This window comes from Triplophysa dalaica, chromosome 17, assembly GCF_015846415.1.
Source record: "Triplophysa dalaica isolate WHDGS20190420 chromosome 17, ASM1584641v1, whole genome shotgun sequence".
Lineage (NCBI taxonomy): Eukaryota > Metazoa > Chordata > Actinopteri > Cypriniformes > Nemacheilidae > Triplophysa > Triplophysa dalaica.
In genome coordinates, this window is record NC_079558.1 from 6,124,461 (window position 1) to 6,268,639 (window position 144,179).

A 144,179-nucleotide genomic window follows, 5' to 3' on the forward strand; every position below is an offset into this window, starting at 1 on the left:
TCACAGCATAAATTTATAATCATATTGATGCTGTTAACTTTTGACACATTCGTGAATGTACACCGGTCTGATACTGCGGGGACATTTACGAAAAGTGATTGGTTGCTTTACCTGTCAGTCAAATGTGCCAATTTGGGCAGGTCTTGGCCAAAGAAAGCGGCGATAAGTTGGCTATGCGGACTATCTAAGACCATACTATAAAGAAGGTGAAAATGAGTATGAGTCACAAGTAGTATGTCCGAAACCTCAGTATGCACAAAGCAGTAGATGTGAAAAATACCCGTATGGTCTACTGCTTCCGCCAAGATTTGTGAGTGTTGTGGCAAGGTGAGAGAGTGCAAACAGTAGAAACAGCATTAGCAGTGTGTTGGGAGAACTAGTTCACTTGGTTTTTGTATAGGCACTGCTTACAAGCCCCGCTGCCAACAGGCTTCAGGTGCAGAGGATACGCACACTGATGGGCTGTGCGCCTGGTTACCACGGCAACGCTGATCCTGCCTCGATATCTCCGTCACACTCACAGATCTGTCAAGCCTGACCACATCTTTGACAGGCCATCCGCATTGTCATTCGCAGCTCCAGCCCAATGTTGAACTTTGAAGTGGAAATCCTGAATGCGAGAAACCACCATGTCACTCGAGCATTTGTATCCTTAGCTCTAGCCATCCACTGTAAGGGGGCACGATCTGTTAGTAGCGTGAAGCCAGGTGGCCGGCCATGGGATGGGAATGAGCTAGCTCCACCACCGTTTCCAGCTTGGTCCAAGGTACGACTCTACTGAGACTGCACTGCTATCGGTCACAGAATCACTGCGGCTTGAAAAGGTGGAATCTAACTCCTCGGTCCTGATTCTGCTAGGCTTATCTAGCGTTCGACAGTCAATCACCAGCTCTAGGAATCTAAGGTACTCCTCTCCGCTGGATAAAATCCTACATCTCCATCAGATCCTTCAGGGTGCCATGGAGGGGCTCGCTGTCCACTGCTTCCCAGATAACCAATGGGGGTCCCTCAGGGATCGGTGCTTGGACCGCTGCTTTTCTCCATCTATACGACATCAATGGGACCCATCATATGGGCAAAAGACTTCTCGTATCACTGTTATTCTGACGAGACCCAGATTTACATCTTGTTTCACCCAGACGATACCACCGTACCAGCTCGTATTACAGCCTGCTTAGAAGACATCTCTGCTTGGATGAAAGAGCATAACCTCCAGCTGAACCCTGCCAAGAGAGAACTACTTGTGTTTCCGGCACACCCAACAGTGCAACACGATATCACCATCCAATTTGGCCATACAACAATCACTCCTTCCAAAACAGCCAGGAACCTCAGAATTATATTTCATGAACAGCTGTCCTTCAATGATCACATTGCAAAGGCAACGCGGTAATGCCGTTTTGCCTTATTCAACATTAGAAGGGGAATATCATGTGACTCCCCTTTTCATATCTCTCTACTGGCTACCGGTTGAAGCCCCATCAGATTCAAGTCAATAATGCTTGCCTACAGGACTATCACTGGATCTGCACCGGCATATTTTCACACCTGCCTACACTCCATCAAGAACATTGCCCTGCGTTCAGCAAACAAGCTGCATCTTTTATTGGGCACTCTAAAGGGCAGTACATCGCTTTCCCGCTCATTCTCCTTCACAACTCCTTCCTGGTGGAACATTTTTCCTAACTCAATCCGGTCAACCACAAAAAACTACTTTTAAACCCATCTCTTCTGTTGAAAAATAACACTCCATCTTTCTCTCTACAGGTATTGGCCTGCATTTTGTTAAAACTAGTATATTTCTATTAGCACCTTTTGTATTATTGCTCCTGTATGACTTGTCGCTTATTGCTCCCTGAACTCTGTAAGTCACTTTGGAAAAATGACTAAATGTAAAGTAGGCCAGTTTTAAAAGTTTGTTCGCTGCTGGTGGCCAGCAGGTCAGGCTGGCGGTCCCTCGCTCGAATAGCTCTGGTTATCTGCCTGACTGATAGCCCGGCCAATACCTGCTGAGAATCACTGGGACGTCCTTCACAATGCCAAATTCCACTTGCCAGGTTCAGGTTCTGAGGAAATGGTCACTCATCTGGCAGGTACATCGCGGGTATCTCCGTTCACACAGGTAATGGGTACCGAGGCTTGACCCTGTGGTCGTGGTCGGACTATGCTGGGCTGGACTAAGGTAATGGCTCTACCGGAATCAAGAAGAGCCCTGAGTGGCTTCCCCGCTATGTGGACAGATCTTTCGGGAGCCCCTTGCGGTACAGCCTGAAGAACTGCGCAACCGGCCAGCCATGCCCGAGCGGCAGGCGCTGGCAGTTCTGTGGGCATGGGTTTATCAGAGGTCTCGGGGCTCCCATTCTCACTGGTCGTGAAGAACCCTCCAGTGATCATCTTTCACTTTGAAACCTGCAGGGTGCTTTCCCCACTCTCACGCCAGTATCATGGGCAAAGAAGGGCACTCTCTCGCCAGTATCATGGACAAAGGAGGGCACTCTCTCGCCAGTATCATGGGCATGATCCTGCCTCGTTATCTCTGCCACACTGTGCATCAGATGGACACTTCTCTATCCCATGATGCGACTGGAGCTGAGAAACGGTCAAATTTCAAAATTGAATCAAATAAAAATACTGGAAAACTTAAAAGCGGGTATCCTAGGTACAGGTTGATGTTAATACATCATAGGTCAAAGAGTATACGTGCCACATGACATTAAAACATGGCGGATACAGTACATCCAACATTAATTAAATCAGTACGTACTGTCATAGTATTTGATTTCGGACACAGCGTAGCTCTTTCGGCAAAGGAGCGAAAACATGATGACATCTTTGTCCCGTGTCATCCACTGTAGTGCTTCCAAAGGAGGTGAGCCATGGAGTTGTTTAAACATGAACTTGTACTTTGCAGTATTTCAGATCTGCCATCACTGCATCTTTTTAGTTAACTAGTTTATCTCATTTAAATTAACAAAAAAATGATTTAGTAGTCTCTTATTTTTCTCCCTCTACTATTTAGAGTATTTGATATCTATCCAGTTACAACCCAGATTTTGTGTATTTCTATTGAAAATATATTAAAAAGCAATAATATTGAATTTATAGTAATTTCCAGTAGGGTCTGTCTCCCAGGCCTTTATGGACATTTGGGTCTTGTAATCCTCATGTGGCCTTATTACTCAACAATCTAGCTAAGGTAACGGGAGTTCTAGACGCTCTCAAATTTTATACAGTAATGATCTCCAAAGGGACAGTTCTCAGGGCCCGGGGCCCTTGAGCTACACTGGAGATATTCATTCAAATCCGTCGCAAACTACACAGATGTGTATTCTCATGTGAAAAGCATGAAAGTTCTTGCAACAGGTAGCCTGTCAACGCACAGATGTAAACAAAACTGTTGGAGCGACCTGAGACACATCAAAGAAATGTATATGTCCTACCATGATTTTTACTTGAGAAAGATCCATACGTTCAGGAAAAGCAGACACACTGCTTCCCTTATCACCCTGAAAGGTTTGAAGGAATACAAAACGGTAAGACGAAGCACGGTTGTACATGCTCTTGACAAGTCACAAACACAGGACTCGACATAACTGGAGCAGAGCCCCCTCTTCACCTTCCTCCTCCGCGAAAATCTGCTCACAAAACGGCGAGGAGCATGGCTCCCGGAAAACCTACAAGAGGGAAACAGGGAGCTAAAATCTGCAGATACTGACGGTAGATGTGTCTGCATTAGTCTGCTGTGCACATTTTCACCCTCTTTTTCTTAATAACCATGAATTTGGAGCTCTTTTCTCTGCTTTATTTCTAAGCACTGGACAATAATGGTTCTTAGTGTCACAGCTATAATATAAGCTCATCTGCAGAATGCCAGATTCAGGAAACCTTACAGCAGGGCAGAATGCTGAAGACTGTGAATTTTTCACAATGCCCGTGATACAGCGCAGGGTGCTGTGGCTCTGCAGATGGTTTAATTTTGTCTTCCCTTGTCACCCACGGCTGGTGAGGTTGCGGGGGCGGAATAGGAAGGGAGCTGTCTCAGTGAAAGAGACGCATCCCTCTGCATCTTGGAAGGAAAAATCCGACAAAGTTCCGCATTGTCGCTTCCTGTCCACAGATCTGAACAGCCTTAAAATGAAATGCATTTGCTTGGCAAGCAAAACTACCCACTGCTGCGCTTTCTTAAAACCTGTATTTCCTTTTTTGGAACATCCCAACCGTTCACTTTCCATTTGATGTTTATACTGCACCTGCGACGTGTGTTTTACAAAATGAATAAAGCACAGATCAGATCAGTCATTTATTAGATTCTAAATTACACATACATTGTGTGTCTCATTTGCATATACAGTATTTTAATCTTTATCTAGGGTGCAGCACGTTGATCATACACACTTGAAAAGCTGCAGTGCAAAGAAAGGTTATGGAGAAACATGCTTGATCTTTTAAAACGCTGGATGTCAATCACTTGTGCTCATGAGAATAACCCATAAAAGGTACAGTGTCTCAGCGTTCCACCTCACATTATGATAATATGTAATGTAATATCTTAAGGTGCATTTCATTTATGACTGTTGTGTGATGGATGCAGTTTTCTACTAGTGTAATTTGAGATATCTAGAAGCCCACGTTGTTGGCGTGGCGTGACGGATGCTGCTCACTCCAGCAGCAGTCTCCTGAGCTCCTGAGGGCAGGTGATGGGGAGAGCGCAGGTGAAGTTCTCACACACGTAGGCCGTGGCCTTGCTGTCCTTAAGAACAAGGGTGGAGAGGATGGGCAGCTTTTTATAAAGGAAGCTCTCTGTGTTACCATCGGCCAACATCAGGACCTGAGCAAAGAAAAAGAGAAAAAATTCTGAATCGGTTCCTTTTTCAATTTCTGCTGGAATTTGAATCAAATTGGCCGGAGCCTGTCGGATCTCAATTGGAATGACAGAAGGAACAGAAGATGCCCATTTTGTGACCAAATTTACTGTAAATGTTATTTAAGGGAAAGTTCACACAAAAATGGAAATTCTGTCATCAATTACTCACCCTCGAGTTGTCCCAAATCTCTATAAATGTATTTGTTCTGATGAACACAGAGAAAGATATTTGGAAGAATGCTTGTAACTAAACGGTTCTTGGCCACCATTGACTACCTAGTAGGAAACATTGATATAAATTTGTTCTGTTGAACACAAAAGAAGATATTTGGAAGAATGTAGGAAAGCGAACAGTTCTGGGGCACTTTTGACTAGCACTGTCATTTTTCCTACTATGGTAGTCAATGGTGTCACAAGTTTGGTAACAAGCATTCTTCAAAATATCTTTCTCTGTGTGCATCAGAACAAAGGAATTTATACAGATTCTGAAAAACTTTAGAGTGAGTAAATGAAAGGTGAATTGTCCCTTTAATTTTAACTTCTTATTCATATTTATTTACTTATTTGTGGATTACATATTTGGCCCTGTTTTGAATACTTTGGGGTAAATTGTAGCAGCCTGGGAGGTTAATGTGAATAAAAAAAAGAATGTTTAATTGATTAATTAATATAATAAAAAGTATATAAATTAAAAATAATTTATTAAAGAAATGAAATGCATATAAGTTATCTAAAAATCGATATGCCTAACATGTCTATATGCATGAATAATTAATAAACATTAATTATTAATATCATGTTTCTAGATATGTCCAAGGCTATTTTATAGAAAAATAATCCATAAAGTAGTTATAACACATCTTTTTGTCAATTTAAATTGTACTTAAAATTACATTTAGAATTCAGGGGGGAAGGATATTAAAGAGACAAATCCATAACAGTCATCATGATGACAATCAGTTGAGAATGCCATATATTCTTACTCTAATACAAAATTTATGAGCTCTATGTCTCCATACGCCTTCCGGACTAGTAATAAGCACAGATAAAGTATAAGGCTGAGCTATTACAGTGACAGCTCTATCAATGGTTAATTTGTACAGTCTTTGATCATATATGACCCTTGCATTTCCTGGGGGTCAAAGAAACCCTCAGCCAAAGAAGCTCCTATGGAAGAGAAGACCCTGACCTGTCCTTCCCTGTACTCCGTACTCCTCGTACACACAACCTTTAACCACTGCATCACATATATTCACTGACCATATAACAAACTCTGTATCAACCAATGCTGTACAGTAAATCCGGTCTCTAAATAATTCAATAGTATTGATCCGTGCAGACTGTAGCATCACACCCCTCCCATACTTCACTTCCCTCACAGGGGGAAAAGTCTGAAATAACTCAATCAGGGCCAGATCCACTCAGGGGGGCTGGCTGGCACAGCAGCAGGTCAGGGCAGTGTTGTAGCCACACTGGGTTCTTCCTCCCATAGCATTGAACAATACCACAGTAGGATCAGCGACTGGAGAGTGAGATCGAAAGAGGCTGTGTGGCACATATTTAAGATTACTGTTACTGAAAAGAAAATAAAGGAGTAAAAAAGCAAATCTACCTTTTCACATTGTACAGGAACTTGCTCACTTTTGGCTCATTGACTGTACACTACCTGACAAAAGTTTAGGGAAACATTTTTTGTAGTTTTTTATAGGTGATCCTACTCTTTTGAGCAGTAGAGTATATTGCTCTGGGTCCCTTACCTTTCAAAAAATTAAAATGCTGAAATTGTTGTGAGCCCCACTGCGACCACCTTTCACATAACAAGCTCTGGTCCCAAATCTTGTGAGGGAGTGTGTTTAAATCTGAGGAAAGTTCTTGTGGAACAGCTTAGATCCTGGCTTTTGGTATTTTTAAGTATACTAAGAGCCAAATCTTTTCTACTTCTGGTCTTTATGAACGACTTCTTTTGTGTGATTTTTGACAGGCACTGTTAACAACTCAACTCAGCGAGATGTCAGACTTTTAACCACAATATTTTGTTCCTGTCTATTTGGGAGTATCTTTTCAGTATAGCATCTCAGGGGCCATTCCGCATCATTACGTTCCTGCTAGCACCTCGGCAAGGCTTTCTGTCATATTTGTTGGGACCTCACCCGGGCTGTCTACAGACTGACTCAAAGAGCTGTGACAGTCCAACACGCCAACATAGAAAACCAGCAAAAGAAACAGACCGGAAAGGCCTGGGGTTTAAGAAAGGCTAGACTCTATCTAGGTCTATAATATCATTCTACAAATTCTTAAAGTAGACCTTAAGTCAGTAGGTTTAGAAAAATCATAGAATAATAATAAAATAATAATATAAAGCAATGACTCGGAGAGGTACAAAGAGTTGCAGCTCACAATCTGAATGTTATACATTTACTATAACAACCCTTTTGCACCCGAATCCCTCTCTTTTATCTGATTCACAAATTCCCATGAGCTCAGCCATGATTGCATACAACTGATATCCTTCACCCAGACTGTCAGCTCCTACCTAGACTTGCTTGAACACACATACACACAAACACATACACACAACGGTTGATTAGCCTGGGGAATTTCATCAGCTTTCTCTACTGAACGGATGAAGCCTCTCTGTTGAGCTTGAGGCTGTCAGCGTGCACAAGTGGAGCACACAGCCTGTAGTCATTTCATTATCTGCAGTTAGTTTATTTCTTGGTCAAAGAGAGGGCCTTCATGACCTCATTGATTATTGTGTCTTCATCGACATCACTCAAAGATAAAGGCTAATGTACGGAATAGATATGTGGAGCTTAGTAAGGTATTGCCTGTGTATCATTAGGAGATTTGTTGATAAACCATCAATGTGACGAATATTTTGAAAAAAAAAACATATTGTGTTGATGTCTAATGGAAAGTTGTGTTTGAATAATTTGCGGAAAAATACAACTTTATTTATAAGGGTCAATTACCCCAAAATAAATGTATTTGTTATTCAAAATGTTAGCAAATTAGCTTTATTCAACAAAGATGATAATCTTAAATCTATCTCCGTTTCACAGGGAAAGTCAAATGGGCAATTCCATAGAAATATCATCCTTAAGATAAAGAATTCAAGTTTTTACCAAAGTTTTGATATATATTGCCAATATATTCTGTCAGTTGAAAGAAGATAGGAAAATGCAATACATTTGTGCTCTGTATATAGAAATGTTAAGAAACATCACAACAGTTATGAATAGAATTAATAACATTCCGAAAGTTAATCTTCAGAATCTTTATCGGTATCGGCAGATTTCACTCGTATCGAATAATCAGCTATAGGTATCAATGGAGAAATTTAGTTCAGGTGCATCTCTAGTTTAAAGTGATAGTTCACCCAAGAATTAAAATGTGTCATCATTTACTCAACCTCTTGTCATTTCAAACCTTAATTACTTTTTCCTTCCGTAAAACTCAAAAGAAGATTTTTTGGAGAAATTTGGTAACCGAACAGCACTGACCCCTATTCACTTCTATTATATGTACACAAAACCATTGCAAGTGAATGGGGGCCAGGTATCAACATTCTTCAAAATATCTTCTGTTGTGTTTTGCAGAAGAAAGAAAGTCACACAGGTTTGAAAAGCCAAGAGTCTTTTGGTAAATGATGACCAATTTTTTTTTTGGTGAACTATGTTTAAATACCCATGTGAAGTCCTAAGTTTAAAGCACTTTTCGTTTATTTAGACATAGTTTTCCATACTCTGGTAAGTGAACTGTCACATCCATAATGGTCCAAATTCCTCACAAATGGGCATATGAACTATTTCAAATAAAATAACAATTCTATGTTGAATAAAGAGCCATCCTTTCTGGAGCCACTTATAGGGTATTATTGCTTCTGGATTGTTCATTTTAATTCACACAAATCCTAAAAACGTACGTCTTTTTTGTCACATCGATAACACATGAATTGTTCTCACTTTTAAAGCAGAATACTATAATGATATACTAAAGTATTTTCAGGGCAACAACATAAACAAATGTAATGTGGCCAAAACCTAATTTCCGAGTGTACCCGCAAAGAATCAATAACTGTTGAATAGTTTTAATTGAATAAATAATTAATAAATAATATCAATATAAAATAAAATATTAATATAAGTTAATAAGGTAAATATAAAACTTAAAGCTATATTATAACCGAATACAGATCGCAATTGAACTTAAGGCCAGCTTGTGCGTTCGATGAAACCATCTTGAAATACTGATGTAGAAAAATATAACCGATGATTCAATATATTCGTAAACATACATTTTGGAAGAATTTATATTTCAAGTTCTGACAAAAAAATGTCACATCCATAACGCTGGAAATCCCCAAGCACTAAATTAAGAGTACACAATGACAGATTTTATATTTTTAGGTCAACTATTTCGGCTCCATTAGTTGACAGTGCTTCCCTCCAAATTCTCACTACACAACTTTAGCAATTACAGCTCCATCTCTGTTTCACCACCAATCATGGCACAGTAAAAAAAGTTGTAAAAAAAATAAGTTGTTCTTAACAAAACACAAAGCAATGTCACAGAGAGAAACTTCTATTTCCAGCCTGCCCCCAACTCAAAGTGAGCAAAAAGGCAGACTACCTAAGCGGAGACCATTTCCTTCTTTTCTATTTCATCTCCTCTACAGCGTGACCTCTGCAAACTCCGCTCCTCCACACCGAGCGTCTGTGATCCTCTAGAGGAGTTAATGATGTTAAGGGTTGACAATTCCTGCTGAGTTGATGCATAGGTCGCTCTCTGCATACATCAGGATCAGCCAGCGAGATGGTCGAAATATCTCTTACCCTGACTCATGAGACGTCCAGACCTCAACTCACCATATGCAGGAACATCATAAATCAGACTGCACCATTTTAAAAAAGCCTAAGCTTGCTGAAAATAAAGAGCGCTGGCTTGTCCGTCTGAAGCCCATTTCCTATTAAGCGTTCAGTTCTCTCTTGCGTTGCTCATTAAATCTTGTCAGGGATTCATCCGGCAGCAAAGAAACTCTAAAGCGACAATTTCCCATGAGCACCTGCGGAAAAGCTCTCATAAGGAGGATAAAAGACTCGCGGGGCATTTTAATTGTCTTAGGATACAAAAGTGGCTCTTCTGTGTTTTTCAAGGGTGATGTAAGGTTATCGAGTCACTAAGTTCTCAAGTTAGTTTAGGTCACCGAAAGGCAGGTATCGTTGTCATGGAAATCACTATATCTTGAAAGTAATAAAAACGTTCTCGTTTTTTCGCCCTCATGTCATTCAAACACCATATTTAACTCTTCATTCAGTGGAACATGAATAAAGATATTTTGAGAAATGTGTCCATACAATGGAAGTCAATAGGGACCGATGTTGTTTGGTTACCAGCCTTCTTTAAAATCTCTTCTTTGGTGTTCTCCAGAAGAAAGTCATACAGGTTTGGACTGAGAGATACTAAATAGGAGAAGCATCTCATTGTGACACTGATAAACAAAGACAAAGACCTTGTTTATTGTGAGAGCAGATGATCTAAAGAGGATGGACAGCTAGACATAACATCACTTCTGGGGCCATCTATGTCACAGTCAGACACACCTATAGTTATTTTATAAGCTTATTCTCTCTGCGCTGTGAGTGTGGGAGTTTTAAATGGAGAACTGGTGACGTTTGACAGCTGTACACGCTGCAACTGCACCGAGATCAGGATCAAACTCTTCCGGGCACTTTATGTTCTGGGCTGAAACAGAGGGGAGAATAGCTTTTAATGTATTCTATCGACGGCCTTTCTTCAGCCGTTTTTTGGAAGAAAATAAAACTTTTCTTGAACTTAAGCCCTAGGAGTTGGAATACAAATTTATGTCATTAAATTGTCAGGAGAATGCTTAAACAGCAATAATGTTCATTGAGAATTATTCTAAAAATCAACCTTTGATTTGTTTCTTTTGTTTTAATGATACCGACGACAAAATAGAGCCAAAATATCAGCAGTGTCTAATCTTCCCTCAGAATATTATGTTGGGCTGTGCAAATGCACTTCTGTTGAACTTGTGTTGCTTTACCTGGGGCACCACATACATTTGGTGACATCACTTAAACATCACGCTGAGATAATATGACAGAATAAATCTCACTCAAATCTCTGTTTTTTTTTTGTCATTTAAATGATAAAGGTGGGAGGGGTGAAATGAGCCGTTCAGGTTAGATATTATTTGCAAGGCTTTGTCACATGTTTAGGGTTGAGCGATTACAAGGTAAGTGTTACTTTCGGGAACTGTTTTCACACAGAAAATTTATGTGACAGAGATAACAGAGTATTGCGGAGCAAGCCAGGGGCGTGTTCTAGTCTCGCCTAAAGATTGAGAAGCCGAGTCAGATTTTTTTATTAGACATGAGCGATGGTGATGATGTGTGACCTGAGTTTGAGAATATGAGACGGGGCGATCAGATGACGTCAAATATGATTAAATAAACAAGGCAAAGAGAGATCATGGACTCTCAATCTTTACTGGGAAAGATTTTTGGACAAGCCAGAGGCTTGTAAGTCAAGAAAGTGAGTCAAATCAGAACTGCTATAGCCTATTATCCAGCACTGTGTTGTTTCTGAGTTTCTAAATCCTTATTCAAACCTTTACAGCACTTGATTTTCATTCTCGCTCTCGCAGGGATGCCTCGAGACCTCTCTGCTTGTTGTCACGTCTCTGCGGCCTTGTTAGGGAATCAGAGCCATTTGTCTCGGTAATCAGACGGGAAAGTCAAGGACTCTTCACGGTACAAAAGGGCCACACTCCACCGCAGGGCACTTTAAGGGGCCACTTCTAGAAAATGTGAGGGAACCAAAGGCCAGTGAGTAACACAGCCGCATGATCCTTCATTTTAATTTGGTGGTAAAATGTGTAGTACCAAACCTGTGCGATATGCCACCTTCATATTTTTATCCCCTTATTCATCAAAACATGTCATATACATGTCTGCTGGTCAGACTTTTAAACATGCTAATCTTAAACAGAAGCATGGATGAACTGAAAAGGTCAATTAGATCCACTTGAGGTTTTGGTCAAATGTTAAAGAGTATATAACATGAGATCACAAAAATAACATTTCATGCGTGTTGCCGTGTTTGAAAAAGCAGTCTGCCAAGTTTTAAATCCGAAGGCATGGAAAAACGGGAGCCGACTCACCGAAACTCAGCCGAAAGTATGTCCATAGTCCGATTCGCGAACCGCCGCGGATTTACATCACTACATATAGTCCCCGCCTTAGTTTGCTAGGACTGCCCACGAAAACTTCACTCTTCTCCCCCAAACACTGTAGCTTGTGAGCCTCATTTGCGGTAGACCAATCATAGCAGACTAGACCATCTGACCAATCACATCAAACTAAACTAGCAGAAAGGAGGGAATTTTGAATCGCGGAATGAATCATTTGAGTTAGTCAAGAAGTAAGGTAAGAATAACTACTTATTATAACAAAATAATAGTGTTTTTACACCTTTTATGTACATAAACGTGTTGTTAGACACTCCATAAACCAAAGTAGGACCTTAAAAATCCATGTACTCTTTAAAGTCATAGTTCAACTAAAGTGGAAATTCTTCATTCTTGTCATTTCAAACCTGTATCTTTCTTCTGCAGAACACAAAAGAAGATATTTTGAAGAATGTTGGTAACCAAACAACATTGGTGCCCATTTACTTCTGTATGGACAGAAAATCAATTCAATTCAATGGGTACGGTACCCATTGATATGCCAAAAATGAATTAATCATTCCTTTAATTACAAAACATTTTACCAAACATATGTTTTCATTGTTAGTGAAAACGACGTCTGGACAAACAGCTTTCATGCACACCCATGTATTTGGACGCTCTAAATTGATCTCAGAACAGGCTTCATCTTTTTCCGAGGACAAGGAAGTCACGTGACTGCCGTGAGCAGCTGGTTGCCATCATCACGGAGATGGAGAGGCTGTTTGAACGCCTCGTGTTCTACTGTAACAAGCCCCAAGAGGACACGCATCACCTTACAATCAACAGACTTCAGTCTCATTAAAGTTATGCGCAAATTTATTTCTACAGATTTAATCATTCCTACAGAATACAACGAGTGGGTTTAATTGATTTCGAAAGGGGGCCTTGAATTCAAGGGACCTGTAGCAAATCTGAATTTACTAAGAACATATCAAACTGCGAAGCGGGAGATTCTTATATATTCTCCACAATTAAACCCTGCGGCCCAAAATGAGAGAACAGATGATACAATAATTGGATTTAAATTAAAAACATTTTCTAGTCTGGATGGCTAATGTATCGTGAAGAGCGAATTTACAGCGCAGCCCTGCAAGACGCTCTCAACCTATTCTTATTTTCCTTTCATAAACCTTTAATATACTTTGCACCAAATGCTCAACGAGGTCGAACATGCCATTATCACATTGAGGGCACAGAGAGTGTTGATCGGTGGATGCTCAATGCTTACAGCGGAACAAGAATTATTCATTTTGTGAAGTCAGTCAAGTGTGTGGTCTCAGGTCATGAATTGAGAATTATTTTGCCGTAGGGCCTGTTTGGGCATATGCTCACGTTCATAAGCTGAATCATCATACATGGACCACCATCTTAAATATTTGGCGTTGTATGTTGCATATGACTGAGATCTTTCTAGATTTTTGTCATCTAAACATCAAATCCAATGTTTACAAAGCCGATCCAAACCCCATCCATTAGTGGTTTGAAATCTGATTCACATCAAATTTTCTGGTTACATCTCAGACTGAACAATCAGATTGGATTTTAAGTAGTTTTTCTTCATTTGAGACAAAACGTACATTTATTGTCATACTATAAGCGCAACATTATCTGGAGTCTGAAAGCACTATTTTTATCTTTCACTTCCCTTGTATAGCCGACGACATGACATTCACATGTATTAAATACTGAATGAGTGAACAAGTCGGAGGTTTTGGACACAGTCCAAATGCCTCCGTCAATTACCTTCTAAGAGTTCAGAACTACAGCAAAATATCATGATGGACATCAGCAGAGCTAAATGTCCAGGTTTGCATCATCTTTTTCTATACTGACAGCTATTCTCGTTTTCGTATGAGAAGGTCTCTTGGCCAGCACTTGTCTCATTACTAAAGCAACCGATATCACCTGAACCATCTGAACAAATGGGTTAGTTTCTTAACATTCGCACATCAACGTTGCACATAGTCAATCCCTAAAATCTGATTTTAAAACTCAGACTTGTGATGCCGTCTGAACAAAACTTGGAAAAATTGGCCCTGTTCAACAGAGCGGTCAAATTGAAGCTAAACGGACAGGATGAAATCATAATTTTCAATTTAAGACCAAACTAAACAAACATGCCTTATAATACAAAAGGTACTTAGCCCAAAGTGCGCTCACACAGCATTCTGCTGCGAACAGGTGACCCAGACAATGAGAACTCCGATTGAGAACACTGTTTTGATAACCCTCGGTATGATCAGGTTAAATCTATCAAGGCCATATCTACACAAACACGCTGCCAGGTGAGCCAGTGTCAGATGGAGTGTCTGAGTTTAAAGAGAAAAGCCAAACCAATAGCCCTCGTGATGTACGTGCACAAAATCTCATCAACCATGGAGTCTCCGGGCCTCTGATTCCATTCACGGTTTTTCATAAAGGGAAGCAGATTGTGCCTTTAATATTTAAAAGTAATATGTATGGTAGTGTGTTTGTGTGCACAGTTTTGTTTGTACGAGGAATACTGATCCATGATCTTTCCATTGTGAGGATTTATAGAACTGTAATGAGCCATGTTTTTCTTTGTTTATAAAGAATACCCAATGGACACAAAGAGCGGGATCTGGCTTATACAGTCACTTAAGATGATGGTTCTCATTAAATGTATGTCCTAATTCTTCAGGTGAGAGTCATTTATCCCTTTGTAATTATGTGTCTGTCTTGTTACGAATAAAAAACACAGATTAAGGGAGAAAAAAGGACACATGTAATTTAATCTTACTAAAAGCAGACATGTCAGTCTAAAACACAATTTAGAAACGGCAATTCGGAAATCCTTCTCTATTTTTAGACAAATAATCATATTTTGGGTATTAAAAGATTAGTTTAACAAATAAAAGACAATTCTTTACTTGTTTACAAATCCCAATGTCTTTCCAAAGCTGATCAAATATGATCAAATAGTCCAAACAATTTATACGCTACATTCTAAGTTTTCTGAAGCCATTTAAAAGTTTTGAATCAGGAACAGACTGAAATTGAGCTTGTGATTTAAAGTCATATTCGACCAGTGTATTATTCTTTATGTTACAAAATTTCACAAAAATCATAACACAAGAAAGTAGTATTCATATTTTTCAAACATTATCAGCTGTTTTCTTCTTTAAAGTCCGAGTGAAATAAAAAAATGCTATTGTTTCACAGAATATTGCAGTGCGTATAGTAAATAGCTTATAAGTATTGCTCATTTTCTTATAATCTTATAATCTTCAATCAAAATGTGAAAATGCACGGCTGTTTTTACACATCCGATCAATTTGCGATTAAAAACACTCTGTTTTTTAAATTCGATATTCCGTTTCACTCGGAAATGTGTCAGAATACGGAATTAAAATCCATCGGGACTTCAAGTTCACAGTGACTTTAACACTTGTGTGATTTTCAGGTCTACATGGGACCTGTTTTCAATGTCCGCTAAATAAAAAAATTATGTGATTAATGAGATTAATATTTATGTTTCTTTTTGATACATCTTCAACAAAAATAGCACAATTTTCATAAATGTGACTAATCAGGGGTAAATAAAAATATATTAACCAGATAATTTAGCAGTGTTGTTCATAATTGGCATACATTTTTATGGTTTATTACATACATTTGTGTGTCCAATAACCTAATAGCATTTGTCACAACAAAATATGAACACCACAACAGGGTTTTCTAACAAAAGATGTCATTTTCTTGAAATAAAAAACATTCATAACACCATAATATAAAAACAGCAACTATTTATCCAGTTTCTCAAAAAATAGTCAGACCCCCTGAGGATTTAGAGACAAGGATGATGATTTAACTGCAGGTTCAATTCAATCCCAGAGAGTCATCTATTTTTCAGTAAGCCCTTCCGATTCCACAGTCTACGCCCTGATCTTTCCATCATGTCCAAGTCAATTAAACAAACAATTCAGAGCAGGGTCCATCTGAGGCTTAGTCACAGATAAGCATTGAGAAGTGTGTGTGCGTGTGTGTGTAGGTGTGTGTGTGTGTGTGTGAGCAGTCACTTTATCACTGCCTGACCAGTTGAATGTCGTTTTTTTTTAAACTGGCTTCGGTAACACTAACTCATTACTTGCAGTCTGTTGTGTTTGTCGCCTTGCCAGTTTTTCCCTCCTCCAATCAAATCCAAGAGATATGCGTGACCTATTTAATATCAAGATTGAACACATGAGAACATACTATTGAATTTAGATTGAAAATGAAATCTAGACCGGACTGCTGCCTTTCCAGAGATTTTGTGATTTATGCTTTTTGCCAACGCTAGGTCTGCATGAACTGTATCTGAAAGTACAGTGAAAGACATGAAACGCTCAGAGGCCCACAATGTGCCGTTTCTTACCCAGTGTGTCATTGTGATGGATTTGTTTGAACTTGAGTGCTCCTGGAACAGAAAAATGAGTCTCCATTTACACAAGAGATGTTAGATCCACCTACCCAGGTGCTCCAGATGTTTCTTCACTTCTGTGAGGTTTAATGTTGCTGGCTAATGGACGCTGACACACCCAATTGAAGGGGTTCACCAAAAAATAAAAGATCCTGTTATCATTTATTCATTCTCATGTCATTCCAAACCTGTTAGACTTCTCTGAAACACAAAAGAAGATATTCTGAGAAATGTCTTAATTGGTTTTATGCCCATAAAATGGAAGTAAATGTGGGCCAATGTTGTTAGGTTACCAACATCCTTAAATCTCTACTTGTTCCGTAGAGGAAACAAAGTCATGAAGGTTTGAAATGACACAACGGTTTGTAAACAATAAAAAACCCTAAACAGATTTCTAGAAAGATTTCTGTAATAAAGACTCAGCTTTTCCAAAGCACAGACAGTTTGGGAATCCTACTCTGTTTAACGCATTCTTAACACACTAAACTTCTTGAGTTTTGACTGGATCTGGAGAATCATTATTAATTTTCACCATCTGCGCAGGCTTAGATACATCAGCAGAAATGTCTCTTTGCTGTATGTGGAGAAAGTTATTACATTCTGATGAATGATTATGAAAAGAAATATTTTGTCTTTAGGCTGCAAAAACCATGGATGAATCAAACACAATAAAAAAGTTATTTGAGAAAACAAAGTTGAATTCAGGTTGTCTCTAGACAAAAAGCGAAAATATTTTATAAACGTGACCTTAGTATCATTACTCTGAGATTTGGAATCATTAAGATTACATAAGTGTAAATGAGACAGAAGATCAATGTGCCAAAGCTCCTGCACCAGAGAGATACAATGTTAATAAATGATGCAAAGCGAAAAGACCAAACTCCACGTATCATATGCCGTACGAGATGCTTACACGGAACCACCCGACATAACAACAATAAGACCCCCGGCCTGTCTTCTATTCACGACCCCTCTCATCCGTTCCCTTTAAAAACCATCCCGTTATTCCAGTTTTAGGAACATGGAGAGCCGGTTCTCCAGGGTTTTCACATAAAATAATGGATGTTGGACTGCTGCAATAAATGGCAAAAGGTTAGACCCTGGTGTGTATTGTTTTGTGTGTGATATTGGTATTTCACACTGAAAACCAGGTGCTAGGCGCATGTGTGGGATTTTTCACTTCCTGTCGCCTCTGTGAGAGAGAAGAGCAGATGGAGGAGCACTGACTAAAAGGCCAAAAAGAGAGCAAATGCTATCCTGAGCTATGACCTTTAACGAAAGAAAAAAACGACGACCAAAAGCCAAGCCTGAGGCTAGCGATCTACGGACAACTCAACTATTTACTAATTATTCAAAATTCTAAGCGGGACGCATCGCCATTGTCTCAGCACTTCCCTCGCAGTATGTGTGTCAGCACGGTAGGTTAAAAATCTGACAACTTGACCTTTAGCTGGAGATTACTTTAGTGAACTCATTAGCATGTCTGCACTCCATTGCACACGATGGTCTGTGTAAACCAGAGAATCGTGTACAAGGGAAATAGTCTAGATACTGTGAGAAACCACTAAGATGTGGAAAACCTCATATAATCTATATTGCTTTCATTTAAAATGTGAAAAATCCATTTTTAAATCCAAAATAAAATGTTTTTGTTAACATAGTATATGTCTGTATACTGCGTATATTTTGTATATATAAACACATATACATATTTAGGAAATATTTACATGAATATATAAATATTTGAAGAATTTTTTTCCAAAATCATGTTTTTTATTATATTAACTTGTTTTTGTTGCGTTGTATTGTGTTAGTTAGCTGTTTTTTTTAGTTATTATGGCTCAAATAAAAACAAACCAACTGCAGTTTTATTGTTAATAATAGGAAAGCATAATAAAAAAACATGATTTTGAAAGATTCTAAAAAGTTATCTCATTTTGGAACCAAACTATATATTTATATTTTAAATTACATAAATGTTTATTCTTTTCTTATATATACATGTATGTGCATGTTTTTAAAATACTAAATTAATATGCACAGTACACAGACACATATTATGTAAACACAAAATTGTCTTCTGGATGTGTTCAATTAATTTTATTAATATTAAATAAGGTTTATTTTGTGGTTTAAAAAAAACGAAATAACTTGTCTTGAAAACATTTTTTTATGTATCCAAAACAAAACCAAATTGTGATTGATACCGCTTATGAAATATTTAACTTGAAGTTGAATCGAACCCATATAATTAAAATGCAGTTTATAAAGTTACGCAGTTAAAGTTAAACATTAAAGCACACTTACTTTATGAGGCAGAAAAAGGGAGTTGACAGTGGAAATCAAACTCAAAGTGTCTTCCGCATCAGGCTGGCCACAGATAACAATCTTCGGGGGAATAAAAGAGAGAGATTGTCACACAAAACAGCACAACTAAACAAAAAAAGACTTATGAAGGAACACATGAGAAGTGAATGAAAGAGATAAAGAAAGGGTCAGCACTGTTTGTACAACGTTATAATGAGGTGGGCAGGTGTGATGTGGAGCAGGCTGCCCTTAGTGGGACCTCTAGCTTGTTATTGCTCCAACACTGATGAATTCCCTTCTGCCGGTGAGCTCTGATGGCCGTGACACATGTTCACAGCTTTTACGACTGTCCTGAAACAGGGGAAAACTTTGAAAAAAGTGCCCTAACAGTAAAAAGTTTCCTCCAGCCGCAATACCAATCAGTCTAAGGTGTGCGTTTGTCGGCATGTGACGGATCCAAGAGTTAATGGTCCTGACAGAGCAGACGGATGACTGGCCGTTGATGCTACGGATATATTTTTAGAAAACAAAATGCAGGAGCTAGAAGAGTAAGACCCCTAAAACTGATTACAGGCAAATTTACAATGTGCATTTTTTTATACAAAACAAATTGCATTTAAGATAAATTTTAACTATTTTTTTCTTCCTTGGAAATCCAAGTCATGGTCTTTCTTGCCAATGTTAGTGCCCTGCATTCCAGCTATAGGAAACATGTTTTTTTTTACATTTGAGGCTTTATAATTGCTAAATTTGTCTAGGTGAAGGCTGCAAGGCACTAATTCCAAATATTTGACATTAGAGCATGTGGCCAGGAGTGAGAAAAACTCTTCACCAGGGCAAACAAACTCAATCTTCTTTGTGTCATTATGTTAATCGGGCCAACATTACCCGCAGGCTGATTTATCACAAGAGACGGTTTCCACTTAAGAAAAGTTCACTCTTAGGTTTCCAAAATATTTAAAAGTAACACTGGATTATACCTTTAAAGGTTTAATTCACCCCCCCAAAAAAACATTTTCTCATCGTTTATTTACCCTTATGTCATTCAAAATATATATATGCCTTGTTCTTCTGTTAAACAGAAAACATATAAAAAAATTGTGTCAGTGGTCTTGTGTCAATGTCAATGGAGGCCAATGTTGTTTGGTTACCAACGTTCTTAAAAATTATTTCTTTGTTCTGCCGAAGAAAGAAAGTCAAATTTTGATTGACATGAGGTTGATTAAATGGCGGGTAATTTTTTGGGTACACTTAAAGAACGAGAGCTCTGCCATTATCAATACACAAGGAAACTAACAACATTACCGACAACAACTAATAAGCAGTGAAGCAAGTTTTATGCATAGTTTCTGGACTTTTGATCATCCCTTGTATGTTTTGCGATCGTGGTCCGGCTCGCATGAGCAGCTGAACAGGGGTTAACTCCTGGTGCTGCAGACTGGGAGCTCTGTCATCTCACGAAACATTGTATAAAAAAACTGTTCACACAGGACTGGCGAGAAATGAGCATTGATACTCCTTCATTCTTCATGTTATGTGGTTTACTTTGATAGGTGAACTGCTTTTCCTGCGTCCCAGCGCGACATCTGACGGTTATCCCAGACAGCATCACATATGCCTAATCGGTAACAATGACAGGTGAAAACACGCAGGTCGCTTCTCGAGCATATTACGCTCTAATGAAGGGAAACGGGGATTTACAAATTGCACTCATTTTAATCCGGCAAAAGGTCGGACGGCCTTCAGATTTTTCTGTCACTGGTAAAAAAATCTGTCAATGACAGATAATTTTCGGTTAACGTGACCTCTGATCCACATACGTACAGGAATATCTGGACCACGGCCAATCAGAGCATGGTCCGCCCTTCACCACCTCTGATTGGTTTAGACCATGATATGGGCATAATGTGTGTCTGTTGTTGAATCGAAGGAGTTACGGAGACAAATTTTCCACCTCAAACGGCTGGTCGTACCGGTGCCACCTCTGATTATTTTTTGTTGACCATTGAGAAAAATTGGTCGCACTCTAGAGACCTGCTATATGTTTCCTACATTGATGAGGCGCATTGAAGAAAATGATGTTTGCAAGAAATCTGTTGCAAGTCTAAAGCGTCTCATTCAGCCGCATCTGGATGCACTGACGGGCAGTTTCTGTCGCTGCTTTCCCAAGGAAAAGTTTGGTGAATTAAAAGACAAGGAGTGGATGAAAAATCCCTTTGACTTGCAAACTCCAGAATCAATTGCTAAACTGAATTTAACCTCTAAAAAAGAAACAGAAATGCTTCAGTTTAGATTTAGTCATTTAGCAGGCACTTTTATCCAAAGCGACTTACAAGTTAGGTAAACAATGGAAGCAATTGGGTCAAACATTAGGACAACAAAAAGCAAAAGAGCAATACAAATATGTCTCACAAAGCCTACAACAGTGTAATGAGCCAAGTTTAATTTATCTAAGCTTAAATAAGCATGCATTGTTTCTTATTTTAGATATTGTAGAAAAGATATAGAAATCAGAAATGATCAGTCATGTGCAGACGGAAGAGATGTGTTTTCAGTCGATTCTTAAAGATGGCGACAGAATCTGCAGATCTTGTAGCAGCAGGTCGATCATTCCAAAAATGTGGAACCTATCCAGAGAAGGTTCGTGAGAGCGATTTTTTTACCATTTTGGGATGGCACCACAAGACGTTGTTCGTTTGCAGAGCGTAAGGATCTGGCAGGTACATATGTCTGCATAAGTGAATGAAGTAAAGGGGGTGCCAAACCAGTGGTGGTCTTGTAGGCCAGGAGTAGAATCTTGAATTTGATGCGTGCGACTTTAGGTAGCCAATGTAACTTAATGAAGAGAGTAGTGACGTGTGCTCTCTTCTGGTCTTTGAAGACCACTCTTGCTGCTGCATTCTGGATCATCTGTAGAGGTTTGGTCGTGCAACCAGGAAGTCCAGCTAGTAGCGCATTGGAATAGTACAGTCTGGACAGAACAAGAGCCTGGACGAGGACCTGCGTAGCATGCTCGGATACGAAAGGTCTAATTTTCCTGATATTGATATTTCCTGATATTGTACAAGTTTACTTGTGACGTTGAGAATTCGTCGCAAAATGCAGAGCAAAGCAAGCATTTTATTGCTACTACTCGTCACAACCACCTATATGTGTGAAACAGGATTTTCTGTTTTGACCAAAAGGAAGACGAGACAGCGAAACAAACTGGATGCTTCTCCGGACATGCGTGTTGCCCTTTCGTCCTGCGAACCAGCTTGGGAACGGATTATGCAGAATAAGCAGACTCACCCTTCTCATTAAGAAAGTTGTATACACAGACACGCGCACATACTCATTAGCTACTCCGGTCTCGCTCCGCGATTTATATATATACTGAAACGCGTGCGCACACGTAATTATATATTATATTATGAATAGACAGAGAGAGGGGGGTGGTCTAATCTTATTCTTTTTTTTAAGGGTTGCTCTTTAAAAAGTTTGAAAACCACTCCTTTAAGACACTGTTGAGGTGAAAACATATTTGAAGCTATCAATATCAGATTATGTGAAATAACCTGAGAGAATATATAACCGCTTTATGATCAATAAGGCCCTTGGCTAGGTAACTTCAGGTACTACAAGGATCACTGATAACTTGACATTGCCCAACCATGCCTGAGGAAATTCAGGATGACTCTGGAACACTGTGATCATTGTACCATGTGTGCACAATTGAAAGCACCCTGTCAGGCTGTATTACTGTACAGAAGCAGCGCCATACAAGACCGTAAAAACCTGCAGAGGGTGGTGCGGTCAACCGTGCAGATCACCTGGGGTGTAACGATCCACCCGCAGGGCATCTTCCCAGACACAACAGGACTAAGGTGAGACAAATCATTGAGGATCTCAGTCACTTCATCAATCGTCATCTACAGAAAGAGCTACAGAAACTTTGAGAAACAACAGAGATTGAAATAACTATACTACCTTTAAGCCACATGGGGGCGCTACCACGGGCCTTTAGCTCTAACCGCAGAATAATCCTTGATAGGGAGGCTCCGAGATGACGCATTTTTGTGTGCAAAACCCGGAAGCGAGTTAGTATTTTAGGACTTCCGGTTCAAGTAGCTACTTCCTTTGGCAGGTACGTAAGACTATGCAACATGGGCACAAATCTCTTAAAACCTAGATGCAGATTCATTCACGGAGTAATAATATACCAGGGAACACATTTTTGTTAAAGTTTGAAAGAGTTGTCGTAGGCTTGGTGGTGGTGACGTTGATATCGAGCAACCTTAAGTGCAGTCTGTTCATAGCATCGTGTTAGCTTTTTTACTTCATTTCGGCTTTAAAAGTAACAAATGTTGTGTTGATTTGTAAAGAATATCTTGATAGACAAAACGTGTAAATATCATAAACATTTGTTAATCACGGAGCTCAGTCTATGGGAAAATGCATTGGCTTTCGGGCGAGGCAACCAGCGCAGCTAACTTCCGGGTTAGCCTACAAAAATACGTCATATACGATCCTCTCCATTGCATATGTATTTTTATTTTAATAAACATTACTTTATTTTTATTTGTCAGTAGTTGTGTTATATGGGAATCAAACCCATGACCATCTAATGCAAGTATAATGAATGTAAGCTTGATGCAAGATGAACATGATAGCAACAAAGAAACTTTGTCTCATATTCCATACCAGTGGACAGAATTAAGTTACCTGTTTAAGGGAGTAATGTTGGGCCATGAGACTTCGAACCATGTCTGGAAGGGCGATTGGCACCTTAAGCAGTCTATCAGAGAAGGCAGCCAATAGATGATGAGAAGATTGAATCCAGTCCCGCCTGTCTGTGAGGTGGGAGAGCCGCAGCAAGTTCATAGCCGAGACTGAGTTTGCGCTGGGCTCAGCACCGTCTTGATCTGATAAAAAATTAAAATATAAATTCATGGTTTTTAATCCAAAGTTACACACAGTGCAATTTATGAATATACATGTCAACGTGCTTCCTGGGAATAAAACCCATAACCTTCAGTGCCACGCTTCACCAGGTGAGCTACGGGTAAACAACCTGCATGTTTCCCAGGTAAACAGTACAGCATTGGAAAAACGGCATCATAACACTGATTGTCCAAAAAAAACAATTCAACCTGGACCCCTTTATCAGGTCACACAGGGCTAAAAGTGGCTGGTATCGCAAGTGAAGTGGCTCCAGAGCTGTGAGCTGATTTACTTTATCTGCACTCTGTTGGTGTATGTGTGTGTGGAGGGGCTGATAGGAGTGGGTTCTCGTGCCACAACGTAATGAGTTGACTGCATCTACTGAGAGACACCGAAGCGACGACTGATGAATAACAGTAATGCTATCCCAACCAAACACATGCAGATGATATCTGCAACCGCCATTCTTGTAAGAGACAAGCACCACACAGACACACATACAAAAAAAAAGGGGCTTTCACTGCCAAGTCAGAATGATCATATTTTTGTGCACATCAATGGCAAGTATGGAGATAAATAAAACGCTAGATTTTATTTACTAGTATGGGGAGTGTCTTTAAAAAAACAGAAAAACAATCAAAGTGGTATTGATCGTACGTGAAATGTAAATCTTGATGGTATCATTTAGATTTGGTGGTATTTTGTGTACTTTTGATTTAGAGCTGGGCAAAAATGCAGTCAATTCAATATCGATTCTCCCGCAAGCACTGAACATTCGTTAACGTGAATGTTATTGCTACTACTATCCACTAGATGTCACTTTTCCTTTTACAATGAGTTCATGTTACAAAAGTAGTAGCGTGACATGAACTTTTTTTTAAAGGTGGCCAGGTAATAGCCAGTAATTTTTTATAAAAAGACTTAATTTCCCATCATTCTTTTTGGCATCAACACAAATCATCAATTACAAACTAGGGGGGAAACAATGTACAGGTATTGTCAATACCCGTGATATTAAAATGTATTATTGATAACCTGTTAGTTCTACACGTAAATAATTTAGCATCCGTTTAAAGCTTTTCCTGTAAGAAACAGTTTACCCCATCATTTACTGAACCTCAAGTTGTTCCAAATCTGATAACGTACAATGGCAGTCAAAAGTGCCCCAGAAGTGTTTGCTTTTCTACATTCTTAAAAATATCTTCTTTTGTGTTTAACAGAACAAAGAAATTTAGAACGCAATTTTTCCTACTATGTTAGTCAATGGTGGCAAGAACTGTTTGGTTACAAACATTCTTCCAAATATCGTTCTCTTTCTCCCAACTCAAGGGTGAGTAAATGATGACAGAATTTTTATTTGTGGTTGAACTGTCCCTTTAAGAGCTACATGCTTACAAACGTAAGATGTGTTGGCCAAAAAGGGAGACAACCCAAAATAAGCAAAATTAAAGATGATTTTAGGTTAACTTCTTCATTTAAGAAAAATAGATATTATGATAATATATTGTAACCGTGAATTATTTTGCCCATGATAACTGTTAAGTGAAAATCTGATATTGTGACAGCCCTATTACACCTAATGTAAATTATCGACTCTTTGTTGCATCAGCGCTAAAATACTTCATGTCTTTGTCATGAGGTAAAACAATCCTAATTATCCATTTCATCACAAACAAAATCAGACGTCACATCAAAATTTCAAATTATAAACTTGTATGGAGGCATTTTCCAGGAGACCCTAAAGGCAAAAGTACAAAATATTTTTACTATATTCAAAAACATAACTGTAACGAGGAAGGCGGGACGGGAGCCGTGGGTTGGGGCCGGTGGCGTGAGTGATAGTGGAAATCAGCTGTGCGCGCAGTGGTCCCGCATCTCCCACGGAGGAGTTCGGGAGCATAAAAGGACAAATCGACAGGACTGCCGCCGAGAAAGGACCGGTCCCGGACATGTTTAAGTATGTATTTATCTTCATGTGTCCGGCAGTCGACCGTGAGGTGGCTGCCGGCATTTTACGTCAGTGTTTTTGTTTGTTTATTTAATTAAAAACTTTATTTGAATGTTCGCCGGTTCCCGCCTCCTTCCCTAATTTTAACCGTATTACAATAACAAAAACACCCAAAATACCTCAGCCCAAACCTCATTCCTCATTTATTTTTTAAGCTAAAGCTGCTACACTGCCTGTGGTTTCTATAAAACAGCAAAACCAACTGGTTTTGGTTTCGTCTAGTTTGGGCCAGTCGTAAAACACAGAGTGGCAGATGCTTCGGGAGGCAATCCGTCTTCCGCTGACAGAGAGAGGTGAGGGGACTCGGCTCTGACACGTGATGGCACCACACAGCTCCTCGCGGAGCCAACTCTGTACGGCTGGCTCACTATATAATGGCCCAGTCACTCAGAAAAGATGAAAAATCTGCCTTGTGTCCATTTTAATTTATCAGCAGCAACAACAAAAACATAACAGTTAGCTTTCTCTGCCCTCATCCATATCTCATTGGTGTCAGTACTATTTTTACGGTAACATCAGTCAAAAGCCCACAGTGGTGTGACTGTGTGCTCACATCAGTCTGATTCAAAGGGAGAAAATATGGAACCAGAGCCATTCGGGACAGGCTCTGGTGTTCTTACTTTTCAAAAGCATCATTTTTTTTTCATAGAAGAAAAAGCATGAAAAATCACTCTCTCGTAAAACTACCTTACCGTCACACAGATGCTGATGGAACGATCTGCGGCATGAAAGAAAATAGGTGTGGGGTTTCTCAAAGGAAATATCAATTGCTTTAACAATGTAGGCTTTGATGTACTGGATCTGTCTTGTTTCGGTCAAATCTTATTCAGAAATATAAAGGGCCGGGCGGAGAAGGCGATATCACAATTTCACAGAAACAAGACGACGGCCGGAAAAGAAATGGAGAGAGAGAAAGCGGAGATAAGAGAGATGAAGGATGTTACCACAGGATGGGAGACAGTAATGAGGCTACGTGGGGACGGAACGGTCGGTTTTAGCGAGGCATGTCAGGCTGAAACAGTTATCCGAACCAGCCGAGGTTCCATAAGAGCACAGCGGTGTCGCTATGAGCGACTGTTTGATGGAGCGACAGCTGAGCTCTGTAGTGACGTGAGACTAAATGCAGACCGACAGCTAGAGACCCTCATCAACACTTTTTATGCGACTCATAATCACCCACACACTTCCAAGAGCTCTGGCCCTGACTTGTGCGTAGTCAGTCCAAATCGCTCCAATCTATCGCTGCTGGTAGTTACAAAATAAAAATGGAAAGGGCCTCTGCTCCTGATGCACATCTATCCTGACATACAGGTGTAGTTTTGATCAAGTTGAATTAAAGTTACATTAGATTAGAACTGCACCATTGAATCTACTTAACATTCAGAAACCGATGAGCGGTATTTATCAGCCGAACCTGCAGAAGCAGACGTGAGGATAAAGATATAAAATTAAATGTTGCATAGGTCGAACAGTTCAAAAAGAATGATGTTCTCTCACACTGCTGTGTAATGGCAAGCTTTAAAGAAGTGTAACTAATATTGCCGTTTAAAAGATTTTTGGTGTGGCAGTTCTTAATGGAAATTGAACAAGAACTCTAAAACTCAAAATGGTGTTCATGTCTGTTGTATAGTATATTATCAAATAATATCTAGAAACTCACACCTGTGAACTCATTACATTCGTATTCCTGTACTACTACGGCTTTGTTATTGCATCTTCGTTCCTTTGTAATAACTTAAAAATAGATTCAATGTTTCTGAAGAACACCATTGCTTGGTGGAAGAATATTTTTTATCCTCAAAAGTTTGTTTGTTGTGTGTGTCACAATGACATTGACCGCTTTATTAAAAACCCAGATTTTCAATATCATAATTAATTCTGCACCCATTTCAAGTTTCGCCTCAACAGCCACAATGCTTTAAATATCCCTCTCTCTCTCTCTCTCTCTCTATTTCTCTCTCAAAATGATAGTCGACAATAAAAAATGTAAGATGAATTTAACTGATTTGTCACTAGTCCATTACATAATGCATTATTTATTTGCTTTTACATTTGAACAGATATTGCAATAGTATCGTGATCTTGAATTGTTTTAGACATATCAACCGTGTAGTGAAAATTTGATATTGTATATGTTTCAATTCATAATATTTCCTCTTATTCTGTCTAAACTTTAGCAGTACAAGAAAGATTGTGTGTTTTAAAGTCACCTAGAAACGAAAGTAACTATCACATTTTTGATCTATATTGTGGTATATATCCAAGTGAAACTGCTTCAGAAATGAGAGAAAATGTAGGCCGGGATTTGATTTCCCACATTGAGAACGGATTGGTTCGTTTGGAAGATGGGCGTCGCTAACAAAATGGAGGCCGATTTGAATGCTAGCTTGCAGTCAATTGTGGAGGACTATTCCACACCGCCACCCTCCCATGGAGAAAGCTCTGCCCTCGTGCCTTTCCTCGTGACCGGAAGTCATTTTGAGGAGGTCAACGTATTTGATTCAAGATTGTGAGGGCAGAAGAATAAAAAATAATGAAGTGTACTGATAAGTCATTCATAAAAAACACTACAATATTCCATTAAAAATATGAATGTTTTATTTTGATTTCATGCCATAAATTTAGCAACAAAACAAACCGATTTGATACTGTCATCTAATTCTAAAACATAAAGCAGCTCATTTCAGTGCCTTACCCTGTTTAAGTGACAGCAGCAGTGTTGGATCTGAAGGATCGCTGCAGAAGTATCCACTCCCCTGAGAATCCCAGAAGAGTTGATCTTGTCTCTGCTGGAGTTCCTCTGCCCACTCCAGCCAGCGGACCTTCTGCGTGGCCTCGAACAGATCCAGCAACCCACACACCACAAAGGCATAATCATCCAGAAACCCGGCGATGGGGGAAGCACTGGAGAAAACATTACAGTTAATGTTAGTGTTGAAGGTCAACGTCCCTGTTTCTGTTGTAATGAAAAAGAAATGAATGTGATGTTTTAATAATGAGTTGACTTTTACATTTTCATTATGCATTTGGCAGATGCTTTTCCAAAGCCTCTTAGAGCAAAAGGCATTCAAGGGACACGTTTTATCAGTAGCCTGTGGTGTTGAACCCATGACCTGTCTGCTGCTAATACAACAGTCTACCAGTTTAGCCACAGGACTTATGCGATAATAGAATATTCAAAACAACATTCAAAAAGAACATACTCAATTCATATATGGCGTGGTGTAAATGTTCCACAGAAAAAAAAATGTCCCTCAGAAAATCTGATGACAGCCAATCAAAGGGCAGCCTCAGGTTAGTTGCTTGACAAAGTTTACAGACATACATAGACACTCATTTGGCCGCTTCCCCGCACATAGCTTTTATTTGCATCTGGTAGAAATGCACTGCAAAATGAACTTCTTGTTTTCCAGTACAAATAACTACAATTCTTGCTTACTCCTTTACTTAAAGAGATCAAAATGACCAAAGATATTAGTTTATACATAAATCAACTAAAAAGATCTGCCAATGGGGTGTGTAAAGTAATCTTGGTTTAAGAACTTAATAAAAACCTAAAACTTAACTCAAATGTATTTTAATTGGCAGATACTTTTACATGTTTTAAGCAAGTGGGGGTCGTGGTGCACTAGGGGACCACCAATTGACTTTTAAGGTGGCCTCCAGATGACTTATAGCCTAATACTTGATGATTTAGCCAATTTTATTACGAATGAATGTTTATCCAGTTAATGTCAAGCTCTTAAATATTTTATTGGGTAGAAATTTTGAGTTTTTGTTGGTGGGATATTGATTGAATATTGTTGAATACAATAGGGCAGCTTGGAGTCGAAAAGGTTGAAAACCGCTGTTTTAAGCATAGATTAATTTGCATTTAATCTTTTTTTTACCAGAAAACAAGACTTAATATCTTAAGTAAGACTACTGAATTATTGTTCAGAGTGTATGGAATACAGAGTTACGAATTATTGCAATTATTGACAGCGTTACAACCCTACAGCCACATTCTGGCTTCACTGATACTAAAACCAGTTTGGTGCACCTGTTTTGAGCAAAATTTACGAGACTTTGATTCAACCCGATTACGTAACGGAGTAATTTCTTGAGGTTCTCGTACACCTAAATTACCAATAACAAAGAATATGAAGGCAAAACAGTCTGTGTTTATTAAATGTGAAGTTTGCTCTCACTGTAGCTGAGCGCAAACACATTTACAACTCCTGACAGACGAATGCGCATCATTCACTGGATAAAGTTACTTTATGAACTGCATCCTATTTCAGTCTATTACAATAGTTTATGTTAGCGCGATACTCCTCTCTTCATATCATGGAGGCTTTGCATTGATTTTCTGCCAAAATGCGATACTGCAATCCATGACAGAAAATCATTGAGAAATGACAGAGTCAATTAGTCCGACACACCTCTTCCATACAGAAGAGTGCAAGATTTCAGCAAAACAGTGACATCGCCGACCAAAACCAAGATTCTATGTAATGTCTACTGCTTGACGTGCACACAAAGGCATTAAGCAGGGTCTTTGTGTTGAGAAAGTCACATTACCCAGAAAGATTGTTCGAGTCTTTGATGTTTAAAATAAATTTGATTCATCAGAGCACATCAGAGTCTCTTCGCCACTCGTTCTCAGACTCTTGAGAAGAGGTGCCACTGCAGCCACCCAAGTGTGAAGAAACAGATAGTGACAGGTCTGAAGATAGCATGCCGTCGGCTTAATGACGGACAAGACGGGTCAAATGGCTGGGAATTTAGCCTCTACGGTTCTTAGTTCACTCCTAGTTCAGACAACCGGCATTCCAAAGGATGATACATGTCAGTGAGGTGTCTGTTAGGAGAGCGCCTGGAACATCTGACCCCTTCCATGTCATTGCCTCGAGCTGTCAGATCTGGTGCGCTATTTGAATGTCATGTACAATAAGTGAGGGGAGATCTTAGATGAAAACAGCTGAGACTGGGTCCTAAAAGCTCATGCTTCTCTAATCTGGACATACAAAGGTCTATAATATCTGGAGAATGTTTTTCAGTTGCATTACCATTCATTTTAATAGCAGTTGATTAGCTTCGGAATTCTGCGATTTGAAATCTGCCTTCCTTTCTCATGGACACGTTTTTTTTATCCAGTTACATAAACCGTAAATGCCATGTGACTAATTACAGGAAATTGCATTGAGGTATGATTCTGATTGGCTGATGAGACCCAAGCTGAGACATAAAAGGAAGCAGACAGACTTCAGAAAAATCTGTGCAGTTATTTGCAATTGCATATACATGGCTACTTTATGAATGGTCGTCAATGAAGAAGGATATTTGAGGCCCCTTGTGATTATGAGATATATTAGCACAAGCTAACTGGGTCATGCTGACCAGCCAAACCTTAAACCGTTGGATGAACCAAAGAGAGGCTTTAAGATTTACCATAAAATATGACTCCTCTGTTTCAGACATTAAACTTTCCTGAATTCATGTTAAGACTAGTGAGACAAGAAGACAATTCAGTCCATCTGTCAATTTCCAACAAACTTCTCTCTCATGATTTCTCCATTCCATTTTCTCTGTTCTCCAGCTGATACTGTCTCTTCAAAATACAACAAAGCCACATCATAACTTGCACACAAAGCTGTCAGGAGACCAAAGAGCAAATCTATCTTCGCAGCATGCAAGCTTCTCATTCAAAGATATAGTGACACATCAATGCAATGCAGTATGACTTTTATAAAGCTAGAACAAGATTTGGACCATTTCTTACATTTCTAAGGTTAACAGCACGGCCACTGGATGATTCATGAATAATTCACCCTGAACTGCATTTACACCTGGCCTAGATATGAAATACAGTATTTCATCTATTACAATAAAAATTAACTTTCGAAAACTACAACACTCAGGCTACCCATCTTAGCATTATTTTCACTTCTGCAGGATTCTTCAGAGGAGCAATCCAAATGTAGAAATGTAAATTATTACTCACTAATAATAATTGCATATGTCCGGAATGATTAACTGCAATGAGATGAATGTTAACTTATAGATTTCCTCACCCATTATAGATCTCCTTGCATCAGGAATACCTTATGTGCCAACAATACTGTAATGGGTGGTACAAATGAGAAGCTACCCCAAGAATAAGGCCAGCGAATTTGTGAGTGAATCATGTAAATGTGAAAAGCTTAGTTTTGTGCATATTCTGGGTCAATCCTACATCAGCTGTATATGTTGTCTTGGTGTATTGCAAGGGCAAATAAACTTTGATCGCAATGTGTAAGAAATAAAAAGACATTTCTTTTAGTATAATAATGAGGCATTATATTAATAATATGTGATTACAGTAAGCAAGTAGAACATTAGTATTTAGAAAGTCAAATGTAAGCAAATTATTGCAATTTATCGAGCTTTGTACAAATAGTCAGATTTCCGTCTACTAAAGCCTACAAGACATTTGGGACATTCGCGAATCATGCTGGGATTTCATGAATCATCAGGTTCTGATGTCCAGGCCAGCTTGAGTGCAGTCTGTCATTCAAATAAAATGGACTCATACCAAAAAAGGTTTTTACTTCATTTTTATGCTGAAACTAATGATTGTGAAGCAAAACGAACCTTAAAATGCAATACACGAGACTTCTAGATTCAACGGTTTGAGAATCATAAAGGATTCTTACACTTGCTCTACTTCCATGTTATTTCCACCGTAACAGGAATGGAGAATCTTCTGGTCCTCGTAGTCCCACAGGTGTTTCCGGAGAAAGCAAGCTGCTTGTTCAGCTCGTTCGAGCAAAGCTTTATCTCCCAGCACGGCTCCAACACGTGCAAAGCCAGATAACATCAGTCCTTAACAACCAAAGAAATGAGAGTTGACAACAATTACAAGCTTTTCATGCTAAACTTTTTCAAAAGTTAAAAAAGCTAATTCTGTCCTTCAAAACTGTAAGGTTGTTACCTTTTTTATATTTTGGGGCCTTTTGCCTTTATTACGATAGGACAGGGGAGAGGTGACAGGAAAGTGCTGGGTAGAGACAAGGGAGCAGAATCGGCAAAGGAGCGTACGAGACGGGAATCGAACTCGAGCACTAACCACAAGGCTATTGTTTTGGCGCCAACACATTGTTACCTTTTTCACAAACACTATGAACTGTAGACTAAGTTTTGCGTCAATTAAAATAAGACTCAGAAAGGTGCGAAAGGTTCCAGTCAAGACATGCAAGCTTTGTAAAAAGACTGCATGAATCTAAGATCTAAAGCACAATGTGTTCAGAGGGCCGGGAACCACTAACAATAGTCTTGTCAGAGCTCAGTGATCCTGTACCTCCAACACGTCTCGCCGCGATGCAAGTGGGCCTATCAACTTTGATTAATGTGAAGGGATACTCTGCAGGTAGCAATATCCAGTCGGTATGAATTAAGAATATAATGGAGCGTAGCTCTGGAAGGAACAGTTTCATTAAACAATGTCCCAGGCTTTCTTTAATTAAGATATCAGCTCATTAGTCACCGTTCCATGACTGCGCTTGTCAGACGGAGCGCCAAAGGGGCCATGGAACCCTATGAATGCCATGATATCCTTTCATTAAAGATTGTGAGGGCAATGACCACAACCCAGAGGTCTTCTCTAAAGACTTTTAAGAAGCCTGGCACCACATGTAAACGTCTCATGAAAGAACTCTAATATAATAACTTTCCTATTTAGAACGAAGAGCATTTACTAAGCCTGTCGAACGCTGCTAAACGTAATCAATAAAAGCGAAAGGTGCATAGAAAGGAACGGGGTACATGGAGCCTGGGGGGCTGTGTGTATTGCAAATTTTCTTTATGCCCGTGTCTTTCATTGATTAATTGATGGCTGTTTCTATTAGGAAACAAAGCAATTAAAACTAATTACGGTGTTTACCCGCTTCGACGCTTTGAGATTTAACCAGTATTTTACCGTCTGACAGACATCTTTCCTCTATTCGGGACACAAACAATCTTACCGTTCCAGGAGGCAAGCATTTTGGTGTCTAGGTGAGGAGGAGGACGGGCCCTCCGCACCTCAGCCAGCTTGGCCCTGGCATGTGCTAAAAGATCGGACAGTCTGTCCACGCTGATGGCAAAATGAGCAGCGGTGAGCTCCACCGAGTAACGCACGATCAGCACATTTTGCCCCTGCAGCTCTCCGTGGGGGTCCTACAAAGAACACAATGAGAATCCAAATGTGAGAACAAATTGGGAAACGGTGAATATTAATGAGATCCCGAAATAAAAGTTCACTCAAAGAACTGTCATTTATGCATATGGCTTTTAAGACCTATATGAAATTCTGTCAAACACAAAAGAAGATATTTTGTGTTTGTACAATGGATGTCAATGGGGGCCAATGTTGTTTGTGTACCAACGTCCTTTAAAATATCTTCTTTTATGTTTTGTAGAAGAAAAAACTGGTCACTACATCGTAAACGTATTATTTATTCAATTTATGCATTTAAACAATATGTGTTTCATGAAACTAAAACCCATGACCTTTGCTCATCTCATGCAATGCTTTAGCGTTAGGAACATAAAAACAAACATTTTGTGAAAACTTTAAAAATGGTTTTTGCTCTTAAAAATTAAAACTTCTCAAACCTGACCGGGATCCACATTTCCTTGCTCTTTCACACCATAATGATGCATAAAGATATCTGCCTGTGTCGCGCCCCCTGTGGCGCCTTCCACGATATCAGGAAACAGCTCTCTGATCTCTCCTGCTGTCCACACACAAAACGCTCCCTCTCTTTTCTCAGCGGACTCAGCCTTGGGAAAGGAATCTGCATCCTCAGCGCTATAGAAGCCACCTGACTACAGAGGGCAGCACAAAGCTCAAAATCAAACGTGTTTTATTTATTTTTTGCAGCTTGTAGACGGTTTGCAAAGGTATGTAGCGGTTTCATGTATGGATCATTACTTTTTGGCTGGTGCAAGTTTTTTGTGCATGTTGTGGTTGAAAACAGTGCTGAGAGAAAGTTTGAATAACTGTTGCTGAAGGTTTCCAGCAATGGCTTGTACAGTTTTCACACTGGTATACTGAGACAATGGATATTATTAATAACAATAACTACTGTAACTCTTACACGCATGTACAATACAGATAAATTAGGTTAGTGATGCACCGACATGTCATCCAATAGATTATATATCAGGGCCAATATATCCTGTCAATCAAAAGAAGACAGGAAATTGCAATGAATTTGTGCTCTGTATATAGAAAATGTTAAGAACATCACAAGTTTAATGTTCAATATTAAAAGTCATTATTTGAATTAATAACATGACAAAATATCTGTACTGGTTTTGACAGATAGAACTCTGAATAAACTGGTGTATTGGTGGATCAATTTAGTATCGGTGCATGTCTAGTTAATATTCTTAATTATGCCATAAATCTTCACAAATGGTAACTGTTTTTCATTGTGTGTTATTTATTTATGACAAACCATAGATCATCATAAGATGGCCGCCGCCCTGTACTGATGTTGACCTTAAAAAGGCCTTAGACCTGGGCGATTTTTCAACTGTAAGCAATCTTGTGCTGATATGGCCAAAGGTGGATCTAACAGACGGATGTCTCACCTTATCGCTTAGGTCTCTGGAGACGTAGAGCAACACGTCACGAGCCACATCTGCAAAAAGGCATTCCCCAGACACCTGCAGAAATCAACAGCCACAATAACACTGCACCCATGCAAGAGATACACAATTACAAATCTAGAACATCATCTTAACTTTTTCATTAGCACAGATTGTGGCAAATTGCTGAATTGTCTGCAAATAAATTAGAAATAGAGAAAAAGAAAATTTTACAAAACCGGTTTGTAACTTATTAAAGTGATAGTTCACACAAAAATAAACATTCTGTCTTCATTTACTCACCCCTTGTCATTTCAAACCTGTATGACTTTTTTCTTTGGCAGAACACAAAAAAATATATTTTTAAGAATGTCATCAACTGCCTCCCATTCACTTGCATTGGGTTTGTGTCTATACCAGGGGTATTCAATTAAATTTCCAAGGGTACGGTCTTTATATTTTCTTCCAAACGGAGGTCCGGACAATATGTTTTTTGAAAATAAATAGATATTTAGTAAATTTAGCCCAGTTAGATATACTGTATAAAAGATATGATCTTTTTTCAGGCCATTTATTTTATATTTTGATATATGAATGTAAAGGCTCTGTGGCTTTAGTAGAATGCCTTATTAATCTGATAATTAATATTTGTAAATAAAAAAACTACGGACAACATGCAAACAGCAAATGTAATGTAACAATTAAAATCATAAACAGAAAACAAAGTTACTTACTAAATTAGCCTTTCCATACCTTTTCACTTTTCACTAAATCTATCTTTAAATAATTTCCAGATTAAAATTTAACAAAATCTGAACCTGCTTGTGAAAACCCTATAAAATGTCCTTCATAAAATCATCCTACAGAATATTCTGTGCAAATATAACAATATCTTCAATATTGACTGAATAATACCAAAATCTTTGGGAAATTAATGCTAGAAATTAATCTTTGATGCTTTTGTCTAATAATCAATTGGATTACGAGACTTTAGCCTGGGTTTTCACAAATGTTTACATGCTGACCTATAATGCTAATGCTAAATGTAGATAAAAAGTTATTAATAGGCGGTCCGCCTATTTAGGATGACTGGTCTATACAGTAGAAGTGAATGGGAGCCTGTGCTGTTCAGTTACCAACTTCCTTCAAAATATCTTCTTTTGGGTTCTGCGGGAGAAAGAAAGTTAGACAGGTTCGACACGACACATGGCTTGTGGTGTCGTGCAGCATCCAGTGTGGACAAAATAAAAAATTCTAATGGGTTCTAATGAGGTCTACTGTCATTTGTTGCATCGCGCCACGTGTAAATGATGACAAAATTATCATCACTTTAAACCCAAACAGCGTTATTAACTCTTAATAATGTGAAAACACTCAGTCTCACCTGGTAAGCAGTGATATAAGCCACAGCAAGCTGTCCTTGATCATACAACATCTTCTCAAAGTGAGGAACATGCCAGGAGGTATCTGTGGAGTATCGATGAAAACCCTAACAGGCAGACAGATGGAGAGAGAAAAGTAGTTCTTTTGTTCTCTTAACTCTTTCAACGCCATTGACGAGTTATCTCGTCATTTTAAAAAAACGCTTCCCCGCCAAAGACGAGCTATTCCGGCAATCAGTGTTTGTACTGTTGTACAGCAGGTGGCGCTTTTACACACCACTGGGAAAAAGTACAGAATCCCAGAACGTATATGTTTAGTGGTTTTTAATGATTGTTCGGAGTGTAATCTCGGCGGAATCTTTGACAAAAAACGTTAATTATCTCAGCAGTTTAATCAAAATGATGTATTTTTGAAGAAACCTACCCACATCTACGGAGTGATAAAAAACGAACACATGAAGATAGCAGAATACGGTTTCTTTGGTTTAAAAGCTGAGACTCTGTTCTTTCATTTGACATATTGTTTGTCCATATCTTCTTTACAGAAAATTTACTGTGAGCCATTAAAGTTGGGTGAAAATGTTAAAAAACGCTGCCGTAGGCTGGCAACTATTTTTTAAAGAGGCTGGCGGCGAATGAGTTAAGACAAGCTATTCAGCATATACAAGTAAATAAACAGATTCAAGTGTGCCCACATTTTACCTGTGCCACATGGTCATGAATGCCACCTAGTGCCATCATTCTGAGAGTGTGAAGGGCCATCTGCAACGCTTCTGCTCCCTCAGAGGTGGCACGATTTACTGCCCAGAATGACATCAGGAACATCAGGTTCACTGTTTTAAAGAAGCACACAAAGTCATTCTGTATTCTTCATGTGGATAAGTTTTTAACAGGTAATTCGGTCAGGTGGTGCATTAACAGGATGCATTATGGGCTTTGTTTGGTGTGCCAAAATTGAAACGCCAAACTATTAAAAAACAGTACGTTCTTTGAAATTTTAGTAACTAATCTTTTTTAAAATGATTTCATGTTTGTTTACCTGGTGTGGGGAACTTGGGTGCTTCTCTAAAGCCACCGTATTCTTCCTCATAGGAGCGAGCCAGCTGCCGGAAACATCTGTTGGCAACATCTGGACCGGATGGAGGAGTTTCTCCAGGGCTGGCAGAGATTGCTGTCCCCTTCCTAAGGGCTTCTACCACTCTCTCTCCACTGGACTCAAGGGTTTCTCGGTTACTCTGCCACTAAAACACAAAGAAAGAGGAAAAGATAATCGTTATCATAACTATGGTTTCGATGACATTGTTAAAACCGCTACTTTTCTCCTTTTTGCATGTGAAACATCCTCAAGAAGGCTAATATTATGTATTTATCAAATAATAGAATAATCACATAATTAAAATCCAAGAATAAAACTTGATTTTAGGCGTACTTGTTCTATAATCCGCAAAAGCATCGTTTTTAGTCCAGGTGTTCTTCCCATGTCTCTGGGTGGGAAGTATGTGCCGCCTATGAATGGTTTGAGATCTGGTGTAAGCCACACGCTCATTGGCCAACCACCGCCGCCACTGGTTGCCTGGGCAACAAGTAGGTAAAAAACATTTATGCAAAAGTCTTCATGCAGTTCCTGTTTGAAAAAAAACAATTTCACTGCTTCAAACCTGCACAAACGTCATATAAACTTTGTCAACGTCGGGCCTCTCCTCTCTGTCCACCTTCATGCACACAAAGTTCTTGCTGAGGATTTTTCCGATCTCCTCATCTTCAAACGACTCCCTCTCCATCACGTGACACCAGTGACAGGTGGAATAACCCACTAGAAACAGTAACAGAAACTGTCCCAAAGAACTCTAAATAAAACATAAATGAGTCATCCATGATCTTTTCAAGTATACCACCATGAATATGTTACCTGATAGAAAAATGGGTTTGTCTTCATTCTTTGCTTTGTCAAAGGCCTCTTGTCCCCACGGATACCTATTAAGTCACAAAATATTGAGGCAACATGCTTAATTCTAGTGAAATGTTACAAATCTGTCGACTCAACAGCTAGAAGCAAGTTCTGGGGTTGTGTTCAAAAGAAAACCCGAAGATCCCATAGCCCCTCACCAATCCACAGGGTTGTGTGCATGCTGCAGTAGATATGAGGACTTCTCCTTACTCAGGCGATTGGTGTGTTTTGGAGGCTTCGATCTGGTTGTTCTATCACCCCCTGATGCCATGCTGAAGCCAACGGCTCCAGAAGACCTACAGAAAGGCGGTGGATAATCAGGAACATCGCCTGTAAAAATGCATGCAGCCCATGTTTTACACTATTAAGACATGGTCCAGGAGCTACAATTCTGTCAACCGATTATAAACAAGCTTCACACTTAAAGGTCCAGTGTATGAAAGCTAGTGGCATCTAGTGGTGATGTTGCAAAATGCAATCAATGGCTCACTCCACCCCTCCCTTTTAAAGCGGTCCCCGGGCGGACAAAGGACTAAGATTTGATTACGTTTTCGCTTCTTTGTCGAAGGAAATAGCTTATTTACCAAATGCCCTCTATAGAGCAGTTTGTCCGTTTAGGGCTACCGTAGAAACAACATGACGAATTCCATTCAAGGGGACCCGTGGTATATGTAGATAGAAATAGCTCAATTTAAGGTAATAAAAACATAACCCTTCATTATGTAAGGTCTTTATACACCTCTGAAGACCTCTTTTGTATATTATATTGCATTTCTATCAATAGATCCTCCAAAAAGTGCACATTGCACCTTTAAATTATATTGTTATTTAGCAAAGTACCCTTTTAACCTTTACACATGCAAGCCATTGCATATTAACTTATTACATGTCCATTAAAAGCAATGCAGTACTTAAAACTTCCACATTGTGTTAACTGATACTGCCTAACAAGCATGCATGCACTTTAAATGTATGTCAGCAAACTTAAACACTTCGGCCAAACTTGAAATCTCACAGCAGGAGTGTACCTACATGTAAACAAGTTCTGTGATTTTGTAACCTAGCACTCTGCCAGTCTGTTTTGGAGATCTTAGTCTCGTTGTGACATTCAAATACGGATCCGATGTGCAAAAATGTATTCTAAGCAGACAGTTTACTAGATTTAAAGCCACAACAAAGTCTTTATGCTAGCTGCATTGCTAACAACACGTGAGTTTTATAATCGGTTGTGCAAGCGAGTGAGGTGCGTGATCAGAGTTGAATTCAGCCCAGTGTCAAAGGTCAGCACCTACCTGAAACTGTCCCAGGACAATCTGAAACTGACCCACACTGACTTGCGGACAAACTGGAGGGCCTTCGCAGGTGAAGAACTCTTATATAACGTGTAAGGCTTGTTTTTGAGCAGAGGAGATCCGGCGAAGAGCCTGGGCTGTGCGATGTGTCTAGCGGTGCTTGATGATGGAGATCGTGCGAAGCCCAATCTCAGCATCATAGACCCACACCGACACGACAGCAGTGCGGATTCACGAAGGGAAATGACAGTGGGACGACCGAAAATTCACACATCTGGCGCTAGATGTCGCTGTAATCCCGCATAATAAACAACCACGGTGGAGACGTTTAAAGTCAAAATCACGTTAAAAGTCCTGTATTACGTGAAACAAGTTCATATCCCGGCTACCGGTTCCCTCTCTCTCCCATCCTATAATTTCCTGTCCTATCCAATGTATACATACAAAAAAGCCCTGTATTACTATATATTTTAACAAAAAGGTTATTTGTTAAATCACGTGTTATAGATTATAATGATATTTCAAAGCTGTGGAAAGTCATAACATAAATATATTGTCTTATAGTATGGGCATAGTTTTCAAAATGATCTCAAAAATAATTGTTGCTACTGATTCTCAATGATAAAAATGAATCCCTTACACATTCCTAAACAATCTCATGTGACCGTTTGAAGAAGCGCCGTAACCCGGAAGTAAACGTTATCAAACCAGAAGTGTCAAGTTTTTTCCGGTGAGCGAAACATCAACACTGCTGAAGATGGCAGAGATCGGAGAGGACGAGCTCAAAAAGCTCGAATATTTGTCTTTGGTGTCTAAAGTTTGTACCGAGCTTGACAACCATTTGGGAATCAGCGATAAGGATCTTGGTGAGTTGAATATATTTGAGTTGAATTGTGGAGCTTGCTGTGAACTGGTGCATAACTAAGTTAGCCAGTTAGCATCTGTCTCGAGATGCGGCGTGTGAGCAAATTGTTGTTTAGTGTTAGAAAACACTGTTTAAATTATAAGCTGGTGGTAATGTGATCGTAACGAATAAATTGTTTGGTTTGAAAATGTAACGTTAACGGAAAATGTTTACGCCATGTCAGCCACTGTTTAACATTTACGCAGACGCTTTTGCGCTTTTACGCATTTGGCAGACGCTTTTATCTAAAGAGACTGACATTGCATTGCATTGCATTGCATTATACATTTGTTTCTGGCTATATATGCAATCCCCTGGGATCGAACTCATAACATTGGCGTTGGTAGCGCCATGCTCTAACCACTGAGACACAGGAAAGATGGGCGGTATGACCAAAGATGTATACCGGTTTCCCGGTACATGACGGTATTTTAAAACCACATTTTCTAATGATTGATAGAGGAAATAGTGCTTTTGATTGACCTAAATGCCCCTCTATACTGCCATGGTGACAGTATCCTCTATAATAACTGGACATTTAAGACTTCTTTAGCAACTGAATAGTTGCGAAGGTAACTTGCATACATAATATTTAAGCAAATAAATGAAGAACAGCTCTCGAAATAAACCTTTTTTCCTTGGAAGCAACTTCAAGAGTTCGGAGCATCCACCCAGAAATCAATAGTTGAATAGTTGAAAACTAAATCAGAAGAGCTTAATTTCAGAAGAGCAGAATATTACAATTGTAACATTAAAACATGCATGTGATGTCTGTTGTGTTTTACATAGTCACAATGGCTTCATGATTTCCTCAAGTCATATTTTTTAATCATAAAACAAATGCTTAAATTAGATTTGTGGGAGGAAAACGATCGCATCACGCTGTCAGTCCTCCTCACTGACTTTATTTCTTTTACATCGCATTTAGAGAAACGGTTCAAACTAAAAACGCATATTATTATATGCTTAAATTGAGCAGATAAGAGGGGAACACTATCGGTTTTTGAAAATGTTTGTTCGTCAGTATATTTATTATAAAGTAAAGCAAACTTGCGATTCCTACACTTGTGCTGCTGTTCAGCCGCGAGGTGCGTGCTTCCATTGCGATGGGGAAATAAATATTTAGCGCAAACATCCAAACGCCTCCTTTTAGGGCATTTATAATGAAAAATTATGATAAAGTAGTGTGTGAATGGCCAGTCACAGTGCAACAGTGAAAAGGGTCCCCACTGAAACAGTTTTGCGCCGCTATGCGACATACACCGGTAGTGCGGTATATTTAAAATATCAACCATAACAAAAATACACACCGGTATTCGGTATGAACCGGTATATGTTTTTTTCTAACGTTAATCGTATTTGTGGAACATGCTAGTAAAATTTACTCTTGCTTGTTAATAGAAATGGGGCTAAATTCTCTTTGGGGCAGAATTGTATGATATAAAATCGCTTTCATTAACACCATCTCCCACTTGGCAAATCGGGAAGTTAACTTGCCTTCCTTTTTTCAGTTTTACTAATTCTTTGCCGTTTGTACTAATTGTCTACTGTATATTGTGTATTTCAGCTGAATTTGTGATCAGTCTTGCTGAGAAAAACCCAGCATTCGATGACTTTAAATCAGTTCTGGCTAAAAATGGTGCAGACTTTACGGTAAGGATTTGCAACTTTTTTGTTTCGTTGTCAAGCTTTGTTTCACTTGTTGATTTTCGAGTAATGTAGTTTACGGGTTTTTTCAATCTGTAAACTGTCTTCTGTCAGGATTCACTCATCAGCAATTTGCTTCGTCTCATTCAAACCATGCGGCCTCCTGCAAAATCATCTACCAGTAAAGGTGAGAACAGTCAATTTCTGCCTGTATTGCAGTTTTCACATCTTAAGACCAAGCATGGAGGATATTTAATGACATCTATCCTCATGGCCATAATGTCGTTTTTTTTCACACATCTGGTGGGATCTTTGTTGTACAGGCTCTCATCCAGTGGTCAAGCCAAAGAGTGAAAAGGAAAAGCTGAAGGATTTGTTTCCAGCTTTGTGCAGACCTGATAATCCCGTTACCAAGGTAGTGAAAAGTCTCTTACGTTTGTTCATTCAGGTGTGGTTTCAACAGAAAGTAATCAATAAACACTTTTTTAACTAGTCTTTGCTAGATGATGATGATGTGAAGGTCGCTGCTGATGCCATGAAAGAACTGGAGATGTTTATGCCCAGTATTAGTGGACCAGACTCGAAAAGCAGCAGACACAGGTGAGCAACCTTTCCTTTACAAACAAACTGTATTCTACAGTGACCTTAGTCTGAAGTTTGCAACAGTAGTTATATTGTGCTTTTACCACTGAGTTTTCAGCGAATGATCTCATCCAAATTTTGTTTAGATCTGAAACCAGCAGCAGCAAGAAGAGGAGGAGCAGAAGCCGCAGCAGAGATAGGGACAGAGACAGACGCAGGCGGCATCGCTCTCGTTCCCGTTCCAGGTCTCGTTCTAACGACAGGGACCGGAGGAAGCGCAGGTCTCGCTGGCAATCTCGCAGCAAGTCACGGAGTCCTGCACGGGGAGACAGAGACAAGGGCTCAGACCGCTGGAAGGACAAACATGTGGACCGGCCCCCACCAGAGGAGCCCTCCGTGGGTGATATCTATAATGGCAAAGTCACCAGTATTATGCAGTTTGGCTGTTTTGTGCAGTTGGAAGGTCTTCGGTATGTCTCATCTACCTGTGATCTAATGCGCATGATTTTGTATATCTATGTGTTTATTTCTGGTTCATCCTTGGGACAATCTTTATTAAGATTTGTCTAAGACAATCTTTGTTTGTTTCCTTCCATATAGGAAGCGCTGGGAAGGCTTGGTTCACATTTCTGAACTCAGGAGAGAGGGACGGGTAGCAAATGTGGCAGATGTTGTTAGCAAAGGTCAGAGGGTCAAAATCAAGGTGTTGTCTTTTACTGGATCCAAAACCAGCCTCAGTATGAAGGTGAGTAATCTTTAAAGGGATAGTTCACCCAAAAATGAAAATTCTGTCATCATTTACTCACCCTCGAGTTACAAATCTGTATAAATTGAAGAGGGAAAGATATTTGGAAGAATGCTTGTAAACAAACAGTTCTTGGTCACCATTGACAACCATAGTAGGAAAAATTACAACGGTGGTCAAAAGTGCCCCAGAACTGTTTGCTTTCCTACATTCTTCAAAATATCATCTTTTGTGTTCGATAGAACGAAGAAACTTGTAAAGCAATTTTTACAGATTTGTATCAACTCGAGGGTGAGTAAATGACAGATTTTTTTTCATTTATGGGTGAACTGCTCCTTTAAATCAAACCAGACCAATACAAACTGCTTATAAAATATGGACTAGTGCGAAAGTTCTCTTTGTTCATCCAAGATTTTATATTGCCTAGGCATCATGTACTGTTTTTGAAGACTGATTTTTAGATTGCTTTGCCCTTAGGATGTTGACCAGGACACCGGTGAAGATCTGAACCCCAACAGGAGAAGAAATATGGGTGCAGATGGTCAAGAAGAGTTAGCCATGAGGAACCCAGACAGACCTACTAACCTAAACCTGGGCCGTGCTCCAGAGGTAGAGGATGACACACTGGAACGCAAAAGACTCACCAAGATCTCTGATCCAGAAAAGTGGGAAGTCAAACAAGTAAGTAAATATCTGTTTGTTAAATCATGATTTGCACATGTTCATGTTTTAACATGCATCTTGATGTGTTTGTTCTTAGATGATCGCTGCCAATGTGTTGTCCAAGGAGGAATTCCCAGACTTTGATGACGAAACAGGCATTCTTCCTAAAGTAGACGACGAAGAGGGTATGATGATATTTTTATCAAGTTTTCTTTAAATGAACATTTGAGCGGTAGATTTCTAACCTTTGGGACTTGTAGGAGTGGAATGCAGTTTGCATTCTTTCCTGATCCCTTTAACAATTTTTTCTCCCCAAAATTAATGCTACGCAAGAAAATCTTGACTTCTTCGAAAACATTTCAGTTTACTTGAAACGCTTCTAGCTGCCTAAAAATCCAACCTCAAATTGACCATCTGTGTCGTGGTTTGTCTATCAGATGAGGATTTGGAGATTGAGCTGGTGGAAGAGGAGCCTCCGTTCCTGAGGGGACACACCAAACAAAGCATGGACATGAGTCCTGTCAAGATAGTCAAGGTATGTCAGTACACCTGCATTCTCACTCGACAGCTGCCTTAAAAATGTTCCGCTGCGGAGCCAAGCTCATGATATTTCATAAATCTAGCTGCATATTTGTACCGTTTCTCCGGCAGAACCCAGATGGATCTCTCTCTCAAGCAGCCATGATGCAGAGTGCCCTGGCCAAAGAACGTCGGGAGGTGAAACAAGCCCAGCGGGAGGCTGAGATGGACTCGATCCCAATGGGCCTGAACAAACATTGGGTGGACCCGTTGCCTGATGGTAAAACATTTTGATTTTTTTTTCATAATATCTCATATGAAATTAGACCAAATGTGAGGTTCCATTTCAAGTAAATACGTAGGTATTTGCAACTTTCTACATGAAAAATTATTTCAAATGGGTCCATCAGTAACAAAATGAACAAGATATGTAATGTAAAAGACACTGATCCGTCCAGATATCCTTCCTGCCTGTTTGTTTATACTGCTAGTGAGTTCACAGATGGCCATCTGATTTCCTGCGCTCTGTTATGGAGGCAGATGGGGCCTGGCCGGCTTTTAACAAGCCTATCTCTGCTTCTCACGTGCCCTCCGGCCTCGTACGAGCACATGGCTGCTATCACTTTTCTGCATCTCTAATTAATGCTATTTCCTGCTTTCGCACGCTCATCCATACAGCTGACGGCAGGCAGATAGCAGCCAACATGAGAGGCATAGGTATGATGCCCAACGACATCCCAGAATGGAAGAAACATGCCTTCGGTGGCAACAAGGCGTCCTATGGCAAAAAGACTGCACTTTCAATCCTGGAGCAAAGAGAGAGTCTTCCCATCTACAAACTTAAGGAGCAGCTCATTCAGGTGTGGGACTTGAACTGATAGTCTTTTTTTTATCAATGTTGGGTTTGCTAAGAGTCTCAATCGTGTCTTTACAGGCTGTCCACGACAACCAAATCCTGATTGTGATCGGGGAGACGGGCTCAGGGAAGACCACACAGATTACTCAGTACTTGGCTGAGGCGGGATACACCACACGAGGGAAAATCGGTTGCACACAACCAAGAAGAGTGGCAGCCATGTCTGTGGCTAAAAGAGTGTCAGAGGAGTACGGTTGCTGTTTGGGTCAAGAGGTAAAGGCTCAAATCCATTCATTTCTCTCAACCTTCACAATATAGGCAATGAGTGAGTGTACATGCACAGCCTTACTCTGATTATGCTTAATAAGCTGATAACATGAAAGTCATGTCAACGCGTAAAACTGTTTTCTTCTATTTTGGGGAAAACTCATAAACGGCGTAAGCAAATCCAGCTCGGCAGAGATTTTTTGCCCGTTACTCTGATTTTGTGTTAACACCTTTACCAATTTACCGATGTATTACTATACATCTAAACACGCTTCTTTTTAAGCTGATTTTTAATAGATATCCATTTTTTCTGTGTACGTAAACGCACTCAATGACGTAACATCTAAACATCAATTCTCCATTGTGCAGGTGGGCTACACCATCCGTTTTGAGGACTGCACAAGTCCAGAGACAGTCATCAAGTACATGACAGACGGTATGCTGTTGAGAGAGTGTCTGATCGACCCTGATCTGGGTCAGTATGCCATCATTATGTTGGACGAGGCTCACGAGAGAACAATCCACACAGATGTGCTCTTTGGGCTTCTCAAGAAGGTACTGTCTGAAACGTTTAAGGTCTTCGTTTTAACACCATGAGTAGTTTGGTCCATATTCTTTCAGTGTATTGTATCATCGGACAGTGCTTTAAAATACAAGTGACACCTTGTTTGTTTTATTCAGACCGTACAGAAGCGAACAGACATGAAGCTCATCGTGACGTCAGCCACCCTGGACGCTGTGAAATTCTCTCAGTACTTCTACGAAGCACCTATTTTCACCATCCCTGGTCGTACATACCCGGTAGAAGTGTTGTACACTAAAGAACCCGAGACTGACTATCTCGATGCCAGCCTGATCACAGTCATGCAGATCCACCTCACTGAGCCTCCAGGTAACCTTTACTCGGTGAACGTTTACAACATAGCGCAGATGCTTGTGTGCATTACTAAAAATCCTTTTGTTGTACAGGTGACATCCTGGTGTTCCTGACGGGTCAGGAAGAGATCGACACGGCTTGCGAGATCCTCTACGAGCGAATGAAATCTCTCGGCCCTGATGTCCCAGAGCTCATCATCCTGCCCGTGTACTCTGCCCTGCCCAGCGAAATGCAGACCAGGATCTTTGATCCAGCACCACCTGGAAGTAGAAAGGTACTTTTTTTCTCTGACAGGTCAAACTGTGTATTTTGATCATATACAGCTTAGCAACCATTTTGTGTGGTTTTAAGGTGGTCATTGCTACCAACATTGCTGAGACGTCTTTGACCATCGATGGAATCTATTATGTGGTGGATCCAGGTTTCGTCAAACAGAAGGTTTATAATTCCAAAACTGGCATTGATCAGCTGGTGGTCACCCCAATCTCACAGGTAACATTTAATCCTGATGGATCATACGACACGCTTGATATGCTTCAAGAACAACACCTGAACCATCTTTGCGTGATTCACAGGCTCAGGCTAAACAGCGAGCGGGCAGAGCCGGTAGAACAGGCCCTGGTAAATGTTATAGGCTATACACAGAACGTGCCTACAGAGATGAGATGCTCACCACCAACGTGCCTGAGATTCAGCGAACTAACTTGGCAAGCACTGTGCTGTCTCTCAAGGTACTTCATTTAGTGAATATATTTAAATGTCGATATGTGCAAGTTTACATGCATTGAATGGGTTATCATCTTAAATGTTGTGTTCTCTCCAATCAGGCAATGGGCATCAATGATCTGTTGTCCTTTGATTTCATGGACGCTCCACCCATGGAGACACTCATCACAGCCATGGAGCAGCTGTACACCCTGGGAGCTCTGGATGATGAAGGTCTGCTCACACGCCTCGGTCGTAGAGTAAGTGTGTTTCCTTTCGGAGTAGTTAGCGTGCTCTTATTAGGGTGCAGAGACATACTTTTGAATACGAATTTTAATTTTTATATTTTTTTTACCAGATGGCTGAGTTTCCTTTGGAGCCCATGCTTTGTAAGATGTTGATCATGTCTGTCCATCTCGGCTGCAGCGAAGAGATGCTGACCATTGTGTCAATGCTTTCAGTACAGAATGTCTTCTATAGACCGAAGGTATTCCTGGCAACCACATACCCACTGTCACTAAATCTATGGGAAAATTATGGATTTGGTTGAAAGTCATATTTCGCCCCAAAATCATTTACTCTTCCTCTTGTCATTTCAATGCTTTATGACTTTCTTAATTGTGCAGAACACAAAATAAGATATTTTGAAGAATGTTTGTAACTGGACCGCACCGGCACCCATTGACTTCTATTGTATAGACACAATGCAAGTGAAAGGGTGCCGTCACTGTTCGGTTAACAACATTCTTTAAAATATCTTCTTTTGTGTTCTGTAGAAGAATGAAAGTCACACAGGTTTGAAATGACAAGAGGGCGTACAAATAGTGTAAGTGTATTCTGTCATCTTAGGACAAACAAGCTCTGGCAGACCAGAAGAAAGCCAAGTTTCACCAGCCTGAGGGAGATCATCTGACTTTGTTGGCTGTCTACAACTCTTGGAAGAACAATAAGTTTTCCAGCCCTTGGTGCTACGAAAACTTCATCCAGGCGCGATCTCTGCGACGTGGTCAGGATATTCGCAAACAGATGCTGGGCATCATGGACAGGTGAGGGGTTGAGAATAATAGTCAGTTCTTATGAAGTCTTACCTAACATCCACAGCAGCAGAGCATACATTATGAAATGCATGGCAATACAAATATATACTTCTCTTGTTCTAGACACAAGCTAGATGTGGTTTCTTGCGGCAAGGCAACGGTACGTGTACAGAAAGCAATCTGCAGTGGTTTCTTCAGAAATGCTGCCAAAAAAGATCCACAGGAAGGTTACAGGACCCTTATTGACCAGCAGGTGGTGTATATCCACCCTTCCAGTGCACTGTTTAATCGTCAACCTGAATGGTACGTTTGATTTTAAAAAGTGTGACTGTTTTAATAACAGTAATCAGTTTCTTATTCTAATGCTGGGTTTGCTGTCCACAGGGTGGTATATCATGAGCTTGTGTTGACCACCAAGGAGTACATGAGAGAGGTGACCACTATAGACCCGAGGTGGCTGGTCGAATTCTCTCCAGCTTTCTTCAAAGTGTCCGATCCAACACGCCTTAGCAAGCAGAAGAAACAACAGAGGTTGGAACCCCTCTACAACCGCTACGAGGAACCAAACGCTTGGAGAATCTCCAGAGCCTTCAGGCGGCGCTAGAACATTCTCAAAAGGTCCTCATAGACTCCACGTTTCTGATGCTGATGTACAAAGCAACATTTTGTACTGGAGGCACAGTGGAGGATAACTTGGACGGATGCTAAAACCATGGTTTCCGAGATGAGATCCCTTTCACTTATACATGTCTGAACTAAAAATGTGGAATTGACTGCTTGTGATCTATGATATTTTTTTCTAAACAAATGCTGTTCAATTTAGATTTATTTGACAGGGCTTTAAGGTTAAAATGACTTGACCATTGTTTTTTTTATTCACAATCATCAATCTTGAATTGTCTAGGTTGATAAATCCTACATTAAATGGACCATCATTTAATATATATTATATAAAAATGTAGATGCATGCAGTTCTTGGACCACATGTTTATTTTGTAGCTTGTGAATGGCACATCGTTTGGTCAGTGAACGTTGTCTATAGTGTCTCAAATTCAGTCAGTAACAGATGTCTGGTGATGTAAATGTGCGCAGGATCTTAGAGCCACTATCATACACAGATCTGATCTTTATTTGGGAAGTTTCATTAATTTGTCGATTCTGCACAGGATCAATAAATCAGACCACAAAGGTTTTGTATAATAGCTCTTTTATGAGAGGAAGTGATGGGGGTGGAAACACCCAACGGTTTTTGATATTGTTACAGTTTGTGATGTATAATCTTGGAGTTATTTTCATGTCCGCTTCAATTAAACTTGCTTTTAAAAAGCTTACTAGGGTTGTCCACTTTTCTTTTTTTATCTACAAGCCCAAGTAGTCTAATGGCTACATTTTAAATAAATCCAACTATAACATGACTTCACTTGAAATCTGCTTAATGTGCAACTCTTGCATGATCCACACAGTCATACGTTGTTTCTGGGGCACGTATCGAAATACTGAAACCATATGTTACAGATATTCAAAATAAGTTCCAACAGGAATTAGCTGCAGGAGAAATAAACTGTCTACAATACTCTTATATTAATGCTATCCATTTAAGTAAACATTTGTATGCTTAAAAGTTAAAAAACATTTTAAACAAACAAACATTTTTATAAAGACGATGACCAAAATAATAAAATCATGTATAAAACAATCTCAGGATAAGGATGTTCAAGATGCTTATTAATACAATTTCGAGAGTACATTTTTACTAATTCTATGTAAAGGTTTGCTGCTTTGAAATAAAAAAAAATTCATATTTTTTGTCATTTCAAAATAAGATCGATAACACTGGAATTAGCAGCAGGAGAAATAAACTGTCTACAGTACTCGTATATAAATGCTATCCATTTAGGTAAATATGTTGTTGGAAGTTAATAGTTTGTATCCAGTCCTTCTGTTTTTTCAATCGCAAGCAATAACTCCATAGATGACTGCTCATAAAACAGCATCTAATCACTACATGCACATTTCTGAGGGATTTTTCTAATCGACTCTCCCGTGTGGTAAATATACTATTGCAATTATATTGTATAAAAGAAATGTGTTTGTAGCATTACTGGAGATTACATCATAATTAGCTTTGCTGAAATTCATGAAAGCACAATATAATTTATGAAGAAATTGGTAATATTGCAATTGTCAGTTAATTACATTTGTAAGTTACAGGTTAACAAAATTACCATCAGATCATTAGCATAAGAAACTGACACTGTTTTCAAGGTATAGTAGTAATATCAAGTCTTTATTAAGCAATCTCTTAAACCACAGTAATGTGTTTACATTAGATAGGCCTTGGAATTGAGAAGAATGCAGAGTCCCTAATGAGATTAATTTAATCAAAGAAAAAAAACTTAGCCTTATATACAAGTGGATGGGGTGGGCATGTGCAATAGGTGCAGGGGTAGTAAACTGGGAGGGGGAACATTGGAGAATGATGGTGGCATTAGTACATATAGCCTTTGGAATAGGGCTGAGGACCCATATTGGTGGCAGCTGGTTCAGGAGGGTAAGACACGCCCTCGTCCAGGTGAGACAGCGGCACTGTGTCCTCCTCGTTGACATAGCGTTCGAATTCTGCCTTCAGACTTGGCCGCTGATGGTCAGGAAAAGCCAAGGATATCAGAGCCTCCGGCTCACACACGAATTTGTAAACATAACGCTCGCCTGCCACCTGAAAAAATGCCATTTATATTAGTGAAGCTTGTAAATTTGATGTTATGAATTATATCTATTATATCTTTTTACTATACCACATACATATATGTATATGTACAAACAATACCATTCCAAAGTTTTGGGTCAATTTACATGTTTCTAACAATCTTAAAACACTTTTGAGCTAAAGGTGTATGCTTAAAAGTAAAAAAATATACAAAACTAAATTTTTTATGAAGACGACCAAAATAATTAAATCGTGTATAAAACAATCTCAGGATAAGGATGTTCAAGAAGCTTATTAATAAAATTTCGAGAGTACATTTTTTCCATATTCTAGGTAAAGGTTGGCTGCTTTGAAGTAAAAATGAAAATTTTAATACATATATGTTGCTCATATTAAATTACAGCATAACCTTCATAGTAATATGTGTGTTATTTCTTAGTTTGTGGGTAAATTTATAAAGACTGAGTGACCTTAAACTTTAAACAATTGTGTATATTTTAAAATGTTAAAATACAGTCAAAACATTAGATCAAGACAGAAATAACAAGAAACCAAAATTAATACAGGATGGTGTCAATACCTTTTGCATAATTCCCTTTTCGTAATAGTAGCGCAAAGAGCGACTCAGTTTGTCGTAATTCATGGCTGGACGGTTCTTCTGCATTCCCCACAGTCTTGCCACCTAGAATGTCAAAATAATAAATATTGAATTTGTCATATTAAAATCATAAAAAACGTAATATTGTTTACAGCTCTCTTGCCATGGTGATCTGCTCTAAACTGCAGTAACTTCATCTGACCGCAAGAGGTCACTTGTGGCCGTGTGGTTGTCGCAAACTGTGACACGGAAGGGCGAGTCACCGCAAATCTAAGCACTTCCATTTTTATATAACCAAATTACCCCTAAACCTCAATGCAAACGACAGAAAAACAGGCATTTGCGCTCATGGTTTCACAGTGAATATATTAAATTACACTTCTGCACCACATAGAGGTTCAACTTAAGAGACACTGAGAAATTAAATTGCTCTCACGCCAGAAATATTGTAGGCTTGCTGACGTTTGCCTCAGAGGATTATTTGTTTGGTCCATAAGAGGTGAGAGGTCTGCGCTTTAATTGCGATCGTAAAACTTTGTTTGTAATGAATGATTCATACGTACAGTGGAGCAGAACTGATGGACGCATTTCTGTATAATAGTTTGCTGAGTCATGCCATTTATCCGTCTACTGACCACAGACAATGGGAGGTTTACGCTCCTGTCTCGACCGCTGCGGTGTGTTCAGACTCCAGCAAAATGGAAGGTTGTAATATTTGGTAATGGAGCCATTCTCCATTTTATTTCACTATGCTGTTAAGTGGGGTAAATAATGCATAGCAGCTAATGGAAAACTGGCATTTTGTGGACGAGTTGCTAGACCCCGGGGAAGCGCGAGCTGATCGTAAGCAAATCCCAAAATCCATTGTTTATTCTCTTCATACTCTTCAAAGCTGAATAAAGACTGCACGGAATTGATCCGAAACCCAAATATTCATATCGTCCACTTAGTTCTTTTTGAGTGATCGATAGCTATTAATGGTTTCTGTATTGCATTCATATTTTGAGGCCTGTGAACTTGGAGTGTGTAGTTTTCGCATGACTAAAGTTAGCAGGACTTTTGCATTAAAACGTGGCTCTGCTTATTGTATTTTGATATTAAAAAAAGACAGTATATTTTGGGATGTTGGGCACACATTTACCTCCTCTGGCTCAATAAGTTTGAATTCCATGCCACGGCCAGTCCATGCAATGAAGTGAGCATTACCAGGGTCGTCCAGTAGCGCAACTAAGAACTGCCAGAGCTGCAGTGAGCCACGGCGCTGATAGGGGGCGCCCTCGCGGAACACACCACCTCCTTCCTGCTTCACCTCACCTAAGGCAAAGAGATCACCCATGAATTCACATATAAGCCATAATTACATCAAAATGTCTTTATATAAGCAAAGCTTATGATGTCAGTATGTTTACTGACGACCTGGATTAAAGACAAAACACAGCGAGGTTGAATCGGGTAAATCAGTCTCTTCTTCTATTGTCTAAGTCTTAGTGGCTGTTACAAAAATATAGTTTGAGCACGGGGACACTGACAGTAACTGACATCCCAACTGACTGCTGTTGTTAAATCAGCTAGTGCAAAACCGTATAACATTGTGCATTTCAGGACTTAAAATCAAACAGACATCTCAATTTATCAATGCTTGTGCATGGCAAGCATTGCTGGTTTTTGTTTATGTGAGCTTTAACAGTCTACGGGCAGATAGAAAAACTTTTTTTACTTTCTAAATTTAATCACAGTTATTGGGACAACACTTTGAGTGCATGTCTTCCTGTTTGGTATGTTCCTCTTTTTCTCTTGTTTCTCTTTTGCGTGCATTTGAGCTGCGACTATTTAAAACTAGTCAAGGGTTTCAGTGGAAGGAAATCTAACCTTTTGTACAAATCAGTTAAAAATGGCTATTGTGACGAATTTATAAATAGTTTTTTTCAAGAATATTTATTCTTTGTATTACGCAATTCAATTTCTTTACTCTGAGATTACACCCATTTTTAAATAACAGATTTTGTGTCCTTTGGGACTTCACTGTGTCATATGGTTTTGAAGATGTCGATATCTGTCATAGGTATTAATCTCAAATGACAAGATAGGGCATATGAATAGCACGTGAAAAGCCTTACCTTCCAATTTTTCAGGAACAACGCGGGAATCATTTTCAAACATGTAGCCTAAAGACAAGACAGACTAATTGTTAGTACATGAGTTTGTCGTGGGTTATGCCTTTATGTTGGTGTGTAAACACTGGGCTAATATAATAATGGCAGCCATTAGTAACAACAAAGATTTTTCGTCAAATTGACATTTCCGACCATACATTTTTTATTTTTGAATTATTATTATTATCTCAAGCAATACGTAACTGTTTCACACGGTGGCTAATTCGTATGAATTTGTAGTCATTCGTAAGTTTTAGTACTAAGTACATTTGCAAATGTGCCAGAGCCTTCAGAACTGCTTTTTTCTACGAATCGTACATTTTTGTACCAACAAATTCATCCGAATTAGCCACATCGTAAAACATTCCTGTGAGATCAAGCTGTGTAGGCATCTGAAACAAGGATGATGTGATTTTTGTATCTGCCTTCTAACACGCATCGCATCACCTAAAAACACCTAAAATGGTGCAGAGAGAAGGGTTGCTTTTCCTCACTCCAGGAAAAATACTTGTCTTTTCCAGTATTAATATTTACCCTGGAATTCTTTATGCAAGGCAGAAACGGATGTTCGTGCCAACAGAAACTTAGACCCTCTGGCCTGGTTAGCCAATGACCACACCGTACTGGCCAATCCTGTTGTGCTTTGAGTGTGTACGATGTGTGCTCTGGAAAATTCAAGTTGAACAAACCAAGTTCTTCTGTGTTAGTGTGCATACCTTCAGTGTTGTTGTGTGGGTTGGGGTAGGCTTCGTTGTGATGGTACATGGAAGGGCAACCAGGCACATCTGTAGGGTGAACAAACACATGAATCTCAGTGATGTAGACATGCAAAATGCACAATATGCAAATATTGATCTACATTATGCTTTACCAGAAGAAAATTAGTGCAAGTAATTGTGTGCTGCATTTGTAGAGTTGGTGAATGTCACATATGAAAACCCCTCCTCTCTATTTCTTCTGTCTCTCTCTCTTATACTATCTCGGTCTCATTTTTAAGTTCTTTACCAGCATAGCAAATACTTGCACATTCATATTGCTACACCATTTGTATTCTAGCATGCAAACAAAACCTTGCAAAATGAAAATAAATGAACAGTAAAAGACCTCCCTGTTTGTCTATATGAAGTGTAAATAAGCAGCAGTTATTTTTTGAGGTGGAGTCGTGATTCATGGCTACAGAACGCTGAGGCCACGATTAGAGGTCACAAGAAAACAGAGCTCTAGAGGAGCTGAACACTTTTCTACAGAGAGCTCAGATCAATGCCACTGTTGACTGTGTTAACAATGGAGGTGAAACTTGTTCATTTTCATTTTGAACATGCCGTGGCTTAAAAAACCATAAAATGGTTTGCGTTATCTGTTCAGAGAATCAGTGGGATTCAAACGTGTAATACATCTGTAAATGACTAGAACATTTCAGGAGAATAAAAACAAAGTCAAATAAAATGTAATGATCTAAATATTTAATAATATCCTGCAGAGTTTCTGCTGATAATATAGATGGTTTCATCGGATGAACGTGTCTGGTCTGAAGTTAACTTCCTGTCTCTGTTTGTTATCATTGAACTATTTATTTTATATTTAATTAAAAAAAAGTATTTTATTGTATATCAATTGTATTCAATGACAATAAAACTACTCAACAGTTTTTTTGCCAGAAGATGAGTTTGGGCAACATAACATTTGTTAATGTTGTCGCCACTGAAACTGTCTATAACTGTAACTGTAATGAAAAATGTATTAATGGTCCAGTGAATGAAATTTAGTGGCATTTAGTGGTGAGGTTGTGAAATGCAGCATGCAACACTTACAACTATCCACTCTTCTCTTTTTCGAAGCACTACGGTGGCTGTCACAGGACTAGGATGTCATCACGTTTTGTTTCTTTCCCGAAGGAGATAACGTATTTACTAAATGCGCTCTGTAGAGCAATTTGTCTGTTTAGGGGTACTGAAGAAACCACATAGCAAATTCTATGTAAGGGGACCCGTGGCATATGTAGAAATAGCTCATTCAAGGTAATAAAAACAAAACGCTTCATTATGTAAGGTCTCTGTACACCTCTGAAGACATAGTTATGTATATTGTATTGCATTTCTGTCAACAGATTGTCCACAAAATGACACAGCAAAATAAATTAGATTAAAAAATGTATTAAATTATAAAAACGAAACAATCTTTGACTCAACGTACATTTTTTGTACTTATGTAACAGAGCTGCCACCGTCAGCCTGTGCAGGGATGAACCTACTGATAAGACGCCATACTATCTCCACAGATATGACAGGATGGTTATTCTCAAACAAACATGCTTTTGTTCAAGACTATCTCCTCCAAAGTTGCCACATTTCTGCACATATAAATCTTATCTCAATAAAAAAAAGTTTTCTCAAACAATAAGTGGAATAAAAACAAGAAACAAAAAATAAATATTTCGGGTCATGTTTTGGATTCTGCTTGGTTCCTGACTATACTTCTTTATAGTCATAAATGTTTGTTTGTAGTCTGTGAACTGATAAGTATGACCTATTTTTTGTGCAGTTTTTTGTTGTGTATTAACCCATGGTCTGTCACTAAACTGATGCGTAGTTGAGCTTGGCTGGGCTGTGACTGAGTGTATGGTCTTATCCCCCCGGCTACAGCTCTGCCGCTCCTCCCATCTCTTCGACACAACTTCCCCAAAACACCCCCCTTCCCCCCTGCCCGCTCGACCAGGCCAGTGAACGAGCTCGGGTTACAGAGGCTACGCTCATTTTTCCATTATGAGTTCATCTGCCTGCAGAAAAAGGAAGCCGCTGCAGCAACACTACACCCCGAGCTCTCCTCTGGGGATTCTAGGGTTTCTAGTGCCCTCCATTTTCTCAATGAAATTCCTATGCCTCCCTCTCTCTTGAAGAACAGAAGGGGAGGGGTGAAGGAGTGCAGGCTGAGGAGCCGGGGAAAGAAGGACAGAAATACTGTCGAGACCTTCGCAAAGCGTCAGTGAATGTGGAAGGGTAAACAAAGTCAATTTGAAACTTAAATAGAGGGTGAGAGAGACAGAGAGACAGGATTTGCCCACTTTTTCAATTCTTACAGTACATTCACAGCCTAATGTAAGAGAGGAGCAATAAACAATAGCTTTTTTAGTTAAATGTATAAATAAGATGAGAAGCGAAATTGATTAAAACATTAGGATTTTTTAAAAATATTTCTTGATTTACGTTTTTCTTACCACATTAAACAACATTTACTCTTTTTCTAAAGGTAAACTTTTCTTAAACCTTAATTCTGACATCATAACCTCTTTCATATACCCTCATTTTCAACCCATATGACCTTCTTACTTTGAACACAAAAGAAGATGTTAGAGATGTGTAGCCGAATGTCAGTACCTGACTTGCTTGGTCATGGTTTGAAATGACATGTGGTTTAGTAAATTTTGACAGAATTTTTTTGGGTCAAGAAAACAGTACAAACCCTTTTAAATGAAAAGTTGACAGAAAAAGTAAAAATCTCATTTACCTCCGAACACAAACAAAGATATTTTGAAGAACGTTTGTAACAAAACAACACCGGGCCCATTGACGTTCATTGAATGGACAGTAGACCACTGAGACATTTCTCAAAATATATTTTGTGTTCTTTTATGTTCTTGACAGACATATGTGTGAATAAATAATGATTTTTCTATTTTTGTGTGAACTATCCCTTTAAAAATATTTACTGGAAAACCAGACACTAAATACTGATGAAAAATGATTTCTACAGTGAGAGAAGACACCATTTCAAAGCATCTCTCATGGGTCAGATTTCTCTGCCCTTGGATCATGATCCCTCTACTGTTCTTTCTGTGATTTCATACGGCGTGTGTAATCTGATTTCTCCTTTGACTCACTCACCAGGTTCATAAGTGTAGTCGGTGGGTTCCTGTTTGACCATCACATGAGCAGGTGGAAACCTCTGGGGCTGTGGCCCAGCCATGTGGGCTGCCCGGTCATACAGAGGGTCCATGTACTCCTGCTTAAAGTTCTGCTGAGGTGGGTAAGGCAAACAGGGGTCGGAGTGTTGCCGATTGTAACCACCGTTTCCACTCCCGCTGGCATGGGGAGGATGCATGCGCTGCAGGGCTTGGCCTTGAGCACCAAATGGTGGACACATGTCTGCCGAACCTGAAGGGTACCTGGAACTGAGGGAGGTATTGTGATTATTTTTTTAATTCAAAATATAGTGACTGTCAACATTTGTTAATCAGCTGTAATAAGAACATAGAGTGTTGGTGTTACCTGGGGTTCATAGGGTAACTGTGACTGTGGCAGGCGTGGGATTGGCTGGCTGAGGGAGGATTCATGTACCCGGACTCTGGTCGAGTGCCCACTGTTGGTTTTGGGGAATAATGCTGCATAGGTGACATAGGAGTCCCTGGACATGAGCTCTTGTGTCCTCCAGCTGCTGCCACAGCTGTTCTCTTCTGGTCGTAGGCACTGCAGGCCATACAGACAAGATCATCGTCAGACACTTTCCAGCTATATCACCCATCATGTGGTCGTATAATGACTGGTATTCGATTTTATACTAAATATAAAAGTCTTTCAAATGTAGGTGTATTTGACATTTTTACTTTTTATCTAAAGTTGGTGTATTTGTATACCACGGACACAAATGTATTAGTGAAGATATATAAAAACTTAATTGTATTGAGGATGTGTACAGTATAAAGCTTTGAAATTAACCTCATCAAAAATAAGGAATGTGACATTTAAAAAAAAAAAAAAAAGTCTACCTGGAGATTAAATTATAGACAAAATGATTATGCTTTACATTTTTCTGTTATGCATATAAATAAAGATTAAAATCGCATACATTCTTTTCAGGATTACTCCATTCTAAAATATTTTTTTGTTTATACAATATATGTGTGTATATAGATACTTATATATCCTACATAACAAATATTCATATGAATATACACACATGCATGTATTTTTAAATATATTTTATATTATGTATAATTATAAAAATAAATATATAGAGTATAATATATATATACACAAACATACACGCTATATTATATAAACACACACATTTCTTTTCAAAACGATTTATTGCGATTTATCAATTTGGGAGTCCTAAAATAAAATCTGTTGGACAAATGTTTAAACATAATTTAAATTGAATATTTTTTATTAATTTAATCAATATTTAATAAAGGTACTTAATTTTTTAATTTATATTATTTGTATTGTTTTATTCGTTTCTAAAAGTTTATATGGTTTATCCGAGCATGTTTAATAAACAGTGTAAGATTTTGTTGTGGTTATTTTGACGGACCTGGCGTAAAGGCACTGCTCTCCATTGGGGTAACTGAAGGTTTGCTTGTGGCTGCAGGACTGACTGGGATCTGATCCGGGACTCTGCGGCTCTGTCTTGATCTTCACCGGCGGGCTGTGGAATGCAACTGCTGCAGTACACAGAGAAACAGGTTCATTAATTAACCACATTCCACTTAATTCATGTCTGAGACATCAAACAGGCCCAGATACTTTTGACTGCACTAAAAACACTGTACAAGTTTAATGATTCACAAATCTAAACAAGAGAACGATGAGAAAAGATACACATGTGCATTTCAACCAACTTAAAAGGGTTTGGTTTGTCCTCAGCCAAAGTATGGACAGTTCAACATGCAAACTTGCATTTGCATACCCACACAAACATTTAAACAAATATCTGTAACTATACACTTAAATTCGACAATAGTTGACACAGTAAATACTTTTATGTCTAATGAACTTCAAAGCCACTCATAAACAGCTATAGACATAAACATTCTCTTTAAATTCTTGTGAATGTTTAAGTTCGTATGGAGGAAAATTTGTACTCCTTCAGATTTTTTCCTCCGAGCTTCAAAGCTCAAAACGTTTGTTTGGGGTTAAATGAACACACACCAGCACCTGGTCATTTGCATAAGAATTTTTGTGTTTCTTCAGTACGCTCAGCCCAGCTTTTAAAGGGGATTTTGGCATAGCTAAAGAGTAGCAGAGGTGCCACCCAGCTTGCGTGGGGTCTGGGTCTGAACCGCCGTGCTGCTTATTATTGGAAGGGAGCAGCCCGGCTCTAAGACTGCACGGTACAGGATGTTTTTCTGGGCCGAGCAGGGTAAACAGCAGCAGCTGTGCTCTCCCAGCTGAGTGGCCGCTATGTGTTTATGGCTGTTTATGTGTTGATTGTTGTGGGCGTAGACCTGACAGAACAGGCCGAAGCGCAGACTCGAGTAATTACATATTTCATTCACAAAAACTAGGACAAAAAGTGGGAAAGGCCTTGCTATACTGTAACATTGTACAACAAAGTTTGGCCATCTTAAAGGCAATACTCAAATAGAAAGAGAAACCAAGTGAGGACAGACCAAAAAGCATTCATGGGTGGTGCAGTGGACACTTTTGGCCTTGTATACTTTTAAACTAATTTAAATAGATATACAATGTTTCACACCTTCGCAAGTTGGTTTAATTTGTTTACACCATTGTAATATCCATCGCATTCAAGTTTATGTGTTTGATCCCTTTCAAACTCACACAAAAATAAAATCGCTATAGAAAAAACATGGAGATTTCTGTCACATCTTGAGGCACATTTTGGGAACACGTAACATTATCAAGGCACATCTGTCCGTCTCTAAATCTCTGTGAGTTTATAGACGGATGGCAGTCGAGTAAACAGAGATGACATTGAAACGAACCTCTTCTTCTTTATTTGGTACAATTTGCCCGAAGTTCACAGTTTCTGCTTTCTCTCTTTACGATTCATGTGAAAGTTACATCACTGTTCCGCAAAGACACTCGAGGTTTTGTTTCTGTGGTATTGTGAGGAGGTCATGAACTTAAATGTGGAATGTTACATCTGTGTGAAGTGTTTAGATATTCTCGGTTCTGGTCCGGTAAAGTGCGTAGGCAATTATATTGTATAATATAATATAAGAGATAATTATAAGAGATTCTTTATTAAATATGGTTTTAAGTTGAATTTAATGTGAGTTTCACTGGATGCACTGCAATATAGGCCTATTCTATTATTGTACTATACATTTTTTGCATATTTACAGTATCGGAATACATGCAAAATAATACTAGATTTTAGCTAAAGCAGAGAAGATAAACTATTTTTATTGATTATGATCTTGCATTTTAAAGCATTACATCCTTTTGTAAGAAACCAAATTCTTTTAACTTTAAAGTTTGTGTGAGTTGTGGACAGGCACGGTGGTTGGCACAAAAGTTGTCTTTATTTAGTCAATTTTTTTTTTTTATCAATGGTATTTAATTCTGAATAGGCTACCTTTCATTTCGATATTAGTTACTAAAGCAATTATTGGATATATGATGATTCAGAAGTACAGCAGCGAACTATAATATAAACTTCAAAAAAGGAGATGTTTGGGCAAGTCCGACACTCAAGCTAAATGAGTTTGACACCTCTCACTTAGATGCGTGGATGTGGATTTCTAGTACCTGATTTTAACATTTACATCTCCTCTCAAGCTACATCTAAGTGTGAAAAACCAGTAGCATTGTACCTTAATGACAGGAGTATCTCCTTTCAGGATGAGCCTATAGTAACGGGCTGGGCTGGAGGCGGGGGGGGGTGGACTTTACATATGTAAATAGCAGGATTCAGTGAAGAGGATGAGGAGTGAAAGGTGACGGTCATGGTTGAGTGCTTTAGGAAGTGGGGGATCATTATGGAGAGCTATTCAGTACACTCCCACCACAAACAAATCTCAGGACCTCGATACCCCCCTGCCACCCAAACAAGAAAGATCCACCAGCTGTGACAGATGGAGGTGTGGCGGCTTGGCAGAGTTCTGGGGGATCGTCTTCTGAGAGTGTGTTTAATTAATGACAAGTAAATTAACTTTGAATTAAAAAATATGCTTTATGGAGGACACTTATATTGCTCAGAGATGGCTCAGATGATGTAATTTTCTCATTTATGTATCAACTTTGTTTCCGATGACATACCTGTAATTGTTAGGAAAAATACATTTACATTTGGTCATTTAGCAGACGCTTTTATCCAAAGCGACTTACAAATAAGGTTAACAATAGAAGCAATTGGAGTAAAATACAAATAGACACACAAACTATCAATTCAATTGACACATAATAGATGATAATAGTATAGATCCATTGTTGGTGTTTTTAAAAAAAAAGAAATACTTGATTCTCATTGCAGCATCTTGACGAATCTTAACAGTTTGTGACATTGTTAGAATTGTGCTACTCTTATTTGAAGAAAGGTCTTAAATTTAACCTTCCTGTCAAGAGATCTAATTTTATTTTTATTTCCAATAGGGTTTAACGTTGAAAGCCTAGAGTCTTTGAGCATAGCCTTGTAAAAATAATCATATTTCAGTCTGATTTAAGCTTGGACCTGAACTCCTAAGCTATAGTCTTGATTTTAACCTCAACACTGCTGATTATCTGGACAGTTTTAAAGCACATATTGTATATTCATGTCAGGATTATGACCTGGAAATTTTCATCTCATGACAGCTACGGTTCAGCCAAACTATTCTTCGACTTCATCGTACAGTTGGCTTTGAGTAATAATATCTCAAAACTATAAACACATCATATTATACCGGTCGTGGCCTGCTGTTAAATAAAGCACAATATCCTGAGCAGGAAGAGTGATCACGTATGACTGTTTGATAAAAATGTGAACAAACACAGACTAAAAGACCATCGCGTTGAGCTCAGTCTGGTGTGATGTGATTCGATCACTCAAGGGTGTTTGATATTTGAGCTGATGTTGTGACAAAATCTGATTTGGCATTATGATAACAGCCTGCTGGACGGTCAGTGAAGAGATGCCACCTGGGTTTCCGTCGGCCATGTGAGAGCAACAGTGACAAATCAATAGAACAACAAGAATGCCAATTATGTCAGAATGGCTTTAAGGTTAAAATGGCAGTATTGATTTTGGGCAGACCACTTAACACGACCCTCAAAGCGCGACTGGTTCTTTTTAAGTACTGACTGTCGTAGGAAGTGCATCAGTGGTTAAATAGAATCACAAATGACAAGGTATTGAAACAGTGATAAATAACAATCTTGTCGCTGCATGTTCAAAATAATGTTTAAATTTAAAAAGTGCACTTTAAAAATAATGATGGGTTGTTTTAACCATTTGAAGGTTAATTAAATCCTGATTGGGTTTTTGCCTTACTATGGGTTGATACAAAGCAGTATTTGTTGGGGTTTTGACAATTATTAATGAAACACACATTATTTTGTTCATCAAAAAATATTAATAATGCCAATGAGATATTAAATTCAAAATACAAACTCAAAAATGTATGAGACTTGTTTTTAATGTAAAGCCATGTGAGAATTAAGGCTTTCACTACATTTGATAATAATTTAATTTATTCTCATTAAATTATTGAACATTTAATAATGTATCTTTCACTACATTTTCGAGTGCCTTGGCATTATATGACACATTTTGTTGTTTGTTTTTTGTTAAAAACTGCAAAAATCATGATGTTATTCAAGATTATTGATTGATTTATTAGGACTGATTTCCGTCTATTAAAATTTTGTAAAAGTTTAACATAAAAAAATGAAATTATGATAAAAAATCTATCTGGTTTAAAGTAAGTTCTACTAAATTCTAGCATGTTCTGAATTTTAAACTAATCATTTTGTCAATAATAAAAATATCCAATATCAACCATTAGTTTTTGTCATTTGGTCTTGTCTTGTTGATGAAAAGTGGATCAGTTCTTGAGTGGCTTTTTGGGTCCTTACAATACCTCATCGCCAAAAATGGATCAGAAAGTCTGTGAAGGGAGAAAGAACCATATGGATTCTTACTTAAGGTTTAACGGAAACAATTCTGTCATTTTTCAGAAAGAAGCAACACATGCTGGGCACATGACATGTGTTCCCGTCAACATTATCAGAATGAAAGACAGAGAGAGCGATACATTATAATCAAAAGAGGAAGTTCCATCTCACATGGGGATGGCCAGGGGTTTTTCCATTTAAACTGCACTGGGCTGGCATATGGGTTTGACACCCACTTACTACAGTCAGTGACAGTTCCCTTTTGGGTTTCAGACGACAAATAGTCGCTGAAAGATTGTTAACAAACCTGAAGGACGAGATGTGCAGAAACCGACAGACACAATGTCGCGTGCGGTGCTGAATTTGGATCCTTTCAACACTTACTTTGTTTAGAACACGGTTTTAGATACTTAAAGCGTTTTTGTGTAGAAAAGCCATGTCGTGTTTGGGTGTGGACGTGACTAGCTGAGGACATGTTGCCCGAGTGACGTCCGTCTCATTTCTGTTAACTCCACAGTATCACTTCCTTTTTAAACAGAAGTTTTTGCCTTATAAAATATTACTACAGCTTTGGCGGTTAAAAGAAATGCACCATCCTGAAATGGCATCAAAGCATTCCATTTTGGTTTCTTTTTAGGATTCAAATGGTTAAATATAGAATGATGTCACCCATGCGCAACATAGTAGTGTTTAATGTGAACGCTCATATGGAAAGAGTAATCAAACGCTCAACCTCACATTAGTCAACTCTCAATATATGGCGATCGCCTCTTAATCTTTAATGCATATATAGATTTTCCGCTCATTGTGGAAATTACATAATGAACCCTACAGTAGAGATAGACATACAGAACGGAGGTGTGTAGACCGAGACCTTTTTATCTCTAAAGCACGATAACGCCTGTCCATTGGATTTGTGTCAAGCTTCTGAGAAATACATTTCTTCCTTGTCTCCACGTGTCTCATCTGTACCGATATCTTAATTATACAGGCAGGGAGCGATAGAGAAACACTCAACCTTTTACCTAAGGTGCCTGATCTAGCCCAGGATCATCATGGATCAATGCATTTATCATTGCTTTTTCAATTCGAGACCTTGCTGAGATTATGCTGAACCGGTGGACTAGGAAAAGCCATTTAGACCGAGTGATGACTTGCATTATTAGCTACGAAAAGACCAAATGCCATCTAGTCTATGGATGATTCTAAAACAGGCTCCAGGTCTCTGATGTCTGTCATTGTGTGCATGTTCTGTTACGTGTGGCAATGTTATCATTAGCCCTCATTTCTCATTGCCTATAAGGAGCGAAAAGATCTCCCCTTTGAGAGAAGGGAGGAAAAACAATTTCCTGGTTAGGTTTAGAATGACCCCCCAGTCTCATTCACTGCCCCAGTAATATAGTAAAATACACACGGCTGTCTACTCGATGAGCAAAGGCATCGCCTCGCTGGCGGTACATCATCCAAAGTAAAATGTGTAACTTGTTGCAACACCAGACTGACAAGACACCAGCTTTAAAAATCAGGATGTTTTACACAAGTGTCCGAACTGCCACTGCCATGTATTTCCAAAAAAGAAAGTCTTGAGAAAGAAAGAAAGGTGAAGTAATAAAAGAAAACGGGCCGCTTTAAACAGCGTGGCTCTCCGGCAGCCTAAAAAATCATGAATGGAGATTTCGTTTTCACTCAATGTGCTGCCTCAGCCAGTCCCTCACAACCAGCCCATTCATAAAAAACGTGGGGCTTAAATGCGCGGTGTCAGTGTGTGCGTACGCGTGTGGCTCGTTTCTCTGCAAAAAGTTAGTGAAAGAGGAAAGCCTGGCCCCCTCTACGGGATAGAATGACTGCTCTCTGTACAATTTTGGCACTCCTGGGGATGTTTTTGCAGACTTTGTTGCATAGCAGCTGTATTTTGGAAAGTCAAGAGCCGTAGAGCTGCATATTTTTGTTGGAGGCGGGGGATGGGGGGGCACGACAGAACGATCCAGTGATATATCTCCGACACGTCGAGAAAGCTAGCGGAAGTCCGACGCAATACAAACAAGCTTGAAACTGTAAATTCAGAAAACCATCTGCATGACTCTGTCTGCTTTTTTCCTTTGTAGACTCTATTTTGGAACTGGATTTATAACCACGACTTCCTATATAATTACTACAAGGCACAAAACCAAACAATAGCTCTCACAACACAGCATTTGCTGGATTAACTCACATCTTGGAACACTCAGGGCTGAGAAAGCAAGAAAAGGAGAGGGTCCACATTTTTACATTTCGGTACAGTTTGAAGAGAAACAGGATGGGGGCGGGGTTAAAGACTCATTCAGAAAAAGGAACTGTGAGGGTGGAGACTGTCCTGCTCTCGGGCATTTTCATGAATGGTAGAAAGAATTCCTTTGAGTGCTATAACAAACAGAACAAAGTGCGTTTCTTAATACTCGCAGTGTGACTCATGTCATTTACAATATTGATTTTTTCCCATTGGCTTGTTTATCTCACCACAAAGCTGCATTATTAATATTTTTTAAACTGTAAAATGTTACACTGCTTGTTTAAAGTGTCTTGTTTAGGCCCTTAAATAAGACACAATTATGACTAAAGTACGTTTTTTTATAATAACCTTTTTCAAAAATATTTATTTTCAGAGAAATGAAAATGTAGTGCCTTATTTCAAAATTTGGATAATATTTCTTTGTGATAGAGTTTTAAGCATAAACAATAAACTTGGAAACACAATATACTGCATTACTTTGCCCCCCCCAAAAGAGTTCCTATTTTAGAACATGTAGATTTCTCTGGAGCACCAAAATACTTTTTGTTGTGTAAAACTACCATAAAGAAAGTAAAAAAATCCCCACAATGATTTATTTCTCCAATTCATACACTTTGGCCACTCCCTACATGTTTTTACAGCACTGTCTGATCTCAAAAGCGTAGGAGCCATTTAGATGCCTTCAGCTGTTAATGATCCCCAAATATGGAACTAGCCAAACTAGGCATGTTCTGTTTATTGCCCAACTTGGTTCTTTGGATGACCGTTTATGCATGAGGGACAAACATCCAACCAACTGCTGAGCTATAATGACAAACAAAGGTCACATCTACAACAAACGGAGACTCTCAAAGTGGAAAAACAGAGGTGGAGATATATTTGCCAGATGTGCAGGTGTTGCACAACAGCATGTCCACCACCCCCACTTCTTTATCTGGCATTCCACTCCGTCCCGGAGTTTAAGGCTCACGGTCGTGCCCAGACGGGAAACGACCTGACTGACAAAACAACTAAACACTTGAGTGGAAACGTCTTGTGTTTATCCCCTTGTGCGTTTACCCACAAAAAGCAGAGAGACAGTAATGAAACGTAACATGACGGCACGCTTCAGCAAAACATCTGACTCACCTGACTGCAATGCTCACTAAGTTTAAACGCATCAGGGGCGAGGTTGTGCTTTTTAAATCTGAGTTGGTGGCGTAAACTGACCCACGCCGAAGACCGCAAACGTGGGAGAATGTTTATCTTTGTAGCTGCTTTGTCAACTGGAGTCTTTTTTCAACCAAAAAAGCTCAATTGGAGTCCGCTGGTGAATTATTACCGCATAATGTCTAAATGAAAGGGCAGGCGTTGCTGTCAGTCAAAGCTTTGCTCCACTTAACTAATGTGACAGACCCGTCAGCCTGAGCTCCCATCTCCTCTGTGAGCATTAGGAAAGGCTGTCAATGCCAAAGAGCACTGGTGATTGGTTATGTCCTGATGGGGTTAAGTAGACATGACCCTTCCCTGCCCCAGAGTTCATCTCCACTTCCTCCCCTCATTGTTGCACAACAGACAAGAACAATATGTTATGGGGAGCATCTGTCACTGGAGGTCACATCTAGAACTGGGTTCTACGGCTGTGTTTGCACACATAAGTTGGAGAATCACAAGACTCTCCTGCCTCTTTACGAGCCACTGCCCGGCTCACGTTACAATTACTGTTTTGGAAAGAAAAGATCTCATTTACTGTGACTCATGCCTTGAACTCTGCAACCTTAAAAAATTGCCATTAGGGTTTCCACAACAGACAAGCCAACGTGGTAAAAGCCCAACCCAATAAGTCTGTGAATGGCTGTTACAAAAGGTTGGAGGGGAACTGTTTACAGAGCGCATGCCACAAAGCCTGGCACGCCATTGATGGGAGACAAAACAAAATTTAAAAAAAGCAGTTAAAAAGGCAGCGTCGGTGTTATGCGGTACAGGAATTTGCTTTCCCATTTACACCTCCGACGGACACAAAAGGGAATCTTTGTTTTTGACTCTTGAATGATATTTTACCGGTTTCCTCAGCTGCTCAATTGAACCTTTCAAGCCGATGCAAATGGAACGTGCCCTTTAGTAATGCGTCAGCGTAAGAGTAGTAGGTCATGTATCAAGTAGGGTTTTTTTGAGCCCGAGGCCAGGACTGCTCCTCTGAGAAGCTCCACACCTTAGCCCCCGGCAATTTGTCAATCAATCGGTTTTGGGACAAATAATCAGATCTTTCTCACACTCTCTGGTTTCAGAAATCACAATAATGTTTCATCAAGGCATACGTTAGGATTAGAAAGCTGTACTTACAGTTCTCCGAGTGGAAATCAGGAACGAACTGCTCATCGCTGTCAGGAACTTGAGCTGTGGAGACCACAAAAAAAGCTTTAAACATTCAAAATGTGCTGTAACAAAGATTTACTTTAACAAAAATGCAAAAATAGGAACCAGACGTTATCAATCACGTCTGAAATTTGTTGAAAGCTTTAAAACATATTTTATGGTGGTGAGAATTTATGTTTTCCTGTGGTTCGTGCTTTCTGCCCTCTGTGACTAAAAGATCAGACTTTAAATGTGTCTCTAAACAGAGTCATTTTTCTTAAGCGCAGACTAAATGAACATTGTGATTTGATGAAGGGATGGGCCATCCATTAGCCTAGCCTGTGTCTCCCTTCATCATCTCTGTGAAACCCAAGTTAGTGCCTCTGGACAGCCCATGACCTTCACCTCCACTTTTCCGTGTGCCAGCACTTTTCCACGGGCAGCAAATCAATATCACCACTGAGTGTTGTGTATGTGTGTGTGTGCGGGATATCTTGATTACTGCCGAATTCCATCAGATGAACAGTAGATGGGCTATTGTTACTCTCCCCTCAAAATTTTCTCCTTGCTTCTTTGGGAACGTAGTTGAATCCACTAAGTGAAAGGCGAGGTGAGATCATTGATTCATTCATAAAGCTGCTGCTTTGTAATGTCTGGCACTCCCACGCCTCTGTAGCGAGGAATTGTCCTCGGGCAATTAAACAGACTTACAAGTAAACAAGTTGCTTCACTAGATTTCATAAAAGTCTTATTTAAACATAATTGGCGACCGCAAGAAGTGATATCCATCCATCCCTAACAGACACTCTTGATCTTACTGACAGATGTCTACCTTATCCTTAGCAACCTCAAAAGAATAAAGCAAAAGAGAGCAAATCCAACCCAATAGTAATTAATACCAAAGTTTTCATCTACTACACATACAACTGAAGGACATTCTTAGACAATCTTGATGAGCTTGATGAAGTGTTCTGGAATTCATCACCTGCTTTGAAGCCTTTGAAGACTGGCTTTTAGGGTCACGCAATAAGTGTTCGAGACGGACCGAGAGAAAGAATAGAGCAGACAAGTGCAAGCGAAAAAAGCAAAAAAGAAAGACTGCGCAGCGTTTCGAAAGTTTAATGAGTTTCTAACCAAGAAAAGATAACTTTGATCCCTTTCTTTATGTAGAACCGTTGGCATGCATACAATGGTAAGATTAGCGTATCTGGCGTAGCGTTCCGCCATGTCTTTGGTGTTCACGGCGAAAGCAAAATGTGAATTCTGTTGAGCTTCAGACTGTCTGTGCCTTTTCAGAGGTCACGCTGGATGAAATCAGCTGACACGTACACAGGCAATGGATACGTCTCGTACACTTATTGAATAATAATGTACAGTAAGAATCGATAACGTCTCATAAAGGGTATTAATACAAATCTCGCTGAGTCTGCTTTTTGAGTATTTGTAAATTTGCAGACTGGTTCGATAATGGAGTATAGTGCCAAAGACTGACACTCAATGCAGTCTGGAAAAAGGCCGTGTTCACAGTTTACTTTTCTGCTCTCTGTGAATTCTGCTGATAAAATAAGGATGACAAATAGAGTAAAGTAGAATGGATAAATAATTGTGGCCATGCTGAAAGTATTGTCCTTGAAAAAAGCAGCTGAGATTTAAACATATTGCCAAGTGATAACAGCTTCTGGTTTCCTTAGTCATGGTCATATTGCCCTTCCTTTATCAACAATGAATTTGTAATCATAACTTTGCGACGAAAATAAAAAAAAATCATCAATAAAAATGAAACCTTTGTCCAAAGCTTCAAATTTCACAGCAATACAAATTAGCTCTAAAATCCTGTATAAATAAAGGGGTTTCATACATCTAATCACTCTTATTAAAAATAAACCAAGGAAAATTGAACTCAATAAAACATGACAGCCTGAAATCAGTTTTTGTTGTAAATGCCCAGAAACAAAAAAAGCAAAAATAGTTTATTGTTTTAGAATACTTTCAAAACTTTTAGATAGATAACTTGTATACGTAAAGATGGCAGCATAAACTAATCATTTCCTCCTCTCTACACTCTCTTTCTGACACGCTCTTGGTCGTGTGGCTAGTGTATGACCAATGACAACCCTTGTGATTTCAACATACTTCTTTTTTTCCTTTAGCCAATTCCTTCTCTCCCTCCAGCCAACAGACTATAAACACAGAAAGCCAGAATGTTAAAGATTTAAATCTATCTCCTTAACATTAATCTGCCAGTTCCTGTGTGACGGAAACGTTACTGATGTTCCTTTGAGCGTGCTCGAAAAACGACGTTAATTTCATAGATCCTGCTCTTATCCTGTTGCTATACTGTAATTATATTACGACCATTTAAGTTTCTTCTTTTCTGCCCCAAGGCATTGTTTTTATGATCTGGAGCCAAAATTTCGCCCAACATATCAAACAATACATCATTCAGATTTGTTTTAACATTTCTGAAACGGAACGAGTGTGATTTTTAAAGAGTTAGAAAAAGACGAATCTCAGCGCCTCGAGCTCTGCAGTCCACAGAGCTGACTAATAGCAACCCTGATCTTGACTCTCTCAATCTATATTAGTCTGCGTGTGTATGCGAGGGCATACGTGGTCACATCAGACCGTGTGTCTGTGCATAACTGTGGGAGTGTCTGTGTGTGTGTTCGCTTCAAGCCAGTTAGCTTCCAGGAACATCTTCTCAGGGGCTTTGAAATGCAAGTCAGCACATGACCAAAGTTTGTCTGTGCAAGCGTGGAGACATGTTTCCTTTTCTCAGAGGCAACCTGAATTACTTTTTTCGGGCCAGGCAGATCCTGGGAGGAGCCAGGTCGGTCTAAAAAACTAAAGACTACTGACATGATTGTACAAGCTTTTCTATTAACAACTTTTCCTTGTAAGTTTTATCCGGGCGTTTAAAGTACAAAGTCACTTCAGCAGTGTCTGTGTTAACAATATAGCATATTACTCACCATAATCACCTGATTATAAGCTATTCCATCCAAACAGGAACAAGAAAAGCAAAAAAGCGATTACTCTTTAATAGAAAGCGTGTGTGACCAATAAAACTCTTCCCTGCTCTTTCTCGGCCATCAAAACACTGAAATCACTTGTTTGAACGTCCTAGTAGCTTTGCTACTCTTTTTCTACTCCACCTGTTAAATTTCAGTAGACTCGTCGAGGTGTCTGGCTTTTGGATGGTTCTCATTGTTTTGGTTTATGGCCATCGCATCCATTGTTTCTGACTGATGTGTGAAGTTCACAGTTTGACGCTGCATAATAATAGCTGATAGTTCTGTTCCGTGGACAAGGGACCCAAAATAGTCTGTCTACAACTTGTATTTCCATAAAATCTCTTATTCTTGTTTGACCATACACCGAAAATCCCTTTTAAATGCCTGCATAAACACTGACCTATAATTTCAGACCCTAATAGTTAATCGTAAACAAAAAATCCAGATAAAATCAGATTTGGAAAAAAATTACACATATAAACTGTAATTGCATCTTGGCCCTATAATTTTCCAATTCTTTCCTGCAATTTCAGGATAAAAATACTGCATTCTGTATCTGTTATGGCATCCTTAAAGCATGCGATTAAAGCAGAGTTAATTTCTAAGCGTACAGTTCTCGATAATACAAGATACAAATTTAATTGCATTCAATTCACCTCACAATTAATATCATATAACACACAAAACATTTTCTATGAGGCAGATGCATGTTTCATTTAAAACAGCAGGGTTCTGGCCACCCGCTCTCACTGAGAGCAGCCTTTCTGGTCTTAACACTCTGACATAGACAATAAATAGTTTCTGGCAGGGTTCATTTCAACTATTTGCCTTCAGACTATCCAGCTTTGATGCTGTTTGTCTGCATTGCCTTACTGTACTGATATTAAGAGCCATTGTCCGGATCTCCAAATAAAACATAATTAGCACATACGACATTGTGTAATTACAGCCTTTTTGGTACATTTTAAAGATGTGACAATTTCACAACATCCTCATTATTAAAAACTGATTGACAAAGTGCAAATATATAATATAATACATTTTTGTTACTTTTAAAAATATATTAAGAACTAAATGATTTGTTGCTATATCGTATGAGTCAGTGACTCCTGATAAAAGAAATATATCGGAAGACTTAAATATTTGATTGAAAGATTGTTTTTTCCCCTCAATATTTCTAAAGTACAAAATGTAAAGTATTTGTGATAGCCACCCTAATGTAAAAACTCATTTCTATTGATTTGCATCAATTCTCGGCTCCCATTAAGCATTGTGCATATGCCTGTCCTCCTGTGACATTTCCTTGCTCATTGCCACTAGAGGGACATATTTATTACAATAAAGACACACAATACATGCTTAGAAAAGGTGCATACCTTCAGTGAGCCATGTCTCCTGAAGTTGACTTAAATCCTGAAAGAGATCTGCAAAAAATACAAATCATTACCTCAATGGGCTATTTTTTACAATTAACAGAATAACTTATTTTATTTACTAATGTCTTATATATTCATTAATATATTTATAATTTTTGTGACAGTATTTAGTAAATTAAATGTTTTTAAAATCTACCATTAAATCACTGTTCCTGCAACCTAAGGTGTTCTCTGATCATTGAGCTAATGCAGATAATACACAACATTAACATTTCATATTTTCAATAATTTATTGTATACCTTCAGATTCCTGAGGGGGTAATTCGGTGTCCATGTATTTCCTCTTTGTTGCCATCAACAGTCTATTTAGGGGCCCATTTCCTTGGGACCTCTTCAAAACAGAAATTACATTTTGTAAGTGAAAATAAAAGCAAAAGAATAAATGAATAATTAAAAAACATTACAACAATACAACAAATGCAGTATAAATAAACAAAAAGATGTTATTGTTACACTATACCGTGGCGAGATAGCATACTGTCAGTACACGGCACTTTTTTGCAATGTATTTTTAATGCCACAGCCTTTAGGGCAGTTGGGGTGATGCTTACATCGGATCTCAATTCTGTTCATTACATCTTACGTTACAAAACAATGTAAATGTGTTCAAGCGCTTACAATTGAATCATCCTGAATGTAAAGAGAAGTTTTGATTTCCCTCGCTCTTTATGATAAACAGTAAGTACACGCACACAAACACACACACACACACACTCACACAACATCACTCCGAATTTGAGGACAAACGCATTTAAGTGAAATGATGCAACTTTACATTTTTGAGCAATACAATAATCAACAACAAATATAGTTTTGCGTTGTTTCGGACCAAATTAAAAACAGTTTAAAACGCAAATGCCTCGCTTCAAACACATAACATGCAACGACGATAAAGCAACACCATAACATCCCCGCATAAAGCCCGACGAAGCTTTAAAGTGAATAACCCCATACTCACATTAGCTAAAGTATAAGGCACTTGCTGGTCCAGATATCCATCCATCTTAAAATCCATGCCTTAACCGTTTGTGGTCATTTAGGCTGCGTTTTAATGAGATCCACGCAGACTGAGAGGGGAAGGAGGAAGACGGACAGAGCAGCAGCAGCAGTTTGTGAATGGAGCGCGAGCAGGCTGCATACGTAATGAGCTTCATTCACAAAAAACACCAGAGTACGTATAAACACACACACACGCACCCTAACCACAGTTTGGGTAGCACGAGACCTATTCTTTGCTACATTTAAGACATTGAGCTATTTGTCTGCAAAGCTTTTTTTGTAGGTTGGAAACATTTTACACTGATAGTTTGTTGATGTATATGCCACGTTCTCTAATAGATTATGGTTGTGGATTTTGATGTTAAAGTTATTTGGTGCGTGTTAAAATGGCCCAAAAGACTTCGAGTGAGTGTTTCGGTGATACTGTTTGTCCGGCCACATGACGTTGGTAAAAGAAAAAAAAACACTTTTCCAAAATGTAACTGATTTAAAGTTGCTTTTCTCGCTGTCATTGATTTGCTAGTCGACAGTATTTTGATTGGTGGATTGTTTCCTTTCAAGGGCTCAAATTTCTTGTCTTTGTCTATATGAATGACCTTCTCATGAATGAAAACTCGCTACACCTTTCAGCCAGTCAGATTCAACGTTTAACAAGAAAAGGCGGAGCTTACGTTGTACCGACCAATCACCGCTTGTGAATCCCAAGGGTTTTCCCTGCTAGGTTTCCAGTTGTTTTTCATTCACAAAAAGGGGAAAGTCGAGGAAGAGAAAAAAATGCCATTCATAAAAACTTGTCCCAGCAAGACTGTTTTATGGTTGTTTTCAGCGTTTGCTCTATTAACAACAGATACAGATTGCAAAACATCACGTGGTCGCTGCTGAGCGAAACCCGAGTGCACGAAACAGTGGGTACAGTGTATTCAGGAGTAACCAAATGGACAACGCAGACATGAACACATACTTTGCTTTTTAAATAACAAATCAGAACAGAGTTACAGACAAAAAAATATGTTGGCGAGTATGTTGCGTTGAAAAGTTTTAACTTAATAGTGTTTGGCCATTTTATGTGCACGCTGACATTTTGGACGAGCTGTTAAATATCACCATGCAAACCATGTTACTGTTCTTACAAATAAATATAGTGATTTACTGTCATTACATTAATAGAAAGGAAGATTCGACAAGATGACGAAAAGATTGCTGAAGGATGTATTCAAAATTTACCATGTTTTTGACATATTGATTGCCATTTTTATTACCACAATTTTACTAAAACCTCATGGTTAACCTGTGGATATTTTGGGGAGACCATAGTAAACTACTGGTTACTTACAAAAAAATGTGTTTTTTTTATAAAAGTAGTTTAGTAACAATAATTTATTGACCATAGTGATTTGGTCTCTCTTTTTAAAGGACACATTGTAATACAAATAAGAGGGTGTATTAGTTTTTTTGTTATAGTGGTTTACACACACCTTTAAATCATGAATTATATGTGGAAAATGGCTGATATATTACTCATAGCAGATTTGTCATTCTCTCTCTTTTTGTAAGGCATTTTGGAACCTGAAGTGCAGGAAAGAAGCTAGACTGTGTTTGTTTTCAGTTAATGTCCGTCATCCATGTGATTTGAGAGATGGAGGAATATGAGGTGAATACGGTTGTTACACACATACACACACATGTGCTCACACACACACACACACACACAAAGAACAAAGCTATTTTTTTATCTTTGTAAAGGGCTATACTCGTACTAGTTTGTATCTGATTTAAAAAAGGGATTTCTTAAAAGTTACTTGAATCTTAAATCTAATCATCTAAGTCAAAACACAGTTATGTGAGAATATATCAAACTAAAACACTCAACATAAAAAGAATATCCCTGCTGGGGATATCCACTACTCCCCAGGCTAAGCCTGTTATTGTGTTTTGTGAGAAGGAGTACATATTATGAAACACAAACACAAGTTGAAACCCTGTTCTGTTTTAATTTTTAATTTTCGTGTTTTTAAAAGAAATGAAAAACCACAAGTGTAGCCGTAGCACACACTGGATAGTCACTGTACTTTGACCCCCTGTTGGGATTCCATTATCTCCCTTGCCAGGCCTGAGCCATGTGTTCAAGCCACGCAACGTATGTTCACGTTTTTCCTGCCAACTGTTTCTCTTTTATCTTTCGTTAGTGTGCATATATTGATAATATTACAATAGACACTGCATTACCACTGTTACATTACATCCTAATTCAACAGTTATATGAATTAGAAACAATTTATTTGATGCATGATGTGACTTTGAATGAGTAAAATGCTTATGAGACAAAACTCCACTTATCAGATTAAGAACAATAATGGCCATTGGTGTCCAGTGAGGCTTGTAGCATTCAGAGTAAACAGGAAGTTAAGTGTGTGCATAGGCAGGCTCTTGGTAAGGTGCAGACCCTGGGATGTTTACAGTGCACTGAGGTTGTGAGGAAGGGCAGCTCGCCGGGCTGGGCCATGTCAACTGGAAGGAGATTCCCAGTGCAAACAGCGCCGTGTGAAACTTGGGAACAGGGTGTACGGGCAAGGGTGGGGGGACAAACTTTTTTCTTCGATCCTCAACTAAAAATAAGCCTCAGAGACATGCTGGCCGCTGACTTATCTGACATCCTTTTTATGCCAAATTTGGAGCTGGGCAGTTTTGCATCCTGTACTGCAGAAACCGAGGCGCCTGTGACTCCACCCCTATAGCACTTATGCAAAGAAAATAATATATTACAAAAATATATAGAATAATTCATTGTCTATTTCAATAGTTCAATATTTTGAATCATATAATAATGAATTATCTTTTATATATTGAAAAATATAAGCACTTGGTTCCAATATGCAAAAATATTATTTCATATTTTTCAGTATATTGCCATATATTTTAGTTTCGTATGCATAAACTGTTTAAAGTCTCTATTTCTACTTTTATTTATTTTTAAAGGTCAAGTGTATGAATTTTAGCAGCATCTAGCGGTAAGGTTGAGAATTGCAACCAACGGCTCACTCCACCCCTCCCTTTTGGATAGCTACGACGGTTGATACAGGACTAAGATGTCATCACGTTTCCGCGTCTTTGCCAAAAGAGTTGACGTATTTGCGAAACGCGCACTGAAGAGAAGTTTGTCCGTTATGGGCTACTGTAGAAACAACATGGTGAATTCCATGCAAGGGGACCCTCAGCGTATGTAGATAGAAATATCTCATTCTAAAGTATTAAAAACATAATGCTTCATTTGGTAAGGTCTTTATACACCTCTAAAGACATAGTTATGCATGTTATATTGTATTTCTGTAAATAGAGAAAATTACAAACAGCACCTTGAATTTAATCTGGTCAGGTTAATTGAGTCATATTAAATAATATTGCTACCATAAAATTTCAATGCTGTATTTTTCACAGAGTATGTAATTGCACTATTTTATTTCAATTTAGAAGAACTTCATCTGCTATGAAAACAGCCTAACCGTTGTGCTTGGGTCAGTTGTAAATCATAGTGTGGTGTGATACACTTGTTGGCACCAGGTCCTTCTGTCACACTCTTCACCTGCTGCTCTGCACCAGCAAACACCGATTCCCTTCTGTTTCCAGTGAAATACCCAAAAGTGAGACGTAAATAAAGACGACACACAGGCCATGATCGTTTAATGTGTGACTATCATTGTGTTTGGCCTCCTGCTTTGTCTCAAGCAGAATCGGCGTCTGTGTTTCAGACTGCGTCTGGATGTGTTGAGCTGCTTGGTTTTTGTAGGTCTGACGGGCATCTATGTGTGCTTTGATACTGGTCGTCGCCTAGCATTCATTCCTGCTGGGTTTTTGGTTGTTGCCAGGATGCCTGTCTATGTCAGACTAGGCAGGAAATGCCTCCGCTGGCATCTGAACAGGCACAGGCAGCTCGACCCAAAGCATGACCCAAGCACCTGCAGCCTCAATCTCCTGCCTCTGACAGAGGCCTGCTTGTTTGTCAACAGGCCCTCTCCCTGTTAAAGTCAGGGTCTCTACGTAAGCTCTGTGCCACAGAAGATCAATCAGACTGGCACAATGGTCTCCTGCTTTATAGGCCTGTCCTCCAGCGAGATCTTTCTGATGCCCACACAGCTGCACCAGCCCAGCTGAACGTACACATCCGACACAATGACCTTTTCCTCCTGTTCCATCTGACAGCTTTTCTCTGGCTGCCAGCAACACATCGGGAGTCCGTTGAGAAGGGCAATTTTTTGTTCTAAATCTGGTGGGATCGGGGTGCCGTGACGACGAGGAGGAGCGCTGTTAGCGTCGCTGACAATGATGGTTTTGTTTATATTCTCAATTGTTCACTCGGCCAACTAGACGACATTTCCATTTATATCCCATTTTCCAGGACTTTTCCACGCTAATTTAGGAACAAAACAAATCACATGTACATCAGCTATAGTAAATCCACTGGTGTGTAGGCACAGAAGGGGCAGCAAGGATAAGAGAAGGGGGTTTGTCAAACTGCAGTGCTAAACCGTTTTATGTTACAATCCAAAGATTACTATAAAAAAAAGCTACACTGTGTGCATAGTGGTGATACATTTACTTTGATATAATTACTTTTGCTTGCATAGGCACAAATTGACACGTTAAAAGGATAATACACCCATACATTAAAATTCTGTCATAATTTATTTGCCCGCATGTTGTTCCAAACCTGACTCTTTCTTCAGTGTAACATGAAATAAGATATTTTGAGAAATGTCTCTGTGGATTTTTATACACAAAATTGAAGTCAGTGGGTCCCAACGTTGTTTTTTATCTTCTTTTGTGTTCTGCAGAAGAAAGTAAGTCGAAGAAGACAGTATACCTCGTTTGTAAAGGCCATTGCACATTAAGTCTGAAATACGCTTTACGAAATTTCCACATGTTAAAAAATAAATATGATTTCACCTTGTGTCAATCCCATTTACACTCTGCCCCCGAAGTTTTCGTCTTCTAAATGACTAAATGTGAAAGAAGGTCATACAGGTTTGGATTGACAGGAAGGTTAGTCAATGATGAAATAATTTTCATTTTTGAGTGGACCATCCCTTTAATATACTGTGCACACAACAGTGGCTCACAGAAGTATTTGCTCTGCTTGTGATAGTGAACAACAATTCCACTGCATATTCATTTTCTGTATGGACTGTGTGCTGTAAAATTGGTTAGATTTTGAGTTGCAATGAGTCTGCCTTCCTACAAACACGGCAATATAAACAACGTCTCCAGATTTTCCTCTGAATGAACACCAGCCCATTTGGGAGTGCAAACATTAAGATTTGAGTGTTTAGTTTAGTCTTATCCGGTTTGTGTTGTCTGATAACATTTTGCTTGTTCGCAGATGTACTTGACACCCTCTTGCTGCTAGAAAAAAAGTGTATGCTGTATTTCATATGTTACGTTTTATAAGTTATATCTCACCATTTCGCACTGACTTGTAATTGTTTAACATTCATTCGAAAGTGGAGTCAAATTTAAACAGGATCAAAATAATATCACTATGAAGGCTCACGCAAATCTCTTTTTCTCCTGTGACATAAATGGAGCAAAACTATTTTAAATATCAGTTAATAACATATTTTTTCAATTATTTTTTGGGTCTGCTTTAAAGGTGCTGTGTGTGATTTTTTGGAGGATCTATTGACAGAAATGCAATTTAACATACATAACAATGTCTTCTTAGGAGTATAAAGACCTTACATAATGAAGTGATTTGTTTTTATTACCTTACATGAGCTATTTCTATCTGAATTACTTTGTTCCATACATGGAATTCATCATGTTGTTTCTACATTACTAACTGCTCTACAGGCGCTCAAGTTAATTCCTTATTTTCTTCCCCAAAGAAGCAAAAACATGACGAAATCTTAGCCCTGTATCAGACACCGTAGTGATTCGAAAGAGTGGGGGGAGGGGTGGAGTGAGTCGTTGGTTGCAATCCGCAACCTCACCACTAGAGGCTGTTCATTTTCATACACTAGACCTTTAAGAACAAGACCATCAATCTTGTTCATTTGTGTGCAGTGCTATGTAAAATATTGCCTTGTGCAGTTTCTCCAAGTCTTGACTATCATGGTGGACATGTATGTGAGGAATGATGTAAGCATTTTGTCAATTACTAAACTGCCTTAAGCTCTAGCCATTAAGAACAGCTGGAATCTGCATGTCTGACTTATGGGACCTGTGCTTTAGTACATTGGCATTTGTTTATGCGAAGAATTCAAGGCTGAAAATCTTCCTGCAGTCCTCTGTAATGAAATGTGTCAACAATGACTGACGGTTTGGAGTCTTTGCAAAAACAGGTGACCCTGTCAAGTGCGTAGACCCACTGAGTAATGGATTTACTATTAAAATGAATTTGTTGTTTATCACCGTTCGGTATATTTCTGTGAAAACGCGGACTGTTGGAAAAATGTCTGTTTGATTTTTTTTAATATATGGGCTAGCACATTTCTTTCCTTTAACCTGATATTTCTTACCATAACATTTTCCAAAATATTTATTTTCCCCCCAAATTGTCATCTGTTTTTAAAATATATATTTCTATGATTTATTACATACAAAATACTTTTGTTTTTCATTAAGATCCATAATTTAGCTGAAAAGCCTTTTTAGACAGGTTCTGTCGTGAAAATGTAACATTCATGTGCAATAGCGGAGCAAGCTGTCACTTTATATGCCCTGTTCTGTCCCGAAAGTGAAATAAATGGCCGCTTTAGCTACCTTGATATTTTGGACTTTATTAGCTTACCACAGCATAGCACAAGTACAGTGTAATTTTAAATAAACATTGCACTCCGTTCCAGGAGTAGAGCAGGTACAGCAGCCCGTGACTGATCTCAGACCTCTGCCTAATGTCAGTAAATGAAGTCAGTTGTATTTGAAGGCATGAGCTCATTTTTCCATTCATTCTGCACAGAGGGCCAGTGTAAAAGACACCTCCACTCAGAGTGAGTGAGAGAACCTCATCTACTCCACTTTGGATCATTAGATGAGAACACCATCATGTTTTCTCACCTTCCCGAAACCTCACTCAACAGCTACACTCACACAAGCGCACACACAAAGACCGAAGGACAACTATACAAGCACAGACCAGCATGCATATTTGATCTTTATGTGATTGCATTCGATCAGATGCAGGTAACCCCTTTCCTGTGCTTTTTACCAATAATGTGATTGTAATCGAGGGGTGCATATCGAACCGGGTTGCACACAACATCAAAACTGTCTCCATCTCCCTCCCTACAAACCTCCACCTTATCCATCACGCTATGACATCAGCCCTTGTCTCGGTTACACATCCTCCCCAGTGTCCCGATGCTGAGATAACGCAGGAAAGTCACTGATTAGCTGGGAATCTCGTTACAAGGAGCGAGCGCTTCTCTCTGTGCACATTTTCAAAGAATGGTATCCGATGCTAAACCTTACTGTGACCCCCGCGGAGTGAGGATCTTAATTGGTTCTCATTTAAACAAAGTAAACGCCATCCAACTTTGATCTCTAAGATGTTCAAAGGCGATGATTTAGTGGAGTTGTGGCATTGGGCGCATATCTCACATTGCATCTGCTACATTGTTTTTAGGATCATAGATCACAGTCTTACATCAAATCTGAATTGCATTGGATACATGCACTTTCTGTATGGTGCCTCTATGTTTGTGTCGAAAATGCTTGTCGTGTGTGGATGGGTGGGGCTGACTTACTGCATGAGTATTTGGCTCTTCAGTTACACTTGCTCTTGCATAATCACTGGAGATTCAAAACAAGTCACTTAGCCATTTGTTATTTAAGCCCAGCGGAGAACTTGTTTGTTTAGAGCATCATAGTTCATGGGAGAATACTTGAGTTGGGATTCATTTCACCTTCAGGTATTGCTACTGTAAATGGTGGCCTTGTTTTCTGGCACAAACAAATATCACATTGTAAAACCAGTATATACAAAAAAACGTCAGAAGGTCTGGAAGAAATGACCTCATGTTTTTGAAGACCTTTCTTTTAACAAAACTATATATTTTTTAGCACATATGTTATGCCAGGTGATTTCTATTATTGCTTTTAATATTAGACGTCACTCCGCATCCCAGGGGCAAAGTACCAAGGTTAATCTCAGCTTTGTTATCCTTTATCCCCTGGACAGAATAGTCGGGCACATCGTCTTTCATTGTGGCTATCATGTCTCATTCAGTCCCATGCAATCTGGGCCCTGGAAGCGTCTCCTGTTACCCACAACCGAGAATCCATGTGCCATGGTGAAAGTCAATACAACCGGCGTAACGCACAAAGGTGGCAAAACACGCCTGCGTCATTGGGCAAACATCAGAGAAAACAAACAGTTATGTGCCCACATCGTCATCACTCCAGGTTCAATCTATCTCCATATGTAAAGTAGGAACAGATGGGTCATTCAGCAAAAGTGCTTGATAAGGTTTTATTGCTGTATCTCTCAGCAACAGAGGCCTATTAAATAAATCCAAAGGCCTCTGGTAAACATTCTCTAAGCTCAGGTGGTTTTTGGAAAAGCGCCTGACTTCCGCTTTATAAATCTGAGCTGTAACTGTTATGTGTTTATAATAGCAATAGAAACACACGTTTCTGAAACAGATAAAAGTGCTTCGTTTAATGACGTAATTATATCAATACAACATTCTGCTGAGAAAGGCATATTATATTTTAAACTAGACTTTGCATGCTTTGACCAGAGTTTTAAAAGCAGTACAAAGTCAGAAATGTGGTTACGCTGAGCGCCTGCTTTCAAGTTGTTGGGAGTGATGCCACCTTGTGGTCATTGCTGGAAATTTATGTCCCTGATGAATTGAGGAAATTCATCAAATGAACGGCATGCTATTGTGTTGAAAACTGTTTAATATGCATTCATTAATTATTTCATGTAGTTTTATACTTTGTCTATATTGTTGCACAAGACTCTGATTGGTTGAGAACAAATAAACATTACTACTTTTAAAATATGTGATTATTATGACTAAGACCTGGGTGAAACCACAAACCATACAACAGGAAATCACGTACAAGTCTAAACAAAGTACATACTTTGTCTAGAAAGCAGTGTATATATATTTAAACACAAACTTTTATTCTCAATGCGATTTATCAGTATTAATTGTTTGACAGCTCTAGTTTTTTGTTGTTGTTTGTTTTTAGGGTATAAAGGTGTTACTTTAATATTACTGTTTTGATCCATTTGCTATTTGCACTGTCACTGGTTATAGTTCAATAGACTTAAATTGTGCCGAGGACTAAATTGGCAACTGTGCCAGGTCACCAAAGTTCTGAATTTAACTGTGACGGGTCACTAAATATACACAATTGTGACATGTTAAATCAACTTGCAGATGACATACTCATACTTCTTAAGCTTATAGATTCATTATGGATTCATTGGTCTCAGTGCCGCATGTGCATGAATGTGACCATGGCGAAGACCCTAACAATTCACCTTCAAACCGTCTTAAAAGGTCTGATATGACAATCCCTCAGAGGACACTGATCATTTGCTGTCAGTGTCTTTATTGTCCTTGTTGGTGTCCAATTGTTTTGGGACGTCTTAAAAAGCCCTTGACTGCTCTTGACATATTTCCCGGTCTTTTGTGATAAGAAGAGCTCGGTTCATCACGAGATTCAGGACTTTCTTCAAGCTGTCTTAAAAGGTCTGATAAAACAGAGCGCATGGAATCATCAGACAGGGCTTCACCATCTGCAGTCAAAACAAGAGTTCCAGTGGAAATTGTGCTCTGGATCCTACTTTTCGGGTGATGGATCTGGCATTTTGATGAGTTACTTCAACGTTCAAGCCATCTAGGCCTCCATCTTCATCATCTGATGGGAGCATTTCGTTTGAGTCTAGAATGCAGATCACTTTGCAGAAAACCCTGAAGTTTCGGGGTAGCACTCATTATGATGAGATACGTTGATAGATCTCTCAGTAGTTTTTTTATTTTTATTTTATTGCTCCAAACAAAATACATAATACAAATAAAATAACATAGTACAAAGAATAATATTTTTTTGTATATTACATTACTTTCACGATATAACTGTTCATTGTAATTTCTATTATCATCAAAACATCTCAGAATAACATAAAACCCAAATAAAAATTAAATAAAATGAAAAATAATGAACAGAAAAAAAGAAGAAAGAAACGAGGATTATAACCAAACCAGCTTTGCACTTAAACAGATGTTGTGTTCCCGACAGAGTCAATTAAACATATTATTACTTTTCCTTGAGGTGTGCATTCAATATTTTGAGAGTTTTAATTCCTTTCTTATTTTTATACATTTTACAAAAGGTTTCTTTAAAACATTTAAGTTCACTACAAAAAACAACAATATTAGGGCTAGAGCCTGTAACTTGACATTTGTGTATGTTATTGTTTCCAAGCAAGCATACATTTTTAATAGCATTGTCTATTTCAATAGAACCAGTGTCTGAGTATAAACATAGGACCATTTCTTCTTTAATGTCAATCAACTTAATGAAAGAATTAAAAATCAAAAGTGAAATATCTGTCCAAAATGATCTTGTAATTTTACATCTAAAGAACAAATGGATAATTGAATATCTCTCAGTAGTTTGCTCTCAATGGTGACAATTCTTGGGTCCATGCCCATCTCAATCTCCATTTTTTTGAGTTTTGCATCTGAAAATAATGAGCATTTTTTTAATGACAAATTCTTTTTATATTTAAAGACCACACTGCGGGAAAGATCTGTTAGCCTATGTAACGTAAAATAAAATAAAAAGCCATGTCGATTTCACCAGTAGGTGGCAGTCGTGTACTTTTTAACAGCAAAGGGCTCTAGTGGTTAGCTACACCAATTAATGTCAATATAGACTATTCAAATAAGAAGTATTTTAAATAGTATGTTTTTAGTAAGTTTATTATTTAAGAGCACATGTCTATAGAAACACCCAATTACACATGTTTATGGCATGCAGGATTATTAAATAATAGGCACAACGTTTTGTAATTGAGAGTCTTATCAGAATATCCTCTAGAGGGCAGAACAAGCATGAGCTATCAAGTCTCCAAGTGCATGCTTGATATATGAAGGAATAACCAAACATCTCCAATTTATCTAATAAAAGATAAGGATTTGACTTTTCGTGTTTTGTGCATCTGGTCCTGGTGAGCCCAGTCTGATGTCAAAGATAGCACACCAGTATTTCTCCACTCTGTGGGGATGTTTTGATCACCAATATTAAGATGAGTAAGTTAGTGAACACACAGGCAGTGTGTGAAGCCCACAGGGTCAGCAGGTAATAATGCAACCGCCTTCAGACCTGCATTTAAGCAGTGCTCATTTTCTTTTCTGTTGATGAGACAGGAGAACATCTGGAGGTGTAGAATAACACCCGTTTGGCCGGGTGCTTGCAGTAGATGACAGATTCTGTGTTTTTCCCTGGTCTGTTTGCTGGGCTGCCTGTGGAACATTCCTGTATTCATATATCAGAATTAAGAATGAGTTTGTCCTGTTGTTAAGTTTCTTGCATGGATGTCAACGAAAGGACAATTTTGAGCTAGAATCCAACAACAGTCTAAAAAAGGGTGGAATTGTTCAACTTGCTTACACTTGTCATTTCAAAAAGTGCGAAGAAAAAGGAGCATTGTTTCTTTTTTTCTCAGAAGGGCAGATTCATCATATTCTGTCAGTGCTTGTGTTTTTCTGTCTTGGTTGTTGTCACAGGTGCAGATGTGGCCTGTTAGCTTTTCTTTACCTCAGATCTAGATGTTGTCTCACTGCCATCCAAATTAACTCACGCCTTTTTAGCAATACTGATATTAAACCAAAAAAACTAAGATTAAAATGATTTAAAAAGATTGTATTTCACACTGTTTGGGAACATTCTAAAAAAATCATATTTTTCTAAATCTAGATCCTAAGACCTTTGTATTTAATTCCCAAAGAACACACAATCCGATCAAATTAAACCTGGGCAGAGTAAATAAAAAATATATAAAGCTAATGATATAAATGTATGAACAGTTTCAGTTCTGTTTGCATTGAAATTAAATACATACATTTATAATTTTTTGATATAAATGGAAGACAATTCCATATTTGTTATTAAATTAATTGCAATTTTAGTATTCATAATACTTTATTATAATCATTATACAAGTTACACTTGTTTTATTGTCTGATGATATAGAGATATTACAAAAAAATATGTTACAGCCCTGTCCTCTATAGATGGTAGATTCATTATAGAACATGATGTGCAGAGCAACTCGGCATACAGTCTCTAAACACCATAGAAGATGTAAAAATCACATATTTTTCTATTACTTTAACTAAAAATAATTTTAACCAATTACAACTTCAAGTTATACGAAATGCAACTGGAATTTTGAAGTCGGTTTAATGTAATGTAAACTCAAGTGACTTGTAAAGCCAGCTTGAGATGGTGACCCAGCAGCATAATATTTGTAAATATGTTTGTGTCCATTTGTATTTCCTAATAATAAATAGTTCTCGAAATTATTTGCATGTCATCAAATTCCTAAAATAGTTCCTATGATATATATCAGGCCTCACAAATCTGTCCAGAACGACTCTGCCGCAAGTGTTCAGACGTGCCCCCCTGTTGTGAATACAGACCCCCACTCTGCCCTGCTCCGGCCAACCTGGAGCGTCAGCACCCCCGCTGGGTCCTGGCTGTTTATCTCTTCCGAAGCGCCCGTGATTAATGAGGCCCTGAACACATCCTCTTTCCCTTGAACCAGCTGAATAAACAGGCCTCGTTATTCCAGCCTGGCCCGGCTCGGGAGCTCAGCTACAGGTTGCCAAAATCCCTGGTTGTCCCGCACAACTCCCCAAGACCCCCTGCCTCTCTCCTGGGAGAATGCTCTCACGCATGGGGGACAGCAGAGGGCGATGAGGGGCAGAGCAGGACATGCCTTGGAATAGAGGAAAATACGGAAACAATGTCACAAGTGAAAAAGCATGATTGTGTGTTTCGTTTTGTTACATCATTTTTCATAATTAGCCATTTCCTGAGAGCTTTTCACTGGTACTTTTTAAAATGATTCAATTGTCAGCACTGGATGCCAATGTTTGAGCGTTCAGTTCGTACCCCTTTTATTTGGCACTCAGTTAGAAGACTGATTACTACATTTCCCCGTCCCGACATACGGGTGAAGCAGATCGATATCAGAGAGCTAGAGAGCAAAACCACTGCCTTTTCCACTTGATTCAACCACAAACAGTGTTCCAGCTGGAACTGTGGCTTTGTTTTCACCCTGTTATTTTATTATTAGTACAGCCTTTGTGTGGAAGGAAAGATGTATTTTTTTCTTAAATTTGACATTCTTATTTTTCTCTCTCCTCTTTATTAAGAACAATGAGAAAGTCATGGGAATTATTCTGGTTTTCCAGGTGATTCAGAATCACAACCACTTGTTCGGCTGTCGAGTCCATGTGGACTTAGTTTATTTGTTTAGCGTGGACTAAGGTGCTAAACGTTTGTTTCTCATACACCACTATGGTGTCAAATGTTGTGCTTTCCTCTTGGCAGGGGTCTTTCCGCAGCGACAGTACAAGCCATGTTTCTCTGGTTCTACAGCACAGTTTATGTGTTTCTTGCCTTCACATAAAGACCATTTGTCCGTTAGCATTTCCTGCTCTGTCTGTTTATTTTTCTGTTTGTAGTGTCTAATCACACACCTCCCAAACTGGAGCTGATCAATGACTAATGAGGGGCCCTTAACAAAACTCCATCACACAAATGTGTGGAGGACCGGTCGCAAAGTCATTACAAGCGTCCAATTGCACTCATTTTTAAGAGCAGTCTGGACTCAAAGCAAACAAAAGTTTGGCTGACAAAGTTTGTATGTTATGGACAAATGTAGAGAGAGGTACTCCAATCAGAAATGATAGGCCAGCATGTCGCATTTCACACTATGCAACCTTTATTGGCTGGATATGATAATGTCTGGCGTGTATATTTATGTGTGTGCGAATGCATACATATAAATAAAGCTGCAGAAAATTTTAAGAAAGCATTCCAAATGTTCATTGAATCACCATTTCTGGATGTAGTGTGGCCATTCCAGTCCTGTGTCTGTCGAATTTCAACAAAATCAAACCTCAGGAGTCATCCAACAGCAATGTGAAAGACTGACCGCATGACAAGACGCATAAAAACAGGAATACATATCAAGGTTATCACATAAAACAAATCATTTTTAACTTTTCCTTAATAAATGTACAAATATTATTGTTGTGTTGCTTAAAAGGGAATATGAACTTGTTTTCTATGCGGCATTTGAGGTCTGAAAAAATATAGAGCATTTTTACTGTTATTTTGACCTGTTTCTCCAGTTTCCATTTTCTGCAAATAAATTCAGCTACAAAATTATATTTTTATTTGAAATTTGGGAGAAATATTGCTAGTAGTTCACAGAATGAAACAAAAATAAATCATTTTACCTAAACGCATATCTATACATAGTAAATCACAGAAAAACTGAAAATATTTTGGAAATTGTTTTTTTCGGGGCTGCATTTATATATAACAAAGATTTACGTAAATATATATGCATTTATGTTTAAATATTATTTACATTATGAATAACTGTAAATTTTTAATAAACTATATATGTATGTTTGTACATTCATATATACACATATACACATCACACACACATTTATTGTATTTCTTTTATACTATATTTATACTATATCCTCACCCTAAAGGAAGGTGATGCTTCGATTTATCAGGTTTTGTTCACGTCTAAATACAAATACTCAGGGTTTTTCCTGCCTCAACATGTGGTGGAGGGGTTGCCATCCTGATCTTGCACACACACACACACACACACACACACACACACACACACACACACGCAAGTAGGCCTACCGTACCTTTAAGTGGTTTAACCAAGGTGACTTTGACATATTAAAAGTTCTAAAATAATTTGATGAAAATGAGACTTATTAAGTTATATAAAACATTACTTTTATTCTACCAAACAGATTTTTTTAAATCAAATAATGCTTTTGATCTTTTTCAACTAACTTCTCAGCCCAATAGCCAACTGAACTAACCAGTCTTACTTGATGACTAAAATGAGACAAGCTCATTCACATCTTCCATTCTCTGTGGTTCACTTCAAATTATTCAATGATCTCTTAGGCTTGATCCGAAATCGCATACTCAATTTCAGTAAGTACCTACTTAAAGAGGGCTATATCGGGGGTAAATGGGTACATACTGTTTTGCCTGAATGGGTGTAGTATGAATGGGATTGGCCGTCGTATGCCATATTGACGTGATCATGTGACATAATTCTTCTTCTGTTCCTTTTCAATGGCGGGTGGTCATCATCATGTGCTTTGTTATATCTGTGAGTTAAAAAAACATTTAAGCCGTCGTTCTCAATATATAATATTGTAAAGGGCAAATATACATATTAAACACACAGGCTGTGTGAGGTATTCTGTCCCATAGGCTCGCGGGATACAGAGCATCTCAAGTATACGTCGTTGAGTTCTTCTAAATCTGGGCGTAACCAATAAGCCATCCGGGAATTTCTAGCCTACTCTTTTAAGAAAACTGACGATTCGGACAAACTACTCTGTTCAAGTACTGTTTTCTTCTACTATATAGTAGGTAAGTAGCATATTCGGACGCAACATCAGTATACACACGTCCAAATCTCGCCAAAAATTGTCCACCACCAGGTTATTTCTTACCTACTGTTTTGTGAACACTGACAATTCGTTCGCCTACTGCTTTTTGCCTACTATATAGTATGCCATTTTAGATTCAGCCGCATATTCGCTAGTGACTGTAAAGTTCAATAGTTTAAATGAATCAGTCAAATGAGTCATTCGTATGCGATTCGTTCTGGACGCAATGTGCGTTCATACTGGTGAATTTGCTGTGTACAATATACGTTGATTCAATGATCCAACTGCACAGCTAAAGCACCTCAGTGTGCTGATAACGAAATAGGGCCTCTACTGTGGCGTAATGCCGCAACTGCAGTTACACATGAAAGTTTGTTAAATGCACGAAGCATTTCTTGTGAAGACACCAGACATAGTTTTAGCAAGTGTCTAAGGCGGCACGATATTTGACGGAGGCGGCCGCCTCCAATTTCTCTATGCAGGAAACACTCTGATACCCAAAAAATAGACCCTCCCTCGCACATGTATATATCTATATTTCCTAATATACATTTGAGTTTTTTGCTCTGAACGATCTACAGTATGCTATATCTGCTAGATTCTGTTTACTTGTCAACAGTCCATTTCAATCCCAATGCTGAATGACAGACTGGGAAAGCTATACAGAGAGTAATATTCCAGAATATCAATGGTCCTGCTGGATAGTGATGAGGCCAGATTGAGTCTGGATTGAGAACCTTAGTCTGGGCCTGTGTGGCGAGACAGAGGGGGAATGTGTGGAGGTGTGTGCTGAGGAATAGGGAGCAAGGGTGATTACTGTTGACAGGGAGTGCAGGCATCTTCTCAGCCATACAAGCTTCTCTTTCCTCATAAGCAGACCCTCTCTGAGGGACTTAGACCAGGCTGAAAAACATCTGGAGTGCGGTGATGTACACGTTTCATAGAGCGTGATATTGCTTTGACAATATTCAACGCTTTCCAACGTCTGGGGACGATTCTTGATGTGCAGCAACAAAAGAACGGGGAACAATATGGTATAACCATCAAAATCATATATAATTTGTGAGAATGTGGTATCAAATTGTCCTAAATTGGCAGAACTTTTACTCACAAACTGAATTTTGTGAAGATCCAACACTATCTCACAGGATTTTTTTTACTATTTTACAAAGTGGCTAATTCGCATAAATTTGTATGATATCATTCACACGATTTAGTAGGATTTGCTGTTATGAATTCCCGTGAAATCAGGTGGGAGAACATGATTAAAGGGATGCTTCAACAAAAAAAGAAATTTCTATCATCATTTACTCACCTTCCTGCTGTTCCAAATCTCTATAAATTTAATGTGATCAACACAGAGAAAGATACTCGGAAAAGTGGTTATAACCAGACAGATTGTGCCCCCGCATTGACTACTATAGTAGGAAAAAATACAATGGTAGTCAAAAGTGCCCAAGAACTGTTTGCTATCCTACATTCTTCAAAGTGTCTTCTTTTGTGTTCAACAGAACAAAAACATTTATACAGATTGGGACAACTCGATGGTAAATGATTACAGAATTTGCATTTTTGGGTGCAGTATCCCTGTAAGGTTGAGTATTAATACAAAAGTGTGATAGAAAATATCGAAATACTATAGATGTTTTGATGCTTGTGTGGAATTGTAAGTATTTGAATAAAACACTGAATTACTATTTGTGTAAGTGGTTGGGCAAGTTACTCTAAAAAAGTAATTAATAACTAGTTACTAATTACATATTCAGTAGTGTTATTAGATTACTGTACAAATTACTCTCTCCAAAAAGTATTTAATTACTTATTTCTAAATACTTCCTATTTCCTACCTACATCAACCTTTATTAGTTAAGTGATTCAAGGATAGACATGAAACGCCTCTTTTTATTCATTCAAATAAATAATATAAAAGTACTTAAAGTAGTATTTTTAACTGACTAAAGTATTACAGATGTGAGAATTATACATTGAAGCACATATTTTAAGGTTACATTTTGAATTTTGATGTCAATTCCACTATTGCACAAACACATATTACATGTTAGAAGTAACGGTAATTAAATTACAGAAAAAATTGAGTAATCCCTTACTTTACTTTTTCAAGGAGAAAAGTAATTAAATTACAGTAACTAGTTTCACCCAACACTGCGTTTTGTACACTTTGCTTTGTGCTAGTGATTTTAGCTTTAGAGGTGGGGTTAGGGGAGGGGCCCTGTAATCATAATCATACATTTTTGTACAATTCACATTATACAAATTCATACGAATTAGCCACTTCACAAAATAGTTACGAAATCTCGACAGATTAGGTTGGGGGATCTTGACTGAGGTCATGTATGGAGTAGTATCGCATAGCCAGACTGGAGGTCTGGAAACTTTCGCCACTGTAATTGGCCAAGGACCGCACAAGAGGTAAAGCAACCAATCTTGTTTCGTTTTGTGCTGCGTCATATTCAGAGGCTTGGAAATGTCCCCACAGTAACATTCCGGTGTACATTCACGAACGTGTCAAAAGTCAACAGCAATAACAATGTTTAAGAGTTTATGGCGTTAATCCGTATACTTAAGCAATTTATTGCTTAGTCGATTTTGATGAAATCTTATTGCAGTAGATAAACACAACAGCCTCCTTCAATCAGACGGCTTCACGTTGTATTCAGGTGAGCTGTTAAGAATGCGACACACGTCTTCCAGAAATCCTCTATAATTGGACCAATCAGATGATGACTTCGAACTTGGTGAAGTGTTTCCAGAAAAGTGTGCCTAATGCATCAGACGTTCAGCCAACGATCAATGGGCTTGACATTTGTGGCCGAGAGTGAGACTATGTATGGAGACACGTGTGAATAGAACTCAGAGAAGGAAACCGCTATAGATGTTTTTGGAACATGTGTACATTTAAATAAATGAATGTCAGAGTTAAAGGCCAGTTTGGATTTTTCTAAAGTTCTTGTATAAGCAGTTTTTGCATTCCATGGAACTTGGAGATCAAACTTTAGGTTCAAAAAGCCCAACGAAGAAATAGGTTCATAGGCAATGGTGGACGAAGGCACATAGTGCTACTTTACAAATTGATATCGCCAACTTCTGTCCTGCCATTTACAATAAAGCGCTTTTACCTTTTAGTGAATTTGTGTGAATGTGGATTGTTTTGACAGCGTTTGTCATGTATAGGTAAGCTTTTCAAAAATTAATTCCAATTTAGTAATTCATTTATTACTACATTGTTGTCATGTTAACATACCCCAAGTGTGTGAGTTTCAGCACTACGTACATCTGTGCAGTAAGTGTGTGTGTAAAGGGGTGGAGCTGGACTGGCCATTGCCTGCTTGTCGCCGGTAGGTATTCTCCTGAGGCTCCACACTCATACGTGGAAAAGCGTTTGACGCTCTTCCTCGCTAGATACGGAGTCGTGCAGCGGCCGTAGTGGAGCCAACCCCGAGAACACAAACAGAGGTGCTGTGTGAGCCACAAATCCTTGCTTCCTCTGAAACTTCCACCCTGCTTTTTTCCTGTCCAAATTCCACAGCCATTAAACTTTTCCTGGCAGCCAGTCAGAAAACAACAGAGCAAACCTCACCCAGAGCCCCCCCCCAACCCCCTCAGCTCCACACCAGCACTCTGGATTTCGGAGATCGGTAGTCAAGCTCCTTAAATAAAAGTCTGACTTCATAGTTGTTTTTGCCGTGGATCAGGTTTCTGCCGAAGTGTCTACTGGCCTTCAAAAGGGGCAATATGAGGTGTTGGTTAAAGCGTGGCTCCTTTTCAATGTACTTTGTCTCCGCTGTGTCTGACTGCATTTTAGGAGAGAAGTGACTAGATTATCAGAGGGTTAATATTCTGTATATTAATGTAATATTACATTTCTTCTTGCCCACATTCACTTACTGATTGGGTCGTCTGTATTATTGCATTTGCTTCCCTGATTCGTTAAGCCCTGTCATCTGAGCGCTACAACCGAGAACACGGATCGACATGGTTACATTACAGCTATGTGAGAGAGAATCCAGAGCTGTATGCTTTTAAATAGCTCACTCAGTACTGCGATGTCATCCATCGATCGGTCTGCGTGGTGACGGATGAAATCAAACAAAGCTAATAACATGGATTACATTCCGCTAACATTATCCGTGCGAAGATGTCCCTGCTTTTCTTCGCCATCATGTTCATTTTGACAAACTTTCATCAACATTTGAATGCCCATACAACAGATTACATTTGTTAGCGCTTACCCAGCGAATCTGAATGGTGATGTGACATGTGTTTTCAATAGTGTAGTGTAAACGCAGGTTTTTTCTAAAACGCGTGTGGAAACGGCAGTATAAACGAGGATCGTTTTCGTTTTTAAGCCATTTTCATTCGACAGAGGGATAATGTAAACACCAGCTCAGTTCAACAGCTTGCACACAGACGCCGCGCTAGTTTCAGTAATTCGAAATGATACATTTTTCATGGATTCACTTTTACATATGCATTTGATGTTTGATGTCATTGTCTATGTCTTACCGTGCCTCTTCTCTTTACCTCTCCAGAGGAATCCCAGGAGATTTCCGAGACTAGACCAGCTGCTGTGAGATGTTAAAGGCAGGGCGAAAATGATTGAGAGTAGAGAGATCTCCTTGTGAGTCAAGGGTCAGATCTTTAAACGCTAAATGAGAACAATCTGGTGCTGTCTGAGAACTGTGAGTTAAACCAAAAAATCCTTCAAAAAGATGAAGATGTGCCATAATATAGACAGTAAGGTATGAAAGAAACAAAAATCAGGGCTTTTTTGAGTTTTGGGGTTTTATTAAGATTAGTGTTCATGGGATATGATTGACCACATTATAACAACTTTGGTGTGTGTTTTAGTAGTTAATAGCCTGGGATGAGTTGCCCTCACTGCTCGGATTTCCTCTATTTAATTTCACAGTATTAATGCTGTAAGGGAAGATTTCCTGTTTTTAATGTGCATGGATGTAGAGATATAAAAGCAGGTGACAGGGGAGAGTACTTCTGATGGTGTGGTGGATGGAGACAAGTGCATGTTGGATTGTGTTCCCCTCCAAAGCTGATTTTCGGCAGTGTTATGGAAATCAAAGGGCAGTTTTCAGAATATCAAAAGGACTTTTGTGTGTCACAGATTAAGACGGGAATCCACCATTACTGTATGTCCAGCTGTTATGTGCATTGCTGTTAACTCACACCGCATTCTAAATTGTATTTGTGATATTCTGTGATATAAACAAATTACATTTTTCGATTTTGTTTTTAATTTGAAGACTGATTTCATAGCATTTTATGTATCCTAAATACGCATAATTTAAAAAATATGTTAATTTAAACAACACCTTGTTTACTTATAGACACCAGATTTTTTCAATAATATTTAATATGTATTAAACACTTTACATGCAAAATCACGTGCAAAACAAAGAGTTACGACAAAGGCGAATGGCTACAAAATATTACACGAGAGGATATAAATAACTTTTTGTTCCTCTCTGCATTTTTTTGTATATTCGGATGAAACCCTCATCCCTTGATATGCCGTTGTTTGTTTTTTGCCAAATAATTTTGTCAAATGAGTAGTTCGTAATTTTGCACCATTCGAGGGGGTATTAAAACAAATATTGTACAAATATGCACCCCTGGACATCACTTTAGTCCCCTTTATATATCCATGGAGTATGCTGCTAACCAACATGTATTTTCAGTGTCCCAGTGGGCTTGCATCGTGTTTCTCATGTACACACACACAATCCACAGCGCGATTCATTCAATATCCCACCTCTGCTCTGACCTCTGCCACTTGTTTTCCCAAAAGGTCTCAAAGTTCTCAGATATCTCATTTCAAACAGAGCAGGCGCTGACCAGAGCAGGAAAATCACAGACTAGGCAGTCGACACAGTGTGCTCGAGGGACACGACCAAAGACTAATTAGATTTGTTCAGATGAGTTAACAATGTTTTTCTCAAAGAGGAGGAATCTCAGGACAGTCCAAGTTCAGTTATCTCAAGTGAAACCATTATGTTTTGTCATGTTCTCTAATAAGAATCCATATTTTGGGTAAATGATATCATATAATGTCACAGTCCATCTAGAACCTTAGATGTCCATGTTTACTGTTTTTCAGGATGTGGAAAAACACTTTTTAAACGATTATATACTGTGTTGAGAAGCACAACCCAGTGACAAACATAAAGAGGGACTAATAATAATGATTTATGACAACAACAAAAAATCACGAAATATGGAGATAGAAGGTTTCAGAAAGAGAGCAGTGGTAATATAAATGAATGCAAAAGCATTTAATATTATACTTTGTTTGAAAATGTTTCTTTTATGTCACTTTCTCTGTATATACGTTCTACACTGATTTTCTGTACAAACACGTTTTTAATACAAACATGTGTTTTGTTACTGTGGGTAAAGAAATCTGCTAAGCGAATAAATGTCAAGGAGGTGGGGTGTAAACACTCTTCTAGTTTCAAAGGGTGTGTGCCTAGAAAAATGTCTATTGGGATAAACAATAAAAACATAAACAACTATAAAGCTTACTGCCTAATCCTCTGTAAAAGTTTAATTCTTTCATAAAAGAAGCAGACTGTTGTTGTGGCCGGGCTGCTGGCACGCTCGCTCACTGGTAGGCAGCGGGCCAAACAGGTTGCCCCCATGGGGCAGTTCCAGCCGCTCCTGTCTGAGACTTGAGCTTTGTGTGTCTGCTCCGTGCGGCTCGATGTCCGACAGACGTGAGCGCGACACGCAGGCCTGGCATTACCACCACACACATGCTAATCCCGACCAGACCAAACAGCTTACCCCGGCCGGGAGGGAACATGCTCATGAAAGCAGGTGTTAATTAGAGCCAGCACGGTGTACGTCTGTGAAGAACGGGTGGGCTTCAGCGCTGTGACATCACAGCCGTAACGTCCTAGCGAGGGAAGCGGACGCCGACAGGACTTTCATTGTTTGGTGGGAACGGGATCCATGTGTTAGAAATCCTCCTCCCACGTGCAGCAGACGCAGACTCGTACTGAAACCCAAACCTAGACCCAGGAGCACCATGCTGATGAAAGACAGTGTTAAGGCTCCAGAAATCTCAGCCTGTCACGCCACGACTCAGCCATCCACACTCCTGCCCCCCCACCTATGGCCTTATGGGAGATGGAGTCTGAGTGTGGGGGAGGTTGGAAGAGGGAAAGAAAAAATTATAGAGGAAATGGTTGTGGGTGTTGAAGGGATGGAGTATATAAATCATCAATACTTTAAAAAGCCGAAATCTCAGTTTTGGCTTATTCTTGAAAATAAGATGAAATTCGGAAATCAAATGCCAGCTGGATAACTCCATCTCTTTTATGCAATGAGATTTATCAAATGTTTAAAACCGGGTCAATAATGCACCTGTCAAAATTAAACCATCAAAGAATTTCTAATGGTTTCCATTAAAAACATGATAAACCAAAACATTAGGTTTTTTCATTAAAAACACTTCAAAAGTCCGTTTTGTAGTGTGTTTTGGGTATAATTCCAACAGGATTTAATATCCCACTCCCACAAATAAAATCAATCACATAACAATAGACACCATTATAGTTTTCATTGAAACCAATACAATTCCCATTACAACAAGTTAATCCATAAAAATTCTATTGTTTTTTGGGCAGGAGTATTACTGTTACAGATGTTTCTCGATATTTAAGATCACATGAAAATGTCATATTTTAGTGTATATTCATTAATGTATAGTTATTTTTATAACTTTAATAATATGTAAACCAATCAGAACACTGAACTGCTGTGCTTAAAGCTCCTGTGACTTTATTTTTAGATGGAGCTCTTGCATGAAGTATTCTTCCTGTACTTGAAGTGTTCTCATGGTTCTAGTGGTCTGAGTGATGTTGAGTGAGATGACCCAGAACCACAGGTCCTCCTGTGCCCAAACACATGCACACATGCTCTCACCAGACCCTACTAGCACTTATTAAGTAATCAAAACGTATTTTCATTGAAATACTGAGTAATAAAAATGTGTGAGTTAAATCTTCTAAAAGATTTTCGTTTCCAGATGGGTTTTCTTTTCAGGAAGGTCTGTTACATTAATAATCTGCCATTGATTTGGGGCTAAAAAAATCCTATTTGATGAATGTATTTTTTTACTGGCTTTGCATATTCCATATAGGTATTGAGATTGCATTCATCAGTATCCTTTGGTTTTTAATGTATATTGTTGGAGACGGAAAATAAGAAATGTAGACATTTGAAATACTCAAGATACAGTAAAAAATTGAATTAATAGAAAAGTATGTTGAGAAAAGGTTTCATCAATTTGACTTTGACAGGTCCTGAACTTCCTTGTCTCGGTGGTGTATTAAAAATACCAGATGCAGAATAAATGGCAATAATTCCGAAGAAGAATTTGGGGAATGTTGAAACATGTATACTGTGTCTTTTCGTCTCACAATATGATCCCCGTTGATCCCAAGTCATCTTTAGAGGAGATGATAAAAAATGGGGTAATAACCTTTATTGATCATTTACAATTCTTGCAGAAAGAGGCCTATTGTTCAGTAAATCAGACCCTAATGGTTCTGTTTCACTCAGTTGGGTATCACAGGCGGCGGAGCATTAGGCTGCCAGGATCAATTGTATTGGGCATTAAACTGCTTTAGTAGATACAGGATCAGATGAAGCTATCAGACAAGACTTCTTTTGTTTGGTTGAAGGTTGTCTGATGGCTGCATGAGACACTTTGGAGAATGAGACAGGAGGAGGTGGACAAAGAGATCGCAGTGATGGATGGCCACTATGGTGCTCCAGTATAGGTTACCATGTGTGCATAGCTCCCTTTCCATAGCTATAAACTCTAAGTTCAAGTGTTTCAAATATATGGATGTTAAAAACTTACAAATATATTTATATATATTTGTATTTATTTTGGGGGCTTAATGTCTTAAGTGGACATTGGACAATACAGTGAAGATGACTGAAAACAGAAACACCAAGAGCCGTGACTCTAGACTCTAATGCAGCTACATGCTATTGGGTCTAAATGAAAGTTTCAGTGTTTTTTTTCTGCCGAATATTACAAGAATTCGTTACACTGTGATGTCTTTTGCATATGATTTTCATGTTCTTTTCTAGATTGTTCATGGGACTCTGTGGCCGGATCCGTACCTGTTTTGTTCCTAGGTAAAGTTGGTCAGATGGGATTATTTTTGGTTGACTTAAACAAAATTTGTTCACTAGTTTGGCTTATAAGAGCCGCCAAACGAACATGGCAGGAAGTCCCGCATAATTTAAAACTGCGCTGTGCAAATCTGGCCCGTCTTGAATGATTGTGCAATGAAACAGTTAGATTTACTCCTCCTATGGGAATCACCAATCATTACAGGGGCTTTTGGGGGGGCATAGATCTTCACTGACCACATCCTCTAAATAAAACCTGTTTCAAAAGCCCTTACACACATCTGAACATGCAATATGTGGATACATATACACACACACATGCATTTTTCTGCTCTTCCATAGCAAGTACTGTCTTGGGAGGATGTGAGGAAGCTATCGCACATTTCCTGTTTCTTCCTCTCCTCCTTCCCAGCAGTTTCTTCCCTGTGCAAGGGAGCAAACATCAAACAATTCCGTATTGATAAAAACATGAGTAAACTCTTCAGGTTGTCTTCAGAGTAGCCTATGCATTGGCTAAAACGGGGAAATCTATAGAAATATTGGAGATCTGTACCTGTGGCTAATTTTGTGCACCCAATATATATCATTAAAATATATATATATATACACTCATTTAAATAAATGTCCCCAAAATTAAATTTGTTGGACTGTATGGTTCCATCTAGAATCTTATAAAGAATGGATAGTCCATAAAGAAGGGATTGTTCACCCAAACGAAAAAAATCTTTCATTATTTACTAACACACAAGATATTCTGAAGAATGATGGTAACCAAAAAATATGTCCCCCCATTTAATTTTATAGTACGGACACCGAACCACTAGGACATTACTTAAAATATTTTCTTGGGTTGGGTTCCTTAGAAGAAAAATACATACAGGTTTTGAACCACATGAGGGTAAGAATAAATGATTTTAGATGAAATAACACTTTAACAACCATAAAAGCTTTATGTTGCATAAAAATATCTTTGTAGGTTCTACAAATTAGAAAAATGTTAGAAAAAAATATATATTTTAAAAACCTTTGGCATTACAGTAAAAAATCATTTGCATCTGTATTTTTGTTTTATGAGTTTATGTTTGTTATAAACCTGAGGAATGAAGTCTCCAATTGATAATTATGAAAGAAAAGTGAAGTGGTACTTAGAAAAGTATTAAATAGAATAAAAAAACATTGTTCGGCATGTCTCGTGGATTCTTAGCCGAGTAAAGGGTCATCATGATGTCAGAAGCTTTTATGTCAGAGTGAAATGTTGCCTCTGTAAACAATATCACCATACAGATGGACCGCAGAACTGGACTAGGCCTGCAAGTTATGCTATAATTCTACAGCCGCGTCATAGACCTGACCTGCACACCTCTGGCTATCCATCACAGCCCCAGCAACGCCCCACAAAACCCTCACTGAAGATGGTAATATGCCATTGATGTGACCGGTTCAGTATAAATTTCATGTTGTTATATTTTTTTAAGTATTATACATTTTGAAGAACTTAACAAGGAAATAAAATATACATCAACTTCACTCATAAAAAAAGGGGCTTCAAAAGGTTCTTCGATGACATAGAAAAACCTTTTGGTTCAATGAAGAACCTTTAACATCTGAAGAACCTTTCTGTTTCACCAAAGGTTCTTTGTGGCAAAAAGATTCTTCAGATTATAAAAAGAAAGAAAGATGGATCTATCCATGTATCCATGTATCCATGTATCCATCCATCCATCTATCTATGAAGAGATTGGTTCCAAAATTAGTTTTTTTTTAATTGTGCATTGATTGATATCAATCAACCTGCATTTGATTTGTTTTGATTTAAGCCATATAAATAAAATACAGCTAACTACCACAATAACAACATGACAACATAATAAAAAACTTTTTGGAACCAAAATATTAATTATATATATATATATATATATTTACAATATTAATAATCATTTTCACTGTTATTGTCAATACCAGTATATTGCAAAACCCCTATATATATATATATATATATATATATATATATATTTATATATGTATATATATTTACTATATTAATAATAATTTTCACTGTTATTGTCAATACCAGTATATTGCAAAACCCCTAACATTCACAAAGCTTTTAGTCATAAGATATTTGAGGAAGTTTTTCCGTGAAATCTGCACTGAACATCATCACAGAATAATGAAACATGACCTATTTTGTCTTTTCTCTGTAATGATTTCTTCAGTTTTCTGCCAGTCTGAGATCTGACTGTTCAATGTATTCAGAGTGCAAGACTTCTCTACCATCTGTCTGTCTCTCTCTCGCTCATTTCCTCTCTCTGTTTTACCCCTAGAGAAATGTATCCTAGTCTAAATGAGGTCATTGGGCAAATGAGCACAAGCTCTCAGGATCACGTTTCTTAACATGCTATTTTTTTGGGCCAAATTTAAACAAATCAGCTGGTCTCTGTTTAAATAGCGTGTACGCGCATGTGTCTGTGTCTTTAAGGATAAATCCCATACTGTGTTTATTTTAGGTAATGTCACAGGTGTAAATGGACTACTGCAGAGCCTTTTTATTAGGGGCTCTAATATCATAAATAAGTTAATTAGCATGGTTTATTTTCATAGTCATTCTTCAAAACCAATAATAGAACACATAATGGTGGAAAGCCTGGTACGTAATGAAATATTGGCAGGGAGCAGCCGTGACTGCGCAGGGTCACCAGTATTGTGAGACTACTGGGTGTGTATGGAACCATTCCTGCCCCGGTCCACCTCACAGGCCACTAACCCCTCGTGTCTTTGTTTGGCTGGCCGGCCCAATCATAGGCCCACCATTGTGAGTCCCTGGACCCTGGATGCTTTACCACTGTTTTCTTTGGGAAGCAGGAAATTGGATGACTGGCTACCTGCTACAACAACATCCTGTACTTGAGAAGTCATCTCTTCACTCCTACCCACCTATTATTTTGCTCTCTCTTCAGCACTACGCCAGAGGTCACCCTGGAGGCTTCTGGCGAGCAGGGCGGGCCCGCATGGGCCTGTCTGACTTCTAGACAGGTTGAAATCCATTTGCCTATCCAGATGTTTCCGTCCAAACTTTGGGTCCAATAGGGGAGCTGAACCTAGTGCTGCACTGATTGTGTAGAGCTTTAAAGTTGAGAGGAATAAAAATACTCCTTAAAAAGATCATCATTATGTTTAATAGCAAAAATAAAACAACCCATACTATACCTTTTATTTCACAGGATTGTAAATCACTTAAGCCAGAACAGTAAAGTATAAGGGTGTTTTGGTATAATACACAAATGGTCAATGGTTTAAAGTCCCAAATCACTATCATTGACCCTTTGAAATCCCTAATGGATTTCTAACTGAAAACATTTAATGAACCGTAACCCAACATTTGGGTTTGTCCCTATTTGAAATACCCAAGCGTTTTTAGTGGGTTGCAGGTGGTATTAGGGAGGGATATTCTCATTCTAGATAGTATTTGATTGGACTAAAATCTGTGTAGTGCAGGTAAGTCATAGACTGAGGCCTGGTTTCGCAAACAAGGTTAAGTCAGGACTACGCCTTAGTTAAATTAAGATATTTAAGTCACTTTTATTCAAATCTGGTGTTGAGACAAAACAATGGCACAAACATATTTTAAGATATGTCAGGGCAAGTTATTTTAAGTTTAGAACGCTCAAACATTCATTTTAGTCGTGGACTAGTCTTAAACCGTGTCTGTGAACCTGGGCATAAAAGTGTCAACAACTGTCTGATTTTGATTTCATTGGCTCTCTTTTAAATGGCAAAAACAGGGTTATAAGACCTATGTCCATAAATGGGATTTGTGGGTGGGACAGGTGGGACATGTCCCCACCACTTTTTGGAAGAAATTAAGAAATGATTGCGGAAGGTGTGAATTGTTTAGAGGAAATAAACATCAACAATTTGTGGAAAACACAGGATGCACCACTATCTCCCGTTGCTCACACTCGTGAGTTATATTTGCGCAAGACAGAGACCCGTGACTTCAGAAATGCAGAGAAGATGCATAAAGATAATCATCAACACTCCTGGCGCTTTCTTGTGCATCCTCAAAAACGGGTTAACCAATAAACAAGTGACAGTTTTAGTCATAGGAATAAACTGTTTTTAAGAGTAATGTACCGCAACAGCCAAGTGACCTTCCCCAAATGACAGTTTGCATATCACATACTGTGAGAGCTGGAGTTGAAAAGTGGATGTGTCGCCCATTATATGATAAATATTCCCAACGAGTTATTACAGAAACAATTTATTAAAGTATTGTTTCTGTCATCTCTGTCCCCACCTCTCTTCAGAGCAAAGTTACACAACTGGTAATTTCCCCAAATTTAACCTATTTTGTATTTTTACAGTTATACCGACACAGTGTTGGCGGTAATCGTGATATTATCAATAATCGTAAGATTATTATAATATAATAGATAAAACATCACCTGATTTAAGTTTTGTGTGATTCATTGTACAATTTTTTTTTTTAATATGAATTTCACCTATAGGATGACTTGTTTATTAAAAATAAAAATCTATAGAGACCGCGATAATATTGTTATGATGGAGTCTTTTGGCCACAATAATAATGTAAAGAATCTGATATAATATAATATAAATATAAAATTGAATTTCTCAGGTAACACAGAGAACGACATTGATCATTTACATATACTGTGGACACTGTAAGAGTACAAAGCAAAAGTATGCAAAATTATAGTTTAAGATTATGATTTGAATTCTGAGATCTTAAGAAAAGGAAAATCACAGTAGCTCTTTTAAGTTTCAAATATTTATTCATTTTCCCCTCATTTTTATATGCAACATCTGTTTTATTCATTTCATGTAAAAAAAAAAAGAATAGGTACAAAAACAAAAAATATTATTTAACCAGGAAAAGGGATATTCTAAGAGCAATCGGACAACACAATTTAAGGCAAAAACAAAGACGTGATATCAAGGCTTTTGGGGGTTTGGCACGGCCCTGAGATCCAGTCTGAGTGTTGAGCTTCACAGGTGGTTCTGATCAGGAACCAGCCACCACTGCAGTGTGAAAGCACTCCAACAACAAACCTACATCATGCCGTCATGGCTGGAGGTCAGAACTGTTAAACCAGGGCTCGAACAGTTAATATAAATTGTTTTACCACAGGAATAATTGGATTTTTACAGGTCTCTGATTTCACTCGATCCGTTCGTGAATGAAAGTGAAACATGTGGGCTGAAACTGGATGGTGCTTCCAAACCATTCAAGCTCTGTTGATAATTTGTCATGTGAGCAAAGAGAGCAACAGGAAGCATGAACGCTTTTGTCCATGTAGCTGTGTAAGGGGATACGTGAAGAACTAGTGAAAAGTTGGATGCCGGGCGGATGGCGTGTGACTGTAAATATCGGATCTTCACTCAGAGCTTGGTGAAGCGGCAGAGTCCAACTCATCTGCTTCCAGGTCATGAGGAGATGCAGGTTGTCCTCCTTTTACTCTCTTCCACTTCATTCTTCTGTTCTGAAACCACACTTTCACCTGTGAATAAAAATGATAAGCAATGCATTAAAACTGTCTGGAGATGCTTCCGCGAATAAATCGCGCGCTATTCTAAGTGATTCAAAAGAGTTTTGAAGCCAGCAAATCAAAAGATTTGCGACATTGTTTCTGACAGCTAAACTTGGAGGGCCGCATGCCTGTGACCCTTGTGCATCCCACTCTGCATTCTCCTCGGAAACGCAGGAACACGGACCATCTGTTCCCACACTATTTTTACATGCTCCTTCTCGGCAGAATCTGTCTGCCACTCATTTCGAAAGCAAAGGGTGGCAGGCGGCCAAGATATGTAGGATGCATCGGAAAATGTAGAGAAAGAGTTGCAAAGGGATTCAGGAGAAGGCCAGAGCTGTGCTGGGATCTAGCATCTGTTTTGGACCTCGAGCCTGGGAAAACCATCAAGGACCACGCAAACTGGACTGTTTTTTTTTAAAAGGCAAACTCAAGGATTGATGAGACGACAGCTCTACCTTCATTGCCAATCATATTTCACACAGACCCATTTAGACTTGATGAATGAATGTTTTCCTGCTCTTTTCAGCCAATAATACCACTAGCTTGAGTGGATATATCTATTGTACCTGTCTTTCAGTGAGGTCAAGGTTGACAGCGATCTCGTAGCGACGCAGACGGGTCAAGTAGTTGTGGTGGGTGAATTCGGCCTCAAGCTCCCGGAGCTGCTCCTTGGTGAAAGCCGTCCGTTCCTTTCTCGCCTTGCAGTTGGAATCTGGCTTGAGGCTTGAATCCTGAATTTCTGAAAGACACAAAATGTCAATGTTAATGATACTTGTGTGCTCATGCCAATGAAACTGAATCGTGAAATTAATCATCACTGAAGAAAATGTTTTGTTAGGTAAAATGTTTCTTTTTTTATTTAATTTTTAAAAATCCGTATTATATTAATCAAATAAAGTGAATTAAAAAGACATCAGCAATCTAACACCACTTAAAAATATAAAAATAAAAACTTTTCACTAAATGTATCTACATGAATAAAAATCCTGGCGACATTAAGTAGCGACAACTCCCTCAAGGAACCGTGCGTTTTCATGCCTGTTAGGTTTAAAGTCTCTTCACATTGTAACATGGTTACAAGCGATTTTGTGGGCCACACGGGCTGCACATTTGCACAGAGCTCAGAGCAGATCACAGGGTGTCTGTGCCCCCATTAAAACACTTGGAAGTTTGGGGATTGTTGGGGGCGCTTGAAACTGACCGCAGAGGACTCGAGTTAGCAAGGAATGCGCCGGAACATTGTTAAGTCCGCTAACAAAAGAACAAAGGTTTGGACGGGTCCAGCCGAGGCCTGTGTGTGTGTGTGGGGGAATGTAAATTTGTGTGCCCTTCACATTCCCTGACACTGTAACTTAATTCATGTCAGAAATTTAGCTGGCGAACACACGCAACACGTTCAAAATGCCATGTAATGTTAAGTTAACATTTACTGTGTAAAGATGTTTAAATGGCTTGCGTTACGCAGATTGTTAGTTAGTTTTTCCAACCTCGTGTGAACTCAATTAACATTTGCACTAAAGTAGCACCAAAAAGCTGTCGCAATTACTCTGAAATGACTTAAATTTGTCAATGTAACAACTCGCACTTCGTGTTTGCCAAAGCCTGGCCAGACTATGCGATGGACTCCAGTCAAACTGCCAGATGTTAGTGTGAAAGTGAGACAGATCGCAAGTAACAGGAGAAAATGCCTTCTCACATATGGCAACCTGTGGCCTCTGTTTCTTTAAGAAAGCGCGTTATTATCGTCATTAAAGTCCTGTTCATTTAAATGCACTGCCGAGAGTAGTAAATGGAAAGGTGGTGGCAGGTTGAGGGAGAAACACCTGGCACTCTGTGTGTGTGTACCACCAAAAAACAGACTCCAATAAATTTCCTCAGAAAAAGCCTATAAACTTGTAGGGAGCAAGTTCTGCCCTCACTGGGGTGTCTGGTGGGCATTTGGTATTTTATGTAGAAGGCGCAATAAAGTCATTTGTTCAAACGAAGTCAGATTGACTTGACAGTTAAACTTCAATTTACGTCAGTTAATGGTTCGCCAGACCAAAAGGGAACAATCGCCTTTTGGATTAAGAATAGACTTTAAACTGTAAACATCAAGCACATACTGATGCTTAAATCTTTGAAAGACTTTTTACCAAAAAATTAATATATCAGCTGCTGTCCTTCTAAAATCTCCATATTACGTGATTTTAATTTTCCCCATATAATTATTATTATTCACCCTTTATTATTATTCTCCCTTGTTTTTCACTCGGTTTTGCAAATATCTAACCAATGTAAAGTATTCAAAAGTGCTTGTCAACTTTGACAACACAGTATTTAATCATTTAAAAAGTACAGCGTTTTTTCTCCATTTCTCCAAAAGTGCGACATACGAGGTTTCAGAAGGACAGCATTAAACTAGAGTAAAGAGGTAAATTGTGTGTATCTTAAATAGAGGTGAAAAGAAAACAATACATAAATTTAAAATATCTCTCTTCTAAATGACATTTTCTATTAATATGAATTTATTAACATCAAATATATTTGGAATTAGAAAGCGAGTTTGTATATGTTTGTTATTTGCCTTCATAGGCCAAGTTTATTAAAGTCTTTCTTTTCTCTACTCAACCACACTTGTCTATACTGAAGAAAACTGTAGACTTGTGACATGCGAAAAAAGATGATGAGCACATTATCCGTGATGTTGAATTCATTTTGGGAATAAAAAACCCATCTGTTTACAATTCCGAGCAATCATACAGTGTCTGCTTGTCATTTCAGGTATAAACCTGCTGAAAACATAATCACTACCAGATCTTATTATGACATGCTCGCCAAAACTTTCACACCTCGCGTCTTTCCACCTTTTACACCGACAATTTATTAAACACCATACTAGCTCTGATCATATTCATGCGCACTACAAACCCATCCTGAGTTATGAATATTTTCATGATGTTGAATTTTTCTCCAGTCTAATAGAGAGTTGTTCTGCTGAGATCCTGTTACTGCTTAACGGCAGGAAAATGTCAATGGATAAGAATGCAGAATTGGGATGGTAGGCAAGTTATATTACAGACGTGGTCTGGCTTGTTTCGACCGCAAGTGATGGAAGGTTACGTTAAGGTGACTCCGAGAGGGAAGTGGTAAATTTATTCCCCACATTATACTAAGAGGCCTTGGTGAGATATCGGAGTAAAGGGTCTGATGGATTTGAGGTGGGAATTTTTCAACGCCATGTGATTGTCTCAGAACGAGTATTGTCTTGCTGATTTGGCTGATGTATATAAGAAGTGACTCAAGGACGATTGGGGAAATGTATTTATCTTCGAGAATTTTTTCCTGATCCCACAAACGCAAAGCTGTCTCAGTTTCCACAGCAAGTCTGAAAGATGAAATTAATGCCTGCACCAGATGTGCCACAAATACTGAGGTTCAATTTTCCAACTCTCGGAATAGCGTGAAATTAGAAGTACGCAGAGAGCTCATTATTATAAGCTTTCGTTATTATGTAGATGTAATCATTTCTGGCCATCAATAGCCATGATTGTTAAAACCAATATTGTTTGAGACATCATTTGGAGAAAATGGCTCTGACAATAAACACACACAAAACATAGGATGCCTTAAACTATATGTAACTTTATAATCCGTGCTTAGCAATAAAATGTTTATATTGATCCAAAAATATTACTTCACATAGCATCTCTGATATAAAACACAAAGGATGCTGGAAATCTGACCTAAAGAGATTTAATACTTTACTTTGCGTTGGCTCTTAAAGTTTAAATACTAAAGATTCTCCATCAAAAAAAAATAAGTAATAGTAAAAATTAGGTCTGGGTGGAGAAATTGTGTCAGATATTTTTGTATGTCAAACCCGCCAAACAGGTGGTTTAAAAACAATAGCAGTCATGGAGATGAACTTTACCTAAGAGCTTAAAACAATTGAAGGAAGCGACTGCAAAATAACACGCGTGGAACGTGTTGTGTGTCATCCTCCGTCTGCATGCTCCCCGTGAGTATTTTTAAACAGAAAAATGCATTACATCCTTTAAGTAGTTTGTTATTCTTTGTATTTGGAAAGTACCTACTGCATTCCTGCACTACATCAATGCCTGCTAAGCACAAAGATGCTTCAAAATCCCTCATCACCACAGTGATGTGTGTTTAATAGTGTTTACCAGTCAAAAAAAATTAACAGGATCAGTACTGTCAACACAACTCCACACAGTCAGACGTTTTCCTAATTTGTAATATCTTCTCAATAGCCAAAGGACGGAACATTCACATCAGTCAGAGTTAATCACACCTCATATCTCATTCACTCTGGCCTTAACCACCACAAAATGACTCACCTGTGATTTCTCTTTTCCGTTTATTGCTTTTTTTCTCCATGTCCACTGCCGCCGCGCTCTGAGGTGAGTATTCTCCCTCTAGACATGCACCAGGCAGCCTATCTCCACCTGCATTGTCCATTTCAGCCCCTACACCGGCTGCCACTGCTTCTGCCGCCCCCTGGCACGGCTCTTGTCCTCTGCCTCGCGGTTCGCAGGGAGGGAACTGCCACTCTGCCCGCTGGTAGCCGTGCGTGTCCGGATACAGTCTGTCCTCGCGTGGGTAAGCGTGTGGGGCAGGCACCAGGCAGGAGCTGGAGAAGTCTGTGTAGGCCAGGAAATCGTGCTTCTGGTGCAGGGAAAAGGGGGCCTGCTGGTACGGCTGTAGCCCGGCTCCAGAACCTCCGGTGTGGGGGCTCCTGACGCAGCCCCACAGAGCACCGCCCGCATGAGGGCTCCGCATGCAACTGCTGGCTGGCTGATCCATGCTGAAGAGCACACAGCTGGGGTCACACGCGTAGTGAAAGCAAGGTCTCCTCAAAGACGCAGATGTTTGGGTCTGGAACAAGTCATCCACTTCATGCACATCAATGTCCGTCTTTGCAAATCACGCTCAGATGAGATCAGGTTCACCCCAATACGGATGTACGAAAGTAGGCACCTTCCAAAAGTGGTCTTGCTCTCTCGGGTCTTCTCTTTGAAAGTGTATGGTGGGGTCTGGTGTAACACATCAACAAACACTCTCATTCAGTTCTAAGACTCACTCACAACATCCACTCTCAACTCCACACGCTGCTTTTCACAGTTTAAGACAATCCTGACAAGTGATCCCTCCTCCTTTTTAAACGTTTAGGTGGGAAAGACCAGCAAGTTTATTGTGTGTAACGTGAGCTTGCAGAGGAGGAGTCCTGTGGTCCACATGTCAGTACCCCCCAACTCAGCCCTGCCTCATATACTATTAATCATGAGGGATTTTATATGCACATCTAATGGGATTTCCAGGTGCTGGCTTTAAAGGAACATCGTCTGTAAAATATAAAATGAACACCCACACAGGAAAGTTGACCAGATCCTTTAAGCTTCTTTTTCCCTCAAAACCCCATTTTCACTCTTTCAATCTTAAAGGAAGTAAATATGCTGAATATCAATATGAATACAACGTTATCTGTGTTATGGATGTGTGCACAGTCAGAGGTTTATTTGACACTGCTGGCGAGAAAGCGGGAATGAAGCAGTGCTTACCTACACACCTCCTGTGTGCACTAGCTCAAGTACAACAAACACACTAAGATGCCATCCTAACTGTCTCAATAATTTGTAAGATAGGATAAACAACTCAGTTTAAAATACAAATAATGCCTGTGTGACCGGTTCTTAATTATTAAAATAAATAAAATGCATTACATTTTTAAGCATTGCTTAAAATGACAGTAATTTGCTTTATAGACTGTTTTGCAATAGGTAAACTATACTCTTTACGTATTTACTTTATTTTATTAAATTATATATATATTTCCTAAATGAGGTTACACCGTTTTTTAAACATTTTCATAAATCATGTTTTTTATTATGTAATCATGTTATTATTGTGCTTTATTGTGTTAGTTAGGTGTATTTGTTTAGTTATTATGGCTTTAATCAAAACAAACCAACTGCAGTTTGATTGATATTAATTTGAATGCACAATAAAAAACATGATCTTTAATATATTTTATGACATTTCAATTCAATTGTAAATGCTCAGGTTGGATTGTTGTAACGTTGATGTTATGTTCAAAATATAAAACAGGAAGAGTATTGCAGAATGGTCTAAATGCTGGAATATATAATTAAGTGCCTGTATTCTAATTAATTTCAGCAAATCTTTTAATGAATGTTTTAGCAAAAAGAAATAAAAGCTATGGAGAAAAAAAGAAAGAAAGAAAGAAAGAAAGAAAGAAAGAAAAGATTGTCAGACATACTTTTACCATGTGTTTGGATTCAATGATAAGCAAACCTATCCTTGCCATGATATTCATTAATGTTTATAATAAACCAACCAGTGTTTGCTCCCAATATGATGTCATTTCTCCTATATCCGAGCCATGTGTTTGTTCTGGCATGTAGGGTAGAACAAAAATTCATTTTGAACAGATTTCATTTGACATTTGAATGTGGTTGAGGTCGGAATCACTCTCTCTCTGTGTCTATCCACGCTCCATTACAATGATGGAAAGCATTCATGTTTAGCTGCTTTCATAAGACCTGTGGTTATTTTTATTGTTGTTTTGCTTTGTCCTGTGTGTAATCCTGACCTTTGTAAAAAGAACAGCTCGACAACAGCAGCGTAATAGTTGAGGTAAGGGTGAAATCCTTTCCAATTACCAAGCACATAGCTGAGCCATGAAGCATCCACCTCTTTACTGGCAATCTGGGCCGTAGCATGACCACAGGGGGCTGGGGTTAGACAGCATTTGCTTTTAGTTGGGGCCATCTGTGTGAGAGTTTTTCTCTGTGTGAGTGAGTCCACACACATTTTGGGTATCGAGGTAGTCACCGTTCCTCACTCGAACCTGTTACTGTCAGTCGACCAGGGCAGGTTGGGGGCAAAGTGGGTGTTTTTGTGTTTTCATTTGATCCATCTTCATGACACCAGAGAGAATAAGAAGGATGAAAGAGAGTTGTAATGGAGGACTGGCGCAGGCCAGGCTCGGGTCACAGAGCTGTGGGAGCAGAGAACGGATTCAGACCCTGCTGCTGGCCACTTCATTTACTGCTTCCGCCAAACAGCACGACACATGCTCACCTCACACAACCAAAACACACACATGTGGCGGCAGACTTTTGTTAGATTTGAAATTTGGATGGCATAGAATGTAAATATATGCTCTAAAAAAGTACTTATGGGCACAAGTTGCAACAAGGTGTTTATAATGATCTTTTTGTAATTGGCTGCAACTTTTTATTGGCAAAATAACGGTGCATAACCACAGTTTGAGGTGATTTCATGTTAAATGTTGAACTTGATAAAATGTATTTATGCTTAAACATTGGTACTTATTTTATCAGGGGTGCAGGTTGAATTTTAAACTAAAGTCTGCTGCCCTCTAGTGGTTGATCAAGAGAAATGCATAAAAAATGATCAAATGCTCAGTATTTGCATCGTTTTCCCCAAAAACGATACCTCGAAAACACTGTAAGTTTGAGAAAAGATGAGTCTTCCAATCGCATGTAATCAAAGATGTAATGTACTATGACTGTGTCTCAGGCCTAAGGTAACAGATGTGTCTTTTGTTTTATCAAACGTGCTAACGTTACATCTGAAGAGTTTGAGAACCACCATTGTAAAGGATTTACTAAATAAAAACAATCCGAGGTAAAAAAACTATATAACGCCCTGATGTACACTATTAAAGAACCGCCCACTCACCTGTCAATCAACTTAGCTGAGACAACAAGAGTTTCAACGTAACGACACGCACATTTCATACGTGTTATTTAAACGGGGAAAATCATTCTTAATGCAATTCTTACCTGTTTACAGGTACTCCATCCAAAAACATTATTATTTCCTGCGAACATTATTTGTTACAGAAGACGAATTCTTAATGAGACTTTATCTCATTGTGACAACTTGTGATCAAATTTGGCTCACCGGAAATGGAACCCTACAACAAAAGTTTTCTGTTTGAGCCTTGCTGTCTTGTAAACAGGTGTAAATTTGTGTAGTTATCGTTAAAGGGGCGACGTAGCTTTAATGTTTCAAAAAGTCTTTCTTTATTGTAATTGAACAAACCACCCATCACCTACGCTTTCATAAACCAACATTGTTTTCTGTAGGCACCGCTTGAGTTTAACTGTTACCGTTCTCAAGAGGCTTTCTCAAAAGTTTGCTGGGAAGAGCTGAAACTCCAGCATCACATGTTCGAGGAATACCTTCCTGTGGATGCTGTCCCTTGCCAAACATCCAAGGGCAGGACTTCCTGCTGTGCGGCTCGGGGCTTTGAAAACGAGGTCCAAAGTGCTCTCCAGAGATTTCTCAGGATCAGGCCTCTACACTCTCAACTAGCCAAAGGGGAAGAGCCTTGGAAAAAAAACTCCTTTGACACCCGGCATGCTCTTCAGTTTACACATGCACACATTCACAAACAACCTAAACTTAGCCCTCTATTCTATTTTTATACTCTTTTGTGTTCAACAGTTACATGCTCTTTTACGTAAATAGGGACACATTTTTGTAAGTGACAGATGAATGTAGCTACTAGTACAATTTTTTTGATAACCTGATTTTGTAAAATTGGTAGATGTATAAATTGTATTTACAAAGCACATTACTCTGTTGGCATTTACATATATTCATTTGACAGATTCGTATCCAAAATTACTTGTAGTGCAATGTAACAATTAAATAGATTGTATTAGTTAAGTGTTAAATTTAGGTAACACTTTACATTAAGCTGCCCTTTATAAAGCATTTATAAATGTGTTCTTACTGATTATAAGAACATTTTACAAACATCATTTAACAAACATCATTTACAAATGCATTATGAAGCAGTTATAACTGCATGTTAAAAAGAGGGATTCTAAGGAAATACCTGCCAAATATTGAACCATTTTTAACTTGCATGTTATAAATGCTTAATAAATGTATTTAGTCATTATTTATTTGACTCGAAAGTAGATTCATTACTATCTTGATGTTGTTTGCAATATAGACTGTCAGACTGGACACTGGAGGGTGTTGTGTTGTTTTTCTTATACCTGCTCACTATTTGTTTTTTATTTTTTATTTGTGCAGTTATACTTAATTTATAATGCATTTGTTAGTGTTTTTGGATTCAATTTAGATTGGATTCAATTTATTGTCATTACACATATAACAAGTACAGTGTAACGAAATGGATTTAAGAAGAAGAATACAGCAAACATGAGGGAAGTGGAGAGAAAAACAGATACACATAATACACCATAGACAAGACTTGCAACAGGGTAAGATAATCCAGCTCAGGTAAGCAGCCATCCGGTCCTGCAGCCATTACGGCGCTTAACACAGACCCGCTTGCCAAGCTGGCGGGTCAAAGCTACGGAGGTTAGCTTTGACCCACTTTTTTTTTATTAATCATCAATAAACACATTTATAAACGCTTCATAAAGGGTACCTCAATGTGAAGCGTTACCATCATTTGACATCAATCCTGTGCATGCTGCTGCATTTTCAGAGATTTCACATTCAGAAGATTCATCAGTTCCCATACTAAAAGCATTCTCTACTGTTTGAAGATTGTTGAATTGGATTTTGATAAAAGCGCATGCTTGAGTAATGTGTAAATTTAAATGGAAGATACAAAGTCAAACTATACTTTTCTGTGTGTTTTTGATTTCACTTTTTTTCAAAAAGATTACTCAATTCTGTTGCTACATATTATCTATGCACTGTGACATTTTGACCAACACAAAGCAATTCAGGTAAATGCATGCTAATGGACCCATAGGTACAAGTGACCCTGCTTGTGATGTGACTCGCCCCTCAATCAAAAGGAAAAGCGAGAGAGGAAAGACATTCCAGATGTCAACAGTGAACTCTGCACAGCTCCGGTCTGTGGCCACAAGAGCTTTGTGTACCTGCCCTGCTAAATCCATTACCCATCTCCTCTACAGAGCTTTGCGCAGCCAGAGAATTCTCGGAAGCCTTTCAATCAAGCGGCCGTGCTGTGTCGCGTCACTCCTTCGTGCCAGGCATCTCCGGATCTTTCAGAATGTGACATTTACGTTAGACGCTATTTGGGAATTCCAGTATCCAGGGTGTGTGAATCCCACTGAAGCCGGTGTGGTACGTGTCTAGGTTTTGGACAGTGTTTAGTAGGTCCTCTGCGGACAGCATGGAAGGTTGTGACACACCAAAAAAGTTTTGCTTGGCCATCAAGTAGCGTTGATTCTAGATGTAAGTTGCACTATAGACTGAGGTAAGCCAGATGGAGAACTGTAGAGGGTAACAAATAGCAGGAGGTTTGGCTTCCTTTAAGAGATCTTGGTCTCCATGTAGATCTCCCAGGGCCGCTCGCTGAAAGCCACAGCAGGCGAACATGTAGCGTGTTGAGTTTCATGTGTAATGTTTCAGGAAAAGGCCTTTTTATGAGACTTGAGGTCTTGCGGCATAGGTTGTACTGCACGTCTATTTGCAACTATCCAAAGTTCGGATTCAATTTGCACCAAATCTATAGGGACCGCAATTAAACTCATTTAGTAGAAATTGGGAAACTGCGTACATTGTGTTTTGTAACTGAGCAGGTAAACCCTGGAAATCTGAGTGTTGAGCTTGCCAGACTGTTTCAAAAGTTGGGTAATGCTAAATCTCTAGAGAAGAGAATTATGCTTCATGTACCCTTTAGAGTCACGGCAATAAACATTTAAGCCAAGACCATGTGTACCCGATGACCATGTGTAAACTCTTCCCTTCTTACTCCCTTGTTTTTTATGTGCTGAATATATAAATGCGCTCTGCACACTGTCATGAGACTTCGGCAGTGTCACATTTTATTGTCTGAAAGCAGTTGAACAAGGGCAGGAGAAAATTAAATGTAGGCTACAAAGCAACAGATTTATAGAGGGACGTAAATGATCTGAAGTCATTCATTTAAATAGTGTGATTTCATAGATTTATTTTGTGTGAGTGCATGCAATCATTTTATGACTATTTGTCTTCATGGGATCAGGGGGTTATTGACAACTATAATATTATCCGGTCAGTAACACTTTAATCTGATTGTTTAAGTATTTAAGATAGTTTGACCTCCATTTGGTATTAATGTATTTAACGGTATGGATTATAACTGTGTTTCAGGTCAGCTGCTGTCTGTGAAAGCGCTCAACTGCGTTTACATGTCCCCCTCTTCTGGTCAATTTTAGTAATGCAATTACATTAGCTCTTTGTCTAATTTACAAACAAGTTAGTTTAACACCTTTTAAAATGTTTGGTTCAACATGATTTATTCATGCTTGAGTTGGGACTACATTATTTTTTAACATGATTTGTGTTGTATTAAAATAGAAATGTTATAAACATGCTTTGCTTAAGACGCCATTAGAGGATGGAGTGTTTCACAAAATGAAGTGTTTCTGTGTTTTTTTTAGTAAAGAAAAAGAATGTTATTTAAAATGCACTTGTCTTTGAAAGTAAGAAGAGTTTGCTAAATATTTGCATTTCGTGGTAAGCGTTGTTCAGAAGAGTCCTTCCTTATAGTTTTAAAATATGATTTCTGTTAACCTATGTTATCTTAATATCCTAAGATAAATAAAATGTTTATAGGCCTTACTTAAATATAGAAATTGAAACCCTAACCCTACATAAAAGCATGTTCGTTTAACAAAGATCACTGAACATGGATAAATAAAACATAACTTTAATATGTGCAACCCCCATCCTTTGCCTGTTATGCAAAATTTCCCATAACCTTTTAAAACATAAAAAATTATATATATATATTAACATCAGATTTTTGCTATAAGACAATTTTGGCATCAAACTGTAATGTATCCAGTCTGTTAATTATAAAATAACTACAACTCTTATATGATACACAAAACATGGACTCCAAATGTGGTTTCACGACACGTTAAATCAAATTTTTGATTAACGGCAAAGGTGGCAGGGTTGATTTCTTACAAGGCCATTTTTATCAGTTTGTTATGAAATTGTGTTGAAAAGTTACTTTTCGCTTGAATTATATTGATGTTTAATATTGAATTATCCCCAATAGACGAGAAAAGTATCCTAAATACAATATGGTTATCACAAGCAAAGCAAAGACCAATGCTATTTGTAATTGGATAATTGGAGAGATCAACCAGCTGAAATGCTAATGTCCCCATCATTGCAGTGAGTTAACAGGTCAGGAGGAACTTTTTGTTTCAGGCGCTTTAACCCAAAGGTGTTTTTGGATGTTTAATACACAATATGGCCTAAGCGTTATAGATTTACGTCATTGATTTTCTTTCATTGTATTATCACGCCTCAGGACCAGTAACATGCTGGAAAATACACAGCATAATGGTCCTAACTGTGGCTTTGTTTTTATTGACCCCAACTTGACCACCGTCTAGAATGACCTAAATTACACCACCAAAGAAATGTTTTCACAAAAACATCTGTCTTCAATTTCAACTAGCCACAGCCATCTTGGTCAATATTCATAGACACTGAATAACCTATGTTTCTTTTTGAGAATATTACATCACGTCATTGAAGTTTATATGGTCATCAAATATAACTCTTGATAGACATAAACAGAACATGCAACTTTCAATGTTCAGACTGGCTCCATGCTAATTATTTAACCTCAAATAAAGCCTAAATTTTGGCAGAGCTTGAGCAGAGAACAAATCAATTCCTCCCTCACATGTTTCTCAAAAGCCAATGAATAAAACGTTGTATTTTATCTCACCACTAGTGGGCGCTCTCCGTCTTTCGTTTCAGCCTAAACCTCGTGTAGATTGCAACTTTAAATTATTGAGCATTATTTTTATTATGTTAAAAATATTGACCTATATTTCAAAAATCAACTTCTAAGATTTTTTTGTCATTATTCTAATATATAGATTTATATATTTTTTGCAAATTGAGGTGCAATTACTAACCAGCCCTCATCCTGGTTAAAATGATGAAACTTTTCTCTTTTGTTCAAACAATTCAATTGAGGTCACAGTTTCCCGCATTTATGGTGTTTTTTTCTGTAGATTTTCAATACTTTTCAGTTGACAGCATCGTAAAGTGATGTCAAACTCTAAACAAATATTCCTGCAACAAAAGTCTCCCTCAAGATTAAGCTTAAGCCCGAAAGCCTTAAATTCAGAAATAGCAGACTAGTATTTGGAGTGCTCGGGATAAAGGCCCAGCTGTGAGATTGGGAGCCGTGTAAGAGGTCATGTTTGCGTACTCGACTCTCCCGAGCATCGTTTTATGCATGTCTGAGTACCTTTTCCACAGTGCCAGACTGTCTCAACACCTCCGAGTCTCCTTCCTTCACGTGGGACTGCAGTTTCAAACATTAGCCACAGCAAATACATATCAGTAAATCAGCTCGCAGCCGTGACTGATGCAGGAAATACTTGTTACATGTTGGACCTGAGGGAGAATGTTAAAACAGTGTGTGTGTTGGTGTGTTTGTTGCTGTGCATGCCGATGCCTACCAGCCTTAGTAGTCCATAAATACATTTACTGTGTATGGTGCTATCATGAAGATACGTGGATGGAGACACACACTCCATTAGTGTGTGCTTCTTTTCTAGTCTGTGATGAGCTTTCATGCTGTATAGCAGCAGTGTGTGTATCCAGCAGTTGATCTCAGCATGAGTTTTTTTCTCACTTGTTCTGCCCCTCTCCCTCCCCTGAGTCAGGCTTCTCTAACTCAAGCATGTCTAATGAGAAAACAGAGACAGTGCCCCCATAAGACAACAGAATATCAACACACTCCATCAACTGAATGACAGCAAATTTGCTTCATTTGTATCATTTCATACAGTAGGTATACACTAAACCACACACCATCCTTATTAGCATGAATGTTTCTGATTTTAAAATTAAAATTAAAAAATAATTTTAATCTGAAATTAAAATAAGAAATTTTAATTTTGATTGTTTTTGGCAGCATCCGTAAATGTTGACCAAAGATACACTCAAAAAAGAGATATTATTTCACCCCAGTGTTTGGTCAAAAAGGGACAAACCCAACCGCTGGGTTAAATTAACCCCGAAATTGTTTCAACTTGATACAACAATGGGTTAAAGCTAGCGTTTTGAGTTCAACCCAGCGTGGGTAATTTATAACCCAATGGATGGGTTTGAATCTTTTTGAAGCAACGGGGGATCGAAAATAATTCAACGTTTAGTTAGAAAACAAGCCAAAAATATCGATGACTCATCCTGTACCACACACATTTTTATCCAATCACATGCCAGCCTTTTATTGCAAGCCTTCCAGTACGACCCATCCAAACCTTCTACTTTAGTAGAACAGCACAAGAAAGAAAACTGGTCAATTTTGTTCCTTTAAGAAAAAAGATTGGTGTTGTATGATTGTCTGTGCATTTAAACATGAATAGGATAGCTTTTTAACATTTTGTGTTCTCTCCCGGTTTATCAATCACTAAATCTCTCTTTATTCCTTTTAATAAATCTATTTCTCCAATCTCAAGTGCTTTGACATCATCCTTCTTTTCTACATCCTCCCTTATTCTTCATACAGTGTTTTAATCCCCACACAACAGGTTCCAGTTGTGTAATACCTTCTTACGTTTCCCACACATCTTCAATATGCTTATATAATTCATGCAAGCCGTTTTTACGATTCTAAAACACGTTGAACCTCATGAAACATGACAGTCTGTGGGCGTCTTAGGGTGTACGGCACCTCAATGGCATCTTAGCGTGTAGGGGTGTACATGCATGTGTTTACTTATCGGTTGTTGCTTGTCACATCTGTGATAGGCGAGACTCCCCTCCCCTCCGTCTCAACCCGCCACACTTTCCAACGCTCCCCCGGAACGTAAACAGTCTGCACCATAGGAATGTTATCCCAAAGCCACTAATTTGCCTTGATTGCATTAATATTTTTCAACTGAAATTGCCCTTTTCCCCTTCCTATTGCCTGTGTTTATTTTTTTTCTCTCCTCCTATTCTCTAGCCTGCTCATTGCGTTCTCTATTAGGGCAAAATTAGAGGCCATTAGCTGGCAGACGGATGCCCCGCAGTTCCGGTCTGGCTGTGAGCTAAAGCTGGGGGTATTGTGGGCAAGATGGGATAACTCTCCAGAGATCTGCGCTTGCTGGAGTCACAGTGGGGTAAAAGGAAAAAGAGGTTCAGATAAAAAAAGAGATAAAAAAAGTGAGTCAAGAGTGAGTAATTGCCGCTTTCAGGCATGAGCGATTTCATGTACTTCCTTCTTAAGCCATCATTGTCTTGGCCCATAGGTTAGATGAGGTATCACGATCAGGGGCCAACGGCGTTTTCCACAAAAGTCTACAGGATATCCCCTCTCAACCTGCTTGAATGACTCAAGTCAACGTTCATTGAAAAGCTGTGTGTTCTTAAGACACGTTCTTTTTATTCTTAGCGGCGCGTTCTCACACTCCTCAATGTTATTGAACTATTGAAAGACGTTTCCTTATGAGCTGAATGCCCTTCAGATTATTACTTTTTATGTTCGATGAATAGTTCCTCTGGCGACGGAGGTTCAACAGCAGGTGTTCTGTATTCTGATTCGAGTGAAGCAGCTGGTCTAGTGTGCACAACCGCACTCTCTTCATTTTTACTGCAATTACATTACCATGCGGACCACTTCCACTATAGTGTTACCGTCCCGCAGGTGGTTCTTCCATCGCGACTCTATTTATGCTCCAATGTCATTTATACGCTGATGGTGTGTGCAGATGCTGAATCAGCCACCGAATCTGTCAAAGTCAGGCCAACCAGAGTATAAAATGTCAAACATAATAATGGTTTAAGGAACAGGCCCTGAATTCTTCAAGCGATTCATTCGGGTGATATCCCACTTCACCTTTTCTGATGGCCTGCCAGCTGATTGGCGAAGAGTTTTGCTATCAGCAACGTTTATGGCGGAGTGAATCATGTTTCAGTCGCAACCTCGAACGTTTACTTTTGACTTGGAGCAAATGGGTCAAATCCAGGAGAAGGAGGAGACCAGAGAAGACAGGGGAAAGAAAGCAGAAGGGCAGAGAGATATTGCAGTCGCTCTGGGACGACTGTGCAGGACAAGGCAACGCGCCAAGAGAAACTTTCTCTCGCTTTCTCTCTCCGTGTCCTCCTCAAGCTTTTTGGTAGATTTGTATGACAGGGACATAAAAGAACACAGAATTTGTTTCTGTGATTCTGCGCGCAGATGTTTGTCTCTTGGTTTGTCAGGAGAAACAAATGATTATCCTAAATAAACATGGAATTATTTACCTCGAAGGAAAACTGAATATTTGACAAGGCTCCAGCGCAGATTTTAATGTCCATTCCAGAACGCTGCTGGCAAGCGGTGAGGGGTTTTAGATCTGAGAATCAAAAGTCTTGGAAAATCATAAAAAAACAAGGATTCATGTGTGCAAACATCAGTGTCACAGAGCATTATGTTGATTCAGATGTTGACATTCGGGCTCACATGGAAAAAATATTCCCCGTTCGAAAATAAACATTTAGCTGTAATATTGGTTTAAATCAAATACAAACAATCAGCACGTCCGAAACTCCCCTCTGATAATTCACTTCTCAAAGCGCTCTGGACGGTGTGGTGTAGTGCTGGTACACGCGCATCAGGAAGACGTTTGTGTCGTGCGTGCGCTCTGCGTGTGGAGGTGCATTCAGACCCAACCGTGGGGAATCGGATCACTCGAATCGTGATACTTTTATCTCTTCCTATCTCCAGTTTGTAATTGCAGACATCCAAACATGTTGTATATACAGATATATAACTTTTTATCTTCCTCACCCTTCCTTCCACAGCGCTTCCATTGATGCCGTTGCGCTCGTCCACCCGCCCGCCTCAAATTCGGCTCTGTCTCAGGAAGCTTAAGGATTTTGTTTGAAGGCAATGCAACATTCAGATGTCCTTGAAAATAAACACTACCTCTGACATTTTTGAAGGCTGTTTCATGTGTTGAAATGTTTATATCTTTTCTAAACATGTAATAGTTCTGGTTTTGAACAGCGAGTTCTTGAAACGTTCTCAAGATGTTCTTGAAGGAACCAAGCCCTGTTGAAATGACAAGCTCTCCTGTATACCAGCATATTTTGCTGCTGTGATTCTGAAACTTTGTATCTCCATATTTCATGATATTTTATTTCTTGCCATAAATCGTTGTTATTAGTTAGCCTTTATGTTTGTCACTAGGTTTTGCAGATATCTAACTGATAAAAAGAAAAACTGATAAGATTAAATCATTTAAAAAGAACAGTGCTTTACTGTTTCCCGAAAAACAGTGAATTGCGATACGCTATGTTGTGGTATGCTGGATTTTTAACTAGTTTAACTGCAAAGATTTCCAACCAGATTTACAAGAAAAGTCCTGCTGGTGAATGACTTTTTGAACCCCGACCACAAGCTGCTGTTTTACCGCTCGGAACAATCTGAGAATTTGACGCAACAACCCAATTCCCAACAGTCCACTTTCAAAAACAATAATAAGAAAGACGTAAATGAGCTATACTTACAGTATCCAGTGTTTCACCACCTCAGCCAGGGGGCCAATGGTAAATAAATGAAAACAAAATAAATAAATTACATTGCAATAGGACCCAAACCTGACCTGTCTATTTTGACACATCTCTGCTTATTTTGGAAGAAGGGGTTTGTAATCCCACCTGATGTGAAAGGGTTAATCGTGAAAGCGATCGGTCCCAGCTGGCGCTCAGGCTGACTTAGAGAAGCCAGGCTGAGCCTTGCAGTTTGCATCATTCTGAAATTGAGGAGGAGAGTGTGAAGGTGGCCATGGTGGAGATGTGAAATTGGCTTCTGTCATGGAACAGCTGAGCTCACTGTTTTTGCCGAAAGTGATTAGTCAAACTGTTATGAGCCTAGCGTCAAAGAGAGAGAGACAATAGAGTGCAATTATATGATGCAGGATCTGTCTGTTCATCCGTCTGCCATTAGACATTGAAGATGAAGTGATATGAGGCCTAGCTCCATGGTTTCAGAGTGACAAAACAAATAAACAGAGATGTTATTATGTGTTTACTAAGTGCTCGTAGGTCTGTTGTGCACTACGCCTGTGTGTGAATGCCTTTAGGTCTGTGTGTACGTGTGGGAGTGCGCACACAATGTGCCTGTGAAATAGCCGAAAGGTGTGGCCAGAGAATCTCACATCCTTTTGAGTCATCCAGAGCTTTGATAGATTTCCCCCTAATGGAGGCAAAGGCGAATAATTGAGAGAAAATATTTCTGACGCGCTGTCAGTATTGTAATTTCTGGTGGAACCTGCTCTCCAAATACCAGACGGCGTGCATCATGTTTTTATTCAGCGGTTTAGCAGGGAGAGAATGCAGTCACCAGTTTTGCTCTCAGGTGTGGAGATTATTCAAGTCAAGGTCAAAGGTCACATATGATTATTTTAACCTCAAGTTAGGAGGTCGCAGACTATAGGATCCTGTCATGTTGTTGCATGTGTGAGAGTGATGGCTACAAAGCTTTTTACGTGTGGTCATGAGTCACAGAAACCAATGTCATTTTCAATGCATTCATTTATGCATATTTTGTGTTTATGTTTAGGTGGAGACCACATATCTGACATTTTCCCTAGATTTTGTCATTGCGGTGTTCGTGTTTAGCTCATTTGAAAAGCTTGCTTCATCTCACATGGTTTCTATCGGCCTGTCCTGGAGACCTCGGGTTTGCGGCTGGGGTGCAGACCTCTGTATGTGCAGGGAGCAGGCGAAAGAACAGAAACCAGCACCTGGTGGGAATGAACGCAAGACAAGGGATGGAGGGTAAATACAGGTGAAGTGGGTCTCTTAAAAGGAAAGTTCATCCAAAAGTGAAAATGTTCTCACCCTTATGCTGTTCCAAGCCCGTATGATTTGACAACATGAGAGAAAGGAAATTATGAGAGAATGTTCATTTGGGGTAAACCACTTCTTAAAGGTACCATATTTATTTTATTTCTTTTGCTAAAAACGTTTTGAAATAATAAGAGATGACACATAGAGAGACTTTCGTAGTTTTAACATTATTTCAGTGGGTATCGGAAAGAAAAGATGGCGTTTGAGATGTGATATGTGCTCAAAATCAAATTTTTATATAATTTCTTACTTTTTTAACCATTCAGTCATCCTTCGCTCACCCTATTGTCATTTCAAACCATTGTGACTTTCTTTCTTTTGCAGAACACAATATATATTTTGAAGAATGTTGGTAACCGAAGAACGGCGTTACCCATTGACTTCTATTGTACGGACACAAAACCATTTTTCGTTTACCAGTTTTTTGTATCTTCTTCTGTGTTCGGTTGAAGAAAGAAAATCTAAAAGGTTTAAATTGACATAAGGGTGAGTAAATGATGACGGGGTCGTTTTTGGGTGAACTGTCCCTTTAAATGAGCCTACAAAAGTGTCTGACAAAGTGTCAAAGTGCACAAAAACAAGAAAGTGACTTACTTTTTCCTGTTGTATGCTGGGTGAGAGAAATAAAAAAAGAGCTTTAACACACAATGGCTTCCTGTTCCATCAACACTTCACAACACTCGGTTCATGTTTGTTTTTATTAACGCTTTTATGACACATGTTGAATAAGACAGGAAATGCTTTTCTTTTTCTGTAAACGAGGGACTGAACTCTCAAGGTCCTCCTCAGTTTTTCCTGTGACACCCCATAACATACCTCCTCATCTGATGCAACATTAACATCTTTTCATTCTTATAAAATATTCATCACTCAGATTGGAGAGTCAAGAGCCGACTGTGTTTGTTCTCTCGACATGAGCTCAGAACATAGCTGCGGAGAGATGGAACACAAACAAAGACGATCCCTGTTCTCTGTCACAGTTTCGGAACGGTTTGTTTTGTGTAGCTGATTTGGAGATAAAGTCATTTATGGATGGTATGGGCTTTTCTAGTCTCTCTAAAGCAGATAGGTCGTCTTGGGGTCAGAAGTCCATACATCAGGGGAAGTTGACTCCTGGGTAAAATACTAAAACAGAGTGAGCTGATAGGGGTCCAGTGAAAAGTGCTGTCAATGGAGCCAGATCCCAGCTCAACAGGTCCAAGATCTGTTTATAAAAAACATCTCCTGGATTTAGTCTAAACTCCATCTAATGACCATGTATGGCCAGATCTCAACACACTATTCTATTGTTATAATCTTAACAAGAGGATTATTTCATTCAGCTCAGCTGTGATTTGAGTTTTGGAGGTGAATTTGAACGTTACTATAAATGACCCCTCTTCCCTCAGCAAGTTTTATTGCGTGAGGTGAACCCATTTCCTTTTGACCGAGGCTCCCAAAAGAGCATACTGTACATAAATAGTTTTTATAATGATGCGAAATGCAGCTCAGATCTGTATACAGTAAGTTTTAAATTAAGGATGTTGTCTATTGATCATGTGATTTATTCCTGTGTTTGATCTTGTGGGGAGCAGAAAGTAGAAAGTTTCGGCACAGGCCATTTTATATTTACTCTATAAAAAATATTTAAGCTTTTGGGTCTCCTTAAGTCTGCATTAAAGTTTTCAATGAGTTTGACACTTAATCTGGTGCTAACAAAACACAAAATATACACAGTGTTCAACAGTACACTAAACTAAAAGTTGAAAATGTTGTATTATTATGTTGCATTATAACATCTTCAATATGAATATTTTTAATTCTTGAGGCATCACCCTGGAAAGCTTTTTAGACAGTATTGAACAAGTTTCCATTTGTTGTTGACAGCTTTTTCTTTCTTTCTTCCTAAACATTAAATGTCAAAATTTCGCTGCTTTTCAGAAAATGGAAAAACAACTGTACTTTAAATGATCAAATACTGTGTTCGATATTTGTAAAGGGTGACCAATATTTATTAAAAATTAAAATCATATAGGTTTCAAAAAGACAGCAGCGATTTATGATGTACAAATAGTATTTTATGTATGTGTATTCAACTGTTGCCTTTGTAGTGCAACATTAAGTTGTACAGTCATTTGGGAACACAGAGTTATTTAACATCGAAGTAACCGAGTACCAGCACACGGCCCCCGTCTGTACTGATACAATCAGCAGCAGAGTTGCTGCATTTTATAACAAACAAGAGCTGCGATAAATGACGGGCTATTTACCCTGCACCGCAGACATAAACAAGGGCCCTCATGGCTATAGTCTGCTCATTTAGATATACCACCGCCATTATTTCAATTAAGGTTCAGTGCCAATGAATCTGCGGTTTTCCTGCTTGCCTGAATAGAGAAGGGGGATGTAGGCTAATTTTTCACACACTGATAACTTACTAACTTTTTTCCAGAGACGCTGTAAGTAGAGAATGACTTTTCATTTAATTGTTGTGCAAAGGACACGCTCTGAGTCTGAAGAATGCTGCTGGTCGTAAAGGGGGTCTCAAAAGCAGAGTTGTCAAAGATTTCAAAGCCCAAGTTCAGCGCAAGCTGCAGGCGTTCATGCTGTGAATTGTACAAGGAAGTTCTACCAAGCACACACCACCAAAAGAAATATTTGTACAGACTGAGAACAAAGGTGTTCCATCTTACTTTAAAGTGACTTTCTTGTCAGTTTTATAACTTTCAGCATTTTTCATCAACAGATTTTGTGTTTATTGCTTTAACAAATGGGTAGTTCTTATGTTTTTTTTAGAAATGTATGACTTTCTTTCTTCACTTGTATTCCAAGCGCTTAACATGAGGAACAGGCTTAAATTTTAGTCTTTGTTAACTTAAAATTGTGATCTGCCCAAACTCGCCTCTGCATGCTCTTGAGAGTTCATGTAGCGATGTCCAATTTGTGAATGAACAATGAATTTCATTTTTTTTAACAGAATCTGAAAGATTTGGTCTGGTTCTTCAGTTTAATTCACATATCAATGATCCAGTCACAGCATTCTTAATGAATAAATTAATGAAAAATTACTTTTATTTTGACATTTGGCTTCAGAAATATAAGTATAAAATGCACAAGTTTTTTGAACCACCTTAATATGATATTTCACAGAGTTTTATATGGGAAATAAACCTAAATTATAAAAGTGCACTAATAGTGACTTTAATATACTTAAAGTCTTTAGTATGTTTTAAAATAAACTTAAGAAGGTCTAAGTGTGCTCAACTGGGCCATTTTGAGCATATACTGAATGGACTATAAATGGAAGTGTACTAAGTACAATTAAATAGTGTATATTTTGGTGCAATATTTTTACTTGGGATGGTAAGGGTAAGGGCTTTAAATAAGACTTACTAAATATTTGGTAAATTCTGGTGATCTATATCTTCAAGATCCGGTGCATAAAATTTGCGGCATCTAGCAGTGAGGTTGCGAATTGCAACTCCACCTCCCTCGCTTTTGAAGCACTACGGTGGCTGACACAGGACTAAGATGTCATCACATTTTTGCTTATTCGCTAATGGAGATTACATATTTACGAAACACGCTCTGTAGAGCAGTTTTTCAGTTTGGGGTTACTGTAGAAACAACATTGGAATTCCATGCAAGGGTACCAGCAGTATATGTAAATAGAAATAGATCATTATAGTCTAATAAAAACACAAGGCATCATTGTGTAAGTTCTTTTTACACCTTTTGAGAAGTAGTTTTGTATATTATATTGCATTTCTGTCAAGAGATCCTCCAAAAAATTACACCAGCACCATAAAATAACGGTTCTTTGTGCCGTTTAATAAAAAATATGCAGTAGATAAAACTTAATCTACAGTAACACTCTATTATATGTTCTTTGCTGTACAACTGTTCTCACTATAACACAGCTTTGGTGTAAGTATGCAGTGGTGCATGGGAGCATTTAAGGCAGGACTCAGACCTTGGAGCCACAGAAGGCATGCAGACCACAATCTCAGCCATAAAGGAGCCAGTGTCAACCCAACTAAATCATCTGGCATGGAAGACAAGGGCTCAGAATTGTGTAATTATGTGTACAGTAACAATAATAATTTCCTTAATGGCTTAGACACACATTGATAAGCTTTATTAAATAAACCGCTAACCCCAGGCCCGTCAGTCAGTGCAATAAGGAAGTACTATTCAGTTGTGTTTAGAGCAGGAAAACTCCTACTTGTATGAACATGTACTGTTATGGGTTTGGCAAGTACATGAGAGGTATTTATAACTTTGCATGGCTATTAAATAATTTGTATGCAGCGATATGTCCACAACTAAATTGAAGTGCGGTTTTATAGCCCTGTGTGACAAAGAACATCTTGAATTGTAATTTTAAAGTATACAAGTTATGATTCTTAATTTTCTTTCATTTTAAATGTCTTTTTCTGGTCTCCTCTGTTTTCATAAAGGTAATGATTGTGGCTTAGATAGTTTTCATTGTTGCGTACAGTACAGGCAAATGATTTTTTTTTTAAACAACTTCTGACATGAATCGCAGATGTCATAATGCACTGGGCCAAAGTCTGTCTCTGTGCTCTTAAACTGGAGTGTTTCATCTGTATGCTTCAATGTAGTTTATATAGTCACGTCTTTAGGAGGAGATGCTTTAGGGAGTTTGGGTTAGAGAGCTTAGTGCAGAATTGGATTAACATCTCATACGCACTCATGCGCTTTATTTTCTCCCTCTTCGTTGGAATCAGAAGAATCCGGCGTTGTCTTGGTGAATAAACAAATCACCAAAAGATGACATTCGCAAATGTCTTCCACCTTGCGAAGCCATTGCGATGTGTAACTTGTCCACACTTACGGTTCCGTCATCTTTGCAGAGGTCTGCAAAAATTGAAAGCTTTTTTTATTATTTTGATCTCCTGCTACGATGAACAGTTAATAAAATCCAACCGGATGAAGCCGCTCGGTTCCAGAATCTCAACTGGCCTCGGTTTTCCTCACGAACAAGCTGTGTGAGCCATGGGTGATGGATGAAGGCTTGGTCGCTGGTTCTACGAAATTGATTCAAGCAACATTTAGGAACACTTAGGCACAGTCCCAATCTAAGCTAATGCTTGGGACTGTGAATTATTTTTTACGTTCTACGCAGGACCACTTGCACAATGAACATTTGGTTTGGCCATGCCGACCCCCCCAGAGAAAGTGTGATTGATGAGGCCCTGCATGTTTTTATAATAGCTAAGATGCGAGCGTGCGTTTGCATGCGCGCTCTGAACCTGACATCCTGTATTTGCGTGCCCTCTTTCGCGTTCGCCTGCGCTACGTTGTCTCCTGGGACACGCAAGGGTTTCTTCACCCCCTGTAATTCCAAAGAACTGGGCTGAATTTGCTCCCAACTGGGTTGTTTCATGATATGTATCTGTTGGCTCTGAACTATTATCAAAACTCTGTAAATAGCAGTCTGCAAAACTGGAACAAGGAAACGACACTGACACAATCGGTTCCATCTTTCGTTTCACTAATGGTTTCCTAAAACAGCTCCAACCGTATTCTCTGTGATGTACCGGCATTTCCGACAGCGATTTCCGAGCCTCAGATATGATTGATGGGAGGGAGAAGATGATGTTATATAGTCTGCTAATAAGACAGGTTTTCGGATGTGTCTCAATGTTTTTGAGGGGCCTGTTGTGTGATAAAGTGCAGCATGTGAGGAGGGTTTCTATCAGCACGGAGGATTTATGTCCATCTCAAGTTCTCTGGTTACGTCATGACATCCATCCCTGGTGACCGAGGATGTAACAGCAAAGGAATTTGCGAATGATAAAAGTGCTTTCATATGGCCTGCCCATGTTAAGTGCCGGCTTTGCCTTTTATCAATATTATGCTGTTTTAAGTGCATCCAGTGGGAACACTGCCACTTGTAATTCTACATTATGGCAAAAAGATATTGAAATCATTTTAACCGCTCGTTCCTGAGATACGTTATTTGTTATTTATTTAACAAAATACAGTTTTTTTAAAAAGGTTAATTAAAAATATAATTTGACACAATTTTCCCATTCATCTCTACTTTAAGAAACACATACTTCATTTAATATCAGTTTAAAAATGAACAAACATATTTTGATTTATCAGTGGTGGGAATCGTTTGGTTCGATTCGATTCAAAATCGATTCCAAGTGTCACGATTCGATTCGGAATCGATTCTTGATGTACTAATGAGCATATTTAAGATATCATCGCGTTACTTTTGAGCTCAGAGTCAGGCAAGTGTTGGTACTTTGGATTCTACTCTAGGAACTGTCAAATGTTGTGCAACATATGAGGTGTGCATTCGGTAAAAGGTCCGCTCTCGCTGTTGAGTTGCGCCTTTTTTTTGTTTAAAAAAATTCACGCTATTTTATTTAGTAACGTTTAAATTTTTTTTGGGTGATTTGTGAATCGATTTGAATCACTAGCAGACGTGCATATTCATATGTGAATCTACTTTTTCTCACACCCCAAATTTGTATTATGCATTAATATTACATCCTGATATTGCTGGCCTGTTATGAGTTTTAATCATTTTAAATATTTGTGCTCATATTTTTTACAATCACAAAGTCAACTCTGTTATGAAAATTGTCAAGAATTTTTTAGATGTTTCCCCTCATTTAATACGGCTCTTGTTAGTTTGAGGCAACACTAGTAAAACAACATAGCTGCTGCATTGTGTGAGTGAAAACTCATTTCCTTATTGTGTCAACATCATAATCTGTCAACACAGTAATGAATGACTGTTGTGATAATTCAATAGAAGGAGCTCAAAGTCGGAAACGATTCTTTATCTCAAATATAGAATGTAGCTAAAAATAAACAGCATTCATTTTAATAAATGGAGATTGTTAGAACTATTTAACATAACATTTTAGTATCCGAGGTTAACCCAGAACCCAAAGGATGGGTTTGTTCATATTTGCACAAACTATGTGTTAGCTACATAATCTTGTTCTTTCATGTTGTTGCACTTATACTTAAAAAATTTCACCTAGAATTGTTCTGTTCATTAATCGGTGACGAGCGCATCTAGAATTAACTTTTATTTTTACATAATATATGTCTTTGCACCAGCATATTAATTTTTATTTATAAACACATACTCACTCAGAATAAAATAATAATAAATGTTTATATATCCTTTAAATTATATAGAAATATTAAAGAGGGTATTTACACCTGTTTCATGCTTTCTGACTTCTTTACAATGTTAAAAGTGCTGGCTTCTCATGCTTAACATGGTCAACTCGTCAAAAAACGAGTTGGACGTATGACGTAGTATTTCTGTGCTTGAAACACTCCCCCAAGGTTCGTATGGGTTTCAGATAGTTTTTTTTAACATGAAAGCCTGTTACGTAACAACTTTTCTTAGTCCTTTATTGGGCAATTAACCTGGAAAAGCACATCTATGGCATGGCCAAAGAAATAGCAACGCCTACTCATCAACCTACGAGCCATAGGAAGACCCGCCTACCATCAAGTTGGCTGCGCGGCGCCAAGAATGGCTGAACTGTTGGGCTTGTAGCTGCAGATCATTACTCTTTCAATAGTGAGAGAAGTTGAGCTGTGTTTGTTTGTTCACGGCTGGATTAAGAGATCGTTTGAAACTGATAGATGGAGATGAAAGATGCCGGACATGAACTGCACACCGTAATTGAAACTAAGTCATATATCTTTGTTTTGTTGGCAATCGGCGTGTACATGCATAACTTACACAACATGAACGTATTGTGATTCGAAACAGTAATGCAGGGACAATGCGATGATGTATTGTGGCTTGTGGTTTAGTTCCTTCCCCCGCACACCCCCAGGGTGTCGTGTATTTTTGGAAATAATCGCATAGCTGTATCTTTCTTTTATAAATGTGATTAAACTAAATACTCTTCGAAGATATGAAGTATACATTACTAGTCTATAGGTATTAATATGAGATTGGCAGAAACTGCCCGTTCAGCCGGACCTATAAAGCAAATATTTCCTAAATATGCGTCTGTATATAAATATAAAATAAATATGCAGAGTGCACAAACAAATATTATGTAATCACACATTTTTATTCTGGATGCCATTATTCTTTGAATGCCCTAGCAGATTATGATATTCATGTTTTAGACCATAGGATCTGAGCAGTGTTAATATTTGGGAAAGCCTTTATTCAAGAATGGTCTTATTTCTCGACTTGCTTGATCTGCACAAGTAACCGTCTTCAGTACATTAAACCCAAATGTGGTGTACTGCTTAAACAGAGCTGTTCAGTGCAGGACTGTTGAAGCTTGACAGTGTCCTCTCTGTCTAGACACACCTGCACTGTGGTGGTCTTAGTGGATCACAGCTCTGAGGAGCACAGAGGGGACTTTGGCCCTACCGAAATCCTGGCCACACTGTGGGAAAATGTCAGAATGTTATTGTAAGTATGATGAATTGCTCCTGACGCATTTGTTTGTGAGCTAGCTCAAATAATGGGAACATTAAATATTTAGCCCAAAATAATAATAATCCATTTCCTCCTTGAAAAAAGCTTATCATACAAAATAAAATAAGCAAAGAGTCCATTGAATTACTTTATTTTTACAGGGTTGATAGCAATCAGCCTGCGCATGGCTTTATATGCAGACTTGCCTTTCGGCTTGTGTACTGTATGTGGCTCCACTGGTCTTTGGGCTAATTTCAGGCTTTACAGTTTCCAGATTTGGCCCATAAATTCCAAACAAGCAATGACAAGTTCTGGGCTCCCGAACGCCTCAAGATAAAGAGGCTGAAATATCGATTCTGCAAAATTGTTAAAATGATGACAGTTGCATCCAAAGTAGCATCTCAAAAGCCTAGCTGCACTAAAAATCCGACACGCTGGGTGTCTTATTTTTGCTCATCTTGGGTTTCTCCCATTCGTGTTTTCCACGCATCATAAATTTCCACTGAGATCATAACTGTAAACTGCGTCTAGCTATAGATTCTGTCTTTTGGTGTTAGCATTTGACAAACGCAGCAAAGAAATTCCTGTGAGATTTCACACTTGCATAAAAATGCTCTGTAAACATCTCAGACATGTGGAGATCTGCCATTTGTAAACCGCATACTAACTCTGTGTGAGTGACAGATTACAGAGCGTGTTGCATTTAAGGATCAAGGTCATTTCATTCATTGACCTTTTTGTTTAGTCTTCACCTTTGTTTCTACAGATTCACGTATTGGGAAGGAGGTCGCGTGTTTACATACGGCTGACTAGCAGAGCAGGGAAGTCTTTGTGCACGTGTGTGCGTATGGGAGAGAGTGAGTGCAGGGCTCTTTAATTTCAAATCTTGAGGTTTGGCTGGCAGGCTGGTGGGTGTCTGATCTTACAGCTGAGTAGAGTTGGTGAGGTCATAGAGTAGGAAGGGTGCAGTGGAATGTTCTGGGCCTGAATCTGCTACTAAGACTTTTATCCTTCGTTCCCTTTTGTACTTTAAATGCACAAATAAACAAAATTCTGAACGTTTATTCTAGTTGATGTGCTCATGGGTTTTAGCTTAAAACAAAATGTTCTTTCATTGAGTAACTGCTTTGAAATATGGATCAAACATTGGCAGCGTTTTGTAATAAGTAGTCATTTTTACAATTACATTTTAAAGGTTAAAATCTGATTTGTAAACTGTGCTGCAGAATTGCCACAGCCAACACAGTTGTGTATATTTGTTATGTATTTTGGCTAATTTGATTATGATTTTTCCAAGTATTACTCGAATCTTCATTTAGCAAAATTATTTCATTGAAATATTCATTATTCCATAGATCTTCAAGACAGAAGGTGCCTTCAGATTCCATCTAATCCTGGTGACAACACATCAATTGCACTTGTGTTCCAGTAACTTACACGCCAGCTACAGTAATTATGACAAACACTGCATTATTTACTTTTCATTATAAAGTCTATGCCTGGCTAAGTTTCATTTATTCAATGCAACGATGACAGCCTTAGGATAAATACAGTATTAAATATGATTGGAGGAAAGCCAAGACTAATTCCCCATCTGTGATGAACATTGTTTAAAGTGCCTGCAAAGCTGTTTATACAGTATGAAATGGATTATTTGACTTTTTGAGGATACGTTTTAAATATCAACAGTGTAATGCCTTCAAATAATAACTAGAGTATGAAATTGAGGGTTCTCAAGTCAAAATTTGTGGTCAGATGTCCCCTAAAGTATACTGGAATACATAATGAAGTGTGTCGATGAAGAGTTAAGCTCACGTTATACTTATTCTGTAAATAAATTATTAGTTTACCCAGAAAAAAAAACATCCATGAGCACTGTGGGCTGATGTTGTATAGAAAAGAGTTTTTGTTTGTGTTCCACTGAAAAAGGTTTTGGAACTAGATAAGAATAAATGATGACAGCAAGTATTTATCTATGCATCTCTTTATAAGTAACTATAATTTATTATTTATTTTATTTACAAAGTAAAGAACCCAGTAAATAAAATATAATCTTATTTAGGAATATCGCTACAGCACGCACATCATTTTTATTTGGTTATAGTTAACGTTTCTACGCAGAATTTATTTTATTGATTTCGACCACAGACAAGACGTGCCAGTAAAGTTCCAACAAGAAATCAGACCTGTCACTACTTACACTGAACAGATATACGTCCATTACATCAAAGTTTTGGCTACTAAGCAAAGAAAGAAACAAAAATCACAGCTGTGCTGTCAGGTTTGAATCATCTATATTCATGTTACAGAAAAACTCTTTGGCTGGCAGTCTTGCTTGGCTCAGACTCCATTACTGTAAGTCATTTTTTCCCCTTTAACCTGCTCCCCCAGGTGAAAGTCTTGAGTGATAAAGACTTTGTACTGTTCATGTCTCCGAAGGGTTGAGAACTGGATTAGAAGGTTGGAGGACGTGCAGTAATAGTTCATGTTTATGAATAATGGTACTTGGGGTTCCAGCTTGTGTGCTTGCCAGGTTTTCCTCAACACCTTTCCCATTTCGTACTTGAGGCAGTCAACGTGAAGTTCTGGGGAGGAAGTGTGGTAAATCACGACTGATTAACTCAGCACCAGCCTCTCATTGAATGAGTCATTGCATTCTAATTTAAGGATGAGGAGAGGGCGTGTCATGTTGTCGCATTTCTCAGTGCTATTGTTGTCGTTGGACTGGATGTTGCATAAAACGTTTAAATCCTTTAATGTTTATGTGGAGGGAAGAGCAGCCCAGGGGAATTTTCAACTACAGAAAGTTTTACCCCTCCGACCACCAACACAATAAAGCATTCATTTTTTAAATTGATGGTTCTTCTGATTTGTTAAACCTTGTTTCCTATTTAATTGTAATGATATCCTTTGCACTTGTTCAACCCCTCTCCCTCTTTCACTTTGAATGGAATACAGGTAAGATCCGGGTGTGTCCTTCCGCTTCATGACTTATTTTGAAAGTATGGGCTTTGCCTTGTGTTAAAAGCTATAAAGGTGAGCTTGTATACTCTTTCATGCACTTCCTCTCGACGGTGTCAGTCCTGTTAAAAGAAACTGAATATACAGAGGCTTAGTTCGAAGTGGCCACGTGATCAAACTTGTGTTTTTCCCCCGAGTTGTTTTGACAACACAAATGTCACCGTAACTGAAGAATTAATGTAATTGACCCTTTGTTTATTCATTAATTTATACATTTAAGAATAATGCAATACACTCTGTTTGTGATGTACATAAACAGTTAGTTTTACTTTTTGCAACGTTCAATCTTTCTGTTTGAATTGGGCGCATTGTTTTTAGTGCCACCTGCCGTGGTGTTGTTTACCCCTGTTTGTCACCCCTCGAGGCAGAGGAAGCATCTGATACTGGCCCAGATAGATTCAATATTAAATTTGACAAGCCGCCTCTTCTGTTTCCGAAAACCTTACACCTTCATTCTGAAAGGGATCACTGACTAAAGGCAAGACGAAGCTTTGACTGAATTTCTTTTTGTGACTGCCGTTCATTCAGGTAACAAAAGATGCAGAACGCTGGAAGTGAGCCGGATTAAGTGGAGGAGATGCATTGTTGGACTGTTGTGGCGCACGATTATGTTCTGATTAAACTTTGATTTAATGGCCACAAAAACTTGCCGACATATTAAAAAGCGGCTTGTATTTGCTTGACCCTTCTGCAATCTTATTGTTTGTCCTAAAATAACTCATAAAACAGAACCGGTGGATACATTTTATATGTGCTATAAAAGTGAAAGCTTTTGGAGTGTATGCAGTACACTAAAAACCAAAAACTGGAAAAAGGAAACGTTGTTGGATACGTATCGCACCGTTGCAATCAAATTCTCGGAAGTGCCTGCAGAACATGAGGAAACATATTTTCAAACTGCACTGCGATGACAATTCATCTTATCTGTTATGTTCTCTTTTAAAATTGTACGATTATCTTACATTTTGGGGGCAAAAAAGAACAGCGGGGAGTAAAACATCTTGTATTGTTTCATTTCATGACATTCCAATCGTTTCCAAAGCAGCCTCATTGGATGCCGACCTGCTCTTTGGAAGCAACCCTGCGAACCGTAACCCGGGACGGAGCAGCTGCGCGCTGGAGCGGTGCACGCATGAGATCTCTGCTCCCTGTGATAGGGAGTCATCTCTGGTCGGCATTTACAGATGGGCTTTGAGGATGAAACACATCTGTGTCTATTTGCCTGTAAGACCCTGCTGTGCGTTTATACAGTAATTCCATTAATCTGAATATAATTCTGTCATGGGACATAAAATTTGAGGTTCTTGAAATGACCCTTAACCTGACTTTTTCTGGGATGGTTGTACCAGAGTCCCACAGTATTACCTTGACTTATAGGGTGCCATGAAGTGGACCTGTTCTCATATGAACACATTCCTCTGAACATATGCATGATGGCTGTACCTCTTTGGTTAGGTGGGAGGAGAGCCCGGCTTTAGAAGCACGTGCAGGTTTTGTGTTTGGGTGTCGTGAGATAGTTTCCAGCATAGTGAATGCTTCATTGCTGCCAGGCCCGTCGAGGTATCGCAAACCGCCTGCCAGACCCATTCTTACAGGATGGAACAGATTAAGCGTGCTCCACCCAGGCAAGCAATCGAAATCAAACAAAAGAGCAAAAGCTACATCAATGGTGATATCGCTTTCTTCTGCTAGTTTTCACGTCTGTGTATCGCCAAGGATCTCGCTACAAACAACTTGATACCCAACACGGTTTGGATCCTGGCCAAAAGAAGGATACACAATAAGGACATTCACAGAAAATTATATCCATGGTTTGGTGTGTCTTATTCGCCATCGTCCTGAGTTTGCCATCTGCTATTGTTGGTCAGACAATAAAAACGCGCCACCTTTCCCTAACGCTATTTGTTGATTCCGATCCGAGTAACCATTCAGACGCAGTCCATGCGACCGAGCTGCTTCCTCCTGGATGTATCGCTTTCAGGTTATTGATGTCTAGCATTGTACTCTGTCTTTATTGCAGAAGGTCAGTTGCTTTTGGAACAGGCTTTCGATGTGTGCAGTTACCGAGACGTGGTGGTGGTGACTCTATCCAGTTCTCACTTTCTCTGGCTCTTTCTTGTTTTTGTGTCTCACATGTCCGCCCCCGGGGCAGAAGAACCTTTAACGGCATCAGCCAGGTAGCTAAAGGGTTAGATCTGTTTTTCCCCGTCTCTGAAAGAAGCCCCAAATAAGCAGGCGGCGGTCCCGAGGGATGCTCAGAGGCACGCATAGGGCCGTGTGTTTTGCACAAGTGTGAGTGTCGTTCATGTTTTACAGTCCCTCTACGATATGATCAGAAGTCATGCGATGTCAGTTTCTTGGTGCAGTGAGGGATGTTGTGGTCTTAACTTTGATTGGATGCAATGGCGTTTGTGCTGAGATGATGTGAGTGAATTGGGATTAAAGATATTTATGGCATTCAGACAGAATGCCGTTTTCCCAGCGACCCTCGCAAACCTCAGCCACTCTGCCTCCGATGTCCTCCTCTGCGTCTGACCCGAGCTCTGTCTGCTTTGAGTGGGATCACGGGCCTCAAAAATTAAAACTGGCTTCCCGTGAGACCACTCGCAGGCACCTAATTAAACGTCTCGCATTCCGTCTGTGTGGTGCGAGAGTACTCACGCACACACATCTATTACACATTGAGCTATCGTGAAATTGAGTTCCCGCAGCTTTGATGCTATGAGGGCTGCTTGAGATGACTCTATCTCTCACCACATCAATAATAAATATTTTGCTTTGAAAGTTGATCAAAGAGAAAATAAAACCACAGTTTTGTCTCCATTGTTGTTCATCCGAGTTGCTTAATGTTGTACATTAATCAGACAAAATCCAAGAGGAAAAGGGACTCTTTTTGTGTCCAAAAGTTGTTTTTAACAGAACATTTTCTTGAAGACATTGATTTATTTTGCGTCCTTTTGTGCCAAGACTGCAAACATTCAGAGAGTTTAACTTTTCACATTTATTTGCTATAAATGACCTTTTCACGCACCCCTGGGCAGACAGGAACAAGATTAAAAAGCCAAATTGTGACAAGAATTTGTTGTGTATATAGTAATGTGAGAAAATGCACCTGAAGTGGTTTTGTGTCAAGGAGGTTGAAAGATTGGTACCTGTTGCTTATCTCGCACATTCAAGTAACAAGACCACCAGCGAGCGATCCATTAAGAAACATAAACAATACCTGTGACTAACACTAAACTTCATTAGAGAAATCTGAAGTTTCTCCAACACAAATAGTAGCTTGATGGGAAATCGATCATGGTTGTGGCACTGTGAGATCTGCAGCATATGGGTTTGTGTTGGCTGATTTTCATTGCTGGTTGTGTTAGAAGGGGTCAGCTGTAAAGTGCTACTTCTGTACACTAAACTAAAATCATTTTTTTTCTGTTACGCTGTAGTAAACGCAACTAAACTTTTGAACAACATAAACGATGTATGAATTAAACATCTTTGAACAGTATTAAAGGGATAGTTCTCCTAGAAAATATTTTGTCATCAGTTATTCATCCTCATGTCATTTAAACTGTATATGACTCTTTTCTCTGCGGAACACAAAATAAGATAATTTGAGAAATTACTCAACAAATGTTGTTTGTTTACCAACATTCTTCTCTCACGTTCTGAAGAAGAAAGAAACTCATACAGGTTTGGAAAAAGGCAATTTTAGTTTACTAAAATTTTAACTTTTAAAATGTTTCTGTTCATTGAAATTAAATAAAATATTGACTTAACTTAAGGGAAAATCGAAATATTGCCTCAAAAATAAACGCTTAAATTTTAATAATAAACAAAAATAAACATCTACCAATAAATTGACTAAAGCATATGCCCAAAAATGCGAAAAAGTTATCTAAAATTAATACAAAAATTAACACAAAAATCTAAAAATAAAAGTTAATTTAAAATATTGAAAACGCTATAATCAGAACAATAATAATAAAAGTTTGGGATGACGTGACAGTGAGTAAATGATGACAGAATTTTACTTTTTTGTGTGATCTCTTTAAAGGAGCCATCTATGCAGAGTTTGGTGTATATCACGGGCTAAAGGCTGTGTCAGTGAATCTTTGTAAGACAGCGCACCAGTATTAAGTTCTCTTTCGTGCTTGAATTAACAAAAACACACAATACTATGCCAGAAAACCCATTAACATGTTAACATGTTAATTAAATGAATGCAAAGAGTTGTGAGAATGGGAAAGGGCGTCAGATCTGCATAGAGCAGCAGCTCTTAAAAGGGCCACATTCTTGAACCTGATGCTGTGACTCCCGTCACTTATGTTACTCAAAGAACAAAAGAAAAGAGGAATTCAATGTTTTTTGCAGCAGTACTAATATCAGAATGTTGGCTTTTTCCATTCATAAAATGATTCTGTTAAAGAAATCTGTTGTTTCAACATTAATTTGGAGATTACATGTGAAATGATTAGAATTATTAGAAAGTTATTTGTGATTTTATCGATTGACAGCACTAGTCATGAAATAACCTTGTATTACAGTTCTATTTTTATTTACAAAACTATTTCATACATTGAACGGATAGTTTACCAAAAATGAAAATTCTGTCATCATCTCTTAAGCTTTTGACCGGTAGTGAATGTTATCATATTCCACCACCGTGATATTAGTTTTCACTCATGCAATTCAGTTAAATCAACACCTCTCCCAGGAGATTCACTGTGACTCCTCCCAGGTTAAAAACACACATATCCTCATGCAGGTGGTACACGGATGTCAACCACAGTATTGGTTTACATCTGTTCTATATCCAAACACATCTTGGTCAGTGTTTGGTGAAAACTTGTGTTTAATAGAATACGTTATTCTTCATTGTTAATGAAATGTAACAGTTTTGATATGCTTGAATGTGATCTGAAAAACATGTTTGCTAAATAGAGGAACGTTATGTTTTTAATGGTCACTTTGAATTAGAGGAGATTACAAATGTCAAATAACCAGGCCAGAAAGTTTGAACCTTTGGATCAGTATGGCAAGTTCCCGGACACCGGTTTTAAAAACATTACGAAGCAGAACTTCAAAGACTTGTATGGAATGACTGATTCTTACAGGCTTTGCTGATTTTATGCTTTAATTATTTCTAGCTGTCAGGATTGTTTCTAGCTGACTCAATAAAACATTTCAAAACAGTTTCCATGTAGCGGAGGAGTATAAAGTAACATTGTTTATGAGCATCATTTTAGGATCTGCCATCAGATATTAGTGAACCGTAAGCATCCGATTCGCTCCATATTCAAATACATTTCAAGCATGCGGAATCCAGTAGCATTGCTAATACTTGTCAAATAGGAAACCACATGTCGGCGTGTTCAAAAAACTAATCTTGCCTTGGGATTAGTGGGACTCTCAAATCATTTTAACGTGTGAAAGCTTCCTGAAATGTATTTCAACGTTTACCTGCGCAAAATTCAGGATAGTTCACTTGTCCCTTATGGGTCCTGCAGAATACATCCTTCAATCCACTTGGCATCAGGCTAAAATACATTCCGGCATGTTTTGCACGTTGCTAAGACTGTATTGATGTATTGACCGGTTATGTCTGTAAATGCAAACAAAATTTATAGAAACCTATTCTCCTAACTGCTCATATGGGTCCACTGAATTTTCTTACGATGTTGAGACGTCTCAGACTATTAACCTCGACGATAGAGACTATTTCTGATTAAAACAAGCATTTTTCTAATTAAGCTTTAAGAACAACAGAGAATAGAACTTAAGCCTCTTCAAGAGTTGAGTCATGTTGGAATCATTCAGACGAAAGACACTGTTACTCTGTATCCTCAGTTGGCTTAAATGTTATGTGATATGGAAGCTCTTTGGGGGCTAGCTTTGAATAAAAACACAGCTTGGACGTATTAAGTAAATGCACCTACTTTACTAAAAGCCTCTTCTCCAGTATGAAACACTGTAATTACAACATTTGAAAGATACACACTAAATACCCCAGCTCATGATGTTATTCAAGTCAGTATGGTGGGCCCCGTGGTATTTTAATGGAGGGATATTTGATGCACTGATGCTGAGGAGAGAATCGAGTCAGCTGGGTGAGAAACTTTCCGGGTTGCCATGTCAATTAGAATCCTAACTGGAGGAATCTGAGCCCAGTCGCTGCTGCATAGCAGCTCGTCGATCACTTATCAAAGCACCACATGAGCGATGGACCTCTGGCAGGGAATGCCGGGAGATTGATGGGCAGCATCAGTCCTGCAGTGGTATTTATCAATAGATCTCAGGCTGAACTGTCAAAATGTACAGGAAGTTGTGCTAAAGGAAACATGTTTTAGAATCAAACTAAATGCAGGAACAGACTTAAAGAAAGATGGAGTACCGGATTTTTAATGCTTTGCTTGCTTCTGGAGGTTTTGACTTATGGGCCTTTTAGTGGCATTACTCCGGTGTTGGCAGGTTATAAACCGCCTGTGCACTCGGAAAACAAATCATTGAGGAATTTTAGTTGCACTTTCCTTTATCAGATGAAGCTTCTTGCCAGGAATACTTTCCTCGCTCCTGTGATTTACAGACTTGAATATTCCTGAATGGAGATAGTCTCAACATGCCCATATTTAGGAAACAAGTGTGGGCGTGAGAAAAAGAGGAGGGATGTGAGGAGCTGACAGATAGATGAGGTTTATTAGATTGCCCTTGACCTCTGCATTTCCCAGGTCATGTGACTCTCACAGGAGGTCAGGGGTCAGAGATCAGATGTGATAAGCAGTTTTATGATTAATTCTGTCTGCTTTTTAGGTTAGCAGTGGGATATTGGAGTCCTGGTGCTGTGTGTATGTGGCCATTTAGCCTAGTTGTGATTTAAACAGCCTAAGCATTATTCATTTTTAAGGCAGTGAAACAATAAACTTAAAATGTTAATGTAATATTTATGTGTTTATTTTATTACAAAATACATCTTGTAACAGAAAATGGAGTTAAATGTGATTTTTATTGTTGTTATTTATCTGTGAGTTAAACAGTTAACTGCAATTTTACAAATTTTAAAATTAATACAAGATATTATTGCATTATCATAAACTTACAAATTAGTGTAAATAGTATGTGTTTATTTTGTTACATGATTATTTACAGCAGGGGTGTAAAAATACACAATACTACATTCACAAACACAATAAGACAATATCACAGAACAAAATAAAAAAACTACATTTATTTTTGAAAACATAAACAATTGAACATATAAAAAATTGTTATAGTAATCATGTTAATTAGTCAAATTTGAATATTTATTTAAGAATTTTACCATAAAATTGTATTAAAGGTAAGGAATTTAATAAAATTAAAATTTTAGAGAGAACTCATTAAATCAGTAAGGGGGTCAAAACGGAAAAAATAAATAAATATATAAATATTAAAACATCTTAACTACTGCTATCAAGCAATTAATGTCATCTAGAATAAAAATTTGTGTTTACATAATATATGTCTGCGTACTGTGCATATGTTTTTGAATAATTAAGCAAAATACAAAATATGAAAATTAACAAACATTTATAAATAATTTAAATGATTGGTAAATACAAATAAATACACACAAATATTTTCAAAATATGTATACATGTATGTGTTTGTGTTTATAAATACACAATTATTATCCACAGTACACAGTCATATATTATGTTAACACAATCACACAACAAACTTTTATTCTTGATGCGATTAATCTCAATTAATCTTCGGAAAGCCTTAATGTTAATGCAGGTCACATGTTAGCATCTCAACCAACAAGATTAAACAGATACCATACCGTAAATAATCTCAATACGCATAAAATGTTGTGTTCTGATAAAGAATAGATGGGTACCGAGAACCGGTTTTTTTCTTGGACCGGTACATAATTGGGATAAACTCCATGACAAACAATACTGTCATCGATACTTGCATTGTTTTATCTCTGTGTTTTCAGGTGTTAAATGGCGATTTAGAGACTAATGCCTGTCATTCTCCATCCCTAAATAATGTCCGAATGGCCGAAGTTTGCTCGACATATGTGTGATATCCAGGGCCATATGATTTCCGCGATGTAAGCTGCTTGTAAGCTGCTTGTTCGCGTTTATGAGTGAAAGTGTCGCACGGTTGCGCTTGTGGAGCTTTCAGCGCCCACGTTTCACAACGAGGAAGCTTTCGTCAAACAACCCTTTGCGGCAACCCGTCATAATAAAAGTATTTTACTTGAGAACAAGTTATACTCAGGACGTTGCTCATCCTTTTATAACTTTGTTTAAATTTACTATATTTAGCTTGAGCCAGGTACTCGCTGATGAGTGTCATTATTTAATGCTCTGGAAGTCTTAACATGGTGCATCATTCACAAACAATAACTCTTAAACCTCAGATTAAGAAGTGTTGTATGAATACATTGAACGATAAATTATACACATAACATATCTCTTCTCCAAAAAATATACATACCAAGAGGGGAAGCTTAATAGAATGTTCCATTGCAACACCAGCACCCTGCGATATTAGCCAATTGGGGGTGAAAGCGACTCTGCTTTTTGTTTTTGCGATGGCAATATCAGCTATTTCATTAAAAAAATTATTAAAGCTGAATGATTCAACCTCAATGATGGTAATACTTGATGACAAAATCCTTGGCTCTCTAGAAACCATGTCAGTTATAAAGTATTTTCACCCCAAAATGGCGGCTGCACTGTTTCCCAAAATGCACCAGTTTCGCCTCTTGGTATCTATACTTTTTTTCTTCTCTTTGTGTTCTACATGTTATGAACATGCAGAGCAAAGATCACTGCGACTTCAGAAAGAGAATGTGCTTTAAGCGCATCATAATGCGTCCGGGATGCTCTTAACTGCGGATGCATTGAACGGTTGGGATCAGTATCGATTGATACTCAGAACTCTGGTATCGAAATTGGATCGGGAAAAGAAAAGAGTGGTATCGGTGGATCCCTAAAATAGATGTCCAGGTTATTTAAACATTAACTGGTAGATGGGAAGCCCCTAGTGTGAGGTCTATGTCCCACTGATGTCATACTGATGCTCGTGCTGATTGGTCCATGCTGTGATCAGTCCTTGCCTCTCCACACACTGTGGCCATTACAGATTTATCTGCCATCAGGAACTTAATAAACCAGCAATCACTGCGATGATGATGAAAAATGGCTCCGATCCTCAATCCTTGGTTCTTAAGTCTCTGTGATCACTCCTTATCCATTCTGACTAGTTTGGCCTCATCAAAGCAAAATGATGTTTAATTTTATTTTGTGTCCTATTG

The 144,179-nt window shown here is 38.7% G+C and overlaps 4 protein-coding genes across 8 annotated transcripts; 1 reads left to right on the forward strand and 3 right to left on the reverse strand.

Moving 5' to 3' along the window:
• Positions 1 to 4,287: 4,287 nt before the first annotated feature.
• Positions 4,288 to 40,644, reverse strand: spata20 (spermatogenesis associated 20). Of its 5 annotated transcripts, none has more exons than XM_056771934.1 (16): positions 39,997 to 40,644; positions 38,915 to 39,000; positions 38,666 to 38,730; positions 38,415 to 38,588; positions 38,186 to 38,329; positions 37,796 to 37,997; positions 37,459 to 37,589; positions 36,759 to 36,863; positions 35,378 to 35,452; positions 34,394 to 34,606; positions 33,763 to 33,955; positions 32,455 to 32,623; positions 28,473 to 28,681; positions 23,551 to 23,750; positions 18,847 to 18,927; positions 4,288 to 4,828 (listed from the first exon to the last, which is right to left on the reverse strand). In XM_056771934.1, the coding sequence occupies exons 1-16, from the start codon at positions 40,194 to 40,196 to the stop codon at positions 4,658 to 4,660; spliced, it is 2,418 nt and encodes an 805-aa protein (XP_056627912.1). In that variant the 5' UTR covers positions 40,197 to 40,644; the 3' UTR covers positions 4,288 to 4,657. The 5 variants fall into 5 exon arrangements, with proteins under 5 accessions (XP_056627912.1, XP_056627911.1, XP_056627913.1 ...); XM_056771933.1 differs by having other exon boundaries at positions 38,415 to 38,569; positions 38,863 to 39,000; positions 39,997 to 40,643; XM_056771935.1 differs by having other exon boundaries at positions 38,415 to 38,569; positions 38,863 to 39,034; positions 39,997 to 40,131.
• A 78-nt stretch (positions 40,645 to 40,722) lies between these two features.
• dhx8 (DEAH (Asp-Glu-Ala-His) box polypeptide 8) lies at positions 40,723 to 50,129 on the forward strand. Its single transcript, XM_056771033.1, has 23 exons — positions 40,723 to 40,862; positions 42,468 to 42,553; positions 42,662 to 42,734; positions 42,871 to 42,962; positions 43,041 to 43,147; positions 43,276 to 43,599; positions 43,730 to 43,874; positions 44,352 to 44,555; positions 44,635 to 44,722; positions 44,975 to 45,072; positions 45,189 to 45,336; positions 45,735 to 45,916; positions 45,991 to 46,185; positions 46,549 to 46,734; positions 46,861 to 47,071; positions 47,149 to 47,330; positions 47,408 to 47,548; positions 47,632 to 47,787; positions 47,884 to 48,021; positions 48,120 to 48,248; positions 48,611 to 48,807; positions 48,922 to 49,101; positions 49,183 to 50,129. Exons 1-23 carry the CDS (start codon positions 40,754 to 40,756, stop codon positions 49,400 to 49,402), a joined length of 3,591 nt encoding a protein of 1,196 aa, XP_056627011.1. The 5' UTR covers positions 40,723 to 40,753; the 3' UTR covers positions 49,403 to 50,129.
• Positions 50,130 to 51,066: 937 nt separating this feature from the next.
• etv4 (ETS variant transcription factor 4) lies at positions 51,067 to 74,292 on the reverse strand. Its single transcript, XM_056771034.1, has 12 exons — positions 74,101 to 74,292; positions 73,383 to 73,473; positions 73,083 to 73,130; positions 68,681 to 68,734; positions 59,567 to 59,696; positions 58,522 to 58,719; positions 58,138 to 58,424; positions 54,973 to 55,041; positions 54,221 to 54,268; positions 53,245 to 53,417; positions 52,086 to 52,187; positions 51,067 to 51,514 (listed from the first exon to the last, which is right to left on the reverse strand). Exons 1-12 carry the CDS (start codon positions 74,155 to 74,157, stop codon positions 51,287 to 51,289), a joined length of 1,485 nt encoding a protein of 494 aa, XP_056627012.1. The 5' UTR covers positions 74,158 to 74,292; the 3' UTR covers positions 51,067 to 51,286.
• Positions 74,293 to 103,827: 29,535 nt separating this feature from the next.
• On the reverse strand, positions 103,828 to 109,709 carry meox1 (mesenchyme homeobox 1). Its single transcript, XM_056771654.1, has 3 exons — positions 108,915 to 109,709; positions 105,141 to 105,313; positions 103,828 to 104,541 (listed from the first exon to the last, which is right to left on the reverse strand). The coding sequence occupies exons 1-3, from the start codon at positions 109,378 to 109,380 to the stop codon at positions 104,419 to 104,421; spliced, it is 762 nt and encodes a 253-aa protein (XP_056627632.1). The 5' UTR covers positions 109,381 to 109,709; the 3' UTR covers positions 103,828 to 104,418.
• Between the last annotated feature and the right edge of the window lie 34,470 nt (positions 109,710 to 144,179).

Excerpts from the sequence above, each read along its gene's own strand:
- meox1 (XM_056771654.1), bottom strand. The coding sequence starts at position 109,380 with ATGGATCAGCCAGCCAGCAGTTGCATGCGGAGCCCTCATGCGGGCGGT. Across the intron at positions 105,314-108,914 it reads ACGGAAAAGAGAAATCACAG|AAATTCAGGATTCAAGCCTC; the intron begins GTGAGTCATTTT and ends TGTGTCTTTCAG. Across the intron at positions 104,542-105,140 it reads TTGACCTCACTGAAAGACAG|GTGAAAGTGTGGTTTCAGAA; the intron begins GTACAATAGATA and ends TTTTATTCACAG.
- dhx8 (XM_056771033.1), top strand. The coding sequence starts at position 40,754 with ATGGCAGAGATCGGAGAGGACGAGCTCAAAAAGCTCGAATATTTGTCT. Across the intron at positions 45,073-45,188 it reads GTCCTGTCAAGATAGTCAAG|AACCCAGATGGATCTCTCTC; the intron begins GTATGTCAGTAC and ends TTTCTCCGGCAG. Across the intron at positions 46,186-46,548 it reads GTTGCTGTTTGGGTCAAGAG|GTGGGCTACACCATCCGTTT; the intron begins GTAAAGGCTCAA and ends TCCATTGTGCAG.
- spata20 (XM_056771933.1), bottom strand. The coding sequence starts at position 40,196 with ATGATGCTGAGATTGGGCTTCGCACGATCTCCATCATCAAGCACCGCT. Across the intron at positions 39,001-39,996 it reads TTGTCCTGGGACAGTTTCAG|GTCTTCTGGAGCCGTTGGCT; the intron begins GTAGGTGCTGAC and ends GCCTTTCTGTAG. Across the intron at positions 37,998-38,185 it reads TTTTGCGGATTATAGAACAA|TGGCAGAGTAACCGAGAAAC; the intron begins GTACGCCTAAAA and ends TTTGTGTTTTAG.
- etv4 (XM_056771034.1), bottom strand. The coding sequence starts at position 74,157 with ATGGATTTTAAGATGGATGGATATCTGGACCAGCAAGTGCCTTATACT. Across the intron at positions 73,474-74,100 it reads TGCCTTATACTTTAGCTAAT|AGGTCCCAAGGAAATGGGCC; the intron begins GTGAGTATGGGG and ends TCTGTTTTGAAG. Across the intron at positions 51,515-52,085 it reads AAAAGGGAATTATGCAAAAG|GTGGCAGGCGAGCGTTATGT; the intron begins GTATTGACACCA and ends GCATTTTTTCAG.